Source organism: Primulina eburnea, chromosome 5, assembly GCF_022965805.1.
Source record: "Primulina eburnea isolate SZY01 chromosome 5, ASM2296580v1, whole genome shotgun sequence".
Taxonomy (NCBI): Eukaryota; Viridiplantae; Streptophyta; class Magnoliopsida; order Lamiales; family Gesneriaceae; genus Primulina; species Primulina eburnea.
In genome coordinates this window covers 25,130,386-25,274,564 of record NC_133105.1, presented here as the reverse complement: position 1 = coordinate 25,274,564, position 144,179 = coordinate 25,130,386, and the positions used below count along the sequence as shown (strand labels likewise).

At 38.1% G+C, this 144,179-nt stretch overlaps 2 protein-coding genes and 1 long non-coding RNA gene across 7 annotated transcripts; 1 reads left to right on the top strand and 2 right to left on the bottom strand.

Annotated features, from left to right (window-relative positions):
* Positions 1-11,114: 11,114 nt before the first annotated feature.
* On the bottom strand, positions 11,115-25,225 carry LOC140833121 (uncharacterized). 4 transcript variants are annotated; one of them, XM_073197556.1, is made up of 4 exons: positions 16,021-25,225; positions 15,842-15,919; positions 13,101-14,826; positions 11,115-11,325 (listed from the first exon to the last, which is right to left on the bottom strand). In XM_073197556.1, the coding sequence occupies exon 1, from the start codon at positions 21,219-21,221 to the stop codon at positions 20,013-20,015; it is 1,209 nt and encodes a 402-aa protein (XP_073053657.1). In that variant the 5' UTR covers positions 21,222-25,225; the 3' UTR covers positions 11,115-11,325; positions 13,101-14,826; positions 15,842-15,919; positions 16,021-20,012. The 4 variants fall into 4 exon arrangements, with proteins under 4 accessions (XP_073053657.1, XP_073053658.1, XP_073053656.1 ...); XM_073197557.1 differs by having other exon boundaries at positions 14,609-14,826; XM_073197555.1 differs by lacking the exon at positions 11,115-11,325 and having other exon boundaries at positions 11,362-14,826.
* Positions 19,205-19,840, bottom strand: LOC140831453 (uncharacterized). Its single transcript, XM_073195205.1, has one exon. The coding sequence runs from the start codon at positions 19,838-19,840 to the stop codon at positions 19,205-19,207; it is 636 nt and encodes a 211-aa protein (XP_073051306.1).
* A 38,082-nt stretch (positions 25,226-63,307) lies between the features above and the next one.
* Positions 63,308-109,789, top strand: LOC140831798 (uncharacterized). 2 transcript variants are annotated; one of them, XR_012117947.1, is made up of 3 exons: positions 63,308-63,426; positions 108,816-108,864; positions 109,559-109,789. It is a non-coding gene; the product is annotated as an uncharacterized lncRNA (long non-coding RNA). The 2 variants fall into 2 exon arrangements; XR_012117948.1 differs by lacking the exon at positions 63,308-63,426 and adding an exon at positions 108,121-108,215.
* The last annotated feature ends 34,390 nt before the right edge of the window (positions 109,790-144,179 follow it).

Below are 144,179 nucleotides of genomic sequence, written 5' to 3'. Positions count from 1 at the left end.
CATGAATCCTACACGTACTAGTGCACCTTCATGTCTAGTTTTTCCCCCTGATGCATCTCATTTAAATTTTAAGCCTGGTATTATCCAACTTTTACCCAACTTTCATGGCTTAGATTCTGAAAATCCATACATGCATTTACGAGAGTTTGAAGAAGTGTGCAACACATATAATGATCTAAATTGTAGCATGAACACCATTCGCCTTAAGCTTTTTCCTTTTTCTTTAAAAGATAAAGCTAAAACTGTAGTGACCCGTTCCAGAATCACCTACTAATCAAAAACTAAGCATGCAATTAACCTAATTAACAATAATCAGAGATAACAGCGGAAAAGTCAACAACAATAATGGTTATACAACCCAATCGAAATCAGAATAACTCAAAATATAAAAATACCCAATACAACCATATCGAATCAAAACAATACCGATAACTAAACCAACCAGCTACTCAACGTCCTCCTCCTGCTCCTCCTGAGCTGTCCAACCTGAGGCCTGCCCCGAGGGAATGGGGTGTCCAAGAATAAACAAAACCGAGGACGTGAGCGATAAGAACGCCCAGTACAAAAGTATGAGTATACAAACCTATATGAAATGCACATGCTATGATATGATACCAGGGTAGTCAAGAAACAGGAATCACAAAGGATCTCAAAATGCTCAGTCTAGAGGCGCCAAGTGGATAGTGCCGCGCGGTCCAACCTCTGGGTCACTGCATCCACTACAAGACAGACGTGGACCTAAAATGTCCCGGACCACCGAAGCCCTCCCGACCCGTCGGCCACTGTGTACTCTCGGTGTCCATGCGTCCACAAGACAGGGCTGAGCGGCCCCAAGATATAGCTTATCTCGAAAGAGATACAGCTCAACAGTAAAGGCTATCTCGAAGAAGATACGGCTCAACATGAAATGCAACGTGCAGTAATAAACGTGACATAATAGCATGCATCATATGACATATATCAATGCACCACATAATCATGCAACACATATAAGAATGTATACTCAACCAAGATATCTCGGATAGTACTTTCGTACCTCTATCACAGCAAGCCTAGCCTTACGCAACACCGCTAATCAGGTCTAGCACAAGCCTACGCATCAAAAGCATACTCAATCAACAATACTACCATGCTAGACTAGCAAAACCAGTACTCCCTAGTACTACCAAAGGTTTAGGGTTTACCTTCGTCCGTCGACAGCCCTTTGATGTCGATTGCCTTGAAACTCAGGCGCCGCTACGCTACTACTCCTGGCAGCTCTTGGCTATCGCTCGACCAACAACTAACCCTAGAAACCTTCCAAATCTCTCACTAAAGACTCAATCTCAAGAAATGGCAATACCAAAAATGAGAAATCCGAGCACTATTTATAGGCCATGTTCGGATCCTCCGAACAACACTTCGGAACGTCCGAACGCTACGTGTCCATTGGCTCTTGACAGCTCATGATCGGATCCTCCGATCATACACTTCGGACCGTCCGAACATGCACGTGTCCAGCTGCTCTTGACACCTCATGATCGGATCCACCGAACCTACACTTCGGAACGTCCGAACTCCCACGTGTCGATCAACTCTTGACACCTAATTATCGGATCCACCGAACTCACTTCGGACCTTACGAACTCTTCGGTGCTTCCGAACCATCTTCGGTCCGTCCGATCATGACTCGGTCAAAATTACACATTAAACCTTCTTAATCACCATTAATCCGTTAATTACCCAATTTGGAATTCGGGCTACTACAAAAACTTGGCTACAAAATCTTAGATCGGGATCCATTCGAACTTGGGATGAATTGCAACAACAATTTTTGAAAAAGTTTTTTCCATCTCATAGAACAAATTCTTTCAAAAGGCAAATCATCACTTTCACTCAAAAACAAGGAGAAACTTTTTATCAGTGTTGGGATAGATACAAAGAATTGCTTAATCTTTGTCCACATCATGGTTTTGAAATTTGGAGAGTTGTTTCTCAATTTTATGAAGGCTTAACACCTAAAGATAGGCAAATGGTTGAATTTATGTGTAATGGAATATTTGAAGATAAAGATCCAAACGAGGCAATTGAGTATCTCGATTCATTAGCTGAAAATGCTCAAAATTGGGACACTATAGGTACAATCGAACCATCAAACAAGATTCAATCTCCTACATCTGGTGGAGGTATGTACACTCTCAAAGATGAACATGATCTTCAAGCTAGATTTACCTCTTTGGCAAGAAAAGTTGAGGCACTTGAATTGAAAAAGAATGGTCAATTAAAATCTGTTCAAGAAATTGCGTGTCACATCTGTGATACAAGTGATCATTTTACAAAAGATTGTCCCACTTTGCCCTCTTTTAAAGAATGTCTCCATGAACAAGCCAATGTTTTGAACAATTTCAAAAGGCCAAATTTTGAACCATTTTCTCAAAATTACAATCTAGGTTGGCGAAACCATCCAAATTTTAGTTGGAGGAATGATAATGCTGCACAATTTCCGCAACCACATTTTCAAAATCAACAAAAATTTCAAAATTATGCACCTTATGTTCCTCCGCCGAAAAGAAATTTGGAAGATACATTGAATTCTTTCATTGCAAAGCAAGAGTCTATCAATACTCAAACTGCTCAAACCATGACAGATTTGAAATATACTCTTGCTAAATTTGCATCTGCACTTAATGTTCATGAAAAAGGTAAATTTCCTTCACAACCTCTGCCTAATCCCAAGGATCATCATACACAAACTGGAACTTCTGGAACTCAACCGATGGATCAGGTAAAATCTGTTATTACCCTTCGAAGTGGTAAGGTTGTGAAAAAATCCATTCTTGAACCTTGTGAAGATGATGATAAATCAACTCCAAATGGTAAGGAAGTGGAACCCATAACTTGCGAAGAGGAGGTTCAACAGACAGTGTCACCACCATTCCCTCATGCATTGAAAAATACAAAAAAATCAAATTTGAATTCTGATATATATGATATTTTTAAACAAGTAAAAGTTAATATTCCTTTATTAGATGCAATAAAACAGGTACCATCATATGCAAAATTTTTGAAATACTTGTGCACTGTGAAAAGAAAATTGAATGTGAAAAAGAAAGCATTTTTAGCAGAACAAGTAAGTGCAATCATTCAAAATAATAATGCTTTGAAATACAAAGACCCTGGTTGTCCTACTATTTCTTGTATTATTGGAGAACGAAAGATGAAAAAAGCATTGCTTGATCTTGGAGCTAGTGTTAATTTACTTCCATATTCAGTTTATCAAGAACTCAATCTAGGCGAGTTAAAATCTACTTCGGTAACACTTTTACTTGCTGATAGATCTGTTAAAGTGTCAAGAGGTATGGTAGAAGACGTGTTGGTCCAAGTTGATAACTTTGTATATCCTGTTGATTTCATAGTTTTAGATACAAAACCTATCGAAGCTTGTAATGCAATTCCTGTAATTCTGGGTCGTCCATTTTTAGCAACTTCTAATGCTCTTATAAATTGCAGGAATGGAATAATGAAGTTGTCATTTGGTAACATGACCTTGGAGCTCAATGTTTTTAATCTTTGTAAGCAACCACATGACAAAGGAGATGAAAGTGAAGATGAAAATCTTATTGAAACTCTTGTGGAAGAAAACATTCAAGAAGGGAGTACTCGTGATCAATTAGATATTTGTTCAATTGAAACTATTAAAGAAAATATTGAAATTGATCTTGATGATTTTATCAGGTATCACTCGTTAACAGGATCAGAGAAAGAATTTGATGCAAAATATGAGAACAAAGACGAACCACCAATATTGGAGTTAAAACCCTTGCCAGAAGAATTGAAGTATGCATTTCTTGGAGAAGATGAAACATATCCGGTGGTAATTTCTTCCAAACTAGAAAGTGATCAAGAAGGTAAATTAGTTGAAATGTTTAAAAGACATAAAAATGCAATTGGTTGGACACTAAAAGATCTGAAGGGCATTAATCCACTAATTTGCACACACAAAATTCATTTAGAAGAAAATGCTAAAATATCTCAACAACCACAAAGGAGATTAAATCCACACATGAAAGATGTTTTGAAAACTGAAGTTCTCAAATTACTTGATGTTGGGATTATCTACCCTATTTCTGATAGTAATGGGTAAGCCCAACACAAGTAGTTCCAAAAAAATCTGGCATCACAGTGATAAAAAATGAAAAAGGTGAATTGTTAACAAGTCGAGTCCCATCTAGTTGGCGGATGTGTATTGATTATAGAAAATTAAATGACGCCACTAGAAAAGATCATTTTCCATTACTATTTTTGGATCAAATTTTAGAAAGAGTAGCAGGTCATCCATACTACTGTTTTCTTGATGGATATTCAGGTTATTATCAAATTCCTATTGCACTCGAAGATCAAGAAAAAACTACATTCACATGTCCTTTTGGAACATTTGCATTTAGAAGGATGCCATTTGGATTATGCAATGCCACAACAACATTTCAAAGATGTATGCTAAGCATTTTTTGCGACATGGTTGAAAATTGTTTGGAAATTTTCATGGATGATTTAACTGTCTTTGGGAATACATTTGATAATGATCTTGAAAATTTGGAAAAAGTTTTAAAAAGATGCGAGGAAAAAGGTCTTATTTTAAATTGGGAAAAATGTCATTACATGATTACTTCTGGGATTGTTCTGGGACATGTCGTGTCATCTCATGGAATTGAAGTTGATAAAGCCAAAGTGGATGTCATTGCAAATTTACCCCCTCCAAAAACCATTAAAGAAATTCGCTCATTTTTGGGACATGCTGGATTTTATAGGAGGTTTATAAAGGACTTTAGTTTAATCTCTAAACCCATTTGTAACCTCTTAACAAAAGACAGTGCATTTGAGTAGACTCAAGAATGTCAAAATGCTTTTGATAAAATCATTCGACATTTAACATTGGCTCCTATCATGCAACCACCTGATTGATCTTTACCATTTGAAATCATGTGTGACGCGAGTGATTATGCAGTCGGTGCAGTACTGGGTCAAAGAAGAAACGATAAGCCTTATGTGATATATTATGCAAGTAGAACTTTAAACAATGCTCAAATGAATTACTCCACAACTGAAAAAGAACTACTTGCTGTAATATTTGCATTAGATAAATTTCGTTCTTATTTGATTGGATCAACGACTATTGTGTTTACTGATCATTCTGCTATTAGATATTTGTTGACGAAACAGGATGCAAAGCCACGACTGATACGATGGATTTTGTTGCTCCAAGAATTTGACATTGTGATCAAAGATAAAAAAGGAACCGAGAATGTCATAGCCGATCATTTATCGAGACTAGTAACAGGATCATCTTTTGAAATGACACCAATTAACGATAATTTTCCTGATGAACATCTATTTTCAGTTACTACTACACCTTGGTTTGCTAACATAGTAAATTTTCTTGTGACAGGAAAAATGCCACCACAATGGAGTTCCCAAGATAAAAGAAAATTTTTGAATGAGGTAAAAAACTTTTATTGGGATGATCCGTATCTGTTCAAGTACTGTCCAGATCAAATTTTTCGACGTTGCATACCCGACAATGAGGTAAGTAGTGTCATTAAATTTTGTCATTCAGAAGCATGCAGAGGACATTTTTCTTCAAAGAAAACAGCTGCAAAAATCCTGCAGTGTGGATTTTATTGGCCCACTTTGTTTAAAGACACCCACGAAATCTGCAAGATCTGTGAAAATTGTCAAAAATTGGGTGCAATTTCAAAAAGAAACATGATGCCTTTAAATCCTATCATTGAAATTGAAATCTTTGACTGTTGGGGAATTGATTTTATGGGACCTTTTCCACCGTCGTTTGGATACTTGTATATTTTAGTTGCAGTTGATTATGTTTCCAAATGGATAGAGGCAATTCCATGTCGAACAAATGATCATAAAATCGTCATCAAATTTTTGAAAGAAAATATTTTTAGTAGATTCGGAATTCCTCGAGCTATGATAAGTGATGGGGGAACTCACTTTGTTAATAAACCATTTGCTTCATTAATGAAAAAATATGGTATTACTCACAAAGTAACAACTCCTTATCATCCTCAAACAAATGGACAAGTTGAATTAGCTAATAGGGAGATAAAGCAAATTTTGGAAAAAACTGTAAACTCAAATAGAAAAGATTGGTCTCTGCGACTTAATGATGCACTGTGGGCATATCGAACAGCTTTTAAAACATCATTGAATATGTCTCCCTATAGGTTGGTTTATGGAAAACATTGTCATTTGCCTGTGGAATTGGAACATAAAGCTTATTGGGCGATCAAAACTTTAAATTCAAGCATGGATGATGCCAACAAATTGCGTAACTTGCAACTTAATGAACTTGATGAACTCAGAAATGATGCGTATGAGAATTCAAGGATTTATAAAGCAAAAATCAAATCATTTCATGATAAAACAATTCTTAGAAAATCTTTTGAGATTGGTAAAAAAGTTTTGCTTTATAATTCTCGACTTCACATATTCCCAGGAAAATTACGATCAAGATGGACAGACCCATATGTTGTAAAGCATGTGTATCCTTATGGAGCTGTGGATATTGAAAATCCTAAAAATGGTGATGTTTTTAAAGTGAATGGACAAAGGCTTAAACCATTTTTGGAAAATAAAATCTTTCAAGAAGAGTTTATTTCCCTTTCTGATCCTTAAATTTTTATGTTGCATTTAATTTTGTTTGTTTTTATTTCAGGTTTCCTTAATCTTTTTATTTTCTCGATTAAATGGCGGATAACGGTACTCCGTGACTCTCATAGTCGGTTAAATCAGTTTCCCACAATTGCTGATACAAAAATAAAAAAAATCATTTCTTTTCTTTTCAAAATGGATGAAATTCTCTCAAAAATTTGTAAATAATTTCCCTCTGTTTCTGAAAGTGTTCTAAGAAAAATTTATGCAGGAAGGTGTGAAAGATTGAGATTGCTAATGCAAAAAGGAATTCCAGAAGATATTCATCTTGTAATTGAAGCTAAGGTCCGATTAGGAGGAGAAGTTCCACAATCATTGCTCATTCGGTATTTGCCTGGATTAGGAAAAAGCACTTATGCGAAAAAACGAAGGGCCAAAAGTTTAGGGGTTTGTCATAAGTGTGCAAGATGGACTTGTGACAAACGATGCAGATCTTTGGGATGTGTTTCCAATAACAGAGAAGATAAAATTGATTTCATTAAGAATGGGCTGAGTAAGGAGTCTTTAGATAACATCTTATTGACTCTTGAGACGCATTCTAGTGGACATGTGCATATTGAACTTCTCCGTTTATGGAAACAATTTCAAGATGAGCGTCATAGTCTTGGGAATCCGACTAAAAAAGACCCTGTTTGCCAATTTATAAGAAAATTGGATGGGAAGCATATCCTCGACTCATAGAAGGCGTTGAAGCCGTTTCTGGACGTAAAACCAGAGGAAAATTGTGAGCCACAATCACACTACTGTTTATATGCATGTGTGTCATTATTGTTTTTACTATTTATTCTGTTTACAGCTGTGACCCATAGTTTTGTCATGATAACATATTACCCCTATAAAATTTCTCATCTTTCTCTCTATTTTCGCAGAAAAAAAAGGGGTAAAAACATGGCTGGATCCTCTACACAAACATTGAAAAATATTTGTGTATTTTGTGGGTCGAGTCCTGGAAAAAATGAAGTGTTTGTAGAAGCAGCGAATAATCTTGGAAAGATATTGGCTGAGAGAAAATTTCACTTGGTATATGGGGGAGGTAATATTGGGTTAATGGGATCTGTTTCAACATCTGCTCATCTTGGAGGTAGTCAGGTTTTGAGTGTTATTCCTATAGCTTTAGCTGAAGGAAATATTACAGGTGTTACGATTGGGGAGGAATTAAAAGTTTATTCTATATATGAAAGAATCACTCAAATGATTGAAAATTCTGATGCTTTTATCGCACTACCAGGTGGTTTTGGTACATTAGAAGAAATTTTCACACTGTTTCTTGGGCACAACTTAATATCCATAATAAACCCGTGGGCTTGTTGAATATCAATAACTATTATGACAGTTTGTTGACATTTCTTGATAAAGCTGTGGAACAGAATTTCATTTCAGAAAATTCACGACGGATGCTCATCTGTGCTTCGACTGCCGACCAATTAATTGATGATTTGGAAGCTTTTGTTCATAAGCCTGATCCGATGATTGAAAATATCAATTGGTCGCAATCAAGCAGTAAGAAAAGGAAGTTGGATCATTGATTCAAACGTCGTGGATTGGTTTGCGTTTGTTTCAGTTTGTTATCTTCAATAAAATTCCAGGTGATATCTCTTTCATTATGTACTCTCTATTAATAGTTATTTTGACATTAGGGACAATGTCATATTCTGATTGGGGGGAGAACAAACTTATAAAAATAAATTTAAAAAATAAAAATATATATATTATTTTATAATACAATCATGTTTATTGCTTGTATCTTTGTAATTTTTGCAAAAAGATCATACATTACATATTTGAAAGGTTTAAATTAAAAAATGTATTAATCTATCTAAGGATGTTTAATTTTTATTTGAAAAAAAAAAGTCAATTTTAATATTTTGATCACTATAAATATATGATTTATGAAATCTTTTTGAATGATTAACCATTGTGATAAAATCAGTTATTAAAGTATGTGGCCCATGATATACCTGATAAAAGTGCCTAAAATTTTTAAACTCACACATATTTTGTGAGTGAGTGGAGAGGATTGAGTAAACAGCTTGCGAGCCTTTATTGATCACCAGAGAGGCTATCTATTGTTTAGATCTTGTGTTCTTATTTTGAAAAAAAAATTGATATTTCCTGAAAAAAAAAAAAAAAAAAAAAGAAAGAAGTTGAAGATCTATGTAATTTTTAAGTTACATGCTGCGACCCATTTATCTCTCATAAAAATACAAATAAAAAAAAAAGTAAAAAAAGAAAGAAAGAGAGAAATACATTGTACAAATTAAATGAATATGTGATCAAGAAGCATAAACTTAGTCTGATTTCATGATGTAAAAAAAATCAGGAAAAAAAATATATATAATAAGAACAACTGGATTTTAAATCAATGGATTTCCTATCTTTTGATTAGTTTGGCTCGTTTGTCTGTCTGCATTCTGTAAACCATTTTCCTGAGCATGTATCTGTATTCCAACTCCATGAGAGAAATCATTCCCATAAATTGAAACACTTATTAACTTGTGAGAATATGGAGTTGAGACTCTTATTAGGAATTTCTGAAGGCCATGTACATTTAACTACCTGAAAACAAGCTTTGAATTGATCAGTTCAGATTATTTCATAAATTATAATTATAATGATCTTGATATAACTTTGACAGTTTTCAAATTTAATTTAAACACTTAGATAGTTCTGATTGCATTTCTATTTAAATTAATCAATATGTTTTGTATTGCTATTAACGCTTAAATTGCTAGGGACTAGCAATAAGCTGGTTGGGAGGTGTGATAAATATAAAAATTGTACATTAATTAAATGTTTTATAATATACATATATAGTTTTTGTTTTATTAAATGTTTAAATATTATATGTTTTATAATAAATTGTATAAAATATAAGTTGTTATTTGATTACAAGTTTTTACTATTTTTTACAGGTTCGATAAAACAAGAATAAACTTGGAGTTTCAAATGGATTAAGATGATTCTTGGACCTGTAGAAAGTTGATTATAATATCTACAATATTGTTGACAAGCATGAGAAAAAAATCCTCTCACAAGTGGGATCAAATTAAGCAACAATTAAAGTTACCAAAGGAGTGGCAGTTTTACCATGCTCTAGTATTTTGACCATATCTCTCAAATTACATTGTCAAATATTCTAAAAAAAATACCACAACTAGACAACTCAATTATCCACATGTTTCATTTTATGTGAAGAAGCAAATTCGGAGAAGAAGATTTTCAAAAGTGATGTGTAGTATAATATTAATTTCTTGGAACACCAATGAAGACTTATGTGTAAAAAATAATATTTTATTTGTGGATTGTCTCCCCAAATTTGGCTATAAATAGTGGTGCATTGTAATGTATTGAGATATCCCTCATTCTATGAACAAACCTTTGAGTTCATAATATTTCTCTCTATATTTTTCTTTTATTTCTTCATTTAAATATAATTAGCATGTTAATTTCAATAGCTAACTTCCTAAAGTTGAGATGATAAGGTGAAGCTCTTGGCATGATAATAAGGTTACTAAAAGGTAAGAATCTATGTTTTATATTATTTAATCATTATTTATTGTTTATGTTATATTTATTTCTTTAAGCATTTTTATACCCTACTTATAAGTGGGAGTTTTGATTTATTGTTGCTATATGTTACACTAAATTTTTGGAACCATTTAAATGTTAGTTTGGTATTACCAACCATTTAAAGTGGATGCCTTGATTTATTATATATAAATATATTATAATATTAAATTCTTGGAACCATTTAAATGTTAGTTTGGTTTTACCAACCATTTAACTTGGATTCCTTGATTTAATATATATAAATATATCATAATAATATTTTCTTGGTACCATTTAAATGTTAGTTTGGTTTTACCAACCATTTAAAGTGGGAACCTTGATTTAGTGTTTACAAATATATATATATATAGCACAATAAATACTTGACCACATTTATAAGTTTTGGTATATATTATATATTTATGAGATAATAATTTATAACATAATATAAATATGATTATTTAATATATTGGAACCATTTTATTAAGTAGATTTCAATATTGTTCGTTAATGTTAACTTTATTAAAATACCAAGAGTGGATCCTTTAATCTCAACTACTTAAATTAAAATTTGAACAATTAAAATTTACCCATTAAATATTCAAACAATTAAAATTAAAAAAAAAAAAACAAAAACAAAACAAAAAGACATTGTAGTGGACTTGTAATTACCTTAGCTTCCCTGTGGATACGATATTCGGACTCACCGAATTATATTACTTGTGGACAACCTGCTCTTGGGAGTGCAACAATCAAAGTCGCAACATTGATCAAACGAATTGTGAAGGCCCGAAAATCCTTGCTTGAAAATTTGCGAAAAATTTAAAATTTTCTTTTTAAATAATTAAAATGCCTCATTCGTAACTAAACCGATAAACAAGGTCTGATATTCAAAATGGCAGCGGAAGTAAATATTTGTTTGCAAAAATAACAAGTTATAAATGTTCAACAACGGATAAAAATGTTTGCATAAAATGGTAAGTGCTGAAAATGAGGTCCTCGAGTGCCACTACTGCCGACCCAAGCTGGCTCACTGGTCCCCGCCCTCGGCCCCATGCTCATCAGTACCTACAACAATCAAGTCTAGTGAGCCTAAAGACTCAGCATGCATATATCGTAGGTAACGAGTAAATACTATGTACTGAGCAATTATAATACGTGCATAACTTGAACTGCATAATCATGGTAAAAGGGTTTGCTCCTTGGAGCCCTGTACTGAAATAATTTGTAATAATTTTCTGTTGAGATTATGGTCTACGCATGTGGCCTCTGCACTGAACTGAACTGTCCGATCACTGGCGACCGGGTTACCAAACTGAACTGATCGGTCACTGGCGACCGGGTAGTACAAAACTGAACTGATCGGTCACTATCGACCGTGTAAAATAATACTCCCATGATTGACCACAAGCAATATCGCATAAATCTCAAAAATAAGTATTTTCTATTTTATGCACGTAATAAAATTAAATGGCAAAAAGAAATATCCTGTATTATTTTACCAACTGGATTGGATCGTCCCCAGGCTCGCTGCGACCTAAATATGCCATGAAAAATATGCAATAGATTTTTCTTGACCAAACTATGCAATTAAGTTTGAAAATGTGACAATTACTACTAACGACTTCGTATTTAATCATGACTCCGAACCAACGCGAATCAACACTGAACCAACGTAACGTCATGATTAAAATACGCTTAAAATTGTGAATTTATGCTCCTAAAATGATGAGGGTCGAAATTTAGGTGAAATGGAGGCCAAAACATGAAATGCTCTTTCGAGAGTCAATTTGGCACATCGCACCGTAAATTCCCGTACGACTTCAAAAATGATCCGAATCACGAACGACCAAAAAAGTGGCCTTCCTAACTCGATGAGGCACTGTCCAGTCCAAGGCCATAGGCTAAAAGCGAACCAAGAACTCGAACGAGCCTCCAAACCGTCACAACAAGTTGCTGTCAAATTCCAGCAGCAGCGACTTCGCTTGCATCGCGTCGTTTGCGAGACTTTTGGCCATTGGGGCTTGAACCACCGACCAGAGCCTCTCCACAACATCCCAAGGAATGATTTGAACCATGGCTAATGGCCCTAGGCCAGCCACAATCCGAACCACACCAGAAACACGACCACACCCCTAGCCAAGAACGAAATCTGCGCGCTTGGGGGGTTCCGCTTCGTTCGTTGTCTTGTGTCGTTCCAGTGGCCATTTCATTGACCATGGCACGATTTAGACATCCAGTGGTAGGGGATGAACCGTGGCTAAGGGCCATAGGCCAAACAAGATCCATACCATTCCACAAAACTCGAAGCACAAGTGCTGTCAAAAACCGAAGGGCCGAGAAGGGAAGGTGGATGTTCTTGCTTTTGATTTAAAAACCGGCGTACCATGGAACAAGCCACCAAAAGGGCAACTTAGTCACGTCTTAGACATGCTAGAGAAGTGATCTAACCATGGCTATAGGCCCTTGGGACAACCAAGATCAGATCCTTTCTCCTTTGACAGCACACACAGAATTTCGAAACATAAATGGCACGGAAGAGAAGCTGCTTTTATTTTCGATTTTTGTCATGTATGGGGCTTGTTTGAATGGACCATTACCGTCTTGACATACCCTAGTATGTGTCTAGATGTAGCCTAGTGAGCTTGGAATCGAACCATCCACCTAAAACCACAAAACTTGAGAAAACCGTGAAGCTGCCATGAAAGTCGAAAAAAAATCTGCACATGCATTTCGAAAAGGCTTGATGTATATTTCGGTTTTCTTGTATAAAATCATGTACAAGTGATGTTTAAAAATAATAGTAGGACTTGATTGAAGAGCAAGAAAGATTATAAACATACCTTGGTTTTCGTTTGAAAGAAAAACGAAAAGAATAGACGATACGGCGCGGAGGAGACGGAGTGCACTTTTCTACCTAGCTTTCCTTCGATTTTTCCCTCTTGTTTTCTCTACTTTTCTCACGGTTTTTCCCTCTCTGAAATGCTCTGAATTCTCTCCAATTTTCGGTGGTTGTGATGGGGAGGAAGGCTAGGGAAAATATATGGGAAGATTGCAAGATAAAGGGAGGAGAATAATCTTTCTATCCTAGTTTAATTGCTAGATAGGAAACAAGAATAATATCAAAGATTTTGAGGGGATATTGGGGTGCATAGGGTCGATCATGGTGTCTAGGTGCAAGGGAGAAATAGTGCTTAATTAATTAATTGGTAGGGATTTAAAAGTTAGGAGAATATTTACCTAGAAATTTTTAAGGGAAGGATAATTAAGAAATGAATTGCCAACTAATAAAATCTTTTTAAATAAAAGAAGGGGCAGATAATTTCATATAAAATGGAGGGAAACTATCTCTTAAATATTGCATTTTTAATCTTTAGTGTTTTATCTTCCCATTAAATATTTTAGAGAATTAAGGATTTAATTATTGAACTTTATTTACTACTTATTTCAACTTATTTAAATTAATTCCTTAAACCTTCTTTTACAATAAATTTACTCATTATTTATCTTAAATAAATTTTGGAAAATGTTTTCTTACTAAATTTTATCTCTATACTCCAACCCCGGTCCGGCCTCACCGAATTAACTGAAAAGAGAAAAATCTAAACTACTGGATCAAATAATTAAGTTCAAAGAAAACACTTAAATACTCATGCAATGAAGTCAATTAAATTTAAAATACTATAATTATGCATGGCTTATACGCAGTCTAATTACGGATTCTACACGAATTATGTTATGGTGCCACATTTTAATGAGCAGAACTCTACGCAAAATGATTAAATTTATGTAATGTCAAGAACGAAGCACGTTTTATGGTATTATTTATGCAGGAAAGTCAGTTCATATTTATTTATGCCTAATTTATTTTACGTATAAATTATGTTTAATTTTCATGATTTTCTTTATTATGTAGTATTTGCTACTCACATTTTATGCATGTTGAGTCTTTAGACTTACTAGACTTGATTGATGCAGATGATAACGTTGAGGAGGCTGGAGGCGATGAAAAGTGAGCAAGCTAGGACAGTAGGCAGTGCACGCCCGATGGCCTTGTAGTTTATGAGTCTTTATGCATGTTAAAATTTCTTTAAACTCTAATTTATTTTATTTTACTTATAGTTGGGAAAAAAATTATTTTTTAGTTTCGCTTTGACATATTTTGTGGATGTTTGACACGATTAATTTTTATGCCTTAAAATAATCAGTATTTGAATTTTTAAATCCGCAATTTTTGAATTTTTTGAGTTTATTTATTGTAATTTTTGAAAATATTAATTAGGTAATTATTAAGTTTTAAAGTTAAGAATTATGAAATTAAATAAATATAAAAATTTTATTTTTTGCATACTTTAAGTAGTAAAGAAGTACGGTTGGTATCAGAGCAAGATCCTGATAATGGGTTGTGCCTACTGCTGTTTGCAGCTCCACTTTGTATTGTGAGCAGAGCTCCCATGAGAGACTTCCCCATAGCCTTACACACATCTCCATCAACAAGCTAACCAAGGGAAATCAAGACTCGTGGCATTCCTTCTGATTTTTGTGCAATGAATTCTGCATGCAAAGCACCTGAAAACAGAAGAAAAATGCAATCAACTTTAATGCATTCCAGAGTAGACATTTTAATGATCAATCTAGCATCAGTCATAAATGTCAGCGCACAAACATCAACTATTCCTGCCTCTCAAAAGTCAATTATTTGCCATGTGTTCTAACTTCACTCGGGAACTATGGATCTTAGGAACAAATATTTCTCAAAGAATTAACGCATTATAGGACCAAAGAGATGCAAAAACATGTACTAATGAAAGCGTGCATTAAAGATTGCTCCCTTCCAAAATCTTAGAATTAATTAGCCCCACTTCTCTTCAATGAGGACTGCCGAATATAACTAAATGAATATATTCACTATAGAATAATGAAGAGTCGGACGAATCAGTCAGAATTTATTGCTATCAGGAACAACATGTCAGTGCCCTTCTAAAACATCCATATAATATTTGATGACATCAATTATCAATATCATGCCTCCTAATCACCTGCTCAAGAACAACACATCATGAAATTTTCAGTTTCCTCTACTGAGATTATACAGATTGATAACGAGTTGCGACTAGCAATAACCTACAGACATTGAAGGAATATAACTAAAATTCACCAATTAACTTGACTGATAAAGAATTTGAACCTTATCCCGTAAACAAATAATGTGATGGGCTGAATTTTTACTCGAAGTTTGGTTTGCCCCAACTTCATGGAGGTATCTTTTCCTATCAACCATACAAAGAACCTACTAAACCAAATTTAAACAGTGCAAGAGTTGATTGCATGAAAAAAATTGATAAATTCCCCGCAAGACAAACTAATATTATATCACGAGGTGAATAATTCAAAGAATGAAACATCACTATTGATATAACTGAGCCTTTTAACTCATCATGCTACTTTCATATTATTTTGACGTTCAAACACAACGTGATATATTATGAGTACACATTAAAAGGATTTGTCTATTAAATTTGATTTCTTAAGTTGAATTCACAATGTCAGAATCACTGTTGAAAAGAAGAAGCTGGTAAATTACCGCCTGATTCAGACGAGCCCTCCATTACCAGCTTTACATATTCCAATTTCAGGGAAGCTGTGACATTAACTTCAAATTCTGACAAAGAACCACCACCAATTACAAACACATCTCTCTGTATAAAGATTGAAAAGATTCATTTACATCTTTCAATAAAAACAATTATAATTGATACTCACGGGAAATTTAGGGTCCGGTTCCAGCAAGTGTCACTAGTCCAGACGCAGGTTTTGAAATTATCCCGAGCCTGAAATCACAAATAAGATCGTTAGGAGGGGGCCAGGAGGGTGTCCTGGCGTAGCCCCTCCGACGCTCAAGTCAGAGACTGAGGATATATGGGGGGAGCAGCTAAGGGTGCTGCTGAAAACAATATCCAATGAATGAATTAACAATCAAACCGAGTATTTATAAGAGAATACCTGGGCTCTTGATGGGCCTGTCTTCCATTTGGGCTAGGGGTAATGGGCTCATCCATGGGGTATCACCAGTCTCCCCCTTCCCGAGTCGAACTGAATCGCAGGTTCGAAGTTCGATTAGTCGTGCTGTCCTCGGGTTACCGGGTGCGAGTTGTGCATTATCTTCCAGCCGTTCGTCAGTCCCCAAAAATTTGGACTCAAATCAAATCGTAATCCTAGCACCGCTTCATCATCACCTCGCCATCACCCGAGCTACCGCTTCACCCAGCGTGCCCGGCCCCGCCTCGCCCAAGCTACCGCTCCACCATCGCCTCACCCGGCGCACCTCCTGCTCGCCCAAAGATTCACGCTCGCCCAAAGCTTCACCCCCGCTCGCCCGGCGCACCTCCTGCTCGCCCAAGCGCCACGCTCGCTAGCTCGTCCTCGCCCACAACAGCTCGCACACCGCACGCAGCAGCTCGCCCACAGCGCGCCTGCCCTGCCTGCCAACTCGCCCACAGCAGCTCGCCCATAGCAGCTCGCCCACCACGCCACAACAGCTCACCCACCGTGCGCAGCAGCTCGCCCACTGCAGCTCGCCCACCGCACGCAGCAGCTCGCCCAGCACGCCACAGCAGCTCGCCCACCGCGCGCAGAATCTCGCCCACAGCAGCTCGCCCACCGCGCCACAGCAGCTCGCCGCGCATCTTGCTCGCCCGAGCTTCACCCTAGCTCGCCCGGCGCACCTCCTGCTCGCCCACGCTCGCCCCGTGCCGCGCATCTTGCTCGCCCGAGCTTCACCGTAGCTCTCCCGGCGCACCTCCTGCTCGCCCAAGCGCCACGCTCGCCCGCCTTCCGCTCTTGCCCTCGAGTGCCGCGCTTCTCCCTCGCCCTCTCGACGCTCGCCTGCCTTCACGCCTGCTGCGTGCTCGCCCCGCTCCCCTCACCTGCTCGCCCCATCCCCCCGTAATTTTCGCAGCGGCAAACATTGTTCGTTAACGAAAAACGAAATAATTTTTTCTAACACAGTATGCCCTCGTCGCCCCCATCTTCAAGGTCCTCTACTAAGCTTTTGAAGGGAAATAGTTTCCACTTCCCCGTGCCCATGACTCCTCTGCTAAAATAGTTCATAGCAGGAAAATAAAATTCAACACCTCCACCCTCAACTCCTCTGCTAGGCGATGCCTTAGCAGGAAAATAAAATTCAACGCACCCACCCTCTAACTCCTCTGCTAGGCGATGCCTTAGCAGGAAAATAAAATTCAACTCCTCCATCTAACTCCTCTACTAGATGATACCTTAACAGGAAAATAAAATCAACACCTCCATCCTCTAACTCCTCTGCAAGGCGATGCCTTAGCAGGAAAATAAAATCAACACCTCCATCCTCTAACTCCTCTGCTAGGCGATGCCTTAGATGAAAAATAAAATTCAACGCGCCCACCCTCTAACTCCTCTGCTAGGCGATACCATAGCAGGAAAATAAAATTAACACATCCACCCTCTAACTCCTCTGCTAAGCTGGGCCTTAGCAGGAAAATAAAATTCAACGCGCTAACCCTCTAACTCCTCTGCTAGGCGGTGTCTTAGCAGGAAAATAAAATCAACACCTCCACCCTCTAACTCCTCTGCTAAGCCGGGCCTTAGCAGGAAAATAAAATCAACACCTCAACCCTCTAACTCCTCTGCTAAGCAGGCTAAGCCGGGCCTTAGCAGGAAAATAAAATTCAACGCGCCACCCTCTAACTCCTCTGCTAGGCGGTGCCTTAGCAGGAAAATAAAATCAACACCTCCACCCTCTAACTCCTCTGCTAAGCCGGGCCTTAACAGGAAAATAAAATCAACACCTCCACCCTCTAACTCCTCTGCTAAACCGGCTAAGCCGGGCCTTAGCAGGAAAATAAAATTCAACGCGCCCACCCTCTAACTCCTCTGCTAGGTGATGCCTTAGCAAGAAAATAAAATCAACACCTCCATCCTCTAACTCCTCTGCTAAGCCGGGCCTTAGCAGGAAAATAAAATCAACACCTCCACCCTCTAACTCCTCTGCTAAGCCGGGCCTTAGCAGGAAATAAAATTCAACGCGCCCACCCTCTAACTCCTCTGCTAGGCGATGCCTTAGCAGGAAAATAAAATCAACACCTCGACCCTCTAACTCCTCTGCTAAGCCGGGCCTTAGCAGGAAAAATCAAACTCTCACATCATCATCTCATAACTCCTCTGCTAAGCCGGGCCTTAGCAGGAAAATAAAATCAACACCTCCACCCTCTAACTCCTCTGCTAGGTCGGGCCTTAGCAGGAAAATAAAACTTCACCACATCCACCCTCTAACTCCTCTGCTAGGTCGGGCCTTAGCAGGAAAATAAAAATTCACCACCCTCACCCTCTAACTCCTCTGCTAAGCCGGGCCTTAGCAGAAAAATAAAAATTCACCACCTGCACCCTCTAACTCCTCTGCTAGGTCGGGCCTTAGCAGGAAAATAAAATTTTTCTCATCCTCAACTGTGCTCCTCTGCTAGGCGATGCCTTAGCAGGAAAATAAATATTCTATACCTCACCCTCTACTCCTCTGCTAGGCGATGCCTTAGCAGGAAAAATTTAACTTTTCTCCCCCCCACTCTTCTCCTCTACTAAGCGCAGCCTAAGTAGGTAAAATAAAATTCATATAATCTTCATAATACAAGAACAACCACGAACTTAATATAAGAACTTGACTTTATTAAATATCAACTGATAACGTAAGACAAATTCAGGAACGAAATACATCAAAAATGAAGTAAAGATATTCTCTAAGGTGGTAAGCGTTCTCATGCCTCTTTAGAGCCTTACCGAGCGCATTCTCCAACTTTCCTCTCAGCTCCTCTTGTAACTCCACAGGACAAAGTTACCCACTTAGAAGCTTCTCCAAATGACTCTACAACGGCAAGACTGAGCTCAAGCTTCCATGCGAATGCTCGTGACCTCTCTTTTATTCTTCCTTCACGATTCTTTCATAACAACGACGTGCGACTTTTTGGTCCCCGCACAGGACTCCAACTCTTTTTCCCACAGGAAACTTAAGCTTCTGATGATAACTGGAAGCTACAGCTCTAAAATCCTTCAGGGCTGGTCGTCCTAGAATTCCACTATACCCTGACGGGGTATCTACTACAGTGAAGGCTATCATCTTTGTTACCCGCCGAGGATCAGTCCCCAAGGATAAGGGAAGAACAATCTGACCCAAAGGCAATATTACGTGTTCTGCAAACCCATACAACGAGGTGGATACCGGCTCAAACTCAAATCCTCCCATCTTCATTTGATCCAACGTGCTCTTGAACAAGACGTTCACGGAGCTTCCATTATCAATAAATATTCTCAACACATCATAATTGGCAATGGTGGCCGTTGCCACCAAGGCATCGTTATGTGGAGTCACAACGCCTCGAAGGTCTTCCAGCCCAAAGCTGATGACGGGGTCTTGTGGTAAGACTGCACCCCTAGATATCTCAAAGTTCTCCAACCTTCTCCCATGTGCCTTCCGATCTCGCCCAGAGTCTCCGTCAGTAGCACCCCGCGAGATCATATGAATCATTCCTCTCGTAGGGTGGTTATCCTCATTCATACCCCTCCTCGGTTCGACGAGCTCCTGAGGGACATCTTGACATCGACCTTCCCCTCTCTGCTCCCCGATCCTCTGATTTATCCATGGAGGGCCTTGAGCACGCCTAGGGGGCGAGCGAGACCTTAGTCGACTCCTGAATGAGGATCCTTCTCGTCTATCCCGTGAAGGCAATCTAGCACTGCACCCAACCCTTCGCGAATTCTCCCACCTCCCCGTGGGCTCCCTCACCTCCATCACCTCGTCCCTGACTCCTATCCAGGGGAACATGGGATGAGAATTGTCTTCTACTACTAGTTCTGTCTTCCTCTCTTTCCCCAGCACCCCTCTTCCTTCCTCCTTTCTCCGCTCCCTCAACTCTACTTCCTCCGGGCCGGCTCTCCATCCTTCTGTACCGTTGGGCATCTTCCAAGTTTACATATTTCTCAGCTCGAGCCAACAGTTCATCAATACCCGACGGAGGCTTTTTGACCAGCGACTTGAAAAACTCCCCTCCCCTCAGTCCTTGTGTAAAGGCACTTATCATGATGTCGGGGGTAGCCGTCGGTATCTCCAACGCTGCACTGTTGAAGCGCTGGACAAATTCTCGCAAAGTTTCAGCCTCCTGCTGCTTCATCACAAACAGGCTCAAATAATTTTTCTGGTGCCTCTTGCTGCTGGCAAATCGGCGCAAGAAAGCTGTAGCAAAATCCTCGAAAGACTGTATGGAGTTGGGCTGTAGGGTATTAAACCATTGCTGAGCTGACCTCGCCAACGTGCCAAGAAACACCCTGCACCTGACCCCATCTGAATATTGATGTAATAGGGACGCATTCTCAAATCTCCCCAAGTGTTCTTCGGGGTCAGTATGTCCATCGTACTCTCCCACATTCGACTGTCGAAAATTTGGAGGAAGTCCTTCTAAAATGGATAGCGAGAAGGGACTTCCTCTCTTTGGTGTCGGCGCTCTGCTTCCCAACTGCTGCCTCAACATTTGTATTTCCTTCCACATTTCTCTCATCTCACCAATCTCCCCACTTTGGTGGGGTTGTGTCTCTTCAACCCTGCTCTGGTGGCCCTCAGCATGTACCTCTTGCTCTTGGCGAGTGGCTTGCTCTTCAGCAAACAAAGATTCTTGGTTCTTCTTCATAGCCTCATCCACTGTCCGAGTGATAAAGTGGCCAAACTGCTCTAGGGTCAAGTTCCCCACATTTTCATTAGGACGGGGTTGCTCGACCCTGTTCTCTTGACGAGGCTGCTCGGTTCTTGTCTCTAGACGAGGTTGTTCCTGTCTCGTCTCGAGACGCGGCTGTTCCTGTCTTGTCTCCACATGAGACTGTTCGGGTCCCCTTTGAGGACGCGATGATGCTGAGGTAGCTCTTCTACTTCCTTTCCCGCCTACCATCTCTACGTCTCAACTCAAGTTTTCCCACAGACGGCGCCAAGTGATACTCACGGGAAACTTAGGGTCCGGTTCCAGCAAGTTTCACTAGTCCAGACGCAGGTTTTGAAATTATCCTGAGCCTGAAATCACAAATAAGATCGTTAGGAGGGGGCCAGGAGGGTGTCCTGGCGTAGCCCCTCCGACGCTCAAGTCAGAGACTGATGATATATGGGGGGAGCATTTAAAGGTGCTGCTGAAAACAATATCCAATGAATGAATTAACAATCAAACCGGGAATTTATAAGAGAATACCTGGACCCTTGATGGGCCTGTCTTCCATTTGGGCTAGGGATGGGCCAGGGGTAATGGGCTCATCCATGGGGTATCAATAATAAAAATTTTTACCAATCGACTTGATATGTCACCAGGCAAATGGAACATAAATTGAATATAAACAACTAGAAGGATAACATTTTATAATTATTTTTTAAATGAAAAAACTCATCGACCCATTTAATAATCTATAACAAATGGAACATAAATTGGATATAAACAACTGAAATGATATCGAAGAAGAAGAAAGCTAACCATGTCCTCGAGCTGAAGGCGAGACTTGATGGTTTGAAAGGTGTTGGATTGAAAATCAGTAACAGCGATTTGTAGAGAAGCTGAATCACTCTGCAGAGGATTCACATGAAACAGAAAGGGCTCAAGTGCGGTACCAGCACACCTTTGGAATATGTCATTGTAGGATCGGTTCATTCATTATCTTTCACATAGAAGTATGTCAGCACTGGCTCATTGTCCATGCAACTTCTTGGTATCGGCGATCACCACTCGCCATCTTCAGCCAAGGTGTCACATGATAATCCAGCCTTTTAAAAAAAATTATAAAAGTAGGTTTAAGACCACAATTACTTAAAAAATTAAGTAAAAAGAGAAATTGAATTCAAAACCACGACCCATTTTTTTTTTTAAAAAAAGATGAGTCGAGGTTGAAGACCACGGCCCTTCATAAAAATATTAAATGAAAAGAAAAGTCGAGTTCAAGAATCCGGCTCCTTATAAATAAATTGAAAAAAAAGGAGACGAGTTTTAAAATCACGTCGCTCATAAAAAAATTAAACAAAAAGAGAAATCGAGTTTAAGACCCTGGCCCCTCATAAAAAAAAAAGAGAGAAGTCGAGGCTCAAGAGCTCAGCCCCTCATAAAAATAAATAAAAAGAGAAGACGAGTTCAAGACCTCGGCCTTATAAATAATTTTTTTTAAAAAAGGATAGGAGCCGAGGTTCATGACCCTTGCTTCTAGTAGAACATTTTTTTTAGAAAAAAAGAGTTGTCGAGGTTCAAAACACCGTCCTCTAATAGAAACCGAGTTCAAGAAATCGGCCCCTTATAAAAAAAAACCGAGGTTCCAATGCATCAACCCATCAAAAAATTAAATTAAAAGAGAGTTTGAGCTCAAGACCTCACCCCTTAGAAAGAAATAAAAAAACAGGAGTCGAGGTTGAAGACCTCGAATTCTCATAAAAATAAGAGGAGCCGAGTTTCAAGACCCCGACTTCTCATAAAATATTAAAAAAAGAGGAGCTAAGGTTTGAGACCTCGACCTTCAAAAAAATTAAATAAAAAGAGAAATCGAGTTCAAGACTTCGGCCATTATAACTAAATTTTTAAAAAAGAAGACTGAGGAGGTTCAAGACCTCGGCTTCTAAAAAAAATAATAGAGTAGTCGAGGTTTAAGATTCTAATCATTCGTAAAAAAAGTTAAATAAAAAAATTCGAGTTCAAGACCTTAGTTGCTTATACATTTTTTTTTAAAAAATAGCAGTCGAGTTTTAAGATTCGATCACTCATAAAAAAAATTAAATAAAAAAAATCAAGTTAAAAACATTGGCCCTTTAAAAAGATTTTATTTTTTAAACAAGAGGAGACAAGATTGAAGGCCCGACTTCTCATACAAAAATCAGAAGAAAGAAAAAGAGAAGCCGAGTTTCAAGATCCCGACCCAAATAAAACAAATTAAATAAAGAGCTAAGTCGAGTTTAAGACTTCGTCTCTTATAAAGAATTTTTTTTAAAAAAACAAGAGTTGCGGTTTAAGACCCTTTCTCCTCATAAAAAAATTAAATAAAAGATAAGTCGAATTCAAGAACCGAACACTTGGAAATTTAAAAAAAAAAATCGAGCTCAACATAATGGCCCATTATAAATAAAAAAAGAAGAAACGAAGTTTAAGATCAGGAAGGGCAAGTAGGCACCTCGAGAGCTAAGGTGTTAAACCATTTAATATATTCCCTTAAGAGGGTTCCGTAGGCTTGCCTCACATCAAAGAGGATATAGTTCATCTTTCTTTATTTTTTGCTACTAGTGAACTAATGGAGGAATACACCACGGAAATCCCGGAACAAGGTGATGGACCGGGATTCGAGATTATCAAACCATTTTTGGGCCTCTACCAGAGTGGTGAGAAAAAAATTACATTTAACCCGATCCGAGTATCAGTGGAGCATCGATCAAATTCTTTTAGTGAATTCCTATCCTTGAGATAGAAGGATGACGTAGAAGGAGTTGAAGTCTCTGAATATCCATAAAATTCTCTGTGTTTATCATTTTATTCATTCAGTTATCACCATATCACAGTCACAATATTCAATCTATCTCTCAGTTTGTTTCGCGACATACAAGATTTCAAGATCGGTTTCTCAAAGAACTTATTCCTATTTGAAAATGATCTCAAAAGCCTAAATGTTTATTCAACACCCCCTTCTTAACACTTCATCTGTTTTAACTTATCCTAACAATGCATGAGTATCCTGGGAAGATTTTATACCTGATCTACCTATAATATTCCAGGTCCTTCCCCTCCATTATCCTTAGTCACCGGCTCCTTGCTTACTTTTCTACCCTGGTTCTCGGGAATTTGGTTGAGTCGAATTGCTTCGGCTCCTTGCCTTTCCTTTACTCTTCATTCTCGAGGACCCAAAGACCCGAGATCATCCTGACCACGACTTACTCCACTTCCTCTCGATTTTATATGTGGCCTACCTCAATCCAGGTTAGGTTTTGCGAGTCCCAGATATTTACCGGGGCATCAACAAGGAGCCGAGGTTCAAGACCCCAACCCCTCTAAAAAAACTACATAAAAATCTTGTTGAGTTGAAAACCTCGGCCCTTCCAATAAAGAAATTTTAAAAAAAGAGTTGAAGTTCAAAAACCCAACCCTCATTAAAAAATAAATAAAAATAGAGGTTGAGTTCAAGGTCTCGACCCTTATAAAGAAATTAGAAAAGAAGAGCCAAGGTTTAAGATGTAAGAAAATATTGACCCGTAACCGTAAAATAAACGTGTTGAAAATTTGTACACGACAACCTCAAATTTTGAAAATTGAGATGCGTATATAAATTTGATTTGAATCTCGAGCTCCGAAAGCACTCGGTGATGGTATGAGTGTGCCTATAAATACCGAAGGCATTGAGGTCCCTAAACACATAATCTCATACAGAAAATACACCATCTAAAGGAGTGTTGGAGTGTTTAGAAGGCTTCAATCGAAAGAAAATCAGAAAGCTTCAACAAATTTTCAATGACCGGAGGTAACACTCGATTTAAGCTTCCGCATATTTGTTTTCATGTTTATATACGTGCGTACAGAAACATGATTATTAGAGAAAATCTCTAACATTTGGTATCAGAGCCATGATACCTCTTCCTTGAAAATTTGTTTTTATTTTTCGGATATCATGAACTTTAAGAAATTTTTAGAATTTCTCAAAGTTTACGTAAAATGAAAGTTTGGATATAATTAAGAAACTTACCTGAAAATTTTTTTCTCGGTTCCAACTTCCTTGAAGTCTTGAAAATTGGAGAAATTCTAAAAAAAATTTTGAGCGAATTTTCTACGGAAAAATATTGCCGGAGATGTTGCAGAAGAAATAAAGAAAAAGATGAATGGCAACTGGCAATTGAACTGGAATGATAATTGTATTGAATTATTGTGCGAGACATGCAATGTATAATTGAAAGTGCGAGACCCACTCAATTAATAAAATTGTGAAAAGTGTCGGTTCTTAATTTTTTTTAAAAAAAATTAATTAATTTAATGGGACCCACATCAAATTGGGACATTCTCGGTTGATGGAAGTTTGTTTTGTTGTGTTTAATTATTGTGATATGTGTTGAAAATAAATGATTTGAATATTGAAAAGTAATAGTTGAATATTTGAATGTTGAAAATAAGAGTTGTAAAATTAGAAATTTGTGTGTGATGATGTAGGTAATGATGTATTTTATTTTTTGGATTATGTGTAATGAAACTCTATAAATAGATCTCTCATTTGTGAAGAAAATCACAATTGAATAGAGAGAAAAATATTATAAAGTGTGTAGTTTGGTAAATTTTGAGAGTTTGAGATTTTTACTTTTTACCATAAATTTTTACCTTTTCACAACACGTTATCAACACGAAGCTCTAAAAGTCCTACATACTTTTCCAAGCTCCAAACAGAAGAAAAAGGTAACAAAAGTAATTATATTTATTTTACTATTATTTATTTATTGTGTATTTATTTAATATACAATATAATGTTATTATTAGAAATAATAAAAATAAATTTTTCATAAACTTGTTATAAATCCTGAGAGGATGTTAAGACGACATCCCACACTCCCGGTATGGGATACGACAAGTATAAAAGCCTATAAGGTTTTTAAACAAAATAAATTATGACACTCATTATAATATTATGATATGATATACATAATTATTTAAACATGTCTAATATTATATACCATATTATTACCATAAATTATACAAATACATACTTTTATTTTTTTGTACACCAACGGTCATAAATGGTAAAAAACGGCTAGTTTTTGCCCTATAAATATGATCTCACAAACACATTCAATCACTCCAACTTTCTCTTCTTCTCTAAAAATTATTCATCACCAAATTTTTCGAAGAAAAAAGAAGATGACTTTCTCAAGGATATTTTTAATTATTTTGGTTATCATACTCACGAGTCCTGTATTTATCGGAGAATATCCTCCTCGTGCGTTTTCTTTATTTTTACAAATACTTGTACTTGTTGTTTATCCGTTACTTTGTATTGCAATATTATTAGCTAATAAAATGCATCGTAATTTTTTTAGTACCACCATTTCAAATTTAACAAAGCTCGAATTTGTTGCGCTCGACATCACGGGAAAGAATTATATGACATGGACTCTAGATGTAGAAATGCATCTTGAGTCATTGGGTCTAAGCGAGACCATTAAAGAAAATGGCCTATGCACGTCACAAGAAAAGGCAAGAGCCATGATATTTTTGCGTCGACATCTCGACGATGGATTGAAATGTGAATATCTGACTGAAAAAAATCCCATGGCTTTGTGGAAGGGATTAAAAGAAATATTCGAACATATAAGAGAAGTTATACTTCCGACCGCCCGGGATGAATGGAATACATTGAGATTCCAAGACTTTAAAAAAGTCAGTGATTACAATTCGGCGATGTATAGAATAATCTCGCAATTAAAATTTTGTGGACATGAGGTCACAGAATCTGAGATGCTTGAAAAAACATTTTCCACGTTTCATGCATCAAATATTACTCTATATCAACAATATAGAGTACGTGGATTCGCGAGATATTCTGAACTCATCGCCTATCTTCTTGTGGCAGAAAAAAACAACGAGCTATTAATGAGAAATCATCAGTCCCGACCCACTGGATCAACAACATTTCCAGAAGTAAATGCTGTAATTAAAAATGAATTTAAACCTGAAAAACAAAATCAATTTCAAAGACAAGGTTTTGGTCGAGGTCGAGGTCATGGACGTGGAATTGGTCGTGGTCGTGTACGCGGCCGTGGTTTTGAAAATAATAGAGATAGTTATTTTTATAACTCATCTCAAAAGAGCGTCCCAAACCATCCACTGAAAAGACATCATGAGAATACAAGTGTTAATGAGAATCACTCAAAAAGATATGAAAGTTCTTGTTACAGATGTGGTACTCCACGACATTGGTCCAAAGTTTGTCGAGCCCCTGAGCACCTTTGTAAACTTTATAAAGAATCATTAAAGGGGAAAGAAAAGGAGACCAACTTCACTGAACGCAGTGACCGTTTGAGTGATTCAACTCATTTTGATGCTGGTGATTTTATGAATGATTTCTCTGGAAATGATCAATATGTTGGTGGGATAGAAATGAACAATATTGATGCTGTAGATTTTCTCAACGATTTCTCTGAAAATGAACAATATAATGGTAGAATATAAATGTACAATAATTTATTTTTCATGTATTCATAGAATAATGTTTTATTGTATAATTATGATATGTGTTATATTTAAATATATATTGCCAGTAATTTATTTCATTGCATATTTTTTTGAAGTTCAAATATGGAAAATGCTATGAGCAAAGGTGAAGTTTGCATACCCGATAGTGGTACAACGCACACTATCCTCCGAGATAAAAGATATTTCTTGGAACTAAAACCAACAAAAACAACGGTGAATACAATATCAGGTCCTGTAGACTTGATTAAAGGATGTGGTAAAGCACAATTTTTGTTACCTAATGGTACAAATTTTTTTTTATCAATGATACTTTATATTCACCACAATCGAAAAGAAATTTGTTGAGTTTTAATGATATATATTCCCATGGGTATGATACTCAAACAATGAATGAAGGGAATGAGAAATATATGTGTCTTATCACATTTAAATCAGGAAAGAAATATGTGATCGAAAAACTACCAATGCTCCCTACTGGATTGCATTATACACATATAAGTCCCATTGAATCAAACATGGTAGTTGATAATTGTAAAGGCCCTAAAACTTCTTGCTTGAAAATTTGCGGAAAATTAAAAATTTTCTTTTTAAAAGAACTTAAATGGCCTCATTCATAAAATCAACTGTTAAATCACGTTCAATGTTTAAAAATAAAGCAGCGGAAGAAAATAAATTTTGCCAACAATTTCAATTTAAAAATATCCACGACTGATAAAAATTGTTTGCGGAATAAAATAACAACTGCTGCACTGAGGTCCTCGGGTGCCACTACTGCCGACCCAAGCTGGCTCACTGGTCCCCGCCCTCGGCCCTGACCTCATCAGTACCTACAACAATCAAGTCTAGTGAGCCTAAAGACTCAGCATGCATATATCGCAGGTAACGAGTAAAATCTGAAGTAAAATATTCGTGAGATATGCTGAAAATAATCTGTACTGAGCAATTAAATTACGTGCATAACTGAACTGATAATCACAGTAAAAAATAATTGCTCCTTGGAGCCTGTACTGAAATAACTGATATAATTTTCTGTTGAGATTATGTTTTACGCCTGTGGCCACTGCACTAAGCTGAACTGATCGGTAACTGACTACCGGGGAGCCTGAAACTGAGCTGGCGGTCACTGAAGACCCGATGGTACCAACCTGAACTGAGCGGTCACTGAAGACCCGATGGTACCAACCTGAACTGAGCGGTCACTGGCGACCGTATAAATAATACTCCCACATAGTGAATGCACCACAAGCCATATCGCATAAATCTCAAAAATAATCATTTTCTGTTTTCATGCACGTAAAATAATTAACTGGCGATAATGAAAATATCCTGAAATTTTACCAACTGGAATGGATTGGATCGTCCCCAGGCTCGCTGTGACCTAAATATGCCATAAAATATGCAATAGATTTTTCTTGGATGAATGATGCACTAAAGTTTGAAAATTTTGACAATTACGCTTAACGACTCCGTATTTTAATCATGACTTTAAACCAACCCGAACCAACACTCAACCAACGTGACGTCATGATTAAAATACGCTGAACATACTGAAATTATGCTCCTAAAGTGATGAGGGTCGAATCCATGTGCAACGGAGGCCAAAACGTGAAACGCTCTTTCGAGAATCAATATGGCACGTCGCACCGTAAATTCTCGTACGACCTCAAAAATGATCCGAATGACGAACGGTTGAAAACATGACCTTCCTAACTCAATGAGGCACTGTCCAGTCCAAGGCCTTGGGCTAAAAGCCAACCGAGGACTCAAACTACGCCTCTGAACGACACAGCAACTTGCTGTCAAAATCCAGCAGCTGCGCACTTGCTCGTCTTGGGTTGGTTTCGAGTCTATCGGCCATTGGGGCGTGAACCACCGACCGGAGACCCTTACCAGGATCCCAAGGAATGACCCAAACCATGGCTAAGGGCACAGGGCCAGCCACAATTCGAACCATTCAAGCAAACATCAGAAACTCCAACCGTGAGCACTCATACATGCGTGTGGTGTCTTGCTTCGTTTATTGTCATGGATCGTTCCGGTGATCATTTAATTGACCATGGCACGATCTAGACTTTATGAGTCATGGTGTGAACCGTGGCTAATGGCTAACAAGCCAACCAAGATCCACACAATCACCACAAACCGAACCATACATGCTGTACCAACCGAAAGCCGAGTGGGGAAAGGGGGCTGTTCTTGCATTTTGTGTCAAAACCGATGAGCCATGGACCAAGCCACCAAAAGGGCAACTTAGTCACGTCTTAGACATGCTAGGGAAGCAATCTAACCATGGCTATATGCCCTTGGGGCAGCCAAGATCAGATCCCTTCTCCTTGACAGCATAGCAGAATTTTCGAACCACATTTCAGCACCTGTGGAAGGTTGCTGTCCAAAACCGAATTCCAGCAAGCATGTGGACTGAAATAATGGACTAAAGTGATCCTAATCCATCCTAGAACATGTCTAGATATCGCCTTGGGAGCCTGGAGTCGAGCCATCCACCTGAAACATCACAACAAGTGAAACCGTAAAGCTGCTCAAGAACTCAAAAAAAATCTGCATGTGTTTCCTTAAAAATTCTGTGCTGTATTTCGTTTTTGGCATGGAAGGGTGATCATGAATCATGAAAATAATGTTAATATGACTTGATTGAGGTTTAGAAAAACATATGTACATGCCTGGATTTTTCGTTTGAAAGAAAACGAAAAGAACGAGACGTTACGACGCGGAGGAGTGGAGCGCTTTTCCTTCCTTCTTTTCTCTCTTGATGCACACGATTTTCCACCCTAAAGCTCTACTGAAAACTCACGGTTCTAGATCTGAAAATGAGCTGCTGTTTTCGGTGATGGAGAGGGAAGAGGGTGGTTCTAGATATTGAGGGGAGATCCACAATAAAAGGGATAGGAAAGCAAGACCAAGTCTCCCCCTCCTTTCAAATTTGAAATGTTGTTGCTAGCAACAAATTGTTGGATGGATCTAGAATGCAAGTGACCGAAATATACCTTGGTTTAAAGGCTAGGATAAGCTCTAAATAATAATTAAATGGTGCTCCCAAAACTAAAAGATTATCCTACTAATTAATTAACCAAGAAAAGGTCAAAGGTGTTGAGTTGGCAATTGAGTTAGTGCATCTCCAAGGGGTGGCCGATTCTTGCAATTAAAAATGAAGGGGAATGTTAAATACTTAGTAAATCACTAACCTTTAAAAGCCTCACTAATCTTTTAATTAATTTAGTGAACTAATTCCTTAATTAAGAACTTAAATGAACTAATTTTTCTACTCACCTCAAATAATTAAAATAAATCCTCAAACCTCCTTTTTAACTTAAATTAACTTACTTGCTAGCTAAATTAAATCCTGGAAATATTTTCTGAAATCTTAAATTTATCTCTAAACTCCAACTCCGGTCCGGCCTCACTGAAATAACTGAAATGCTAAAAATCAAACTACTGAACTGAAATAATAAAATAATTAACTTCGAGAAATGCATTTAAAATAATTATGCAATGAAGTCAATTTAAAAATCTAGAATTATGCATGGATTATACGTAGACTGATTTACGGGTTCTACAATCCTTCCCCCCTTAAAAGAAATTTCGTCCTCGAAATTCGCTTATCCTCGATACACAAAAATTTAGACTCTTAGTTCTAGAATCCGAATAATCCACGCTTCCGATGCGCTACTCTGATAAGATAAATATTAAGCTGTCCTTACGTCTCCTCAATCCTAAATAAATTTGTCTATCAAAATCCTCGTTTGTGAATCGCAACTTAAAACAACTTATGGTGACTTAGTTCTATTCAACTATAGCCCCGAATTTTTGACTTATCCCGCAGTTTCTCATACTAGAGATGGATGTCTAAACTTATCGCACCTTACTTTTCTTATACTATACTCGTAATATTCATCGACTTATTATATTAGCATTTAGACAGTTCAACTTAGGAAACCTTAGTACCAAAATTTACTGATCGACTACTATTCTCAGTAGAACGCTTAAAGGTTACACCTTATTTCACCCTCATAGTAGTATTAGCCTAAAATCCTTGAATCGAATCTTTATTTTACGGCACTAAACTTACGTAACTTATTATTTACAAGTGCATCCCAGGTGTGAAATCGTTGTAAATCTTAAACCTCGAATAGCGTTAATCCATAAAACTCAATTATACAACATCGCCCTTCTACCTTAATAATAACACTTCTAGCATCAATTACCTGCTCACTATCCTCTTTCCAATTACAATCTAGTTGAGGCCTAGGACTCTGAACTTCCTCCTTGGAACAAGTGTCGCATTTTTATGTATCCTTAATGCTTACTTAATAAACTTAATAAGCTAGCCCATGGTAGCATTAGACTAACTTTAATAAATCAATTTTACTTATAACCCATAGAATTCTAGAATCTCCATATCAAGCTTTTAGATTCCTTACTTGATAAAAAAAATCTTAATATTCATCAATTGATAACTTATATTGAACACAACTAATTCCCTTTTGTTTTTATTTCACTCAAAATTTCCGTATGAACAAATATCCCATAAATTTGAAATTCAAACTTATCTAATCCAAATAGCTTTGAATAAAATAATCCCAATACACATATCCGTTTAGCCCCAAGTTTGTTAATGACTTCAAAAATTTCTCAAGACAAAGGTGACTACCTCACCTCTTACGTGCGTCAACCAATTAAACTAACCATCATCGTACCCAACTTTCTTAAAAATTTTAAATTCTCACGAGGTATAATCTAAACTGTTAAGATCATGACTAAAATTTGTGACACATCAAACTTATGTTCCCAAAAATTTACTAACTCAATTTTTATCCTTATAACTTAACTAACCGATCAAATTTACCTTACATCGTCATCACTTTAAATTCTTAATTTACCACGACATTATTTCACTAACGCTTAAATTTTCACGCCTAAGATTGATTCATCCTATGATGTCCTTAGTTACCCTTCATTATAATATTATAACTCAAATATCTAAATATTCTATATCTCATTCGAGCCTAAATAACCAAAAATTCATACTATTCAAACCGTTCAATTCTCACTTACTACCAAATAAGTTCTCAAATTTCTTAAAATTGTAAAATTAATTCTTACTTTCCTCAAATATCGTCCAATTTTTTTTTTTTTTAATCTCGAAATTCCACAATTACTCATTAGTCCTCAGTGTTCCCAATTTCATTTTATAGATTTCCCGCATCATAAGATCAATAGTCTTAAGTTTATTAAACCAAAAATTAATTCTCATAATTAATCTTACATTTCCATAGATACATAAAATCTACAAATTGTACATTTATAATCCTAAAGATTGTCGTAGTCTTCAAATCGCTATTGCTTATATGAAATCCTCAAAAATTTACTCGACTAGCAACCAAGAACCATTAATAATTTCTTAGAAATTCTACAAGTCTCAAAAGCATTCATAATTTCAAGATTAACTTATAACCCATAAAGAGGACATCAACAATACTGAACTAAAAATTAATATAGTCAAATCATTTTCAACCTCTACTAAAGCCCAATATTCGAATTCTTAGACATGTCCAATTCCAAACGTACCCAACATGCATAATTCCATAATTTATTTTAACTGAATACTGAAATACTGAATGTCTGGAAGCATGCTGACAAAATAAATTCATGCTTTAAATAATTGCTGAACAAAATGCTGAACTGAAAACTTACAGACCGAAGACGTGGCTTCGTGAGCTTCTCGCAGTCAGTAGTAGTGAAACCCTATACAGAACCACCGCTCTGATACCAATTGTAAAGGCCCTAAAACTTCTTGCTTGAAAATTTGCGGAAAATTAAAAATTTCTTTTAAAAGAACTTAAATGGCCTCATTCATAAAATCAACTGTTAAATCACGTTCAATGTTTAAAAATAAAGCAGCGGAAGAAAATAAATTTTGCCAACAATTTCAATTTAAAAATATCCACGACTGATAAAAATTGTTTGCGGAATAAAATAACAACTGCTGCACTGAGGTCCTCGGGTGCCACTACTGCCGACCCAAGCTGGCTCACTGGTCCCCGCCCTCGGCCCTGACCTCATCAGTACCTACAACAATCAAGTCTAGTGAGCCTAAAGACTCAGCATGCATATATCGCAGGTAACGAGTAAAATCTGAAGTAAAATATTCGTGAGATATGCTGAAAATAATCTGTACTGAGCAATTAAATTACGTGCATAACTGAACTGATAATCACAGTAAAAAATAATTGCTCCTTGGAGCCTGTACTGAAATAACTGATATAATTTTCTGTTGAGATTATGTTTTACGCCTGTGGCCACTGCACTAAGCTGAACTGATCGGTAACTGACTACCGGGGAGCCTGAAACTGAGCTGGCGGTCACTGAAGACCCGATGGTACCAACCTGAACTGAGCGGTCACTGAAGACCCGATGGTACCAACCTGAACTGAGCGGTCACTGGCGACCGTATAAATAATACTCCCACATAGTGAATGCACCACAAGCCATATCGCATAAATCTCAAAAATAATCATTTTCTGTTTTCATGCACGTAAAATAATTAACTGGCGATAATGAAAATATCCTGAAATTTTACCAACTGGAATGGATTGGATCGTCCCCAGGCTCGCTGTGACCTAAATATGCCATAAAATATGCAATAGATTTTTCTTGGATGAATGATGCACTAAAGTTTGAAAATTTTGACAATTACGCTTAACGACTCCGTATTTTAATCATGACTTTAAACCAACCCGAACCAACACTCAACCAACGTGACGTCATGATTAAAATACGCTGAACATACTGAAATTATGCTCCTAAAGTGATGAGGGTCGAATCCATGTGCAACGGAGGCCAAAACGTGAAACGCTCTTTCGAGAATCAATATGGCACGTCGCACCGTAAATTCTCGTACGACCTCAAAAATGATCCGAATGACGAACGGTTGAAAACATGACCTTCCTAACTCAATGAGGCACTGTCCAGTCCAAGGCCTTGGGCTAAAAGCCAACCGAGGACTCAAACTACGCCTCTGAACGACACAGCAACTTGCTGTCAAAATCCAGCAGCTGCGCACTTGCTCGTCTTGGGTTGGTTTCGAGTCTATCGGCCATTGGGGCGTGAACCACCGACCGGAGACCCTTACCAGGATCCCAAGGAATGACCCAAACCATGGCTAAGGGCACAGGGCCAGCCACAATTCGAACCATTCAAGCAAACATCAGAAACTCCAACCGTGAGCACTCATACATGCGTGTGGTGTCTTGCTTCGTTTATTGTCATGGATCGTTCCGGTGATCATTTAATTGACCATGGCACGATCTAGACTTTATGAGTCATGGTGTGAACCGTGGCTAATGGCTAACAAGCCAACCAAGATCCACACAATCACCACAAACCGAACCATACATGCTGTACCAACCGAAAGCCGAGTGGGGAAAGGGGGCTGTTCTTGCATTTTGTGTCAAAACCGATGAGCCATGGACCAAGCCACCAAAAGGGCAACTTAGTCACGTCTTAGACATGCTAGGGAAGCAATCTAACCATGGCTATATGCCCTTGGGGCAGCCAAGATCAGATCCCTTCTCCTTGACAGCATAGCAGAATTTTCGAACCACATTTCAGCACCTGTGGAAGGTTGCTGTCCAAAACCGAATTCCAGCAAGCATGTGGACTGAAATAATGGACTAAAGTGATCCTAATCCATCCTAGAACATGTCTAGATATCGCCTTGGGAGCCTGGAGTCGAGCCATCCACCTGAAACATCACAACAAGTGAAACCGTAAAGCTGCTCAAGAACTCAAAAAAAATCTGCATGTGTTTCCTTAAAAATTCTGTGCTGTATTTCGTTTTTGGCATGGAAGGGTGATCATGAATCATGAAAATAATGTTAATATGACTTGATTGAGGTTTAGAAAAACATATGTACATGCCTGGATTTTTCGTTTGAAAGAAAACGAAAAGAACGAGACGTTACGACGCGGAGGAGTGGAGCGCTTTTCCTTCCTTCTTTTCTCTCTTGATGCACACGATTTTCCACCCTAAAGCTCTACTGAAAACTCACGGTTCTAGATCTGAAAATGAGCTGCTGTTTTCGGTGATGGAGAGGGAAGAGGGTGGTTCTAGATATTGAGGGGAGATCCACAATAAAAGGGATAGGAAAGCAAGACCAAGTCTCCCCCTCCTTTCAAATTTGAAATGTTGTTGCTAGCAACAAATTGTTGGATGGATCTAGAATGCAAGTGACCGAAATATACCTTGGTTTAAAGGCTAGGATAAGCTCTAAATAATAATTAAATGGTGCTCCCAAAACTAAAAGATTATCCTACTAATTAATTAACCAAGAAAAGGTCAAAGGTGTTGAGTTGGCAATTGAGTTAGTGCATCTCCAAGGGGTGGCCGATTCTTGCAATTAAAAATGAAGGGGAATGTTAAATACTTAGTAAATCACTAACCTTTAAAAGCCTCACTAATCTTTTAATTAATTTAGTGAACTAATTCCTTAATTAAGAACTTAAATGAACTAATTTTTCTACTCACCTCAAATAATTAAAATAAATCCTCAAACCTCCTTTTTAACTTAAATTAACTTACTTGCTAGCTAAATTAAATCCTGGAAATATTTTCTGAAATCTTAAATTTATCTCTAAACTCCAACTCCGGTCCGGCCTCACTGAAATAACTGAAATGCTAAAAATCAAACTACTGAACTGAAATAATAAAATAATTAACTTCGAGAAATGCATTTAAAATAATTATGCAATGAAGTCAATTTAAAAATCTAGAATTATGCATGGATTATACGTAGACTGATTTACGGGTTCTACAATAATTCTTCGATATTAACCAATTGGCATGATCGATTGGGACATCCTGGTTCAACAATGATGCGAAGGATTATAGAAAATATACATGGTCATCCACTGAAAGACCAGAAGATCTTTCAGAATAATAAGTTTCAATGTAAAGCATGTTCTCTTGGAAAACTTATTATAAGACCATCACCAGTCAAAATCCAAACTGAATCACCAATGTTTCTTGAACGTATTCAGGGTGATATTTATGGACCAATCCATCCACCATGTGGACCATTCAGATACTTTATGGTATTGATTGATGCCTCCAGCAGATGGTCACATGTATGTTTATTGTCAACTCGAAATGTTGCTTTTGCAAGATTACTTGCTCAAATAATAAAATTGAGGAATCAGTTTCCCGATTATACAATCAACAAAATTAGACTTGATAATGCTGGTGAATTTACTTCCCAGACTTTCAATGATTATTGTATGTCTATGGGAATCATTGTTGAGCATCCTGTTGCTCATGTACATACACAGAATGGATTGGCTGAATCATTGACTTAACGTCTGCAAATGATTGCTAGACCAATGATTATGAAAACAAAGCTCCCTATTTCTATATGGGGACATGAAATTTTACATGTTGCTTCATTAATTCGCATCAGACCAAGTGCATATCATAAATACTCCCCATTACAGCTTGCATTTGGTAAAGAACCAGACATTTCTCATCTGAGAATTTTTGGATGTATGGTGTTTGTGCCTATTGCACCACCACAACGAAAGAAAATGGGACCTCAAAGAAAGGTTGGAATTTATATCGGTTATGATAGTCCATCAATCATTCGATATCTTGAACCTCAGACAGGCGACGTGTTCACAGCACGTTTTGCTGATTGTCATTTTAATGAGGAAATCTTCTCGATGTTAGGGGGAGAACAGAAACATACCGAAAAGGAAATTACATGGTATGTATCATCATTGTTACATCTGGATCCAAGAACAAAACAATGTGAAAAAGATGTACAACAAATTGTACACTTGCAAAGAATAACAAATCAAATACTAGATGCATTTGCAGACACAAAAGGGGTAACTAAATCATATATACATGCTGCAAATGCCCCTGCTCGAATTGAAATTCCAAAGAAACAAATGGAAGATACTCATGATGTCATTAAACGCCTGAAGCGTGGAAGGCCAGTCGGTTCCAAGGATAAAAATCCTCGAAAAAGAAAATTCATAGAGAAACACGATGATCACAAAATAAAGAATGATGTTTCTGAAGAAACACATGATGATCACAAAATAGAGAATGGTGTTCCTGAAGAAACACATGATGATGAAAATGTTCTGTCAGAACCACAAACTGACGAGAATCATGAAATATCTATCAATTACATTAATACTGGAAAAATATGGAACCGAAAAGATATAGATGAAGTTGATGATATATTTTCTTATAATGTGGCAATCGACATCATAAATGATAACGAAGATCATGAACCAAAATCTTTTGGTGAATGTAAAAATCGGTAGGATTGGATAAAATGGAGGTCATCCAGGTTGAATTAGATTCGCTAAATAAACGTAATGTTTTTGGACCTATAGTCCTTACACCTGAAAGTTTAAAACCTGTTGGATACAAATATGTTTTTATTCGAAAGTGAAATGAGAAAAATGAAATAGTAAGATATAAAGCTCGACTTGTTGCACAAGGTTTTTCTGAAAGACTTGGAATTGATTATGAAGAAACGTATTCTCCTGTGATGGATGCAATTACGTTTCGGTATTTGATTAGCTTGGCGGTATCTGAAAATTTAGAAATGCGTCTTATGGATGTTGTTACAGCTTACTTATATGGATCACTTGATAGTAATATATATATATATATATATATATATATATATATAAATATATATATATATATATATATATATATATATATATATATATATATATATATATATATATATATATATATATATATATATATATATATATATGAAAATCCCTGAAGGATTTAAGATGCCTGAAGCACAAAGTTCAAAACCCAGAGAATGTTATTCTGTGAAATTACAAAGATCATTATATGGGTTAAAGCAATCAGGTCGAATGTGGTATAATCGACTAAGTGATCACTTGATGAAAAAGGATATGTAAATAATTCAATATGCCCTTGTGTTTTCATTAAGAAAACAACATCCGGATGCGTAATTATTGCTGTATATGTTGATGATTTAAACATCATTGGAACGAATAAGGAAATTCAAGAAGTTGTGTCATACTTGAAGGAGAATTTGAAATGAAGGATCTTGGAAAAACAAAGTATTGTCTGGGTTTACAAATTGAACAAAAAGAATGTGGAATGTTTGTTCACCAGACAAATTATACAGAAAAAATCCTTAAACGTTTTAATATGGATAAAGCAAATCCTTTAAGTACTCCAATGGTTGTTAGATCATTAAACATAGAAAAGGATCCATTCCGTTCATGTGAAGATGATGAAGATATTCTTGGTCCAGAAGTACCATATCTAAGTGCCATCGGTGCCCTTATGTACCTTACAAATTGTACAAGGCCTGATATATCTTTTGCCGTGAATCTGTTGGCAAGATTTAGCACATATCCAACAAAGAAACACTGGAACGGAATTAAACATATATTCTGTTATCTACGAGGAACGACAGACTTGGGACTTTTGTATTCAAAAGATGCTAATCCACGTATAATTGGTTATGCTAATGCTGGATACTTATCTGATCCACACAAGGCACGTTCCCAAACTGGATATGTATTTACTCGTGGAGGCACTGCAATATCTTGGCGTTCACAGAAACAAACGCTCGTAACAACTTCAGCAAATCATGCCGAGATTATTGCACTACATGAAGCAAGTCGTGAACGTGTGTGGTTAAAATCAATGACCCAACATATCCAAATTTCATGCGGATTATCATTCGATAAGAAGCCTGTGATACTATATGAAGATAATGCTGCATGTGTTGCTCAAATGAAAGAAGGATACATAAAAAGCGACAGAACTAAAAATATTCCTCCTAAGTTCTTCGCATTCACCAAGAAGCTTGAGAAGAATAAATGTATTGATGTTCGTCACATTCAATCAAGTGAAAACTCATCAGATCTCTTCACAATGGTACTTCCTACGTCAATATTCAGAAAGCACATATATAATATTGGGATGCGCAATCTACGAAATTTGTGAAGAATTGTTCATGTCAACATCAGGGGGAGTTTACGTGACTGCACTCTTTTTCCCTTACTATGGTTTTTATCCCATTGGGTTTTTCCAAGTAAGGTTTTTAACGAGGCAGTACAAAACACGTAATGAAGACATCATCGTATCATGATCATCATCACAAGGAGGAGTGTTGAAAATAAATGATTTGAATATTGAAAAGTAATAGTTGAATATTTGAATGTTGAAAATAAGAGTTGTAAAATTAGAAATTTGTGTGTGATGATGTAGGTAATGATGTATTTTATTTTTTGGATTATGTGTAATGAAACTCTATAAATAGATCTCTCATTTGTGAAGAAAATCACAATTGAGTAGAGAGAAAAATATTATAAAGTGTGTAGTTTGGTAAATTTTGAGAGTTTGAGATTTTTACTTTTTACCATAAATTTTTACTTTTTCACAACAATATGGAATTATATGTGATATGGAATTATATGTATTAATTAATAATAATAATAATAAATAAATAATTAATGTGATATGGAATTACATGTATAATTCGGTATAAATATAACATTTAGTCAAATAATTTGTACACATTAAAATATTTTCAAATTCAGGGCAATTTTCAATACATGTTTAAAAATTATGTTTGCATGTTAGATAAAATTTCAAATATTAGGATACGTGTTTGATTTGTACATGAAAATTTAATATTGTGTTTGCATTTATTCTTGAAATTTAAATGCAAATTGCATTGAAAAATATTTTGGAAAATCAATATTCACATTATGTTCATATTAAATTATATTGAGATGAACATATCAAGTAAGATATGAGTATAATATAATAAAATATTTCAGATATTCACAAATGAACAAATATTCCTCACTTTATCACTACTCTGATAAAAGAGAAAAACTGATGAGGAGCCCACATTTTTATGTGATCCTCACTTTATCACTACTCTGATTGAAGAGAAAAACTCATGGGGAATGTAATTGTTCATATTAAGTAAAAATGTGAATATAAAGTAATTTAATATGAAAAATTTTGGCTTATAAAGATTCACATAAATGTGGATAATTAAGTTGAATAATAATTATAAGGTGACGTAAGAAAACATGATCTGAGGGAGTTCTTCCTAGACCGGTTTAAACTGCCTTGACTAGCCACTGGTCTCCCTGAGGAATGTTGCTCTGTCTAGGAGTTGGGTATTTAAAGGGCCTTAGCACTACCTATCTTTCCTGGGAGCACTCTTAGAAAGTGTTGATTGCGAAATAATTATTATATAAAGCATTAAGTAAATCCAAAATTTTGTCCAGTGAACCGTATAATTTTAAAGAATTGAGGAATAGCCACAACATCCTTAATTATGAGAAATTATACATTAAGTCGGTTAAGGATCACATAAAGGATATTTATAAAATCAAAATTTATGTCTAGTGAACCATCTAATTTTAAATAATTAAGGTTTGGCCTCAGCACCCTTAATTATGCAAAATTATATATTAAGTAGGCTGGGGATCACATGAAAGACATATATTAAGAGCATAAATATTTAATTTTTTGTAATTTAATGTCTTAGTGATTCGTATAATTTTAATTTATTAAAGAATAGCTATAGCATCTTTAATTGAATTAAAATTATACATTTTTAATCACATTTAGTTATAAGAGACTTAAATTACATAAAATTATTCATCATTTTGATAATACCTTGAGATGAATAATTATGAAGAATAAATATTTTATGCATAAAAAATTTAATATCCTAGTGATTTGTATGATTTTAATTAATTGAAGAGTAGCCACAACATCTTTGATTAAATTAAAATTATACATAAATTATGAGGATCACATTTGGTTATAAGGGATATAAATTATAATTAATTATATTTGAACATTGAAATTTATCCCACAGGAAATTTCGTTATGTTAAATATAATTAATTAGGATACAATATTGAATTATTTTCTTAATTTATCCACATGGATTAAGAATTGAATATAATTCAATAGTTATATCATTAAGTTGTATGAATCTAATTAAATTAAAAATTCAGTCCAAAGACAATTTTTATGTCAGCGATTCATATGTAAATCATGATCTACATGGGTAAAACATGATATATGGTCTATTGCTTCATTTAATAACATTAGCATGTATTCATTAAATTTGCAGCATATTGCTATTACTCTGATATTAATTTCTTGAGAATGACTTGATTAGTGGGAGCGATCAAATTCAGAATATTGATCATTATGATGCTCATTCATCCACCTGTTGATTAGATAGGCTGTGGTATTAACAGCTTCTCCCCATAAACTCATTGGTAACTTGGCACTAGACAACATGCATCTCACTCTCTCCAATAAAGTCCTATTCATGCGTTCAACCAATCCATTCTGTTGGAGAGTATACCTCACTGTAAGTTGCCTAGCAATTCTATGCTTCTTACATAATTCAGTGAATTCCTTTTCCACAAACTCTTATCCATTATCGGTCCTCAGTCTTTTAATCCTCTTGCAAGTCTGATTTTTCACCAATGCTTTCCATTCAATGAACTTCTGTATTGCTTCATTCATATGCTTCATAGTGTAGAGCCATACTCTCCTTGAGAAGTCATCAATAAATGTGATGAAATATTTGCACCTCCATGTGTGAGTGTTCTGGAAGCCCTCCAAACATCCGAATGTATGCAATCTAAGGTAGCTTTTGTCTTATGAACAGCCTAAGAAAACTTAACTCTTGTTTGCTTCCCAAAAACACAATGTTCACATAAATCCAGGTTACCGAGTTTGTCTTTTCCCAACACTCCTTGCTTGCTTATTTCATGGAGCCTTCGTTCACTCACATGACCCAACCTTAGGTGCCAAACTTTATCTTGTCGCTTGTATTCATACCTGTGAGGGCCATGTTATCTGTACAAGTCTTTCTTACAAGAGTGTACAAACCATTAGTTATACATCTCCTCATGATGACCAGGGCACCTTTGGTTACTGTTAGCACTCCTATCCTTTGCCTTGAAGCAATAGCCACGTGATGATATCCGAGTGAATCGGGTACAAGATACATAATTTTGTGTTTAGGAAATATGAGTAAGGATAATGGCTTCAAATAAAACCTGCAAGCAAGGAAAAGAACTGGTGAATGGGCGCCGGAGGGATGTCCGGCGTGACCATTCTGATGCTTAAGTTAGCAGGTTGAAGACGAAGAACACAAACGATATATGTGAGAATATATGTGAGTGTTTGAGACTTCAAAATTCCAGAATCAGTAAATGAGAGATATATCTGCTATTTATAGTAACAAATCCCATCATTGTCTTGTTTTTAGTGCCACCTGCTAAGTATGGTAAGGCGGCTGCCCATAATTTCTGATGACTTATTTAACACGCCAAATACATGTTGTTCTGACAGATAAGATTGCCCATATCAATATACTAAGGTGTGATGCGCTTTCTGAGGCAGTCCGGGTAGAGAGTTCCCGGGAATTCGTATGAGAGCCCGGGCTCTTGATTGCCTGGGAAGAGAATGTGTCGGGCGTCTCCATGCCCGGCTGCTGAAGAAATTACTATGCACATTGACTATGGTTTGGACTATCCCGTTACTGTATCAGGTCATCATGACCCGAGTTCTTATAGGGGTATCAATGGCCATATTTTCGAACCTAGCCAGGAGCTCCTTGGGGTTTACATTGCCATCATAATCTTTAACTTTGGCAGATTGGAAGTTACCGGGAAGAGGTTCCCGGACAATAACTTCAGAAAACGGGCACCCCTTAATAACTTCCCAGGCACGACTTCTCCTCTCCATATGCCCCTCCAACATCCCCATCTTCTGCCTCAACTCTTGCAACTCCACTATTACAGTCTGGGACTTGGACCTAGCACTCGACTCTCTCTCTTCCCCCCTGTTTCCTCCTCCCACCTATTGCTCTCCCTCCTGCTCTCCTCCTGCATGCGTAGCTTGATGAGAAGCATCTCTCTAGGCTACGGCTTTTTCCACTGCCTTGGATATAATCTGAGCCAACTCCTCCGAGGGTAAGGTAACTACAGGGGGAGGCCCTGTAGGTGGAGTACCACCACCTTGTCCCGAAATAAGTACACCATCTCCTGGAGCCCGAAAAGTGTCCTGGTTAGATCTTCTAGTATGAGCCATATCAACGTCTTAGGCTGAAACTCCCATAGACGGCGCCAATGATGATATCCGGGTGAATCGGGTACAAGATACATGGGCAATCCATCGGATGATAAAGATAATTTTGTGTTTAGGAAATATGAGTAAGGATAATGGCTTCAAAAAAAACCTGCAAGCAAGGAAAAGAACTCGTGAATAGGCGTTGGAGGGATGTCCAGCGTAGCCACTCCGATGCTTAAGTTAGCAGGTTGAAGACGAAGAACACAAGCGATATATGTGAGTGCTTGAGAGTTCAAAATTCCAGAACAGTAAATGAGAAATACACATGCTATTTATAGTAATAAATCCCATAATTACCTTGTTTTCAGTGCCACCTGCTAAATCCCATAATTATCTTGATCGAGTGGTGCCCTTTTGTTTAAATTCCCTTCTCTCAGTGCGACCTCTCACAAACAACCCTTCGGTTTGTCCCTCATTAGGGACATCAGTCCTTTTGTTTATTTCTTTTGACATCAGCGCTGAGTGTAATTCCTCCACCATAAGAGATTCTCTACCATAGATCATGGTGTCTCTTAGATTTTCATAATTATCTGGTAGAGACCGTAGCAACAACAGAGCTTGATCTTCATCATCTATCTTTATATCGATATTCTCCAAGTCTAGAATGATCTTGTTAAAATAATCTACATGATCTTCTATTATCTTGAGAGATGCATCTTGAAAGTATACACCTTCTGTTTCAAGAAGATCATGTTTGCCAATGACTTGGTTATATACAACAATTCCAGTTTGTCCCAAATTGCAGCAGCAGTTCGCTTCTTTGAGACTTCACACAGGACCGGTTGCTGAGACTAAGAATCAGAGCATTGCGAGTGTGATGTACCGTACTTTTATACTACTTTAAAATTTGCAGAAAATAAAAATTTTCTTAAATAACTAATAATCATTCAAATTTCCATAAAAATCATCTGTTCGTCTAAAATATTTGCAATAAAACAACCCCAACAAATTTGAAAAAGCACTTGTTTAAACATTGTAAACAATATCCTGAAATCAGAGTATTTGAAACACGCATAAAGTTATTAAAAACATAGGCGGTCATCGGGTTTAGCCTCCTGCGCAGACTAAGCCGGCTCATTGGTCCCCACCCCTCATCTTCTCATACTCGTCCTCACGTGCATCGATCAAGTCTAGTGAGTCTAAAGACTCAACATGTATAAACTAGAGATAACAAGGATTACGTAATAAAACCACATGCAACTTAAAAATAGAACGTACATACATAAAATTGAACATAATAACATAAACATAGACGTGTCATCATCATAAAACTTTTTCATAAACATACTTGCATCATACATACTTGAACATGCATAACTTCATCATTTTGCGTATAGATACGTTTCAAAACAAGTGACCCATACAAAATGCGCCTGATCAGATTAAACCACAGTACTGTGCTGGCAGGGAAAGTCCACTACCATATACATGAGATCCCCGGTTATGCTTTACCGAGTAGATTGGTCCTTGGTTATGCTTTACCACTTTTCAATCCTGATCTAAACCCGGTCATGCTTCACCAGGGTGGAGAGGTCCTCGACCACGTTCACCGACTTCCAAACCCATTCATAGTTGGTCACAAGACATTTAGCATACCTCAAAAACATAAAATATTTTCATTTGTACGTCGAACATACTTACATGGCATTGAGTTAGTCATGCAGTCACCACCCGAAATGACAATTTACTTATGACGTTCTAAATCGCTCGGGACTTGACCTCGTTTAAACATCGTACTAAAACATGACATCGAACCCCAAAACAATCTCTATATGGAGTGTGATCATTTCCCAAGAAATGAAAGACACGACAACTCAACCTACAGAATTAACAAAGGCACGGACCCCGTGTCAGGGTCCAGCTCCGGGTCTGTGTAGACTCTGTAATTTCACACTTCGAAAGAAATAAGGGCACAAACCCCGTGTCAGGGTCCGGCTCCGTGTCCGTGTAGACTCTGAAAATGGTGAACCAACGGAAATCACTACAGTTGTGGCTTAATCCTCCTAACTCAATCATACAGACCATGAAACAACACATCGAGACTCATCCTATGACGCTATGGCACTAATTCGACTCCATAAAAACGTCCCAAATGTCCCCACAGAAACGACGCACCACATGCCACGCAATAAAACCCATAAACTCAAATTTTTGACACCAAATGCTTCTTACGACTTCTAATGAAACCAAGGACTATTGACATGAAACGAAGCATCAAAACTCATCCCAACATCATACTCCATATACATAAACGCAGCAGCGATCAACCTGTAGTTCCCAACGAAGCCTGCAACAAATAAACTTCAAGAACACATCAAGGACACGTTTTCAGAAAAGTGTAGTTTGAGCAGTCCCACTAAAACATTCATAACTCACTCGTTTCTTGTTCAAAAATTTTTGTTTTACTGTCAAATCAAAGGTATCAAAAAGTAATACGTTTTATATGTTGAAAGTGTTTCCAGAAAATCGACCAAATTTACACAGGAATCGAAATGACAGCAGACACGTTTTTAAATATAAAAATTTCGAACTAAAATTCAACCCAAACGTTTTTGCTCAAACATTTCACAATGTACATGGATTTTTATGCATAATAAACATCACAACAGATATATGACGAGATCGATGCAGAAATAAAAGATTATACATGCCTTTTGATCTTTAATACTCTCGATACGGCGATAAAGAAGCGAAAATGGTGCGAGGGTTGATTCGGGACGAATTGTGGCTCGATTTCTTGCAAAAAAATCAACGTGAATTGCTGGAAAAATTTGCAGAGAAAGGGGTGGCTGCTGAAAGCTTTAGAACCCTAAGTTTTCTTTTAGAAAAAAAATGAAATGGTGAAGAAATGTGTGTGTAAGTTAACGTGTATGTAGAAGTGTGTGTGTGTGCGCGTGAGTTTTGGTGTGTGTGTGTTTTTAATAATTAAGGGAATAAAATTTGCTGCTGAAAGCTTTAGAATCCTAAGTTATCTTTTAGAAAAAAAAATGAAATGGTGAAGAAATGTGTGTGTAAGTTAACGTGTATGTAAAAGTGTGTGTGTGTGTGAGTTTTGGTGTGTGTGTGTTTTTAATAATTAAGGGAATAAAATTTGCTTAATTAAAAATGTTACTAACAATATTAATCCACACTAATTTAACAATTCCCTTAATTAAAATAAAATACACACTTGCTAAACTTTAAAGGTTTTAAAATCCTAAAACCACTATTTAAATAAATTAGGCTTTAAAATGCTCAAAACAAAATAAATCATTTAAAATGCCCAATTTTAACTTAAATTAAATACCACATTTTAAAATCTCCAAAATCGTCACCGGTCTCTTTTCTTCGATCTCGCATCGAATAATCACCTGAAACATGAAACTCAAGAAAATATTTTAACGTGCATCCCCTAAACATAAATAATTTAAAATAATACTTTTCAATAAATAACACATCTCTAAAATAATTTTAAAATTAATTAAATTATTTTGCAGTTTAAATAAATGCCTGAGTTTTACGTGTACTGAATTTGGGCTCTACAGTGAGCTTTGGCCAACATGTCTTTCTTCTCAGAATCTTTAAGCATATGAGGTAATTTTTCTTCTCCAAGAAGTGCATCTTCAATTCCTTGTTGAACGATCAGAGCCCTCATCTTCAAACGCCATAACCCAAAATCATTTTTACATGTGAATTTTTCGATATCAAACCTCGCGGAACCCATTCAATCTTCTTTGATCAACATGGCTCTGATACCAGTTTTGTAAGGCTCGAGATTATTAATCTTTATTGAAGTACGACTTGGAGAATATGAGAATGCATGTCATAAGATGAAAGTATCAAATAGTTCATGAATTATGGAATTTTAATTGAAGCATGGCCGAAGCCACACCGCCCCTGCGGTGATAGGAAACACCGCACCCGCGGTGTATGGACAGTAAGTTGGCAGATTTTATTCGTAACATCACCGCATCCGCGGTCTTGCAGAGACCGCACCCGCGGTCGATGAATCTTAGAAAATGAAAGGGCTGCCGAAAGCATAGCGCACCCGCGGTCCCGAGATACCGCACCCGCGGTCGTGCGTGTCAAGAGAAAAATGATAACACTTGTCTTTGGCCATGCATATTGATGTGTTGTCTTCCTCTCCCCTTTCATTCAGATACAAGAACCGAGCTCCTCCTCCAAAGAATCCTTAAGCTTCAAGGTAAATTAGAACATTGGTTTTGAAAGATTTGTGCATCCGATTTTGAATCCGAGTAGAGATTATTGATCCTTGCATCATTGGCTACAAAAGGAAGTAAGTTTCTTGCAGTTTCAGCATGTTTCGAAATGTACATGTTGGAGAAATGCTGATATGATTATGATTATGTGTTCTTATGCTTATGGTGATAATAGAATTGCTACTGGATCGATTTTCAGACACCGTATGATGCTGTTTCGATTTTCCAACATATTTATTGAGTTGAGATGGGATAATTTCATTATGATACTGTGTTTTGATGAGATTATGAATTGTTGATATTGAGCTTAGTGTTGTTGAGTTATCGGTATTGAAGAAGTACGTCATTATGCCGTCGGTTTATACCGAGACTGATTTGTGAAGTGTACAGGATCTGTTTGAGTTGTGTTTTGATATAGCACATTTATACATTGTCATTTCAGATTTGTATTGGCCATTTGAGTTCGAAATTTCGACTACGACACCGACTATTCGACAAGAAAGGTATAATTCATGTTGTCACGGGATTTCACAACTCGATTCAGATTTGATACGAGTTTCTCTAAATCACATAATAGATTGTTTTTACATTTGATTATGTAATGTCTTGTTTATTGATTTATATTCAAGTCCTGAGATAGGAGATATTGGCAGATCAGCCAAAACTAGACGTTTCGGTGTATCGACGCATAGTAATAGATTTTCTCTATGTGTAGCCCCTCGATACAGAGTTGACCGAAGTCTAGGAATAAGACGTACGTACCGTCACCCCGAGTGGTTGGGTAGGTGATAGACCGTCTTATTCACACCGGGATCCCTAGATTAGAAATGAATCGAGTCAAGAACTAAATGTTGAATACAGATTTGTATTCCTTTACATGTTTAGATTTTAATTCATGATAATTGATATATGCTATGCTTTCATACTTGATTTAGTTACATTGCATGCATCCATGTTTTATACTGGGATTTGTTCTCACCGGAGTTATCCGGCTGTTGTCGTGTCTGTATGTGTGCATGACAACAGGTGGGGCAGGATCTGGGTCTCGATCTAGATGAGAGATTGATGATAGTGTGGAGTTCTCGGGCGTTGAAGATTTCTTGTGTTTTCCTACTAGACTTGTACTACTTACGTTTGTAGTTGGTATTTGAATATTAGTGTATGTTGGTACTAAACAGATTTGTATCCACATTATGTTGTTAATTATTATAGAGACAGATTAAGTTTAATTATACATTTGAATTAATGTTAAAAGCAAAATTTTGACCCACATTTTCGAGCAAAGATCGAATAAATCCCAAAAAGAATTGAGTTAGAGCCCGGGTCCCCACAAGTTTGTTATTGTAGATAGCACAAACGCAATTGTGAATCAATAGTAATCACCGAAGCAATAGAAAATAATGCGACCAAGAATTATAGTGGTTCGGACTATAATCGAGTCCTACGCCCACTTGATCAGGGATCAAATCACTATGAAAATCAAGATGAGAATTTTTACAAGAATCACATAAATGGGGCTCTGAAGAACAAAGAAAATCACACCCACACGAATTCCAACTGACTCATGCAACTACTTTCCATTAGTTTTAATAAAGAAGATGATCTTCTCTTGCTTTCGGCCCATATATTCTGATCATGGCCCATAACAAAGATTGGGCTTCTGGCCCATTTGGGCTTCATGTGTAAAATATAAACCACACCATCACAGTTATCATTTCAGTTGTTTATATCCAATTTATGTTCCATTTGCTTGGTGACATATCAAGTCGATTTGTATAGATTTTGATTATGATTTTTTTGATGGAAAGATGTAAATGAATATTTTCTCACTTTATACAGAGAGATGCGTTTGGAATGGGTGGTTATTTGTCAAAATTTGTAGTTTATGTCACATCTTCCATGAAATCGGAAGATGTAAAGCTTGTCATGGAGGGCTCGTCTGGATCAGGCGGTAATTTACCAGCTTCTTCTTTACGGTGCTTCTGATATCGTGAATTCAACTTAAGAAATCAAATTTTATGGTCAAATTCTTTTAATGTGTACCCATAACGTATCACATTGTGTTTGAACGTAAAAATAATATGAAAGTAGCATGATGAGTTAAAAGGCTCACTTTATCAATAGTGACGTTTCATTCATTGAATTATTCACATCGTGATATAATATTAGTTTGTCTTGCAGGGAATTTATCAATTTTCCATCATGCAATCAACTCTTGCACTGTTTAAATTTGGTTTAGTGTTCCTTCAATGTCTTTAGGTTATTCCTTCAATGTCTGTAGGTTATTGCTAGTCGCAACTCGTTATCAATCCATATAATCTCAATAGCGCAACTGAAAAAAAAAATTTAATATGATTTAGGTTGGGAAAAAAATGAATTAGATTACTCATGTAAACACACATGCACAGACTCACACAGATATGTGGGTGTATGATGTGTTGTTCTTGAGCAGGTGATTAGGAGGCATGATATTGATAATTGATGTCATAAAATACTATATGGATGTTTTAGAAGGGCACTGGCATGGTGTTCCTGATAGCAATACTTTATGATGGATTCCTCCGACTCTTCATGATTCTATAGTGAATATATTTATTTAGTGATATTCGGCAATAAGAGAAGTGGGGCTAATTAATTCTAAGATTTTAGAAGGGATCAATCTTTAATGCACGCTTTCATTAGTACATGTTTTTGCTTCTCTTTGGTCCTAAAATGCGTTAATTCTTTGAGAAATATTTGTTCCTAAGATCCATAGTTTCCAAGAGAAGTTAGAACACATGGAAAATAAATGACTTTTGAGAGGCATGAACAGTTGATATTGGTGAGCTGACATTAATGACCGACGCTAGATTGACCATTAAAATGTCTACTGTGGAATGCATTAAAGTTGATTGCATTTTTCTTCTGTATTTAGGTGCTTTGCATGCAGAATTAATAGCACAAAAAATAAGAAGGAATGCAACAAGTCTCGATTTCCCTTGGTAAGCTTGTTGATGGAGCTCCTTGTAAGGCTATGGGAAGTCTCTCGTGGGAGTTCTACTCAGAATACAAAGTGGAGTATAATTCACTTACTGAAGGTCACTAATCAATTACATTGCTAGCAAATATTTTAAGCCAGTCGGCTGATGACATTTTGGCAATCACATTGAGGCAGGAAAATTTTCTTTAGTTAAGGATTATTTTATGGTCCATGTTTTACGTGCTTTTCCTTAAATCAGGAAACAAACCTTAAATTTCATCATTTAACTTTTTTTAAGAATATTGAATCTATTTCTAGTTTTTTTTTTGTCTTTTTACTTATCCACTATGTTCTCAATGAGTTTAATTCACAATGTCAGAGGCAGTTTTGAAAACGATAAGTGGAACACAAAATAATTGAAAGAAAAGTACGCGTGAAATGAAGAGTAATAAAACTCACTCACCCATTATATCACCATGCAAGATCATTCTTTTTGGTTGTATCATTTTTTTGTTCTGAAATTCAAATGTCATATATTAAGAGCCCTAAACCCTAAACCCTAAACTACCGATCACAACCCCCCACACGGTCACCACTGGACCCTCTCCGACCTAGCCTAGACCAGCTCCGAGCCCCTAACCCACGAAGCAGCCCCCCGGAGCCTGGACACATGAACTCCTCCAACAGCCATGACCGCCTTCCTCGCGAGCCACCACTGCCTCAGCCCAAGCTCTGACCTCTATCCACCTTCATTGGGCCTTGTAGGACCGACCCTGGACTCCCCCTACCCTAGCAGCGATCCCTCCTAGCCGCAGCCTCCATGTGCGTGCATGGGGGGAGTCCTAACTCACATGGACTCTTCCCCAGCTATTGATCTCAAGTCCTAGCCTGCTAGGACTCTTCCCAACCCTTGACCGTATCCAGCACAACCACCTAGCCCAGCCCTTGCCGATCCATGCATCGCACCAGCCCAAGCCGAGCCATCATGCTCATGGTGGTCAAGCAAAACCCTAGGCGTTTCTTCCCTTGCCAAGTCTCGTTTCCAGCCCTCTTTTTCATCCTAAATTGTCCACGTTCCATCTATAAGTTGTCCCAAGTGGGCAGCCTAATCCTTAGAAATCATAATTAACGTTTAACAAACAAGCATAAAATCATCAAAACTTTGAAAATAATCGTTCTATCGTAAAATAATCGAGCGTCGATATTTTTCATGCAACAATAAACAAAACATGCATATTATGGTTTGAATGATTCTTCAAAGGGTGTAGAAAACGTGCTTTTGCGTTATTTAAAATGCTCGAATACGCGATCGTCGGCATGTGCGAAGAACCCTAACTTTCTTCTCCAATTTGGTGTGTGTGGTATGCGTAAATTTCGGCTGGTATCAGCACTTGGAAGCCTAGGTTCTCAATTTATAAATTTTAATTTTCATGATAATGGGCTTAGGTTTTGGACTTTTGTGTTTAGGAACAATTTGGGCCTACTCAAAATAATTAAATTTGGCTCAATAACACTTCTTTAATTGAAGAATAAAAATTTATAAAAATTAGTTTTCAAAAATAATGTGTATGATATTTTAAAAGTCTCTCTTTTGCCCGAAACCGGCTTCCCGGATAAAATCGAGCTCGTCTCGTAAAATAATTCGAACTAACATTTTAAGAAAAACTTAATCATTTTTAATCATATTAAGAAGCATTGTAAATATTTAATGAAAAATAGTTATTTTATCTCTGTCGTCACCAGTCTCTTTTTCTCATCCTATTATCGAATATTCGGATAAAATCTACAATTTCATGAAACCATGTCATTTAATCATACCTTTAATCATATAATATGCATCAAGTAAGCATTTAAAATCAATTAAATAAAAAAATTATATATTTAAATTCATTTGCATGCATGCGATTTACGTAGACTGATTTTTCGGACGTTACAAAAACTGTGGCGGATGAACAAGTGACCCGCTTCACTCTTATATTAGTTATCAGTGCTGGTACCTGAGTTAGTGCAGGATCTGTCTAAAATGTTACTTGTTGCTGTTCTGTGTTCAAAGTTTTAGAAATGCATGAATTTTGATGTGTATTACCTAATTTTGTGTTTGGATGTATGAAACTCAGAATTTCAACATTTTGATCAATAATTTGCACAAAATTTTGTGGGTATGAATATATGTAGCGTCTAAATTCACTTTGCAAGAGAATTTCAAAGTTCTTGGACAAGGTTTTTATACACAGAATCTCAACAACATATTTGGAAACATAAGTATTTATACCTTCAGAAGGTTAGTCACCAAATAAAAAACCATCTATCAAACTCTATAGTGACTTTGAACAGAACGTCTACACCAGATGCAACCATATAATTGTTATTGGATTGGTTTTCCTTGACATGATTTAAATGTTGCAGTTTTTTTATTGCTAAAATGAAAAATTCGCTTTCATCAATATTTCACCGGACTTGTTTATGATCCTTATAGTATTCATATTTATATTCTCTCCTTTTCTTTTGCTTCTGTCTGAGTTTAGAGCTACAATAATTGATTTTGATAGACTTGAAAGCTAATTCTAGAAATGATCTCTGAGTTGGATTTATATTGAATTATTGAATTCTGCTTGCCATATCTTTCTGATAATTTTGTGTTCGCTTTTCCTCAAAACTATTCCTCGATTTCATTTTCAGACATGATGTTGTATTCTAAAAAGCACATATCTCACAAAAAGCATATATCTCACAAAAAGCATATATCTCACAAGATTCTCTAGGTATCAATTCACTATTTCTATTTATTTACTATCTATAACATTTTATTGTGATGAAAATATCGTAATATTTGAACGTACATATTCATTTGATTTCTAAAACAATCTATTGTATGTAGTTGTAAACAAGGATGCAAATGAAATGGATGGTGATTATGACAAAATTTTACCTCGAGTTGGATCTGGAAATAGATCAGGTCGGTCCTCTAGGTCCTGCACAAACAAAAAGAGGTTAGAAGACACCACAGAGTTTTCGGGCTTGACTCCCCCGATATTTAAGTCAGTCCGAAGAGCAAATTTAATAACGAAATATTGTAGTACTAAGTGAGCAAGAGAATGTATGTGCTTAAAATCATAGCCAATATCTTGTATTATAGATGCAAGAAGGGTTAGTTGCCTTATAGGGTGGAACTCTACGTTAGAAATCTCAGATAATAGGACTCCTTAACTATGGCAATTGGGACACTTGATCGGGGATGGGACTTTATCGGGACCTCTTAGTTATCGACGAGAATGTCTTCACCTAACCTAGCCGCATTAGATCTCTGGTTTTCCGACCACTGAGCAGGCTCAGAAATTTAGTAAACAGTGTTGAGGAGATCGGCCCTATAAGATACTCTTGGGCAAAGACATGTGGGTTGGTTCGGACTTCTGGGCTCGGTGGTTGGTCTTTGATCCCATTGAGGCCCCGGTCTTATTGGGCTAGGGTCAATTTTATAATGGGCTTGGATCCGTCCAGACGTGACAATTCTAGGAGGCATCAGATAAGTTCAAATATTACAATATTTTCATATATAAACTCAAACATTTACTTTTTAGCTGGAAAAAATATGATTGAAACTTGAAAGATAAACAATTTTGGCATGAGAGTTTACATCCGAGCCAATTCAATTGGTTAGAACATATATATGTACCAAAAACTCAAATATTTACCAGAGCTCACAAGCACGTTTAATTTTAAATATGTTTATATAATATTAACAAGCTTACCAAATTTCAATTTGTACCAAAAATTCAAATAATAACTTGACCTCCAAGCATATATAATTCTAAATATACAAATATAAATTGCATATCACAAAGATTAAGGCCCATATAAAATCTAATTTTTATTTTAAAGGATTCAGTTAAATCAGTTAAAAGATATTATAGAAGCGAAAATCCATTTAGTATGCCGCATGCATGTAGCTGGGAGAGTCTATCCTCTTTCGGGAGCTCTACTTTCTTTTTCTCAATTAATCATACGTGTCTGATAAATATAAAAAAAATGTATATTTGTTTAACATTTTCTAAAATATTTTATAGTTTAAGTTGTATTAAATATCTATATTTTATAAGTTTTATAATAATTTGTATTTAAATATATATGTTGTACAATATTAATATTTTTGCTAATTTTACAGATTTGGTCAAACAAGAACAACTTTTGCTTGAAAAATGAGAAAGAGATGATTCTTGAATATATAGAAAGTTGATTTCAATGTCAACAATATTGATGAAGCCATGAGCTAAAATTCTTCACCCAATTGACACCCAATTGAGGATTAATAGAGCAACAAATAAAATGGTATCAATGGAATTATTGTTTTACCATGCTTGACTGTATTCATCATAACTCTCAAACTACTTGGTAAAATGTCACAAAATCTTACCGCAAACCAGTCAACACAATTATCTACTTCTTTTATTTTATGGGGAAGACTCAAAATGGTCAACAAGATTGTTAAAGAGTAGGTGCAAAATGCAATCAATGCTTGTACCATTTATGAAGACCAATTGCATCAATTATATGTACAAATTAATTTGTTTCTCGTCTCTCCATATTTGCCTATAAATAGAGGCCTTATAGTACCTTTAACGGGGGGTATCATTCGTGAGTGTTATGTTAAATTCAAAAAAGTTTATGGCAAGCTAAATCCATTGATGTCAAGGTGAAAAGATTGCATTCTTGTTCAAGTAATTAGATTGTTTAGAGTTTCTATATTCTTCTTTTAGTTATTATGGTTTTTGCTAATTAATCTTTATTTATAGGTATAATTTTGAGTATTTATTATCAATCAACATCAAATGCTTTCGTATATTCTTCTTTTAGTTATTATGGTTTTTGCTACTTAATCTTTATTTATAGGTATAATTTTGAGTATTTATTATCAATCAACATCAAATGCTTGATATCATAAAAGTAGTTATCTTGTTTTGTTATTTTAATATGATACAATGAATATTAATCTTTATACTACAATTATTAAACCATCACTTTTATAAGTGATGGATATTATATTTATTTATGTGTATATATATAATTAATTATAATTAAATTTTATGTTTATTTAGATAATAACGTGGTTCTGCTGGTTGTTCTAAATAATAAAACATATAGTTTAATTAACTTAACAACTAACTTTACTTTCCGCATTTAAGTTTTTCTTTACCAAAACTAATTTTTACTTCTCACATCTAACTTTTACTTTACTACAACTTTTACTTTCCACATCTAATTTATTAAATTATATATTTCATGTAGGCAAATGTTATAATCATTTAACTTAACATTTATTTTATGCAATTTTATATTTATACAGTTATATATAATTATAGAAATCATATACAAAATATCAGTTAATTCAGTATTTTTTTATAGTGGGAACTATAATATGTATATGTTTAAATATTTAATTTTCTTTTTCTTGGATTCATTATTTATAGTGATTTCCTTATTTAATTTTGTTTAAACAATATTACTATAAATCAAGAATAAATCTTTGAGCCTCGAAAAATTTATAATATGTAAACTTCATTCTTGCATTTTATAATTTATAAATTAATAAATTTAAACTTAAAATAACATCTCTGTGGATCGATCTCGTATTTGCAAAATATATTACTTGCAGACAACCTACATTTGAGTGAATTATAATTTAAGTAGTAGTAGTATCGTATTATTTGTTTCCAGATATCTCTTTCTTCTTATTGGTTATCCTACACATATAAATTGTGTTATACATAAGGTTACAAAGTGATAATTTTGTAATTCCGAATGTATTTTGTATATTAATTTTATATCTTTCTTTCTCCTCTTTTATTCATTTTCCCTATTTTCACTTATTGATATGTCTTTTTCTTATTTTTCACTACCTTTGCTATTTTTAAAATTTATATTATTTACACAAATGTGTGAAATGACTCGAAATAAAAAATTGTACGGAATTTATGATTACTAATAAAATATTTTTAAATGCTATCATTATCCAAAAAGCTATATTAATTCTTTCATTTTTTTGTTAAAATTAATAATTTTAAAATAGGATATTTTAAAATTAAAAGTTATGATACACTTATATTCATCATATATATATATATATATATATATATATATATATATATATATATATATAATAAATTTATTAAATGCTATAAATATACGAAAACATATATTTTTTAATGTAGTTTTTTTATGTTTAATTACACAAAAAATTCTCTTGTCGAATGTAGGAGTGAAAAAAATATTGAATTTTTGGTATTTCGAGATTACCTTACCGAAAAATATCGAATTTTTAGTATTTCAGTTTTCGGTACGAAGAATGTATGAAATTTGAACATTTCGTTATATACCAGAATACCGAAATAATATATAAAAATATATAATATTTAAACAACAAATTTATAAAATTTTAAAATATGATGTTTTCATTATAAACATTATATACAGATACCGTACAGAAATCTCAATATACTATATAACTTCGATATAATTTATAAAGGCCTAAAAATCCTTACTTTGAAAATTTGCGGGAATTTAAAATTTTTCTTTTAAAATAAATGGAGTGCCTCATTCATACCGAAAACGGATAAAATGTTTAACGTTCAAAACAGCAGCGGAAGAAATTATTACTTTCCAAAATAACATGTTAAAGTATTCAACAACTGATAAAATATTTGAGCATAAAAAAAATGGCAAGTGCTGAAACTGATGTCCTCGGGTGCCACTACTGCTGACCCAAGCTAGCTCACTGGTCCCCGCCCTCGATCCCGACATCATCAGTACCTACAACAATCAAGTCTAGTGAGTCTAAAGACTCAACATGCATATATCGTAAATAACAAGTAAATATAGTAAAATTTCATGGGAGTAAAAATATCATGTCATGAGGCATAATGTAAAGTATCGTGTCAAGATTAATTATAATACGTGCATAGCTGAACTGAAAATCATAGTGAAACTGTTTGCTCCTTAGAGCTCTGTACTGAAATAGCTTGTAACAATTTTCTGGTGAGATTATGGTCTACGCAAGTGGTCCCTGAACTGAACTGAGCTGACCGATACTGGGGACCGGACCGATACTGGGGATCGGATTTACATCTGATCAGACTACTGCCACAGTACTGGGTGAAACAACTGAACTAACCGGTAACTGGTGACCGGACCGATACTGGGGACCGGATTTAATACTGATAGTAAAGTGACCACAAGCAATATCGCATAAATCTCAAAATTTGTATTTTATGCACGTAATATAATGAAATAACTGAATTAAATATCCTGTACCCATTTACTGATTGGATTGGATCGCTCCCAGGCTTGCTGCAACCTAAATATGCCATGAAAAATATGCAATAGATTTATGGGGCCAAACTATGCAATAACCTTCAAAAATGTGACAATTACTCCCACCGACTTCGTATTTAATCATGACTCCGAACCAACCCAAACCAACACTGAACCATCATGTAGTCATGATTAAAATACGCCTAAAATGATAAATTAATGCTCCTAAAATGGTGAGGGCCGAAATCTAGGTGAATGGAGGCCAAAACATGAAACGCTATTTCGAGAGTCAATTTGGCACATCGCACCGTAAATTCTCGTACGACCTCAAAAATGATCCGAATGACGAACGGTCAAAAACATGACCTTACCAACTCAATGCGGCACTGTCCAGTTCAAGGCCATAGGCTAAAAGCCAACCGAGAACTCGAATGAGCCACCGAACCGACGCAGCAAGCTGCTGTCCAGAAATTCCAGCAGCTGCACTTGGGTTGCTTGTGTCGTTTGCGAGGCTAATGGCCATTGGGGCTTGAACCACCGACCAAAACCTCTTACCAACATCCTAAGGAATTATTTGAACTATGGATAAGGGCCCTAGACCAGCCACAATTCGCACCATTCAGCAAACACCAGAAAAACTCCAACGGAGAACACCATGCATGCGTGTGTGGTGTTGTGCTTCGCTTGCTGTCTCGTCTCGTTCCAGTGGCCATTTGATTGACCATGGCACGATCTAGACATCTTGGGGTATGGTATGAACCGTGGCTAAGGGCCATAGGCCAACCAAGATCCACACCAAACCACCGAAACCGAACCATACATGCTGTAAAATGAGAGGGGCGAAAGTGGGGGGGGCTGTTCTTGAATTTTTATGTAAAAACCGATTAACCATGGACCAAGCCACCAAAAGGGCGACTTATTCACGTCTTATACATGCTAGGGAAGTGATCTAACCATGGATATAAGTCTTGGGGCAGCCATGATCAGATTCATATCCCTTTGACAGCAAAACTGAATTTTCGAAGACTCAAGTGGCAAGAATGGAACGTTGCTGTCATTTTCGTGTTTTCCAGCGTGCATGGGGTTGAATGAGTGGTCCAACATGATCCTAATGCATCCTATTACATGTCTAGATGTCGCCTTGGGAGCCTGGAATCGAACCAATACATGAAACCATGGAAACAAAAGAAACCGTGAAGCTTGTCATGGAACCGGAAATTCTGCATGTTTAATTTTCTGAAAATTGTTGGTACATTTCGGTTTTAGCATGAAAGCGATGATCATGAAATGTAAAAATAATGATAATAGGACTTGATTGAAGAGTCAAGGAAAAATATATGCATACCTGGTTCGTTTTGAAAGAAAAACGAAAGAATGAGACGATCCGGCGCGGAGGAGGTGGAGCGTTTTCTTTTCTTGCTTGCTACTCGATTTCCTCTCCTACCTCTTGCTATGAGGCTCACGAAATTTCTACTCTAAAGTGCTCTGAATTTCGTTCATGGGTGAGGGGAGGTGATGGTTAGGAGAGTGAGGGAGATCCACTAATAAAGGAATTCAAATGGTATGACCAAGTCTCCTCTCTTTTGAATTTGGTTTGCTATCAAATCTTCTTGGGGGGGGAAAAGAGGTGACCGATTTTTACATGCTACATGTAGGTTGATTATGCTCTAATATTAATTAATTAAGGGTGATTAATAATTGAAAAGATTATCAAGTTAAGAGGTGGCAAGGAAAGGGTCAAAGGTGAGTTGGCATAGACTTGTTGTCTCACTAAGTGGGGTGGCCGAAATATTACTTATAAATGGAGGGGAAATATTGTCTAGTTAATAAATTTTAATACCTTAAGAGCCTTACCTATCCCTTAAATAGTTTATTGAATTAATCCCCTAATTATGGAACTTAAATGAACTTATTTCTTACTCACCTCAAGTAACTTAAATAATTCCTTAAACTTCCTTTTAACTTAAATTAACTTACTAGCTAGCTAAAATAAATTCTGGAAATGTTTTTATGAATCTTAAATTCTATTTCAAAACTCCAACTCCAGTCCGGCCTCACTGAATTAACTGAAATGATAAAAAATCAAACTAGTGCATAAAATAATCAACTTAAGGAAAAGCATTTAAATACTCATGCAATAAAAACCAATTTAATTTAAAATACTAGAATTATGCATGGCTTATACGTAGACTGATTTACGGGTTCTACATAATTGGTATGCACTGATATCGATATAATATTTTTATTAGACCCTAATTTTCGATATTATATATGGTATTAAATTTTCTGTATAGTACGGCGTACCACCTCTAGACTCGAATGTAATGTTTATGTTTGTCTATCACAATGAGAAATTAATAATTAACTATGTGGGTTCCTATTTTTATGTTGTTACAAAATATTTTCTATAAAATGATTTTTAAGATAGATATATGAGTTTAATATTTATTATACTCGTATAAACATCATATTACAAAATTCGAAACACGATATAATCATAAAAATATAATATTATTTCATCCACATCATATGATTAAAAATTAAAAATTTAGATTTTTGTATTTTTGATTGAATATGAATGCATAACAATATAAAAATATAAATGTCCCAAGCCAAAATTTCATTTCTTCATATGCAAAAGCAAGATATTTTTGAAAACAATTCTTAAAAAATATAATCTAAAAATATGTTTATAATTTTTTTCGTGTCGTAATATTTGGGATCTCGTTTTTTATTTGTCATTCTATATATGTATTGTTCATATAAAACCCATGTTCAGATAAATGCGACAAAAGACATGTATTTAATTAAAGAGAAGCAATATTGAAAATTATACCATACATTAAAAAAATATGAACGTTGCAGAGAAAAAAAGAGGAAGAAAATTTTAAAAAACATAACTGAATACGCTCTCTCTTTAGCTGTGGATGTCCGTTAAAAAATGATTCCCAAAAAATGGGTTTTCAAACCTGTATATAAAGGAAATGGGAGGTAGTCAACCTCTTTTCAAACTTTTTTTCGCTCATCTCTAAATTGATCATACAAGTTTGAGATGGAAAACGAAATGATCCACTCACGCATAAAAAAATTGGTGTATCTCAATGTCGTCGTACAAAAATGCCGGGCCAGAATTCTTAAGTTTATCAATCTGGAGTTCCAGTGAATTCTGGAGTCCAGAATCTTGACCATGGGAGACAGGGCCTCCAAAATTCTCAGTATTTTGAAGATTTTGAATTCCATAATTCTACCATCCAGAATTCACCGGCCCAGAATTTTCCACATTCCCACCCCATCGGGTTTCTCAACATTCTGTACAATGTTGATTTCTATTGTACAGAATGTTGAGAAACCCGGTGGGAATGTGGAGAATTCTGGGCCGGTGGATTCTGGATGGTAGAATTATGGAAGTCAAAATCTTCATAATGTCGAGAATTTTGGAGGCCCTATCTCCCATGGTCAAGATTCTGGACTCCAGAATTCACTGGGACTCTAGATTGATAATCTTAAGAATTCTGGCCCGGTTTTTTTGTACGACGAGGCTTGAGATTCACAAATTTTTTTATGCGTGAGTGGATCATTTCGTTTTCCATCTCAGACTTGTATGATCAATTTAGAGATGAGCGAAAAAAAGTTTGAAAAGAGGTTGACTACCTCCCATTTCCTTTATATACAGGTTCGAAAACCCATTTTTTGGGAATCAATTTTTAACGAACATCAATGGCTAAAGAGGGAGTGTATTCAATAATGTTTTTTAAAATTCTCTTCCTCCAACATTGATAATTATTTAATATGTGGTATAATTTTCAATATTGCTTCTCTTTAATTAAATACATGTCTTTTGTCGCATTTTTCTGAACATGAGTTTTATATGAACAATACATATATAGAATGGCAAAAAAAAAAATGAGATCCCAAATATTATGACATTAAAAAATTATAAAAAAAATTTAGAATATATTTTTTAAGAATTGTTTTCAAAAATATCTTGCTTTTGCATATGAAGAAATGAAAATTTGGCATGTGGCATTTATATTTTATATTGTTATGCGTTCATATTCAATCAAAAATACAAAAATCTGAATTTTTTATTTTTAATCATATGATATGGATGATAGAATATGATATTTTTTATGATTATATCGTGTTTCGACTTTTGTAATATGATGTTTATATGAGTTTAATAAATATTAAACTCATATATCTATATTAAAAATCATTTTTATAGAAAATATTATGTAACAATATAAAAATAGGAATCCGCATAATTAATTATTAATTTCTCATTGTGATAGACAAACATAAACATTACATTCGATTATAGAGGTGGTATGCCATACCGTACTGAAAATTACGGTATAAGAAAAAATTTATATCGATATCGGTGCATATAACTAGCATAACAATTATATCGAAATTGTATATTACACCGAGATTTCTGTACGGTATCTGTATATATTGTTTTATACTAAAAAAATTTTATATGTTAAAATTTTATAAATTTATTGTTTAATATAATATATTTTTTAAATATTATTTCGGTATTCCGGTATATACCGAAATTTTCGAATTTCATACAGTTGTTGTACCGAAAACTGAAATCTTCAGTATATTAAGATAATCTTGAAATACCGAAAATCCAGTAATTTTTTTTCTCTCTTATATCCGACAAGAGAATTTTTTATATAATTAAACATGAAAAAACTACATTAAATTTTTTTTTTCATGTATTTTAGCATTTAATAAATTTATTTTTTATATATACTATGAATATAAGTTTATCATAAATTTTATTTTTAAAATATTATAGGTTAAAATTATTAATTTTAAAAAAAATGAAAGAATCTATATAGTTGTAAGGCCCTGTAATTAATTATCCGATAATTTGGCATAATTAGAATAATTATTGAGGTGTAAATTAAAATAATTATTTATACCAAATATATATATATATATATACACACACACATATACATACACACAACTTTTCTTTAGAGCGAGAGAAGAAAGAGAAGGAAAAAGAAAAGAAAGAAGAGAACCCCAAATCTCGCAACCCTTGGAGCAGCTGTGGCAAAATCACGATATCTCCTCCATCTTATGTCGAAATTTGGATCGATCTAAAGGGTTGTCTTCCTAACATCCTAAGCTTCAATTCAAGCCATAAATCGCGAGTTTGGAGCAAGTATACGGGTAGATCGAAGCTGCTGTTCCGGTGCTCTGTTTCTGCGCGAATTCTTTTGGTTTTTGGGTGAGTTTTTTGTGTTGCTGCGATTTTTGTAACTTGAACTTGTAGCAATGACCTAAACAAACTTGGTAGTGCTTTATGTTACCTGTTTATAGCCACTGGAAAAATGGTTTTTTGATCAGAAACGGATTTGTTATGATTTTTCTACCAAAATCGAATTCTGCAATTGTGCTGTGCAGAATACCTACTGTAATTCGGGATTTTATCTTTCGTGCCTTCGGATTCTAATTTTTTGGTTAAAATAAAAATTGTAGAGATATGTCTTGTCTTTGAAATGATATAAGAATCGTTAAATTCAAGTAAGAATTGTGCAAGTTATGGTGGTTTTTCTAAAACTGTTCAGTATGAGATTTTCTGTTCGAAAATTTGTTGAGTGGCAGGGTGTTCTTGATAATTCTGGGATTAATCTATTGAGTTTTGGAAGATAGTTTCTTCTATAAAATTTAGATATTTGAGTTATCTTTCATTTCCAATTTCATTTCTAATTGGAGGATATTGATTTGAGTTAATATTGAGCGAGATACGAATTTTATGCTCTTTTGTGCCAAATCAGACATTGGTATGGAATGTAGTTTTTATGATCGGCTTATTGTTATTTTGTAATAGCCGAGCCCGGTGTACGGTACGGTTTAAGCTTTATTGTGTTAATTGGGTTATGTGATTAGATGATTATAGTTGTGTTTTGGGCTATAGTATTATTGGTTATTATTTATTTGAGGTGTTAGTTGGTGTTGATTGTTCGTTTCAGCGTTTCGAATCGATTTTAGTTGTTTTGTTACTGTTCATTGCCGTGAGTAGAGTGCACCCGCTGCTCTTAGATGAGTGCCCCCGCGGTGTACTATTCATGATTTTGGATTTGGAGGGCCGTGGCATCACCGCACCCGCGGCAGTGCAAGGACCGCACCTGCGGTGAGACCGCACCCGCGGTATTTGTAGCACCGCACCCGCGGTGATCATGCATGGGATTTATTTTGGAATGCCGTGAGCATGGCGCACCCGCGGTGCTTGTGTGACCGCACCCGCGGTGTAAGTATGGGCGAGTTATTTAGTACCTTTTTGATTGAGTTGACTTCATACCTACCTTATCCTATCTTCCATTTTCGATTTTTCTCTCCTTTTGGCAAGGGTTTTCTCCATTTCTTTAGCTTCCTACCTTTGATTCTTGGAGTTATTTGGATTTCCGACTTGAGATCAACGTTCTCCGTGGTATAAGGAAGCTTAGGTAAGTTTTTGGTGCGATTCTAATGAGGTTTCGAGTTAAGGGTTATTTTGGATTTGATGTTTTGATGGTTCTATGGATTATTTAGCATGGACTCTTGGATTTAGTCTTGATATTGGTGTTATTTATGGATTATTGTTGTAGGTGGTGTACCAAGAGTATAGTTGGAGGTGTTCTATTGGTTTGTAAGTGGAATTTCATCCCTTGTGCTCACATGATATTATATGTATTGTGTTTTAAAGATTTAAAGTGATATTCCCTTCCATTGATCCATTGTTATGTATTGATTTCATTGATTATCTATTGGAGGCATTGTATGTCTCACTATTGTTAAAAAGGGAATACAAGAGATATTATGAGATTGCGAAACGACGGCTTTAAATGATATTCAGAGTTCAAATGTTTTATTGGATTGATTAATCATAGCCATAGCATTGCATGCAATTAGATGATCATCGACCATAGGCTTTTATCCCCTCACAGTTATCGATTTATATCGATGGGATATTGGCAACCACAGTCACAGATACTATTGATATCAATCCAACCATAGAAAAGAGAAATACCATCGTATTGCTATCTATTGCTATTGCTATTGCTACAGTTATTGCTACGTTATTCATGTTTCAAAGTCGATGGTATTTATGATTTAAAAGCCATGTTTTACAGAGTATACTATGTATCATTGCTATGTAAGACTTCCACTTGCTGAGATTTATTCTCATTTCAGTTATTTTCATGTGATGCAGATAAGAGCGACGGACCGGGACGTTGACTGTGGATGGGGGTCATATGCATACGAAGATTGGAAGGATGATTATTTTGTACCATTTTGTAACATGATCACACTAATGATATTTTGTATTTTGTTATGTCATTGGAATGATCATGTTGTTATTTTGTAAACACTTTTATAAAATGTATTTTGAAACTCCTTCCGTTTGAAAGAAAATTTTAAATTCCGCTGTATTTTAATTGTAACGGGTCAGGGTGTCACATTTAGTGGTATCAGAGCGGTGTTCTTCGGACCAATGCATATGACTTCGTCTACTTTCAACTGTCCGGGTATGTTTTCTTGCATCTATCCATTGTTATATATATTGATTGGTGTCTTGTGAGCAATTGTAGAGTATGCCTCCTAAGCGTAAGGCGGCAGAGGGTGAGGATAGTTCTTCCTCGAGAGTTGTCGACGAGTTCGGCAAGTTGCTTAAGGAGCAGGCTAAGGTGCATAGCGATCAGATTCAACAGTTGCTCCGATTGCAAGGAGCAGGACAGGGTCGAGGCCAAGTGAGAGGTCAAGTTGCTCAGGCTGTTGGCACTGATGCCGTCTTTTCTGCTTTTAAGAGAATGGATCCACCGGAATTCGCAGGTAGCACCGATCCTCTAGTTGCTGTCGAGTGGGTCAAGGCGCTTGAAGCTATCTTCGATCATCTCCAGTATGAGGACAAAGACAGGATTAGCTGTGCAGTGTTCTTGCTGGTTAAAGCTGCACGTATCTGGTGGAATGCTACGAAAGTTGGAGTTGATGTTGCGACACTGAAGTGGTCAGAGTTCACTGACTTGTTCTACGACAAGTATTTCCCCGACGCACTTCGAGCGAGGAAGGTTACGGAGTTCTTGGAACTTCGACAGGGGAGCTTGGATGTTGGCCAGTATATCCTGAAGTTTGAGGAGGGTTGCCTATTTGCTCCGTATATTGCTTCGAACGACAAGGACAAGGGCGCTCATTTCATTCGAGGCCTTAGAGCGGAGATTCGCCGTGATATCAACATGTCTAAAGCTGTTACTTTCAAGGAGATTGTTACGCCTTAAACGCATACAAATCTCGAGGATGAGATTAATGTTTTTAATGCTGTAACATATCCCAAAGTTTTTGTTTTGATGATACCAAAACTTGGCTTAAAAATGTACTAATGTTTTATATTGAGGCATGCAGGAAATTAAGAACAAAGTTAAGTTCGGAAGATCCGAAGTTGGTTCGGACGTTCCGAAAAGGTGCCAATCAGAAGCAAAGTAGAAGCTGTTCGGAAGCTGCGAGGAGCCAGTTCGGACGTTCCGAAGACGTGATCGGACGTTCCGAACACAAGCAATCAAATCACTTCAATGCGGAGACAAATTGATCTGACTGTTGATTGAGTAAGATTTCGGACGCTACGAAGGACATGATCGGACGCTACGAAGTGTTGAAGATTTCAAATCTCTGGAAACGCGGGAATGTTCGGACGGTACGAACTTGAGTTCGGACCTTCCGAAGCTGGTCATACACTGTCTGAAAGAACCGTTCGGAAGAAACGAAGCTGGATCGGTCCCTCCGAAGCATATGTTCGGACCCTACGAAGTCAAGAACGGACGATCCGAAGTCATCCCAGAATTACGCAAATTGATTTCAATCACATCGGACGTTCCGAATCATAAACAGAAGATCCGAACCTTGGCGTCCAAGACTAGTATAAATAGGCCTTTGAGGATGCATTTTCAATCATCCCACTCCACTCTCTCTTGTCTCTTACAAATCTTTCTACTATCTCTTGTGTGCGTTGATTAAAAGAGTTGTAATATCAAAAGAGTTGTAGAAAAAGAGTGAAAGTAATACTCTCGAGTGGGTTGTAAAGTTCGTGGCTATCCTTGGAGCCCTCAAGGCCAAGTAGACGCATCGAGGCGTGGTTGTAAAAGCTAGCTTGGAGCTCCTAAAGCCAAGTCGATATAGTGATACCTCGATCCTCATCGAGAAGGGGAGACGTAGACGATTCTTCGTCGAACTTCCATAAACATCTCTATCCCTCTTTACTTTACGCATTTACTTTACTACGCATTTATTTTACGCACTTACTTTACGCATTCATTTTATTTGTGATTGTCCCTCAAGTCTTCCGCTTGCAATTTTTGCAAACTCGTTTTAAAAACGCTAAAGGGCCTAAAAGAACCTATTCACCCCCCCTTTAGGTTCTTCAAGTGGTATCAGAGCAAGGTTTTTCAAAATCTTTTAAATGGCCAATCTAGCAAGCGAGTATGCCCAAGGACAATCCACAAATCGTCCCCCTCTTTTCAATGGTACTAATTACGGATATTGGAAAAATAGAATATCTCTATACATCCAATCCGTCGATTACGACCTTTGGAAAATAACGGTGAAAGGTCCCTATATCCCCATGAAAACGGTGGATAATAAGGAAATTCCTAAGGGAATGGATGACTTCACCAAGGACGATATGAAACTTATCTCTCAAAATGCTAAAGCTATGAATATTCTTCATTGTTCTCTAGATATGAATGAATACAACCGAATCTCGGCTTGCACCTCCGCCAAAGAGATTTGGGACAAATTGGAGATTTGCCACGAGGGAACCAATCAAGTCAAAGAAACGAAGATAGACCTTCTCCAACTCAAGTACGAGACCTTTGAGATGGAACCCAAGGAGGATATCGACACCATGTTCCGGCGGCTCACCCAAATCATCAATGAGCTTGCCCAACTTGGTGAGAACTACCCAACTAAACAAGTGTGGAGGAGAGCCCTTCGAGCATTACCGGCGGAATGGGATGCAAAGCGCACGGCTATCATTGAATCCAACAAGGGAGATGCGGCATCCTACGACCTTGATCAACTTCATGGGACCCTAAAGACCCATGAACTTGAAGTATCTACCCGGAAGGAGACAAAGAAAGATGACGACAAAGTAAAGGTGAAAGGGATCGCCTTGACCAGTCAACTTGAAGATAGCGACGATGAAGAAATGGCACTCCTCACTAGAAAGTTCAAAAGATTCATGCGGAGTTCCAACTTCAACAAGAAAGACAAAAAGTTTGAGAAGGAAGTGATCCTGCTACAACTGTCAACAAAAGGGTCACTATGCAAACGAGTGTCCCTCCAAGAAGAAGGCCGGCAAAGACAAGAAAAAGGCCCTTCTAGCCACGTGGAGCGACAGCGACAACGAAGAGGAGTCTACCCTATGCTTCATGGCGAAGGAAGATCATCTGACCGACTCGGATGACGACGAGGTACCCTCTTACGATGAATTACTCTCCGCTTACACTAGTATGTACAATAAGGCTAAGTCACTTAGAAATGAGAATAAGCAACTTAAAACTGAACTAGAAGCTAGGATGCATGACAACACTAAGCTCAAGACAAACCTAAGAGACTTAGAGAAAGCCTTCAACAAGTTCAATGTGAGTAGCAGTAAACTAGAAAACCTCTTGAGCATGCAAAGGTGTAACTTCGACAAAGGAGGTCTAGGATATGAAAAGAAATCAGTCAACTTCGCTAGTCTTATCGCAAAGGCAAAACCAAGAACACCACCAACATGCACTTACTGTTGTAAGATAGGCCACATAAGACCTAAATGCAAGAAACTTAGACACCAACACAACAAGAATAGTTATTGGAAATGGATCCCCAAATCCCCAACTACTACTAACCTCAAAGGACCCAAAGAAACGGGTACCAACTATCAAACTGTATCTCAACCTTGTAGGGACAAAGGGGAGACAAGTCATCGAGCACTTGGTATCTTGACAGTGGATGCTCTCGACACATGACGGGAGAAAAGAAGCTGCTACAATCCATTCGACCAAAAGAAAAGGGATCGGTGACCTTCGGAGACAACAGCAAAGGGATCATAGAAGGCATCGGCTCAATAGGTATATCTAACTCTACTATTATTGATGATGTACTTCTTGTGAAAGGACTTAAACATAACCTCCTAAGCATTAGTCAATTGTGCGATAGGGGTTATGAAGTCAAATTCACACCACACGATTGCACTGTATCACTCACAACTGACAAAACCATTAGTTTCAAAGGTTATAGAAGTGAAAATGTTTACAAGGTCGATTTAAAGATTTCATCTTTTTCAAAAATAAAAAGCCTTGTAACATTAAATGTTGATGACAACATTCTTTGGCATAGACGACTTGGTCATGTTGGGATGAGCACCATAGAAAAACTTTTAAAACTTGACCTAGTTTCCGGAATGCCAAAGCTGAATTTAAAATTAGATTCTTTTTGTGATGCTTGTCAACTTGGTAAACACACAAAGGAATCTTTCAAAAATAAAAATTTTGTATCCACTTCTATGCCCCTTGAATTACTTCACCTAGATTTATGTGGTCCCTCGAGGACAACTAGTCTAGGAGGAAAATCTTATGCTTTTGTCATTGTAGATGATTTTTCACGTTTTACTTGGACATTGTTTTTAGCCCACAAAAATGATGCCTTTGATCATTTCAAAATTTTTGTCAAAAAGGTTGAAAATGAGAAAAATCTTTTGATCAAACAAATCCGTAGTGACCACGGAACGGAATTTCAAAATGAAAATTTTTCAATTTTTTGTCAAAGCAAAGGCATTGGTCACAACTTTTCTTGTCCTAGAACTCCTCAACAAAACGGTGTCGTTGAGAGGAAGAATAGGACCCTAGTAGAGATTGCAAGGACCATGCTATGTGAGCATTCTCTACCAAAATATTTTTGGGCTGAAGCAATGAGTTCTGCTTGTTACATCATCAATCGCGTATCAATAAGGCTAATTCTCAAGAAAACTCCATACGAACTATGGAGAGGGAGAAAGCCTAACATTTCTTACTTCCGCGCTTTTGGATCAAAATGCTTCATCCACAACAATGGTAAGGACAACCTGGGTAAGTTCGATGCTAAATCGGACAAAGGTATCTTTCTTGGTTACTCTACTTCTAGCAAAGCATATAGAGTCTTTAATAAACGTACTTTACTAGTTGAAGAATCTATTCATGTCATATTTGATGAAACTAACCCTTGCTTGCCTCGACCTGCTGTTTCTGATGATGATGATATAGATATCCTTGGCGAAAAGTTGGAGTCCACAAGCCTAGATGATGGTCCTAAAGATCAAGAGGACGCACCTCTTCCGAAGGAGTGGACTACACACAAGGATCATCCCATGGACCTCATCATTGGTAGCCCATCGAAGGGAGTATCTACTCGCTCTTCTAATATGTGCAATTATCTTGCTTTTCTTTCTCACATAGAGCCTAAGAACATAGAAGAAGCTTTACTTGATGATTCTTGGATTATTGCTATGCAAGATGAACTAAATGAATTTAGAAGGAATAAAGTTTGGAATCTTGTACCTAGACCCACTGATAGACCTGTCATAGGAACTAAATGGGTATTTAGGAACAAGTTAGATGAGCATGGTACAATCACTAGAAATAAAGCTAGGCTAGTAGCTAAAGGATATAGTCAAGAAGAGGGAATTGATTATGATGAGACTTATGCCCCTGTCGCTAGACTAGAATCCATTCGCATGCTACTTGCTTTTGCTTGCTCTAGAGACTTTAAATTGTTTCAAATGGATGTTAAAAGTGCTTTTCTTAATGGTGATTTGAAAGAAGAAGTGTATGTTGAGCAACCTATTGGTTTTGAAGATGTGCACTTATCTGATTATGTGTATAAACTTGATAAGGCTTTGTATGGTTTGAAACAAGCTCCTAGAGCTTGGTATGAGAAATTATCTACCTTTTTGCTGTCTAATGGTTTTTGTAGAGGTAAAGTTGATATTACCTTGTTTACCTTGACTAAAGACAATGATTTGCTGATAGTACAAATATATGTAGATGATATTATTTTTGGTGCTACTAATGAACACTTGTGTAGAGATTTTTCTAAGCTTATGCAGGATCACTTTGAGATGAGCATGATGGGCGAGCTCAACTACTTCCTTGGTCTCCAAATCAAGCAATGCAAGGATGGTTTCTTTGTCAACCAAGGGAAGTACATCAAGGAGATGCTCAAAAAGTTTGGGATGGAGTCTTCCAAAGCCTCATCCACACCTATGAGCACGACAGTCAGACTCGACAAAGATGAGGGAGGTAAACCTGTTGACCAAAAGTTATTTCGTAGCATGATTGGCTCCCTACTCTATGCAACTGCTAGTAGACCTGACATTATGTTTAGTGTTTGCTTGTGTGCACGATTTCAATCATGTCCAAAGTAATCACACTTATTCGCCTTAAAACGCATTTTCAAATATCTTTCAAATACTCCAAATCTCGGATTATGGTATTCTAAGAACTCATTTTTCGATTTAAAAGCTTACTGTGATGCCGACTTTGGAGGATATAAGGTGGATAGAAAGAGCACTAGTGGTACTTGCTTCTTTTTGGAAATTGCTTGGTGTCTTGGTTTTCTAAAAAGCAAAACTGTGTTGCACTTTCAACGACCGAGGCCGAGTATATGGCTGCCGGTAGTTGTTGTGCACAAATTCTTTGGATGAAGTATCAATTACTCGACTATGGTGTTACTTTTTCAAAAATTCCAATCTTTTGTGATAATACAAGCACCATATGTCTAACAAAGAATCCAGTTCAACATTCTCGTACTAAACATATTGACATTCGACATCATTTTATTCGTGATCACATTGAGCAAAATGATGTTGAACTTCACTATGTTGACACCAAGAATCAAATTGCTGATATTTTTACAAAACCACTAGATGAATCTACTTTTACTCGTTTGCGTGGTGAACTTGGCATGATTGAGTTGTAAACACTAGTCGAATACTCTCGTACATATTTGTTAAATTGAGGGGGAGTATTATTAATGTGAGCATTATAATGTCGGATAATACAAATTAATTGTATTTATCCATAATTATGGCTCAACATTCATTTATGTGCTAAATATTTTAAATTTTAGGTGTTCCTCATCTTGGCTACTTCGGAATCACCGTTCCTTTTCGGATGCTTCGTTTCACTTCGGATCCACCGAACGTGTTCGGATCGTCCGAACCTGACCATAGGTTCCAGAACCTCCGATTCACTCTTCGGACCATCCGAACACACATCGGATCGTCCGAACCTCCTTCCGATGTCATTAAATGTTCGCGCCTTCCCAATGCCTGCCTGTAGGACTTCGGATCCTCCGTTTACTCATCGTAGCCTCCGGTCTTGGATCGGAAAGTCCGAATGTGAATCGGATCGTCCGAAATTCCTGCCAGATAACCGTTCCGTTCAAATTCCGGACCTTCCGAACTCATGTTCGGACCGTCCGAACATGGCCTATAAATAGGCGTTCGGATCCTCTGATTTACTTGCTCATTCACTCCTCTCTTTCTTTCCCCACACAAAACACTCACTACTCACTATGCCTCCGCGCCGTAACGCAGCTGGCCGAAATGTTCGCCCTCGTCACGGTGCCTTTCACCATGATCTTACCCAACCACCCAACCCTCGTCCTATCCCACCTGAATTCGAAACCCGTAACATTCTGCCTGGTCGCACCCTTCACACCGAATACCTCCGTGCGAATTCCTTTACGTTGATTACTCTTATTGAGTCTCAACGTTGGGGAAACTTCTTTCTACCTTCCGTACCCGATCTCATCTACCCCTCTCTCATACATCAGTTCTATGCGAACTTTTCCCTAGTTCTTGGTGGTGATGACACTCGTGTTGTTACCATTGTTCAGGGTCGGTTCATTTCTTTTTCTACCGCCGACCTCTCCACTTGGTTCGATCTTCCTCGAGACGGACCGAGTGAGTTCTTTTCTCAGTCTTGGACTGAGAATGACCCTACTTTTGATCGAGTCACTGCCTTGACCACCATCTTCGGTCGTCCGCCTACTCCTGCCGATGACCGTCCTCATGCGAAGGACCTTCCTCCTCAGCTTCAGCTTGTTCTGAAGCTCATCACTTCTACCATTGTTCCTCGCAGTGGAGACCTCTCCACTTGCAAGTATCTCGATCTGTATATTATCTATTATTTAGTCTCCCAGCGTCCTTTTAACCTTCCCCGTTTTCTTATGTACGCCATGGAGTACGCGGCTTCTTCTACTCGCATCTCTTTTCCGTTTGGCCGGTTCATAAACCGGATTCTCGCCCATTTTGACATTGACTTTGTAGATGAAGAATCCTTATCTATTTCTCCCCGAGAGACTATCGACCATGATACTGTTGTTAAGATGGGACTCTCTTGGAATCCCGTCTTATCCTCTTGGGTCATCGACAAGGATCGCATCTTTGCGTCCTATCGTCCGACCGAACACTTTCATGTTCCCTTCGGTCTCCTTCCTCCTCACGTTCAGACGAGAGGATTTCCCGCTGGTCCCCCTACTACGGGTACCACTCCTACCCCTTCGTTTGATATTCCCTCTACATCCCATCAGCGTGTTCCCGACCCTATTAGCACTCCTTTGATGACCATGGATGACCTTCCTCATGGCTTCACTCCGCCTGCTCCCTCTGGACCCTACGATCGGATTTTCGAGTATCTCGAGCGATTGGAGACTCGTTTCGACACTCGTTTTTCTCTTTTAGAGTCTACCTTAGAGCGCCATCATACTGAGACTTCCTCGCGTCTTGATTCCATCGAGGCTGAGATGAGGAGCCATAGAGAGTCGCGGGATGCGGATTCTTAGCTTGTTTTTGTTATTTTTGTTTATTGTTTATTTTATCTTGATGTATCATTGTATAAAAGACTTATTTATTAGTGGATATTTTACCTGTTTATTTGTCTCTCTTTATGCTTATGTCTTTTTGATTATCGCAAAAAGGGGGAGAATTTATTTGGTTAAAATTGCTATTAAATGGTTATTAAATAAATTCGCCTTAATTCAACCTCTTAGACTTGTTATTTGATTAAGGGGGAGTTATTTAATAACCATTTAGATTATGTTGATTATTGTTTCTCAATTTTTAACCAAGTTTTGTGATCATCAAAAAGGGGGAGATTGTTACGCCTTAAACGCATACAAATCTCGAGGATGAGAGTAATGTTTTTAATGCTGTAACATATCCCAAAGTTTTTGTTTTGATGATACCAAAACTTGGCTTAAAAATGTACTAATGTTTTATATTGAGGCATGCAGGAAATTAAGAACAAAGTTAAGTTCGGAAGATCCGAAGTTGGTTCGGACGTTCCGAAAAGGTGCCAATCAGAAGCAAAGTAGAAGCTGTTCGGAAGCTGCGAGGAGCCAGTTCGGACGTTCCGAAGACGTGATCGGACGTTCCGAACACAAGCAATCAAATCACTTCAATGCGGAGACAAATTGATCTGACTGTTGATTGAGTAAGATTTCGGACGCTACGAAGGACATGATCGGACGCTACGAAGTGTTGAAGATTTCAAATCTCTGGAAACGCGGGAATGTTCGGACGGTACGAACTTGAGTTCGGACCTTCCGAAGCTGGTCATACACTGTCTGAAAGAATCGTTCGGAAGAAACGAAGCTGGATCGGTCCCTCCGAAGCATATGTTCGGACCCTACGAAGTCAAGAACGGACGATCCGAAGTCATCCCAGAATTACGCAAATTGATTTCAATCACATCGGACGTTCCGAATCATAAACAGAAGATCCGAACCTTGGCGTCCAAGACTAGTATAAATAGGCCTTTGAGGATGCATTTTCAATCATCCCACTCCACTCTCTCTTGTCTCTTACAAATCTTTCTACTATCTCTTGTGTGCGTTGATTAAAAGAGTTGTAATATCAAAAGAGTTGTAGAAAAAGAGTGAAAGTAATACTCTCGAGTGGGTTGTAAAGTTCGTGGCTATCCTTGGAGCCCTCAAGGCCAAGTAGACGCATCGAGGCGTGGTTGTAAAAGCTAGCTTGGAGCTCCTAAAGCCAAGTCGATATAGTGATACCTCGATCCTCATCGAGAAGGGGAGACGTAGACGATTCTTCGTCGAACTTCCATAAACATCTCTATCCCTCTTTACTTTACGCATTTACTTTACTACGCATTTATTTTACGCACTTACTTTACGCATTCATTTTATTTGTGATTGTCCCTCAAGTCTTCCGCTTGCAATTTTTGCAAACTCGTTTTAAAAACGCTAAAGGGCCTAAAAGAACCTATTCACCCCCCCTTTAGGTTCTTCAGAGATTGTGTCCAAAGCATTGTTGGCCGAGCAAGACGAGAAGGACATCGCCAGGGAGAGGCAGGAGAGTCACCAGGCCATTGCTCAGAGAGGCCAGGGTTCGAATCAGAGGGGCAGGGATCGTTTCAAGGGCAAGGGCAAGATGGAGCCGAGTTCTAGACCACCGCCAGTTCCATTTGATCCCGAGAAGCCACTGTGTCCAAAGTGTGGTAAGCATCATCGAGGAGAGTGCAGATTGGGCACTCATACTTGTTTTCGTTGTGGCGCGGTGGGCCACGTTGCTAGGAATTGCCCGAGGGGAGATAGCCAAGGGAAGGTGCAGGGTCGTATCTTTGCGATGACCAAGGAAGGTATTAATCGTGATTCTTCATTGATCTCTAGTACTATTTTGATTTCAGGCAGAGTAGCTACTACTTTGATTGATACTGGTGCTACTCATTCTTTTATGTCTGAATTATTTTTGAGATCTTTGGGTATAGTTCCTTCTATTCTTCCCATTCAGCTTAGTGTTGTTTTGCCTTCGGGAGATGTCTTGTGCCCGACATCGATTGTCTTTGCGTGTCCTGTTCGTATTGAGGAGCGAGTTGTATTCGCTGATTTGATTGTTATCCCTATGGTTGCCTTCGATGTTATTCTTGGCATGGATTGGCTTTCGACTTACCGTGCAGTTATCGATTGTGTTGCTAAGAAGGTGACTTTTGCAGATGATGGCCAGGGAGGAGCGCTCGCCAGCACAGGTACTTCGCTGGTCCTTCCTTTTATTTCTTGCTTTGAGGCTGAGAGATTGTTGTGTAGAGGTTGCGATGGGTTTCTTGCTTCTATTGTGGATGTTGATAGATTGATTAAGTTGAATGTAGATGATATTGATGTGGTGAGGGAGTTTGCTGATGTGTTTGAGGATGATGTTCCGGGTATGCCACCGGACAGAGATGTTGAATTCGTGATCGATTTAGCTCCAGGTACGGTTCCTATCTCTAAGGCTCCGTACCGAATGGCCCCTACTGAGATGAAGGAGTTGAAGGCGCAGTTGCAGGATCTTCTAGATAAGGGTTTTATTCGTCCGAGTTCTTCGCCTTGGGGAGCTCCGGTTCTATTTGTCAAGAAGAAGGATGGTTCTTTGCGACTGTGTATCGACTACAGGGAGCTTAACAAAGTAACTGTCAAGAACAAGTATCCGTTGCCTCGGATAGATGATTTGTTTGATCAGCTCCATGGTGCTACTATGTTCTCGAAGATTGATCTTCGGTCTGGCTACTATCAGTTGAAGGTTAGGGAGTCTGATATCCCTAAGACAGCTTTCCGGACCAGGTACGGTCACTATGAGTTTCTTGTCATGTCTTTTGGTTTGACCAATGCCCCTTCAGTCTTCATGGATTTGATGAACCGTGTGTTCAAGCCTTATCTGGATAGCTTCGTCATTGTTTTCATCGACGATATCCTGATCTATTCCAAGACCAGAGAGCTTCATGCAGAACATCTCAGAGTGGTGCTTCAGTTGTTGCGAGAGAAGAGGTTGTTTGCCAAGTTGAAGAAGTGTGAGTTTTGGTTGGATCAGATTTCTTTTCTAGGCCATGTCGTTTCGAGGGATGGCATTGCTGTTGATCCGTTGAAGATAGAGGCGATTCGGAGTTGGCCTATTCCTACCACCGTTTCTGAGGTACGGAGTTTCCTCGGTTTGGCGGGTTATTATCGTCGTTTCATTTCAGGTTTCTCCAAGATTGCCCTGCCATTGTCCAATCTGACGAGGAAGACTGTGAAGTTCGAGTGGTCTATAGATTGCCAGAGCGCATTTCAGGAGTTGAAGGATAGATTGACGTCAGCTCCTATTCTCGCATTGCCCAGTGGTTCAGAGGATTTTGTGGTCTATACCGATGCGTCGAAGAGAGGCCTTGGTGCAGTGTTGATGCAGCGAGGTAAGGTCATTGCCTATGCGTCTCGCCAATTGAAGGATTATGAGAAGAATTATCCGACGCACGATTTGGAGCTAGCAGCTGTGGTTTTCGCCCTGAAGATTTGGAGACATTATCTGTATGGCGAAAAGTGTGAGATCTTCACAGACCACAAGAGTTTGAAGTATCTGTTCTCGCAGAAAGAGCTCAATATGCGACAGAGGAGGTGGTTAGAGCTTGTCAAGGATTACGATGTGACGATCAGTTATCACCCAGGGAAGGCGAATGTTGTGGCTGATGCTTTGAGCCGCAAGTCGAGTGCTTCATTGAGTTCTTTGATTCAGAGACCATTGTTGATGGATTTGCAGAGAGAGGAGATTGATCTGGTGATTCCAGGGACCATTGCTCGCTTTTCAGCGTTGGTCATTCGATCTACTTTGACGGACAGGATCCGTAGAGAGCAGTCGACTGATGTTCAGTTGGCAGAGTTGAGAGCTAGAGCCGAGGCTAGAGGGAATTCAGAGTTTAGTCTGAATGGTGATGATTTGGTAACTTTCAGAGGCCGCATTTGTGTTCCTTCTGGCGACGATATTCGTAGAGATGTCTTGACAGAGGCTCATACCGCACCTTATTCGATTCATCCAGGCAGTACGAAGATGTATCAGGATCTTCGTCGACTCTACTGGTGGCCAGGTATGAAGAGAGATATTGCTTTGTTCATTTCTCAGTGCCTTACTTGTCAGCAGGTAAAGATTGAGCACCAGAGACCTGCTGGGACATTGCTTTCTTTGCCGATTCCTCAGTGGAAGTGGGAGCATATCACTATGGATTTCGTGACTGGTTTACCCAAGACGCAGAAGGGTTTCAATTCCATTTGGGTTATTGTTGATAGATTGACCAAGTCAGCGCACTTTCTCCCAGTCAAGACGACGTATTCGATGTCTCAGTATGCCGAGGATTACATTGCAGAGATTGTTAGACTTCATGGGGTTCCTGTGTCGATCGTGTCTGATCGTGACCCTAGATTTACCTCAGAGTTCTGGAAGAGTTTGCACAGAGCTATGGGTTCTCGTTTAGCTTTCAGTACAGCTTATCATCCTCAGAGCGACGGTCAGTCAGAGAAAGTCATTCAGATTCTGGAGGATATGCTCAGAGCTTGTACTATTGACTATTCTGGTAGCTGGGATTCCAAGTTGCCTCTTGTGGAGTTCACGTACAACAATAGCTACCAGGCGACGATTGGCATGGCACCGTATGAGGCACTTTATGGCAGGAAGTGCAGATCTCCTTTGTTTTGGGATGAGGTTGGAGAGAGGAAGATGTTGGGTCCCGAGTTGGTCCAACAGACTGCCGATGTTGTTGCAGTTATCAGAGAGAGGATGAAGACTGCTCAGTCCAGACAGAAGAGCTATGCAGACGTTCGTCGTAGACCTTTGCAGTTCGAGGTTGGCGATCATGTTTTTCTGAAGATAGCACCTCTCAAGGGTGTGATGCGATTTGGCAAGAAGGGCAAGTTGAGCCCTAGATTCATTGGTCCATTCGAGATATTGGACAGAGTGGGTGACCGAGCCTACAGATTAGCCCTACCGCCCGATCTTGACAGAGTCCATAATGTGTTTCACGTATCGATGCTCAGGAAGTATATTGCAGATCCTTCCCATGTTCTTCGCCATGAGCCATTGGACTTGACGCCGAGTCTGACTTACCATGAGATTCCGATTCAGATTCTGGATCGCACAGTTAGAGTTCTGAGGAACAAAGAGATCGGCATCGTTAAAGTCCTTTGGAGGAACCATTTGATTGAGGAGGCTACGTGGGAACCAGAGACTGAGATGAGAGAGAGGTATCCTGAGTTGTTCGTGCCGTGACGTCAATTTCGAGGACGAAATTCCTCTTAGGAGGGGAGATTGTAATAGCCGAGCCCGGTGTACGGTACGGTTTAAGCTTTATTGTGTTAATTGGGTTATGTGATTAGATGATTATAGTTGTGTTTTGGGCTATAGTATTATTGGTTATTATTTATTTGAGGTGTTAGTTGGTGTTGATTGTTCGTTTCAGCGTTTCAAATCGATTTTAGTTGTTTTGTTACTGTTCATTGCCGTGAGTAGAGTGCACCCGCGCTCTTAGATGAGTGCCCCCGCGGTGTACTATTCATGATTTTGGATTTGGAGGGCCGTGGCATCACCGCACCCGCGGCAGTGCAAGGACCGCACCCGCGGTGAGACCGCACCCGCGGTATTTGTAGCACCGCACCCGCGGTGATCGTGCATGGGATTTATTTTGGAATGCCGTGAGCATGGCGCACCCGCGGTGTAAGTATGGGCGAGTTATTTAGTACCTTTTTGATTGAGTTGACTTCATACCTACCTTATCCTATCTTCCATTTTCGATTTTTCTCTCCTTTTGGCAAGGGTTTTCTCCATTTCTTTAGCTTCCTACCTTTGATTCTTGGAGTTATTTGGATTTCCGACTTGAGATCAACGTTCTCCGTGGTATAAGGAAGCTTAGGTAAGTTTTTGGTGCGATTCTAATGAGGTTTCGAGTTAAGGGTTATTTTGGATTTGATGTTTTGATGGTTCTATGGATTATTTAGCATGGACTCTTGGATTTAGTCTTGATATTGGTGTTATTTATGGATTATTGTTGTAGGTGGTGTACCAAGAGTATAGTTGGAGGTGTTCTATTGGTTTGTAAGTGGAATTTCATCCCTTGTGCTCACATGATATTATATGTATTGTGTTTTAAAGATTTTAAAGTGATATTCCCTTCCATTGATCCATTGTTATGTATTGATTTCATTGATTATCTATTGGAGGCATTGTATGTCTCACTATTGTTAAAAAGGGAATACAAGAGATATTATGAGATTGCGAAACGACGGCTTTAAATGATATTCAGAGTTCAAATGTTTTATTGGATTGATTAATCATAGCCATAGCATTGCATGCAATTAGATGATCATCGACCATAGGCTTTTATCCCCTCACAGTTATCGATTTATATCGATGGGATATTGGCAACCACAGTCACAGATACTATTGATATCAATCCAACCATAGAAAAGAGAAATACCATCGTATTGGTATCTATTGCTATTGCTATTGCTACAGTTATTGCTACGTTATTCATGTTTCAAAGTCGATGGTATTTATGATTTAAAAGCCATGTTTTACAGAGTATACTATGTATCATTGCTATGTAAGACTTCCACTTGCTGAGATTTATTCTCATTTCAGTTATTTTCATGTGATGCAGATAAGAGCGACGGACCGGGACGTTGACTGTGGATGGGGGTCATATGCATACGAAGATTGGAAGGATGATTATTTTGTACCATTTTGTAACATGATCACACTAATGATATTTTGTATTTTGTTATGTCATTGGAATGATCATGTTGTTATTTTGTAAACACTTTTATAAAATGTATTTTGAAACTCCTTCCGTTTGAAAGAAAATTTTAAATTCCGCTGTATTTTAATTGTAACGGGTCAGGGTGTCACATATTTTGTTTAGGCCGAGTCTTGAAGTGAAGTTTTTATTGGATTGTCAAGTTGGTATAAGTATGTTACAGCTTGGTAACATACGAGGATAAAACATAAATTATATTTACTTGTCATTCTGTGTTGCACTGATCGTATATATGATTGTTATAATTTGTTAAATGCCTTTCATGTGATATATGTTTATTATTGTGACATATTATTTGCATCTAGCATAGGGCATACTGTTATGACATTCATGTTGAGCCATCTCGTTCTTGTTAGCCATTGTTGATATCCATTGTTATCGGGCACTGTTGTTTATCTCGGGATCGTAGTGTGGCTGATAAGTCTATACACATGAGACCGTAGATGTGATTGAACAATCTCGTGGTTAGTGTAGCTTTTTGAGGTGAGCGCTGGGATTGTGCCATCTAGTTCGTCTGTTGTGCCATCTTGTTATACCGTATCAGCTGCATGGAGGCCGAGTCAGGGGTGTTATTCAGCACAACTTGGCATACCTCGCATACTTGGCAGCGCGGTTTAGCTGCATGATGTTTTAGCTCCCATGTCCTGTTGCTCGAGCATTATTCCAGTTGTTATCATACCGTTTGTTGGCTCCTATTATCTCGATTATTCGTTGAGCCTTTCATGCATTGTACATTACATTTTATTATATGATTATGCATGATTTATGATTATTGTTTTTATTGTTGAACTATTTCATACCAGAATCCTAACCTCATTTGTTTTCTGGGGGGCTGTTGTGGTCGCTATTGGGCACCATGGTAGATCTCCCGAGTCATTTTGCAGCATCAGGCCGAGATTCTACCAGTGGAGCTCGAGATTGAGGTTCGATTGCTTGGTTCTGTTCAATGAAGTCTCCCAGTTAGTATATATGTATGCCTTGGGTTTGTTTAAGTCTTGTATTGTTGTTTATTTTCCGGGGAGATGTCCCGTGTATCTGTAGTGGTATTTGGTTGTTTTTGTGATGTTCTGTGTCGACTCTGTGATATTTATGATCTGGTGAATATTTGGTAAGTTTTAATTTATGCTTAGTACTGGTCAGTGCGGCTATAGGTTGTTTAACTTCGATTCTTGTTTTAATGACTCTAGTTGGAGTATATTTTGATATAAACTGGTGATTGAGTTTTCGTGATGTCCTACTTACGGGGAGGTTATGCCGAAACTTTTCTAGGCCCTGAGGTCCGTTTTAAAGTATTTTAAACCTTTTTCCGCTGAAGCTTTAAATCAAAACATTATTATTTGATCATTAATTGTCATTAGAGTCAATGGGCCTCATATCTTGGTATCAGAGCGTAAACTGGGATACGCTCAAACTAGAGTCTAGGACACTTGAGTCTTGACACTAAAATGGTTGTTGTGCCTGTGTGTGCTACTTGACAACATACTGATGTGTTTATATGACTTTTTTACTTCAATTCTAATTGTTTTGGTGTTTTACCGTATAGAATGGATGGAGGTGGAGAAATTCATGTTGATGAGATTCCTTTATCTTGAGGTCGAGGTCTTGGACGTTGTAGACCTCGTGTCCATGTTGTTGATGATACTTTTGTTGAGCAAGTTAATGATCAGCTAGAGCATCTTAGGATTGATGAGTTAATTTGCCCATTTCCACTCTATGCATCCACCTCAATTCAGTGGTTCGGAGGGAGCCGAGAAAGCAGAACTATGGATTTCTGAGATTTAATAATTTTTTGATTTGATCTAGTATCCTTCAGAGCGTCGATTGATATTAGTTGTGCATCGGTTGAAAGATTGTGCCAAAATGTGGTGGTCTGCTACATTGATGTTCTTAGATGCTCAGAGGATTGTTCCATCAGATATATTCAAACTGAAGTTTAAGGAGAGTTATTGTCCTCCATCATTTTACAGTTCTAAGGCTTTAGAGTTTCATAACTTGAAACAAGGCGATATGTCAATTGCGGAGTATGCAGATAAATTTTATGCTATGCTGAGATATGCTCCTCATGTGGCTGCATGTCAGGTTGCGGTTATTGAAAGTTTCATTGAAGGATTGAACGATCATCTGCACCCTTTTGTTTCTACTGGTAAGCCAGTGAATTATCTTGAAGCAGTAAATAACAAAAAGGGCTGAAGCTAGTCTTAAGACGAGTGGCAATCGAGTGCCTACCCAACATCATCATTCGAGAAGGCAACAGTTCAATCAATCTAGTTCTGCATCTTTGTCCACGTGGTAAGCAGTTTAAGAATTCTGGTTCTAGTTTTTCCATTTCAGGGAGTTCAGGGAACCGTGGTGAAACGTCCCGTGTTCTTGTGTTTAAAATGTACTAGGAATTTTTTTTTTTTTTTCAATTTCGACCCACATTAAAATATTTTAATAAAATATTTTTCCCATGTTCTAGAACTTTCGCTAGCTAGCATTTTAAAATCAATTGCAATCGTCATAAAATAAAATCATCGCATGAGTTACCAAACCTAAAAAGCAATAATCGTGAAACATATTCTCCTCTCCAAAACCACTCTAAAGCATAAATAAATGGTTTTAAAAATCTTTTAACGTAAAATTATAATCCATAATCATGAGTGCGGAAAATAGTAGAAGCGCTGGTCCTCGGGTTGTGTGCACCTTCAGTCCAGTCATCTCATTCGTCAAGTCCTCCCTCATCCTCACCTACATCCATCAAACCTAGTGAGTCTAAAGACTCAACACACCAAATCTTTGTAACGAATAATATATATAAAACCACATGCAACAGTGAAAATACTTTTACGTAAAATAACATTTTCGTGATATGCATGACATGAACCTCACCTTTACCTTTTCCTCAATCATAACATGACATAAATATTTTCATGATCATAGCATTATCTTTTTCTTGATTGAATTCAGATCGTTAATTGTGACTTTCCTGACGTGACATGACATGACATGAACCCCAAAAGGGTCGATGGTACTATCTACATGAAACCACAGTACTGGGCGGCGGGGACATCAGCGACACAGGATCGTCAACTGAGCCTTGGCCTATTCTTGATCATAACCTCAAATCCTCAAATCCTCATAGTCACAATTACTTCACTTTCATCAATGTTTTCATTTTTTCATCACCTTATAAAATTATGCATGAATATATTTTCTTTTGAAACCAAGCATGCACCATGTATTTTAAATGTCAATTTTAATTATAAAATTTCATGGACATTTAAAATAAATCATGAACATCTCATAATCATTTAAAAATGAACATAATATCATAAAAACAGCATTTAAGGCACTGCCATGACCTTTACTAATTTCTAGGTGTAAAAAGACCGTTTTACCCCTAGACGTGACATTTTACGTTTTTGATTTTTTTCTTGATTTCTTGACTCTAACATGTCCCAAATAATTATTTAAGCTTACATGAATTTTTTTCGTAATTTTATTAAGCTTAAAAATTAGACTTTTTCATTTATCTTTAAATAATTGTTTTGACGGTGTTTTAATCCCGAAAACTCCCAAACTTTAATATAAAATTCCTAAATTCAAAGTTTAGTCTTTTTATATTATTTTAGCTTTTATGAATCACGAATCGACCCCCGTGAACCATTTTTCAATTTTTCTTTATTTTAACACCCTCATTTGACACCTAAACTTCGACCCCGAGCCAACTTTTGATTTTACCGAGTTACCCCAGAACCATATTGGCCCAAAACTTGCCCAACATCCCAAAATAATCTACTGGACCCTTAAACCATCAGTAACTCACACTCAAGGTCAAAAACAAGGCCCCTCAAGACACTGCATGTACTGGCCGAGAATCACACTTGGCATGGTTTCCATGTTTGTGATCGTGTGAGGCCAGCCAACGCTCTACCAACCGAACCAAACCCAAGGACGCTTAATTAGGATCCTAGTGAATCTTCCTAGCCCAGCCCGTGCCCCAAGCAACGAGCCTACATCATCTGAAGGAGGCGCGAACCCTGCACAAATCTGTGCAGGGTTCTCGGGTGGAGTCCTAGCCGCGCTAGGACTCTTTCCCGAGCCCTTGGTTCAAGTCCTAGCATGGCTAGGACTCTCACCCTGACTCATGACGACCCTTGGATGTGTCCTGGTCCAAGCCGAGTCCAAGCCCCACCCCGAAACGTGAGACCCGATCGCTTAACCCAAGACGACAACCTGCAAACTGGTGTTTCCTGAATTCCGTTGGGTTCTGCCGTTAATGGGTGAATGGATGTGGCTTCGTTTTACCTTGAAAACTTTACTTAAACCTTATATAACATCATGGCAGCCCCTGAACACAAACAAGACATGATTTGATACATAAGAATCATTAGTTCATAGCATATACATGAGAAAACTAATTTTTCTGGAATAAAACTTCATGTTCTTTGCACATGCATATATTAAATCGATATATGATGTAACGGATGAGAAAAGGAAGATATTGGCGTGCCTTTGCGTCGTAAATGCACGAAATACCGACGGCGACGAAGAACGGAGAGAACCGAGGCTTGCAACCCGTAAAAACTTTGAAGGAAAAGCTGCTGTTTCCCACGGCTTTTAGCAAGTGCCGTGAGTTGCTGTTGCCGAGGGAAGAGTTTTTCTTTTGCTAAAACTTTTGTGCGGCTGTGAAGTGTGCGCATAGCTTAGGGTTTGTCACAATTTTATATGCTAATTATTTTATTAATTAGGCTTAAGGCCTATTAAATTTTAATTAAGCCCACTAGTGCAAAATAGTGAAACGTCCCATATTCTTGCGTTTAAAATGTACTAGAAATTTTTTTTTTTTTTTAATTTCGGTCCTTGTAAAAATATTTTAATAAAATATTTTTGTCCATGACCTCGAACATTCGCTAGCTAGCATTTAAAAATCAATTGCAAACGTCATAAAATAAAATAATCGCATGAGTTACGAAACCTAGAAAGCAATAATCGTGAAACGTATTTTCCTCTCCAAAACCACTCTAAAGCATAAATAAATGGTTTTAAAAATCTTTTAACGTAAAAACGTAATCATGATCGTGAGTGCGGAAAAAGTAGAAGCGCTGGTCCTCGGGTTGTGTGCACCTTCAGTCCAGTCATCTCATGCGTCAAGCCCTCCCTCAACCTCACCTGCATCCATCACACCTAGTGAGTCTAAAGACTCAATACACCAAATCTTTGTAACGAGTAACAGATATAAAATCACATGCAACAGTGAAAATACTTGTACTTAAAATATCATTTCATGAAAATGCATAAACTTGAGCATGAACATTTTCGTAAATATTTTCATGATGCATAACATGAACCTGAACCTTTACCTTTTCCTCAATCATAACATGACATAATAACATGACGTGATAACATGACGTGATTCTTTTCATGATCATAACATTATCTTTCTCTTGATTGAATTCAGATCGTTAATTGTGACTTTCCTGACGTGACATGACATGACATGACGATGGTACCATCTACATGAAACCACAGTACTGGGCGGCGGGGACATCAGCGACACAAGATCGTCAACTGAGCCTTGGCCTATTCTTGATCGTAACCTCAAATCCTCAATTCCTGACATGACATGACATGACGATGGTACCATCTACATGAAACCACAGTACTGGGCGGCGGGGACATCAGCGACACAAGATCGTCAACTGAGCCTTGGCCTATTCTTGATCATAACCTCAAATCCTCAAATCTTCATAGTCACAATTACTTCACTTTCATCAATATTTTCATGTTTTCATCACCTTATAAAATCATGCATGAATATATTTTCTTTTGAAACCAAGCATGCACCATGTATTTTAAATGTCAACTTTAATCATAAAATTTCATGGACATTTAAAATAAATCATAAATAAATCATGAACATTTCATAAGCATTTAACAATGAACATAATATCATAAAAACAGCATTTAGGGCACTGCCATGACCATTACTAATTTTAGGTGTAAAAAGACCGTTTTACCCCTAATCGTGTCATTTTATGTTCTTGACCTTTTTCTTGATTTCTTGACTCTAACATGTCCCAAATAATTATTTAAGCTTACATGAATTTTCTCATATTTTTATTTAGCTTAAATCGAGGACTTTTTAATTTAATCTTGAAACGCGACGTATTAATGCGTTTAAATCCCGAATTAAACCAAACCTTAGCATAAAATTCCCAAATTAGAAATTTGGACTTATAATAATTATTTAAGCTTAAATATAATTTTTCATAATTTTATAAAGCTTAAAACTAGGCGTTTCAATTAACTCGTTAATTAGCGTTTCGTGGGACGATTAAATCCCGAAAAATACCAAAACTCATTATTTTGATCCCAAAATTTAAACATAGCATTTTTATTATTGATTCTACCCTTCCAAGTCATGAGCCACCCCCGTGGACCCATGGTTCTATTTTTAGTTCTTTAATTTTCGAAATATGACACCTAAGTGAACCACCCGAGCCATCTCCCAAAATACTCGAGCCGCGCCCGAGCCACTTTGAACCAAAACCTAGCCAACCCATCTAGGGAGCCTCCAGGCCAAGCCCAGCCCATAAAACCCGGCCCTGGCCCGCTCAAACTCACCTGAAAATTGACACAAATTCTGCATGTCTTCAGCGTTAGATCCCATGAACCATATGACTCCTAACTAGTCTAGGACTTCCACCAGCCCTTAACCACCGAGCCCCAACTGACCCTAGCCATCCCTGGACCATTCCCAGACCAAGCCCAGACCAACCCAGCCCCTGAAGCCAAGCAGCGATCTTCCTGAACACCGCGACAGCCTGCGCGCTGCTATTCCCTCACGCTGTGAGTTTCCTACTTCGGCTAGGACTTGCTTCTGGAGCCCAAACGTGGTTAGGAACCTTTACCGTATTCAACCCACCCCTGACCGAGCCCTGGACCCAAGCCGTGGCTCCCCTGCCCTCACGCCAAGGAACCTGATCGCCCCCAAAACCCGTGACAGCGTCATCGGTTCCCAGCCTGTTTCCTTGCGATTTCCGTGATTATGGTGGGTGTCTAGGACCCTAAATCGTGTAAAAACTTTACTTGGTCATAGCTTAACATCATGGCAGCCCCTTAACATGCAAAGAACAATTTATTTGAATCAAAAGCCATCATACTTCATGCATAAATGCCATATTACGAAGATTTCCTGAAAATATTTCATGTTCCTTTATGCATACACTATTTCAAATCATAATATGATATGATAGATGAGAAAAGGAAGATTTAGGCGTGCCTTTGCGTCGTTAACGCACGAAATACCGATGGCGATGAAGAACGGAGAGAACCGAGCTAATTTCCTTTGAACCTTGAAAGAAAAACTGAAGCTCCTCACGGCCGAGAGTTGCTGCTGTGCCGTGGAGGAGTTTTTGGTTTTCTGAAAATTCTTTTAGCGGCGTGAACGTGTGTGAGAGTGAGTGGAGTGCTTAGCTTAGGGTTTAAATCTCTTTTTAATACGTTAATTAATTGTTAAAAAGGCTTAAGGCCAAATAAACTCTTAATTAAGCCCACTGGTACAAGCTAGGCTCTAATTAAATTTAGAAAAGCTTAAAAAAACGTTTTCATAAAAAGACATAGTGAATTAAATAACCGGACTGCTTAAAAGATTGAATTAAAAATCCAACACCGATAAAAATTTAGTCCCGGCGTATAAAATCACCCCGAAATTCCTTGATTTCAAAAATATGAGAAACCATCTCTCCTAAATTAAATAATTAAAATTAATTATTTAATAAAACATTTTACATTTTTCCGCCCTTGGTCTCCGTTCCTCGATCGTCACTTGAATATCCTTTAAAAATGCAGTTTAATGCAACGATGCAGAAAATATATTTTAAACATGTCAAAATGCACCACATAAATAATTCATGCAATTAAAACATTTAATTAAAAATACAAAAGAATTTAATACTTGCATGCACATGGTTTGCGTGGACCTTAAATTTTCGGGGCGTTACAATCTTCCCCCCTTAAATTGAATTTCGTCCTCGAAATTCTCTTATCCTTAATAACCCAAAGTTTAGACTTAGTTCTAGTATCCCAAAAATCCACGCTTCCGCTGCGCTTACTCTGATAAGCTTAATTTCTAGAATGTCTTTACGTCTTCTTGATCCCAATTAATTTTCCTTCTAAATCTTTATTTGCAAATTGTAACTTAAAAAGACCCATAATTACTTAGTGCTTTATTATTTTGACCTCGAATTTTAATTTTTTCTTAAAATCCCCAATATTAAAATATGGATGACCATATTTATCGTATACTATTTTCTTATTTTATACCCCAAAATATTCATCAACCAATTAAATTTAAATCTTAAAATCTCAAACACATCCACTAACGCTTAGATTTCTAGCTTAATATCGATTCATCCTTAAAAATCTATGATTAAAATTTCTTATAATACTAAAACCAAGATATCCCAAGGTTCTGAATATTCTTAAAAGTCTAAATCCTCAAAATTCTTATCATTTAACCCATTCAATTCGCACTTATTGCTAAACTAATCATCAAATTCCTCAAAATTGCATAATAAATTCTTAATTTCCTCAAAAATTATCCTAATTGGTCCTTAATTTCAAAAATCCAACGATTAATCCATAAGTTTTTGGCATTCTTAATTTCCTTCTACATGATTCCCATAACATAATTTCAAAAATTTTAAACTTATTTACCCAAAAATCAATTCCTATAACAAATCTTACTTTTCATCAAACTTGAAATCCCAATCTATATATTTTCTTATTCCCCAAAGTCATTGCAATCCTCGAATAATTATTCCTTATGTCTAATTTCCAAAAATTAATTCGACTAGTAACCATGAAGCATAAATAATTTTCTTAGAAAATCTAAGTGTCCCAAAAAGCATTCATAATATTTACGATTAACTTATAGCCCAAAAATATAACATCAATACTAAAACCCAAAATCAACATAGTCCAATTCCACCACAAAATCCACATGCGTTGAAATCAAATGATTTTCCATTTCATATCGCAACACAAATAAAAATTATAAAGCATATAAATCATGTATCATCATAGAGCTAATAAACAAGTTACGAAAACATAAAATTCATATATCCTCATAAACTTATTAAACATGTGACATAAACAATTAATCCATGTACTTATGCAGGTAATATCATGAAATCATATAAAGCATGTAAACTTACAAATTTGAGGCTTGACGACTGATCTTCCGGGCGCTGATGGTGGCACAACCCTTTACAGGACCAAGGCTCTGATACCAACTGAAACGTCCCATATTCTTGCGTTTAAAATGTACTAGAAATTTTTTTTTTTTTTTAATTTCGGTCCTTGTAAAAATATTTTAATAAAATATTTTTGTCCATGACCTCGAACATTCGCTAGCTAGCATTTAAAAATCAATTGCAAACGTCATAAAATAAAATAATCGCATGAGTTACCAAACCTAGAAAGCAATAATCGTGAAACGTATTTTCCTCTCCAAAACCACTCTAAAGCATAAATAAATGGTTTTAAAAATCTTTTAACGTAAAAACGTAATCATGATCGTGAGTGCGGAAAAAGTAGAAGCGCTGGTCCTCGGGTTGTGTGCACCTTCAGTCCAGTCATCTCATGCGTCAAGCCCTCCCTCAACCTCACCTGCATCCATCACACCTAGTGAGTCTAAAGACTCAATACACCAAATCTTTGTAACGAGTAACAGATATAAAATCACATGCAACAGTGAAAATACTTGTACTTAAAATATCATTTCATGAAAATGCATAAACTTGAGCATGAACATTTTCGTAAATATTTTCATGATGCATAACATGAACCTGAACCTTTACCTTTTCCTCAATCATAACATGACATAATAACATGACGTGATAACATGACGTGATTCTTTTCATGATCATAACATTATCTTTCTCTTGATTGAATTCAGATCGTTAATTGTGACTTTCCTGACGTGACATGACGATGGTACCATCTACATGAAACCACAGTACTGGGCGGCGGGGACATCAGCGACACAAGATCGTCAACTGAGCCTTGGCCTATTCTTGATCGTAACCTCAAATCCTCAATTCCTGACATGACATGACATGACGATGGTACCATCTACATGAAACCACAGTACTGGGCGGCGGGGACATCAGCGACACAAGATCGTCAACTGAGCCTTGGCCTATTCTTGATCATAACCTCAAATCCTCAAATCTTCATAGTCACAATTACTTCACTTTCATCAATATTTTCATGTTTTCATCACCTTATAAAATCATGCATGAATATATTTTCTTTTGAAACCAAGCATGCACCATGTATTTTAAATGTCAACTTTAATCATAAAATTTCATGGACATTTAAAATAAATCATAAATAAATCATGAACATTTCATAAGCATTTAACAATGAACATAATATCATAAAAACAGCATTTAGGGCACTGCCATGACCATTACTAATTTTAGGTGTAAAAAGACCGTTTTACCCCTAATCGTGTCATTTTATGTTCTTGACCTTTTTCTTGATTTCTTGACTCTAACATGTCCCAAATAATTATTTAAGCTTACATGAATTTTCTCATATTTTTATTTAGCTTAAATCGAGGACTTTTTAATTTAATCTTGAAACGCGACGTATTAATGCGTTTAAATCCCGAATTAAACCAAACCTTAGCATAAAATTCCCAAATTAGAAATTTGGACTTATAATAATTATTTAAGCTTAAATATAATTTTTCATAATTTTATAAAGCTTAAAACTAGGCGTTTCAATTAACTCGTTAATTAGCGTTTCGTGGGACGATTAAATCCCGAAAAATACCAAAACTCATTATTTTGATCCCAAAATTTAAACATAGCATTTTTATTATTGATTCTACCCTTCCAAGTCATGATCCACCCCCGTGGACCCATGGTTCTATTTTTAGTTCTTTAATTTTCGAAATATGACACCTAAGTGAACCACCCGAGCCATCTCCCAAAATACTCGAGCCGCGCCCGAGCCACTTTGAACCAAAACCTAGCCAACCCATCTAGGGAGCCTCCAGGCCAAGCCCAGCCCATAAAACCCGGCCCTGGCCCGCTCAAACTCACCTGAAAATTGACACAAATTCTGCATGTCTTCAGCGTTAGATCCCATGAACCATATGACTCCTAACTAGTCTAGGACTTCCACCAGCCCTTAACCACCGAGCCCCAACTGACCCTAGCCATCCCTGGACCATTCCCAGACCAAGCCCAGACCAACCCAGCCCCTGAAGCCAAGCAGCGATCTTCCTGAACACCGCGACAGCCTGCGCGCTGCTATTCCCTCACGCTGTGAGTTTCCTACTTCGGCTAGGACTTGCTTCTGGAGCCCAAACGTGGTTAGGAACCTTTACCGTATTCAACCCACCCCTGACCGAGCCCTGGACCCAAGCCGTGGCTCCCCTGCCCTCACGCCAAGGAACCCGATCGCCCCCAAAACCTGTGACAGCGTCATCGGTTCCCAGCCTGTTTCCTTGCGATTTCCGTGATTATGGTGGGTGTCTAGGACCCTAAATCGTGTAAAAACTTTACTTGGTCATAGCTTAACATCATGGCAGCCCCTTAACATGCAAAGAACAATTTATTTGAATCAAAAGCCATCATACTTCATGCATAAATGCCATATTACGAAGATTTCCTGAAAATATTTCATGTTCCTTTATGCATACACTATTTCAAATCATAATATGATATGATAGATGAGAAAAGGAAGATTTAGGCGTGTCTTTGCGTCGTTAACGCACGAAATACCGATGGCGATGAAGAACGGAGAGAACCGAGCTAATTTCCTTTGAACCTTGAAAGAAAAACTGAAGCTCCTCACGGCCGAGAGCTGCTGCTGTGCCGTGGAGGAGTTTTTGGTTTTCTGAAAATTCTTTTAGCGGCGTGAACGTGTGTGAGAGTGAGTGGAGTGCTTAGCTTAGGGTTTAAATCTCTTTTTAATACGTTAATTAATTGTTAAAAAGGCTTAAGGCCAAATAAACTCTTAATTAAGCCCACTGGTACAAGCTAGGCTCTAATTAAATTTAGAAAAGCTTAAAAAAACGTTTTCATAAAAAGACATAGTGAATTAAATAACCGGACTGCTTAAAAGATTGAATTAAAAATCCAACACCGATAAAAATTTAGTCCCGGCGTATAAAATCACCCCGAAATTCCTTGATTTCAAAAATATGAGAAACCATCTCTCCTAAATTAAATAATTAAAATTAATTATTTAATAAAACATTTTACATTTTTCCGCCCTTGGTCTCCGTTCCTCGATCGTCACTTGAATATCCTTTAAAAATGCAGTTTAATGCAACGATGCAGAAAATATATTTTAAACATGTCAAAATGCACCACATAAATAATTCATGCAATTAAAACATTTAATTAAAAATACAAAAGAATTTAATACTTGCATGCACATGGTTTGCGTGGACCTTAAATTTTCGGGGCGTTACAATCTTCCCCCCTTAAATTGAATTTCGTCCTCGAAATTCTCTTATCCTTAATAACCCAAAGTTTAGACTTAGTTCTAGTATCCCAAAAATCCACGCTTCCGCTGCGCTTACTCTGATAAGCTTAATTTCTAGAATGTCTTTACGTCTTCTTGATCCCAATTAATTTTCCTTCTAAATCTTTATTTGCAAATTGTAACTTAAAAAGACCCATAATTACTTAGTGCTTTATTATTTTGACCTCGAATTTTAATTTTTTCTTAAAATCCCCAATATTAAAATATGGATGACCATATTTATCGTATACTATTTTCTTATTTTATACCCCAAAATATTCATCAACCAATTAAATTTAAATCTTAAAATCTCAAACACATCCACTAACGCTTAGATTTCTAGCTTAATATCGATTCATCCTTAAAAATCTATGATTAAAATTTCTTATAATACTAAAACCAAGATATCCCAAGGTTCTGAATATTCTTAAAAGTCTAAATCCTCAAAATTCTTATCATTTAACCCATTCAATTCGCACTTATTGCTAAACTAATCATCAAATTCCTCAAAATTGCATAATAAATTCTTAATTTCCTCAAAAATTATCCTAATTGGTCCTTAATTTCAAAAATCCAACGATTAATCCATAAGTTTTTGGCATTCTTAATTTCCTTCTACATGATTCCCATAACATAATTTCAAAAATTTTAAACTTATTTACCCAAAAATCAATTCCTATAACAAATCTTACTTTTCATCAAACTTGAAATCCCAATCTATATATTTTCTTATTCCCCAAAGTCATTGCAATCCTCGAATAGTTATTCCTTATGTCTAATTTCCAAAAATTAATTCGACTAGTAACCATGAAGCATAAATAATTTTCTTAGAAAATCTAAGTGTCCCAAAAAGCATTCATAATATTTACGATTAACTTATAGCCCAAAAATATAACATCAATACTAAAACCCAAAATCAACATAGTCCAATTCCACCACAAAATCCACATGCGTTGAAATCAAATGATTTTCCATTTCATATCGCAACACAAATAAAAATTATAAAGCATATAAATCATGTATCATCATAGAGCTAATAAACATGTTACGAAAACATAAAATTCATATATCCTCATAAACTTATTAAACATGTGACATAAACAATTAATCCATGTACTTATGCAGGTAATATCATGAAATCATATAAAGCATGTAAACTTACAAATTTGAGGCTTGACGACTGATCTTCCCGGCGCTGATGGTGGCACAACCCTTTACAGGACCAAGGCTCTGATACCAACTGAAACGTCCCATATTCTTGCGTTTAAAATGTACTAGAAATTTTTTTTTTTTTTTAATTTCGGTCCTTGTAAAAATATTTTAATAAAATATTTTTGTCCATGACCTCGAACATTCGCTAGCTAGCATTTAAAAATCAATTGCAAACGTCATAAAATAAAATAATCGCATGAGTTACGAAACCTAGAAAGCAATAATCGTGAAACGTATTTTCCTCTCCAAAACCACTCTAAAGCATAAATAAATGGTTTTAAAAATCTTTTAACGTAAAAACGTAATCATGATCGTGAGTGCGGAAAAAGTAGAAGCGCTGGTCCTCGGGTTGTGTGCACCTTCAGTCCAGTCATCTCATGCGTCAAGCCCTCCCTCAACCTCACCTGCATCCATCACACCTAGTGAGTCTAAAGACTCAATACACCAAATCTTTGTAACGAGTAACAGATATAAAATCACATGCAACAGTGAAAATACTTGTACTTAAAATATCATTTCATGAAAATGCATAAACTTGAGCATGAACATTTTCGTAAATATTTTCATGATGCATAACATGAACCTGAACCTTTACCTTTTCCTCAATCATAACATGACATAATAACATGACGTGATAACATGACGTGATTCTTTTCATGATCATAACATTATCTTTCTCTTGATTGAATTCAGATCGTTAATTGTGACTTTCCTGACGTGACATGACATGACATGACGATGGTACCATCTACATGAAACCACAGTACTGGGCGGCGGGGACATCAGCGACACAAGATCGTCAACTGAGCCTTGGCCTATTCTTGATCGTAACCTCAAATCCTCAATTCCTGACATGACATGACATGACGATGGTACCATCTACATGAAACCACAGTACTGGGCGGCGGGGACATCAGCGACACAAGATCGTCAACTGAGCCTTGGCCTATTCTTGATCATAACCTCAAATCCTCAAATCTTCATAGTCACAATTACTTCACTTTCATCAATATTTTCATGTTTTCATCACCTTATAAAATCATGCATGAATATATTTTCTTTTGAAACCAAGCATGCACCATGTATTTTAAATGTCAACTTTAATCATAAAATTTCATGGACATTTAAAATAAATCATAAATAAATCATGAACATTTCATAAGCATTTAACAATGAACATAATATCATAAAAACAGCATTTAGGGCACTGCCATGACATTACTAATTTTAGGTGTAAAAAGACCGTTTTACCCCTAATCGTGTCATTTTATGTTCTTGACCTTTTTCTTGATTTCTTGACTCTAACATGTCCCAAATAATTATTTAAGCTTACATGAATTTTCTCATATTTTTATTTAGCTTAAATCGAGGACTTTTTAATTTAATCTTGAAACGCGACGTATTAATGCGTTTAAATCCCGAATTAAACCAAACCTTAGCATAAAATTCCCAAATTAGAAATTTGGACTTATAATAATTATTTAAGCTTAAATATAATTTTTCATAATTTTATAAAGCATAAAACTAGGCGTTTCAATTAACTCGTTAATTAGCGTTTCGTGGGACGATTAAATCCCGAAAAATACCAAAACTCATTATTTTGATCCCAAAATTTAAACATAGCATTTTTATTATTGATTCTACCCTTCCAAGTCATGAGCCACCCCCGTGGACCTATGGTTCTATTTTTCGTTCTTTAATTTTCGAAATATGACACCTAAGTGAACCACCCTAGCCATCTCCCAAAATACTCGAGCCGCGCCCGAGCCACTTTGAACCAAAACCTAGCCAACCCATCTAGGGAGCCTCCAGGCCAAGCCCAGCCCATAAAACCCGGCCCTGGCCCGCTCAAACTCACCTGAAAATTGACACAAATTCTGCATGTCTTCAGCGTTAGATCCCATGAACCATATGACTCCTAACTAGTCTAGGACTTCCACCAGCCCTTAACCACCGAGCCCCAACTGACCCTAGCCATCCCTGGACCATTCCCAGACCAAGCCCAGACCAACCCAGCCCCTGAAGCCAAGCAGCGATCTTCCTGAACACCGCGACAGCCTGCGCGCTGCTATTCCCTCACGCTGTGAGTTTCCTACTTCGGCTAGGACTTGCTTCTGGAGCCCAAACGTGGTTAGGAACCTTTACCGTATTCAACCCACCCCTGACCGAGCCCTGGACCCAAGCCGTGGCTCCCCTGCCCTCACGCCAAGGAACCCGATCGCCCCCAAAACCCGTGACAGCGTCATCGGTTCCCAGCCTGTTTCCTTGCGATTTCCGTGATTATGGTGGGTGTCTAGGACCCTAAATCGTGTAAAAACTTTACTTGGTCATAGCTTAACATCATGGCAGCCCCTTAACATGCAAAGAACAATTTATTTGAATCAAAAGCCATCATACTTCATGCATAAATGCCATATTACGAAGATTTCCTGAAAATATTTCATGTTCCTTTATGCATACACTATTTCAAATCATAATATGATATGATAGATGAGAAAAGGAAGATTTAGGCGTGCCTTTGCGTCGTTAACGCACGAAATACCGATGGCGATGAAGAACGGAGAGAACCGAGCTAATTTCCTTTGAACCTTGAAAGAAAAACTGAAGCTCCTCACGGCCGAGAGCTGCTGCTGTGCCGTGGAGGAGTTTTTGGTTTTCTGAAAATTCTTTTAGCGGCGTGAACGTGTGTGAGAGTGAGTGGAGTGCTTAGCTTAGGGTTTAAATCTCTTTTTAATACGTTAATTAATTGTTAAAAAGGCTTAAGGCCAAATAAACTCTTAATTAAGCCCACTGGTACAAGCTAGGCTCTAATTAAATTTAGAAAAGCTTAAAAAAACGTTTTCATAAAAAGACATAGTGAATTAAATAACCGGACTGCTTAAAAGATTGAATTAAAAATCCAACACCGATAAAAATTTAGTCCCGGCGTATAAAATCACCCCGAAATTCCTTGATTTCAAAAATATGAGAAACCATCTCTCCTAAATTAAATAATTAAAATTAATTATTTAATAAAACATTTTACATTTTTCCGCCCTTGGTCTCCGTTCCTCGATCGTCACTTGAATATCCTTTAAAAATGCAGTTTAATGCAACGATGCAGAAAATATATTTTAAACATGTCAAAATGCACCACATAAATAATTCATGCAATTAAAACATTTAATTAAAAATACAAAAGAATTTAATACTTGCATGCACATGGTTTGCGTGGACCTTAAATTTTCGGGGCGTTACAAATAGGCACCCCAAAATTCCTTGATTTCAAAAATATGAGAAACCATCTCCCCTAAATTAAATAATTAAAATTAATTATTTAATTAAAACATTTTTCAGCCCCCGGTCTCCGTTCCTCGATCGTCACTTGAATAACCTTAAAAAAATGCAATTTCATGCAGAATGGCAATAAAATCATACTAAGCATGCATGTCACACAATTAATTAGCCATTAAAGTAAATTACTCATTTTTTTCATATTTTCTAGATTTGCATGCGGTTGGATTACGTCGTCTTAATTTTGGACTTACAATTCCTCCCCCCCTTAAATAAAATTTCGTCTTCGAAATTAGAACTTACCAAATAACTCTGGATAGCGACTCATCAAGTCCCTCTCGGTTTCTCAAGTAGCTTCCTCTTCCGAGTGATTCAGCCACTTGACCTTGACCATTGGAATGACTTTATTACGCAATCTCCTCTCTTGCCTTGCCAAGATCTGGACAGGCTTTTCCTCATATGTCATATTTGGAGTTAGCTGAAGAGGCTCATAGTTGAGTACATGTGATGGGTTAGACATGTACTTCCGAAGCATAGAAACATGGAACACGTTGTGAACTCCTGAAAGTACAGGTGGCAATGCCACTCTATAAGCTAGTGTCCCAATCCTTTCCAAAATCTAAAACGGACCTATAAACCTTGGACTAAGCTTGCCTTTCCTGCCAAAGCGCATAACACCCTTCATGGGTGCTATTTTCACAAATACGTGGTCGCCCACTGTAAACTCTAAGTCCCTTCGCCTCTTGTCCGCATAACTCTTCTGTCGGCTTTGTGCAGTCTTCATTCTCTCACGAATTTTGACTACCAACTCCGTTGTCTCTTCAATAACGTCCGGACCAATAACCCTTCTTTCTCCAACCTCGTCCCAATGAATAGGAGATCTACATTTCCTTCCATAGAGTGCCTCAAAAGGAGCCATCCCAATTGATGATTGGAAGCTGTTATTGTAGGTGAACTCCACTAGAGGTAATTTTGGTTCCCAACTGCCTTGGAAATCGATAACACATGCTCGCAGTAGATCCTCCAAGGTCTGAATAACTCTCTTTGACTGACCATCGGTTTGAGGGTGGAACTCTGTACTGAACAATAACTTAGTTCCCATCGCTGCATGCAAACTTTTCCAAAATGATGACGTAAATCTCGAACCCTTTCAGAAACGAGAAACTGGAATCCCATGCAGACGAACTATCTCCCGAATGTACAACTCTGCATACTGAACCATGGTGAATGTCGTCTTAATAGTTGGAAAATGAGCTCATTTCGTAAGACGATCGACTATCACCCAAATGGCATTCAACCCCTAACGATCTTCGGCAGTCCCACTACAAAGTCCATAGTGATATTTTCCCATTTCCACTCGGGAATAGGGAGTGACTTCAATTTCCCTGCCGGTCGCTGATGCTCTGCCTTGACTTGCTGACAAGTCAAACACTCGGACACAAATCTCAGAATGTCCCTCTTCATCCCTGGCCACCAATATAACAACTGCAAATCCTTGAACATTTTCGTAGTTCCCGGGTGAATGGAATATGGCGAGTCATGGGCTTCCTTCATAATAAGATCTCTCAAAGAATTGTCGCTAGGAACCCATAGACGATCTCAATAACGAACTAAACCATCCACCACTGAATACAAGTTTCGGCCCTTGGCCTCATCTCTAGCTCTCCACTTTTGCAACTGTTCATCAGTGGACTGACTCTCTCGGATTCTATCCCTCAAAGTCGACTGTACTGAAAGTGTGGCAAGATTAGGGGCCCCGCCCCTAGCATAAACTGTGAGCTCAAACCGCTGTATCTCTGACTGCAGCGGTCTCTGAAGAGATAAATGAGTAATAACTGCCGCTTTTCTACTCAATGCATCTGCTACAACATTAGCTTTTCCTGGATGGTAGCTAATGTCACAATCATAATCCTTCACTAACTCAAGCCATCTACGCTGTCTCATATTCAACTCCTTTTGGGTGAAGAAGTACTTCAAACTTTTATGATCGGTGAATATTTTGCACTTCTCCCCATAAAGGTAGTGCCTCCAAATTTTCAGTGCGAAGACTACTGCGGCAAGCTCAAGATCGTGAGTAGGGTAGTTCTTTCATGAATTTTCAACTGCCGCGACGCATAGGCAATAACTCGGTCGTTTTGCATCAGAACTGCACCCAAACCAAGCTTAGAAGCGTCGGTATAAAGGACATACTCCCATTGCCCCGATGGCATAGATAACACTGGTGCTGATATCAAGGCTTGCTTCAACTTGTCAAAACTGTCTTGACACTCGGGTCCCCAAATAAACTTTTCATTTTTCTTTGTCAGGGCGGTCATAGGTACCGCTATAGATGAGAACCCCTGAATGAACTTGCGATAATAGCCAGCTAGCCCCAAGAAACTGCGAATCTCGGTGACACTCTTCGGCACTGGCCATTCTTTCACTTCCTCTACCTTACTTGGATCGACTTCCACTCCACTGCTGGAAATGATGTGCCCTAAAAACGCCACTCTATCGAGCCAAAACTCGCACTTGCTGAATTTAGCAAAAAGCTTCCTGTCTAACAGTACTTGCAGTGCGGTTCTCAGATGGAGGCTATGCTCCTCTCTGCTCTTGGAATAGATCAATATGTCGTCGATGAAGACAATAATAAACTGATCCAGATACGGCTGAAATACGCGATTCATGAGATCCATGAAGATCGCTGGCGCATTGGTCAACCCGAATGGCATGACCATAAACTCATAGTGCCCATATCTAGTTCTGAATGCTGTCTTATGGACATCTGCTTCTTTCACTTTCAACTGATGGTATCCTGAACGCAGATCAATCTTAGAGAAAATCAATGCTCCTTGCAGCTGGTCAAATAAATCCTCGATTCTTGGTAGTGGATACTTATTTTTGATAGTGACCCTATTGAGCTCTCGATAATCGATGCACAGACGCATACTACCATCTTTCTTTTTCACAAACAATACCGGTGCGCCCCATGGAGAGTAACTAGGGCGAATGAAACCCTTGTCTAACAAGTCCTGTATCTGATCTTTCAATTCTTTCATTTCTGCAGGTGCTAGACGATAGGGTGCTTTCGAGATAGGAACTATGCCCGGCATTAGATCAATAGAGAATTCAACTTCACGATCGGGCGGAATGCCAGAAACGTCCTCGGGAAAGACGCTAGGAAAATTTCTCACAATGTCAACATCCTCTAGCTTCTGACTGATAGGCTCATGTTCAGTAGTGACACATGCTAGATAAGCTGAGCATCCACGCTTAATAAGCTTCCTCGCACAAAGGCAAGAGATGATGTGCGGCATTTGCTTGTTCCTCGCCGCCTCAAAAACAAAAGGTTTACCACTAGGCGGTCGGATAGACACTGATCGCTGCCTGAAATCAATCGAAGCTCCATTCACTGATAACCAATCCATCCCAAGTATAATATCGAATTCAGGCATAGGGAGCACAATAAGATCTGCCCGAACTACATCTTTGAATAAACGAAGCTCCAGATTCTTGACAATTTTAGACGTGAGCATCTGATCACCGAATGGAATCGAAACTTTGAAACCCAAACCCATATCTTGAGGAGTAATATTCAGTCTTTTGATGAAGGTTTCAGATATGAAGGAATGTGTAGCTCCTGAATCTAGCAATGCGTAGGTAGCTACACCAAGAATGATAATCCTCCCTGCGGTGAAAGATGTCCTTTAAATCTTTTCGAGTTGAAACTTAAGGATTTTACTATCATTAATTTCCCAAATTCATAAGAAGATTACATGTTGAGCTTAAGCATTTCATGAAAATTGTATCTTAGTCCTTACATTTTCGAATTTCATACATTCTAGTCCCCCAATTTTGGATAATTGCAATTTGGCCCTTAGGTTTTCGCATAATTTCATTTTAGCCCTTAAAACTTTTGAAATTTACCCTTAGTGCTCATGGTTTTCGGTAATTACAATTGAAGCCTTAATATTTTGATTTATTACATTTCGGTCCCTCAAATTCGGAATTTGCATCTTAGGCCTCAATTTTCGATTTTTGCACAATAAACCCCCAAAGATTTCGGAAATTGCACCAAGAACCCTTGCCAAATTTTCGAAAAAAACCCAAAAATTAATCAGTTATGATATTCTTTAATTTTGGCCCTAAAACTTTTTATTTGGATACCTCACACCCTTAACATAAAATATGGCACAAAATTCATATCATTTTCTAGGGTGCTAAAAATCATAACTTAAACTCAACTAAGTAGGACATGCAACCTAAGTTTCCCTTAGGTTAAATCTTGCTTCCCAAATCAATTTTAGTAACCAATTTAACATTTCATGCAAGAATAGGCAATATGAAAAGGTTAAATAACTAGGTTACCTGTGATAAGGGTAGTGTCTGCCTCTTCCTCTGCTTCCTCAGCATTCATAACATAAACTCGTCCTGCTATAGGTGCCTTCTTCTTTGGGCAATCAATAGCCTTGTGCCCACTCTCCTTGCAATAGAAACACTTGAAAGAACCCCATTCACACTTGCCCAAGTGCGGGCGATCACATTCCTTGCAAAGTTGCCTCTCAGTAGGCGGTGGTGCTCCCTGATTCTGTGGCTTCTATTGTCCCCGATTTTTGTTTTGACCCTGGGGCTTTTGAGGCCCTTGAGGTTTAGATGGACCTGTATTCTGCCTCTTGTTTGGCTGACTGTTATTATTGTGCTGTTGCCTCTTACGCTGAATTTCAAAATCAATCTCCCTCAAAGCTTGCTCAGGCCTGAAGGCACATGTGGTGGCAGCAGCATAATCTACTGGATGCATCATCATGACGTTATTGCTCAAAGTAGGGCGAAGACCATCCATAAAGTGTCTAAGCTTTTCTGCAGGATCTCTAGCAATAAGGGGCACAAAATGACAGACCCTATCGAATTTCTTCACGTAATCTGCAACAAACAAGTCTCCCTGACGGAGGCTCATAAACTCTCTCTTCAGTCGGCCTCTAGCATCCGCAGTAAAATACTTCTCATAGAAAATTTCTTTGAATTGAGGCCAAGTAAGAGTAGCAAGGTTAACACCATGCTCGACCCCTTCCCACCACAGTGAAGCATCATCCCTTAGCAGGTAGGTGGTACACCTCACATGGTCGACATCACCCATATTCAGATAACGAAAATGTACCTCCAAAGAACGTATCCAGCTCTCAGCAGCAAATGGATCAGTGGTGCCAGAAAATTCCTTCGGCGCGAGCCTCCGGAACTGATCATAGATTTCTTGTGGTGGCCTAGGAGCCTGCTGTACTTGTTGCTGCTGCTGTAACTGCTGTAACTGTAACTGCAACTGCTGCTGTTGCAACTGCTGCTGCTGTAACTGTTGCTCAAATAAACGAGCCATTCCCTCAAGAGCTCGAGTAGCAGCATCTGGTGGTGGTGGTGGTGGAGGTCCATCCCCTTGGTTTTTATACTGAAATACCGACGGCGACGAAGAACGGAGAGAACCGAGGCTTGCAACCCCTAAAAACTCTGAAGGAAAAGCTGATGTTTCCCACGGCTTTTAGCAAGTGCCGTGAGTTGCTGTTGCCGAGGGAAGAGTTTTTCTTTTGCTAAAACTTTTGTGCGGCTGTGAAGTGTGCGCATAGCTTAGGGTTTGTCACTATTTTATATGCTAATTATTTTATTAATTAGGCTTAAGGCCTATAAAATTCTAATTAAGCCCACTAGTGCAAAATAGGCTTGAATAAAATTATAAAAATGGTTTTCATAAAAATAATTAGCGAATTAAATAACCGAACTGCTTAAAAGATCGAATTTTAGTTGAAAATCCAACACCGATAAAAATTTAGTCCCGGCGTATAAAATCACCCCAAAATTCCTTGATTTCAAAAATATGAGAAAACATCTCCCCTAAATTAAATAATTAAAATTAATTATTTAATTAAAACATTTTTCAGCCCCCGGTCTCCGTTCCTCGATCGTCACTTGAATAACCTTAAAAAAATGCAATTTCATGCAGAATGGCAATAAAATCATAATAAGCATGCATGTCACACAATTAATTAGCCATTAAAGTAAATTACTCATTTTTTTTTTCATATTTTCTGTTGGATTACGTCGTCTTAATTTTGGACCTTACACGTGGTGGATATCGTTATAGTGGACCTTACTGTGATCATTGTGGAGTAAAGCATTCCAGTAATCAGTGTGTTGGAGTTCAAGGGGTTTGTAATAATTGTGGTCGGCAGGGTCATTTTGTTAAAGTCTGTCCTAGTAAGAAGGGGAAATCAGCCCAGGCAGGTAGTGGAGCTCAAAGTAACAGATTCCCAGCAGCATCCCAGTCTTTCCACCAGCCTAGTCACCTTTAACATCAGTCCAGAGGGCAAGGTGGTCAGCAGAATCAATCACATGTTCGTGTACTTGCCTTGACTGAGGATGAGGCTCAAGCAGCTCTAGGTACTGTCATTACCGGTAATTGTACTTTATGTGGTTTTATAGCACGAGTGTTATTTGATACTAGAGCATCTCATTCCTTTGTTTCTCATGCATTCATCGTTTTGCATGATCTTCGCACCACTAGTATGAATTCCAATCTATCTGTTGCTACTCCGATGGGCAAAATGATTATCATTGATAATGTGCTGTTCAATGCGGTTTTATTTCATGATGAAAATGTTCTATATCTTAATCTAATAGTCCTACCTATGCATGACTTTGATTGTATCGTTAGTATGGATGTTTTGACTGCAAATCATGCCACTGTTGACTGTTATCGAGGAATAGTTTGTTTTAGCCTAGCTTTGCTCCTAAATGGAATTTCTATGGCTATGGTTCTCAAGCCAAGATTCCTCTAGTTTCTGCCATTGACATGAATCGATTGTTAGATTCTTGTCATGAAGGTTTTCTGGTTTATGCGGTTGATCTATTCAAGATGAGCGATGGATTTATCATGTTCCAGTAGTCTGTGAGTTTCCTGATGTGTTTCCAGAAGAGATTCCTGGTTTTCCACCAGAACGAGAAGTTGAGTTCAGTATCGAATTAATGCTAGGAACTGAACCTATATCTCGAGCACTATATCGTTTATCTCATGTTGAGCTAAAAGGACTGAAAGAACAATTACAGGATTTGTTGAGTAAATGTTATGTTTGTCCGAGTTCTTCACCGTGGTGTGCATTGATTTTATTTGTTAAGAAGAAAGATTTAACGATGTGGATGTGTATTGATTATCGGCACCAAGTTTACTGTTAAGAATAAATATCCACTCCCTAGGATTGATGACTTATTTGATCAGTTGCAAGGTACTTCGGTGTATTCTAAGATTGATCTCCGTTCTGGGTACCATCAAGTGCGAGTTAGACAAGAAGATGTGCCGAAAACAGATTTTTGCACGAGATACAGAGACTTCCAATTTTTGCCTTTTGGTTTGACCAATGCTCCTACTGTGTTTATGACTTGATGAATCGAGTGTTCGTAAATATCTCGATCATTTTGTGATTGTATTCATTGATGATATTCTTTTCTATTATATGTCTGAAGAAGAGCATGTTAAACACTTAAGATTAGTTCTTCGAATTCTTCAAAAGAAACAGTTGTACGCCAAGCTATCCAAGTGAGAGTTTTGGTTAGATAAAGTGTTGTTTTTGGGCCATGTCATATCTCAAAATGGTATTTCTGTCGATCCAAGTAAAGTGGAAGCAGTTCTGAACTGGGGCACGACCGACCAATGTGCCGGAGATTCGTAGTTTCATGGGTTTAGTTGGTTACTACCGGAGATTTATCGAAAATTTCTCAAAGATTGCTAGACGTATCACTCAACTGACTAAGAAAAATCAGAGATTCATTTGTCTGATGAATGTGAGTCACGTTTTGTCGGGTTGAAGAGGATATTGACTTCTGCACCAGTTCTTACCATTCCAAGTGGTTCTGTAGGATTCGTTTTTTGTACCGACGCATCAAATCGAGGATTAGGTTGTGTACTGATGCAGCATGGCAGAGTTGTGGCCTATGGTTCTCGTCAACTGAAACCGCATGAGTCTAAGTATCATGTTCATGATTTGGAATTAGCTGCTATCGTTTTTGCTCTCAAGATTTGGAGACATTATTTGTTTGGTGAGCAATTTGTAATCTATTCAGATTACAAAAGCTTGAAGTACTGTTCTCTCAGTCATAACTCAATATGAGACAAAAAAGTTGGATGGATCTTTTGAAATATTTTGATTGTGAGATCCAGTATCATCCGAGAAAAGTGCATGTCATTTCCGATGCTTTGAGTCGTAAGGTTGTTGATGTTAACTTATCCTCGATACATGTTTCTAAGTTACGAGAGGATATTTGCAATTCTGGGTTGGATTTTCAAATCCAAGGTAATGTTGTTTGTGTATCTCAGATTTCTATTGAGCCAGAGTTGATTCAGATTTTAAAGTCAGCTCAGAAAACTGATGATCGAGTTCTGAGATCTTATGAGTTAGTATCTCAAGGACACCAATCTTGTTTCTCAATCCACTCAGATGATTCTCTTCTATTGAATGGTAGATTGGTTGTCCCATATATTCCTAAATTGCGTACATCCATCCTTAAAGAAGCTCACTGTACTCGATATAGTATCCACCTAGGAGGCAGAAAAATTTATCATATTCTACAGCCTCAATTTTGGTGGAAGAATATGAAAAAGGATGTGGCTGAGTTTGTGTCTCGTTGTATGATCTGTCAGCAAGTCAAAGCAGAACGCATGAGACCTGGAGGATTATTGCATAGTCTTGAGGTTCTTCAGTGGAACTGGCAGCACATGGCTATGGATTTTGTCACGCATTCTCCACGTACTTCTCGCTATTTTGATGCCATTTGGGTGATTGTCGACAGATTATCCAAATCGGCACCTTTTTTCCTTATGAGAGGACGTATTCGTACAAGAAGATGGCTCGTCTGTATATTGAAAATGTTGTGAGACTTCATAGAACTCCAGTTGCAATAGTCTCAGATCGTGACCCTCGTTTCACATCAAAATTTTGGACTAGTTTCCAAAAATAAATGGGTACATGACTTGCGATGAGTACTGCTTACCATTTTCAGACAGATGGTCATACAGAACGTATGATCCAGACACTCTAGGATCTGCTTCGAGCAGTGTTTATGGATTTCAAAGATAGTTGGCAAGAAGCTTGACCTCTAGTAGAATTTTCATATAACAACTGTTTCCAGATGACTTTTGGTATCGCTCCTTTTGAAGCTTTGTACGGCAGACGATTTCGATCACCTCTTTGTTGGGATGAATTTGGTGAGAAGCAGTTGACTGGACCTGATATTGTTCAGGAAATGCATGATAAAGTCCAGTTGATTCGTCAGAGAATGAAAGCTGCCCAAGATCGACAAGCTAGTTATGCTAACAGACGTCGTCGACCTCTAGAATTTCAAGTTGGAGATTTTGTGTTTCTGAGAATCTCTCCATTTAGAGGTGTTATTCATTTTGGCATGAGAGTTAAGTTGTCACCTCGTTCGTTGGTCCCTACGAGATTGTTGAGCGTATTGGGACTTGTGCTTATCGTTTGGATTTGCAACAGTCCTTTTCTCACATCCACGATGATTTCCATGTTTCTATGTTGTGTAACCTGATGAGGGTGAACTCGACACTTCTCTATCGTAAACTGAGTATCCTGTTTGTATATTGGATTGTAAAGATAAAGTTTTACGCAATAAAGTTATACCACTTGTACGTGTTCAATAGTCGAGGCATGGTGTAGAAGAATCAACGTGAGAAATAGAAGAAAAGATGAGAGCATCTTATCCATATATGTTTGATTCTTAGTAATGTATTTCTGGTTTCGTATCGTGCGTAAGATGTATGTGTATAAACAAAAATTTCGAGGACGAAATTTGTTTTAAGGGATGGAGAAGTGTAATGCCTGTAATTAATTATCCGGTAATTTGGCATAATTAGAATAATTATTGAGTTGTAAATTAAAATAATTATTTATGCCAAATAAATTCAATAAGTGTGTTAAAAATATGTATTTTAGAATATTGGATAATTTAACGATATAAAATACATATAGCGTTTAAATAACACACGAGAGAAAAATAAATATAGATCGGGATAAATAGGCTTGAGTTATTATTTTAGTAACCAAATACACAATATATATATATATATATATGCACACACACACACACATACATATACATACACACAACTTACCTTTAGAGTGAGAGAAGGAAGAGAAGGAAAATATTAAAAAAAGAAGAGAACCCCAAATTCCCACAACCGTTGGAGCAGCTGCGGAAAAATCGTGATATCTCCTCAATCAGCCGTCAAAATCTCGATCAGTCTAAAGGGTTGTCTTCCTAACATCCTAAGATTCTATTCAAACCATAAATCGCAAGTTTTGAACAAGGATACGGGTAGACCAAAGCTGCTGTTCCGGTGCTCTGTTTCTGCGCGAATTCTTTCGGTTTTTGGGTGAGAATTTTGTGTTGCTGCTATTTTTGTAGCTTGAACTTGTAGCAATGACCTAAACAAACTTTGTAATGCTTTATGTTAGCTGTTTATAGCCACTAGAAAAATGAGTTTTTGATTCGAAACGGATTTGTTATGATTTTTCTACGAAAAGGTGCCAAAATCAAATTCTGCAATTGTGCTGTGCAGAATACCTACTGTAATTCGGGATTTTATCCTTCGTGCCTTCAGATTCTGATTTTTTGGTTAAAATGAAAGTTGTAGAGATATGTCTTGTCTTCGAAATGATATAATAATCATTAAATTTCAGTAAGAATTGTGCAAGTTATGGTGGTTTTTCTGAAAGTGATCAGTATGAGATTTTCTGTCCGAAAATTTGTGGAGTGGCGGAGTGTTCTTGATAATTCTGGGATTAATATACTGAGTTTTGGAAGATAGTTTCTTCTATAAAAATTAGATATTTGAGTTATATTTCATTTCCAATTGACGGATATTGATTGGAGTTAATATTGAGCAAGATACGAGTTTTATGCTCTTTTGTTCCAAATCAGACATTGGTATGAAATGTAGTTTTCATGATCGGCTTATTGTTTATTTTTTTAGGCCGAGAGTCTTGAAGTGAAATTTTGATCGGATTGTCAACTTGTTATAGGTATGTTATAGCTCGGTAACATACGACGGTAAAACATAAATTATGTTTACTTGTCATTCTGTGTTGCACTGATCGTATCTGTGACTGTTATAATTTGTTAAATGCCTTCCTTGTGATATATGTTTATTATTGTGACATATTATTGGCATCTATCATCATACTGTTATAACATTCAAGTTGAGCCCTATCTTTCTTGTTAGCTGTTGTTGATATCCATTGTTATCTGGCACTGTTGTTTATCTCGGGGGATCGTAGTGTGGTTGATAGGCCTATACACATGAGACCGTAGATGTGATTGAATAATCTCGTGGTTAGTGTAGCCTTTTGAGCTGAGCGCTGGGATAGTATCATCTAGTTTGTTCTGTTGTGCCATTTTATTATACTGTATCAGCTGTATGGAGGCCGAGTCAGGGTGTTATTCAGCACAGCTTGGCATACCTCGCATACATTGCACGACATTTGAGCTACATGCGATGTAGCTCCCCTGTGTTGTTGCTCGAGCACTATTTCAGTTGTTATCGTACCGTTTGTTGGCTCCTGTTATCCCGATTATTTGTTGAGCCTTTCATGCATTGCATATTACATTTTGTTATATGATTATTGTTGTTATTTTTAAACTGTTTCATACCATAATCCTAACCTCAGTTGTTTTCTTGGGGGGGCTGATGTGGTTGATATTGGACACCATTGGTAGATCTCCCGAGTTATTTTGCAGCATCAGGCCGAGGTTCCGCCAGTGGAGCTCGGGATTGAGGTTGGATTGCTTAGTTCTGTTCAGTGGAGTCTCCCAGTTAGTATATATGTACGTCTTGAGTTTGTTTCAGTCTTGTATTGTAGTTTATTTTCCGGGGAGATGCCCCATGTATTTGTAGTTGTATTTGGTTCTTTTTGTGATGTTCTGAGTCAACTCTGTGATATTTATGATCTGGTGAGATTTGATAAGTTTTAATTTCTGCTTAGTACTGGCCTATGTGGCTATAGGTTGTTTAACTTTGGTTCTTGTTTTAATGACTCTAGTTGGAGTATATTTTGATATAAACTGCTGCATGAGTTTTCGGGATGTCCTACTTACAGGGAGGTCATCTCGAAATTTTTCTAGGCCCTCAGGTCCGTTTTAAAGTATTTTAAACATTTTTCTGCTGCAGCTTTAAATCAAACCATTATTGTTTGATCATTAATTGTCATTACAGTAAATGGGCCTCACAATAGTTTTTTGGATAATGATAGCATTTGAAATTTTTTTTGTCAATGCACGTATTTCGTATTCGTATTTTTTTTGCGGAATTATTAATTTTTTTTAATATAAATAACTTGCTTCATTAATAAAATAAACCTATAAAAGATTTAACTTAAAAATAACAGCGGAAGTAAATATTGTGTTTCAAAACAACAACTTAAAAATAATCCAACGTATTAAAAACTAAATTTGAACATAAAAGGCGAATAAACTGAAACATGAGGTCCTCGGGTTCCTACTACTGCTGACCCAAGCTAGCTCACTAGTCCTCGCCCTGAGTCTCGACCTCATCAGTACCTACAACAATCAAGTTTAGTGAGTCTAAAGACTCAGCATGCATATTTCGTGAATAACGAGTAAATATATCATAAGATTGCATGGTACATAAAAATATATTATCGTAAAGCGTAACGTGAAAATAGTAACATGAGTAAATATAAATACGTGCATATCTGATAATTGTACGTAAAAGCTTTTCTCGATAGAGACTGTCATAACATATCATATCGTACTTTTTTGGTAGAGATAATGTTTCAAAGCAAGTTGCCCATAACATAGCTTAAATGCCTGATCAGACTAAACCACAGTATATTGGGCGGTAGAGATCACCACAGCCCTTGGACTGGTTGTCCGTTCCCATACATAATCCTAAACCGGTCTTAAGACACCGGGTGGAGAGGTCCCTGGTTATGCATCCCGACTTCCTAACCCATACTACTTGGAGAGGTCCCCGACTGCATATGTCGGCTTCCAAACATAAACGTGAGGTGGCCACAAGACATATCGCATATATCAAAAATAAACATTTTATATATTATGCACGTAATATACTTACAACCCTGTTATGTCGGTTAATTTGGATCATTCCCAGGCTTGTTGCGACACAATTCTAACATGAGACACATATAAATATCCTCACTTAACAAAAACCTCATATCCAAACAAAAAACGAGACAAACGAGACTAACAACCTAGTTTCCAACTATGGCTCCATACTAACCCGAACCAACATTGAACCAACGTTTAGACATGATTAAAATACACCTAAAATAGTGAAAGAATATCCTAAGGACTGAAATGAACGAAAAACAGTGAAAGGAGGCCAAAATCATGAAAAAATCTTTCGAGAGTCACTTTGGCACTTTGCACCGTAAATTCTTGTATGACCTCTAAACTCGACCAAATCACAAACGACCAAAAACATGACCTTCATAACTCATTGGGTGCTGTATAGTCCAAGGCCAAAGGCTAAAATTTAACCAAGAACCCAAACAAAACCCCTGAACCGAAGCAATGCTGTTGTAAAAAATGCAATGGCAGCAGCTGTGCATCTGCTGGTTAGTTTCTGGAACTAATGGCCATTGTGCTTGAACCACAAACCAGAGTCCCTTACCAACATGCTAACGCGTGGCTTGAACCATGGCCAAGGGCACTAGGCCAACTACAATCCAAGCAAATACCCAGGACAACCCGAAGCTCACAACCGAGAGAACCAATATTCTGTGCAGTGTGTTATCTTGAACCTTTTTGCTATCTTGTATCGCTCCAGTGGTCATATTATCGACCATGGCTCAATCTATACATAATGAGGTATTGTGTGAACCATGGATAAGTGCTAAAAGCCAGCCACAATCCACCCAATCACCCAAAACCGAAAGCCAATTTACACAAAACAAGAAATGAAAACCGAGGGACACTTTGCATTGTTGTTGTACAAATTTGATGGATCCATGGACCAAGCCTTGAAAGGCTAACTTGGCCATGTCCTAGACATGCTAAGGAAGGGTTCTAACCATGGTTTCAGGCCCTGGGCCAGCCATCGTTCGAACAATCACCTTAGACAACCAAACAACAAAATCGTGGGCCAAATCTGCAACGATGGAAAAGTTTTTTTCTTTTTTTTTTTTTTCTGTCAATTCTTTAACCTGAGCGTATGGACTTGAACCAATGAACCAACAATACTCTAACTCACTCTAGATCAGCCTAGATGCAGCTTTGAGTGCCTGGACCAAACCAACTACCTGGAATCAACAAAACACCACCCACCGTGAAGCATAAAGCATAAGGTCGAGAAGGCCTGTACAGATTTTTGTAAAGTTTTGCTGTCAAAATTTGTTTTGTTTCTTGAATCATTAACATATAATGGTTTAAAAATATCTATATGACTTGATTGAAGAGAAAATAAACAATAGATACATGCCTGGAATTTTGTTTTGAATAAAACAAAACAATCCGACGAACACGGCGCGGCGGAGTCGGAGTTGGATTTTTTCTCAGATTTCTGTTGCTAATTCCCGATTGTAGCTGCTAATACTTTCTGAAATTTTGAAGCTAAGGATGAAGGAATGCTAGACAATGAAGATGAAGGTTACAAGAGGTGATAAATGAGTCACGAAAGGCATTTAGATGGGAGTTACATGTGAGGAATTTGAATGGCAATTGAAATGTTTCTTATAATTCTTGCTGTACGAAATGTATAGGGTTGATATGCTAGACTAGTGGATTGAGGGAAATGAGGTGAATTATGGCGCTTGAATTACCAATAGTTGGTGAGTTAAAGGTGAGGGAATGAATACACCATGAAGGGACATTGAAGGGTGACTTGAATGGGGGAGTTACCAAGCATTTGAATTGACTTATGAATGAATTGACATGATAACCGAAAATTGCTATCAATATTGCAAGGTATATTATTGATTAATTCTTGTATTTTTTTAATTCTTAAGGTTTTAAACACCCATTATATATTTTAGTGAATTAACAAATTAAATTAGGATAAAATCTTGCATGGCATGGCTTGGTTCGAAAATTAGGTATTAAAATGCTAGTTTTAATTTTTTGAGTATATTAGGCATATGTTAATTCATCCCAATTTGTTACACATTTTAATTTAGGCTTTAATTAAATATTGGACATAAAAGAATTATTTAATAACTTAAATCTAATTAATTTAATAAATCCTAAAAACATTCTTTTTCATTAAAATAAATTATTACTTGGCTTAAGTTAAGTTTAGGAATATTTTCTTATTATTAATCTTATCTCCGATCTCCTAACTCTGGTCCGGCCTCGCGTATTTATCCGAAAAGATAAAACTAAACCTCCACGATTAAAATAAATAATCATGACTTAACAATTTTAAAATGAAGTAAACACTTCATACATATAATAAAAATCATTTTTAAATTAAATAATAGCAATTATGCATGGCTATACGTAATCTGATTTTCGGGTTTTATAAATCGCCCCCCTTAAAAGAAGTTTGCCCTCGAAATTAAAACTTACCGAATAACTCGGGGTAACGACTCTTCATCTCTGGATCAGATTCCCACGTAGCTTCCTCTTTCGAATGATTAACAAATCATTTTCAAACAAAATAATAGCAATTATGCATGGCTATACGTAATCTGATTTTCGGGTTTTACAACTCGCCCCTCTTAAAAGAAGTTTGTCCTCGAAATTAAAACTTACCGAATAACTCGGGGTAACGACTCTTCATCTCTGGCTCAGATTCCCACGTAGCTTCCTCTTTCGAATGATTAAGCCATTTGACTTTCACTAGCTTAACCAATTTGTTCCGAAAATTTTTCTCCTGTCTGTCTAAGATTTGCAATGGTCTTTCCTCATAAGACATGTTCTGATTGAGCTGCAACAGCTCAAAGTTTAAGACATGCGAAGTATTCATCACATACTTCCTCAGCATTGAGACGTGGAACACATTGTGTACTCCGGCCAGATTTGGCGGAAGAGCAACACGATAAGCTAATGTCCCAACTCTGTCGAGGATCTCAAATGGTCAGATGAATCTCGAACTGATCTTTCCTTTCTTCTCGAACCGCATGATACCTTTCATAGGTACTATCTTCACGAAAACATGGTCACCAACAACAAACTCTAGATCTCTCCTCCTCTGATCCGCATAACTCTTCTGTCGACTCTAAGCAGTCCTCATGCTATCATGGATCTTGACTACTAGATCGGCAGTCTGCTGAACAATCTCCGGACCCAATTTTGATCTCTCCCCTACTTCATCCCAATGAATAGGCGATCTACACTTACGATCGTACAATGCTTCATATGGAGCCATACCTATAGAAGACTGAAAATGGTTATTATAGGTAAACTCCACCAATGGAAACTTTGACTCCCAACTCCCTGAGAAATCGATGACAAATGCACGAAGAAGATCCTCTAAAATCTGGATAACTCTCTCTTACTGACCATATATCTGAGGGTGGAAAGCTGTGCTAAACAACAACTTCGTACCCATAGCTGAATGTAGACTCTTCTAAAATGAGGAAGTAAATCTAGGTTCTCGGTCAGATACTATAGAAATGGGAATACCATGAAGTCTGACTATCTCCCGGATATACAACTCTACATACTGAATCATGGAGAAAGTCGTCTTAATAGGCAAGAAGTGCGTTGATTTGGTAAGGACGATCAACAATCACCCAGATAGCATTTGACCCTTTGACTAACTTCGGCAAACCGACAACGAAGTCATTGGTAAAATTCTCCCACTTCCACTCACGAATAGGAAGAGGCTTGAGCATACCTGCTGGTCTCTGATGTTCCGCTTTCACTAGCTTACACGTCAGACACTCGAATACTGTAAGGCCCAAGAATTACAGAATCGATAATCAAGATTATTAATCGTTATTAATGTGAGACTCGGAAGATATGAGAATGCATGACATGCGATGAAGGAAGAAAAGACATGAGGAAATAGGGTTTGCAAGACCGCACCTGCGCTCAGAACAGGATTGCACCCGCGGTCATAAATTATGAAATTTTAGCAAGAAAGGCCGAAGCCACACCGCACCCGCGGTGCCAGACAAGACCGCACCCGCGGTGCATGGTCAGAAAGTTGGCAAATTTATTCGAAGCAATACCGCACCCGCGGTAAGAACAAGACCGCACCCGCGGTGGTGTACCGCACCCGCGGTCTAAGATGTACCGCACCCGCGGTCAAAGATTTTAGAAAAATGAAGATAATGCCGAAGCATGAGCGCACCCGCGCTCCTGGCATTACCGCACCCGCGGTCATGCGTGCAGCTTGGAAAATTATGCCACGTTTTATGATGTGCATGCAGTATATATATAGTGGAATGACACGTTTTCCTTCAACAATTCAGAAGAGGAGGTCGAGGATTTGAGAGAAAAATCCTTACGCCTTTTAGATTTGTGATTTCGAAGAATCTGTGTATCAGAATTCGAATCTGAACGCAGCAGCGTGTTCCTCTCGACACGAGCTACACAAGGACGTAAGTTTCATTACGTTTTGCAGTGTTTTGAAATTATGATGTTGTTAGAACTGAATATAATTCAGATATGGTGTTTCTACTACCGTAGACATTGTATAATCGAAGTCAGATTGAAGAATAGACTGCTTATACAAATGTTATGATTTTTGACAGATATTGACTGAGATTCTATATCAGAATTGTGTTAATATTCAGAGTATGAATTATATTGACACATATTATGAGTTCCAGTATTATATTTGTGATGTTCAGATTGACAGGGTTATTCAGATTGCATTGTTATGCCGTCGAAACATCAGTTTATTTAGATTTATCAGATTCAGTATTGATTTAGATTGATCAGATATGATATTGATTGAGATTCATGGTTATACTGCTTTTATTGATCAGATTATGTACTGAGTTGAGTATTGATCAGAACAGATTCTGAACTGAGATATATACTGATATTGTATTTATGTGATTTGTCATTATCAGATTGATATGGACAGATTTGACTTCGAGACTTCGTCTTCGTCAGACCGGGACGACAAAGGTATAATTCATGTGATATCTGGGAAGACATAACTCAAATCAGATCTCATTTGAGTTTCCCAATAAAATCACGTACTTGATTATTGTTATCTTTCGATATGATTATGATTTGTTTATAGACTTATATTCAAATCTTTTGAAAAGAACATGCTTTGTTTATAGATTGTATTCATTGCATTTGAGATAGGAAAGTTTGACAGATAGTCAGATTTCTAGACGTTCGGTGTATCGTTACATAGGAGCAGACACCCTCTTATTGTAGATTATTCGATACAGATATGACCGAAGTCTAGGAATAAGACGTACGTCACCCCGATTGGGAGGGTAGGTGACAGACAGTGACGTCTTATTCACACCGGGATCCCTAGAGTTATAGTAGAGTCGAGTCTAGACATGATTTGACTAGAACAGCATGCGTTTATAGATGTGGTTTCATAGACTATGAAACCCATGTTTATTGCTTTCAGTATGATAGCATGTTTATATGATTTGATTTGAATTGCAAGTTTATCTGAATTGAGTTACATGCTTATTTTGAGTAGATTTCATAGATTATGAAATCTATTACTTTTGAATATGTTCATGATAGCATGTTTTATGATTTAGATTATTTATATACATGCTTACCATGTTTTATACTGGGATTTATTCTCACCGGAGTTATCCGGCTGTTGTCTTGTTTTGTATGTGTGCATGACAACAGGTGGGGCTGGATCAGGGTCTCGAGTTAGATGAGAGATTGATGATAGCGTGGAGATCTCGGGCGTTGAAGATTTCTAGTGTTTTCTTACTAGACTTGTTCTACTTATGTTTGTAGTTGGTATTTGAACACTAGTGAATGTTTGTACTAAACAGATTTGTATGTACATTATGTGGTTAATTAATATGGAGATAGATTATGTTTTAATCACACCTTTGAATTAATATTAAAAGCAAAATTTTGACCCACATTTTCGAGCAAAGATCCAATTAATCCCAAAAGAATTGAGTTAGCGCCCGGGTCCCCACAAATACAAAACGTCTGATATCCTTCTTCATTCCGGGCCACCAATAAAATAACTGCAGATCTTTGTACATCTTCGTACTCCCAGGATGAATAGATTACCGCGACATATGGGCCTCGGATAAAATATCTGCTCGAATAGAATCGCTGCTAGGAACCCACATTCTATCTCGATATCTCACAACACCGTCGCTAACTGTATACAATATACTACCCTTGGCCTCATCTCTCTGCCTCCACTTCGTCAACTGCTCATTTCCTGGCTGTCCACTGCGAATACAGTCTAGAAGAGAAGACTGAATCGTCAAAGTAGATAGAAGGGGAACTCTACCTCGAGGATATGTCTCTAGATCTAACCTCTGCATCTCAAACTTAAGAGGTCTATGAATCACCAAATGAGCCATCACTGCGACTTTCCTGCTCAACACATCTGCAACTACATTAGCTTTGCCAGGGTGGCAGCTAATGTCACAGTTCTTCACTAGCTCCAACCAACGCCTCTGACGCATATTCAACTCTTTCTGCGTAAAGAAGTACTTGAGGCTCTTATGGTCGGTAAAGATCCGGCACTTCTCTCCGTACAAATAATGCCTCCAAATCTTCAAGGCAAATTCTATGGCTGCCAACTCTAGATCGTGGGTAGGATAATTCTTCTCATGGATCTGCAACTGACGAGAATCTTACGCTATCACCTTCCCATGCTGCATCAACACTGCTCCTAAACCGAGCTTCGAAGCATCGGTATACAAAAAAAAATCTTCGGGCCTTGAATGCATGGCCAATACTGGCGCTGAAATAAGAGCTTGCTTCAAAGAATCGAAGCTCTTCTGACACTCATCGATCCACACGTACTTAGCATTCTTCTTTGTAAACGACGTGAGTGAACTGCGATAGAGGAGAATCACTAAATAAACTTCCGATAGTATCCTGCTAGCCCAAGGAAACGACGGATCTCTGATGCATTTTGCGGCACAACCCAATCTTTGGTTGCTGCAACTTTCGCTGGGTCTACCTCAATACCGCTGCTAGAAATGATGTGGCCTAAGAACGCCACCTTCTCTAACCAGAACTCGCACTTAGTGAACTTCGCGAACAGCTTGTGCTTTTGCAAGGTATGCAATACTGCGGTCAGATGTCTGCTGTGATCCTCTTGATTCTATGAGTAGACGAGAATGTCGTCTATGAATACTATCACGAACGGATCAAGATACGACTGAAATATGCGATTCATGAGATCCATGAAAATCGCTGGCGCATTTTTCAAACCCGAACGGCATCACAAGGAACTCAAAGTGGCCATAACGAGTCCTAAAAGCAGTCTTGAGCACATCGGCGTCTTTCACTCTCAACTGGTGATAACCAGAACGCAGATCAATCTTGGAGAATGTTGAAGCACCCTGCAACTGATCAAATAAATCTTCAATACTCGGAAGTGGGTATTTGTTCTTCACTGTAACTCTATTCAATTCCCGATAATCAATGCAGAGCCTCATCGAACCATCCTTCTTCTTCACAAATAAGATTGGAGCGCCCCATGGCGAAAAACTCGGGCAAATGAATTCCTTGTCAAGAAGTTATTGAATCTGCTTCTTGAGTTCTGCCATCTCTGTCGGTGCTAATCGATACAGTGCTTTTGAGATCGGTGTCGTACCTGGCATAAGCTCAATAGAAAACTCCACCTCTCACACAGGTGGTTTACCAGAGACGTCATCAGGAAAAACGTTTAGAAAGTCCCTGACAATTGGGACATCGGAGGCTGATTGACTGGGTGTTTTGCGAACAGATACAAAAGTCGTCAAAAGCGCTCGACACCCTCTATGCGCGAGCTTCCTAGCCTGGACACAAGATATCATACGCGGTAAATGAAAGTGCCTGTCTGGCTCGAATAAGAATTGCTCTCTCCCAAGCGGTCAGACTTGAACAGATCTCCGCTGGAAGTCAATAAAAACTCTGTTACTTAATAGCCTGTCCATACCCAAAATGCTATCAAACTCTGGCATCCGCAATACGATAAGATCCGCATAAACAAGGTTACTGTGGGGACCCGGACGCTAATCATATTCTTAATCATCATTGACCTATTTAAGCAATTATAATAAACAGGGTCTAAATTTTTTTTAAAATTAAATTGTGGAACGTAATGGTATTCAATCTAATGTACATATCAGTATAAAAGTACAAGTCTTGTACAACAAACATCAAACTTAAACTAAGGTTCAACAACTAAATGTCAAGTGCTGAATCCTATCTACAGCAACGTCAAAGTCCGTAGTCTCCACTCTAATCACGATCTCTCATCATCTCTTCGACCCTGATCCTGTCCCACCTGTTGCCATGCACACATACAAACACAACAACAGCCGGATAACTCCGGTGAGAAATACATCCTAGTATAAATCAACGAACATACAATCATATAATCAATATAAAGCATTAAACAGATATCAGTCATATGTATCAAAATCTGAAAACATAATCAATATAAGAATGTCAATCAGACTCGTGACTCCACGTCTCAGACTAGATTCAATCCTAGTCTAGGGATCTTGGTTTCCAGACGTTGGCATTCCATATCGAATATCGGTAATAGAAGAAACTCCAATTCTATTCATCATCGATATAACCAAACATCCAGTGTCTTGACCTATCCGTAACAAACTTTGGCACTTTCGCCAATTCACTATCTTGTGACAATGTGCAATGTGCCAGTGACGATTCCATCACTAACGGCACCTATGTCACAAGATTACTCGTCTAATACTCGTCTAATACATGCTTTCTATAAATCAATAGTACAAGCATATGCATTCAAATCAATGCACATAATAACAATAAGTATGTGATTTAGATAAACTCAAGTATATCATACTCGAGTCGTTCTCCCGGTACCACATTGACTTATACCTTTCTTTTGTTGCAGTTCTGTCACCGTTCCCGTCTGGAATTCAAAGTCTGTCAACACTCAATCTGGCAATGACAATATCAAATAATATCATATCAATATACTACTCAAATCAATACCAATATGATCCATCTGGATTTAACTCAAAATCAACGGCATACCGGAACAATCCCGATATTACGGTCAACACAATCTCAACAGATAATAATTACAATCCATAACTTATATCCAATACAATCTCAAATCAATTCATAATTCAAATCTGTCCAATATCAATCAATATAATCTGAAAAACCATAAGAATTCCATAATCAATTTGTTTCTCAATCTGACTTCTATTCTACGATGTCAACATGTCAAGAACATCAAATATGAATCACATCCGATTCTGACAATATCATAATTTCAAATCTTAACAAAACGTAACAAAACTAACGTCCAGTTGTAGCCTGCGTCGATAAGTACACAGTATTGAAGTCAGATTCAAAATCTAACGGTTGGATTTTCACAATCCACATCTAAAATCAAGAACTTGAAGTTGTCCTCAGTTTTTCGTTTTGCCCTTACTTTTCCACTGAATGAAAGCTTGTAAATATATATATATATATATATATATATATATATATATATATCTATATATATATATATACACGTTGCATGCCAAAGATAGGTGGCTCATCCTACGTGCTGCATGTCTCACGCATATGTGCGTACATCATTCGCTCATATGCGCGAGACCTACTGGTCTCCGCACTTAGTTTCTCGACAGCTCGCGCATATGCGCGCCCATCTTCCGCGCATATGCGCGAGGTCCACTGGAATTCAATTTAACTTCTCGCATGACACGCGCATATGTGCGGCTTCTCGCATGACTCGCGCATATGCGCGCACCACTTCCGCGCATATGCGCGAGGTTCTCTTGACATGAACTTGGCTCCTCGCACATCTCGTGCATATGCGCGCTCTCACTCCGCGCATATGCACGACGTCTTCTACCCGCCTCGGGCATGTGCGCGCATCACGTCGCTCATGTGTGCGAGAGGTATTATCCTCGCACATTCGATATCACATGCAATCACATTTCAAGCCTCGGAACGATCCTCCATAATTATATCAACTCAAAATCAATAATCACAGATTAACATGATATAAAATCTCAGGCATTACAGTTAGCATGAAGTTTGAGGTCTATGTCTCGGACCACATTAGTATCTTTAAGCTCCTCTCCAGAAGCCAATATAACCGAATACGCTAGATCTAGCCTAATGGTCTTGACCTTGAGGAAGTTTGCAAAGGTCTCCGAAATGAACGAATGTGTAGCCTCTGAATCTATCAAGGCATTCGTAGCTGAACCAGCTATAAAAATTCTCCCTGAAAGATTGGAACACCATGCTAAACCCAATAGTTTTACAAGAACTAAACTTATAGACATGAGAATGTCAAAGTTCTTCTAACCTAAATTCCCGAAAATAACACTGATTAGAACATGCAATCCTATCACAAATTCTAAGTTCAAAATCTTAACCCTAACTCTCAAAACATTAAATTTCAAATACAAACTTAAAGCTTTAAAATACCTGTCAAGAGCATCGTCTCCGGGTTTGCCGCCGCTGCATGGAGAGCAAAAACTCTGCCTTGGGTAGGCAGACTCCCCTGAGGGCAATTCTTCAGTAAATGGTCAGGACTACCACACTTGTAGCACTTCCCCGAACCATACATACAAGCTCCAATATGGCAGCGTGTGCACTTGGAATAGACTGGATACTCCGAGGTCCTCGGGACTACACGTCCCTGCTGCTCCTGTCCTCTGCTCCTGGATGGGTCGTGGAAAGGCTTCTTACTCTGATGCTGTTGATGAGGAGGGCGGTGCGGCACCTGAAATGGTCGTTTACCATGGCGATGCTCTCAATATCATTCTGATCCTACTCTGCAGCTAGAGCTCAGGAGACAGCGATATCATAGGTAGTACGGCCAGCCACTCTAACATCACGGCTGCAGACCATCTATAAAGTGCCTCATCTTGGCACCAGCATCATTTGCAATCAGGGGCAAAAAATAGCAACCCCTCTCAAACTTACGGATAAACTCCGTAACAGTCATTTCTCCCTGCCTCAGGGTCATAAACTCCCTGGTCAACCTAGAACGCACCTCGTCAGTAAAAGTTTTAGAGTAGAATACATCTGTAAAGCGCGTCCAGCTCAGAGTAGCCAAATCCAAGGCTACAGATGCTCCTTCCCACCACAGGCGAGCGTCTCCTCCAAACAGATAGGTCGCACAACTAACTCTATCCTCATCTCCAAGCTCCATGAATACGAAGATAACCTCAAGTGACTTAATCCAGCCCTCGCCAACCATAGGATCTGTCGTCCCTTGAGAACTCTTTCGGCATCATCTTCATGAACCGCTCACTGATAGCCTCAGGCCCCGTCTACCTGGCTACCACAGCATTGTTCCCCGCAAACTATGCAAAGAATTAAGTCATCCCAGCTAACATCTGGGTGTTCATGTCCGGTGGAGGGGGTGGTGGTAAATCTCTCTCCTGCCTATGATCGTCAACGTCCTCATGACGATGCTCATCACCTCTCGTGCGATCATGAATGCGTCTAGGAGGCATATTGTTCCAAATATATAACCCATACGTAACCAACATGCATAATTCTAGTATTTTCTTTAAATTTAAATAAATACTGCATAATCATAATCTTGATATAAAATATTTCATGAAAACATGTTGCTAAAATAATTCATGCTTTAAACTAAATGCGTAAACGTAAAACTTACAGACCGAAGACGTGACTTCATGAGCTTCCCGAGATCAGTAGTAGTACAACCCTTTAAAAGAACATAGACTCTGATAACAACTGTTAAGGCCCGTATTTCGTATTATTATTTTTTTTGCGGAATTATTAATTTTTTTTATATAAATAACTTGCTTAATTCATAAAATAAACCTATAAAAGATTTAATTTTAAAATAACAGCGGAAGTAAATATTGTGTTTCAAAACAGCAACTTAAAATAATACAATGTATTAAAAACTGAGTTTGAACTTAAAAGGCGAATGAACTGAAATATGAGGTCCTCGGGTTCCTACTACTGCTGACCCAAGCTAGCTCACTGGTCCCCACCCTCAGTCTCGACCTCATCAGTACCTACAACAATCAAGCCTAGTGAGTCTAAAGACTCAGCATGCATATATCGTGAATAACGAGTAAATATATCATACAATCGCATGCAACATAAAATATCATAACGTAAAGCGTACCGCGAAAATTGTAACATGAGTAAATATAAATACGTGCATATCTAAAAATCGAGCGTAAAAGCTTTGCTCGATAGAGCCCTGTTATAACATATCATACATAATTTTCTGGTATAAATAAATTTTCAAAGCAAGTGGCCCATAACATAACTTGAACGCCTGATCAGACTAAACCACATTATACTGGGCTTAGATATCACCACGGCCCTTGGACTGGATGTCCGTTCCCATACATAATCCTAAACCGGTCGTAAGTTACCGGGTGGAGAGGTCCCCGGTTACGCATCCCGGCTTCCAAACCCATACTACTTGGAGAGGTCATCGACTGCGTATGTCGGCTTCCAAACCCATAAACGTGAGGTGGCCACAATACATATCGCATATATCTTAAAAATAAACATTTATATATTATGCACGTAATATACTTACAACCCTGTTTTTCCGGTTAAGTTGGATCATTCCCAGGCTTGTTGTGACACAATTCTAACATGAGACACATGTAAATATCCTCACTTGACAAAAACCTCATATCCGAACCAAAAGCGAGACAAACGAGGCCAACAACCTAGTTTCCAACCATGGCTCCGTAATAACCCGGACCGACATTGAACCAACATTTAGCCATGATTAAAATACACCTAACATAATGAAGGAATATCCACAAGGACTGAAATGCACGAAAAACAGTGAAAGGAGGCCAAAATCATGAAAAAATCTTTCGAGAGTCACTTTGGCACTTTGCACCGTAAATTTTCGTACGACCTCTAAACTCAACCAAATCACGAACAGCCAAAAACATGACCTTCATAACTCATTGGGGTACTATCTAGTCCAAGGCCAGAGGCTAAAAGCGAACCAAGAACCCAAATAAACCCCTGAACCAAAGCAATGCTGCTGTAAAAATAAAATGCAGTGGCAGTAGCTGTGCATTTGCTGGTTAGTTTATGGAACTAATGGCCACTGAGCTTGAACCACCAACCAGAGTCCCTTACCAACATGCTAACGCATGGCTTGAACCATGGCCAAGGGCAATAGGCCAACTACAATCCAAGAAATACCTAGGACAACCCGAAGCTCACAACCGAGAGCACCAATATTCTGTGCAGTGTGTTATCTTGAACCTTTTTTCTGTCTTGTATCGCTCCAGTGGCCATATGATTGACCATGGCTCAATATATACACGATGAGTATTGTGTGAACCATGGATAAGGGCTAAAAGCCAGCCACAATCCACCCAATCACCCAAAACCGAAAGCCAATCACACAAAACAAGAAATGAAAACCAAAGGGACACTTTGCATTGTTGTTGTATAAATTTGATGGATCCTTGAACCAAGCCTTGAAAGGTTGACTTGGCCATGTCCTAGACATGTTAAGGAAGGATTCTAACCATGGTTACAGGCCCTTGGCCAGCCATGGTTCAAACAATCACCTTAGACAACCAAACAACAAAATCGTGGGCCAAATATGCTACTATGGGAAAGTTTTTTTCTTTTTTTTTATTCTGTCAATTCTTTAACCTGAGCGCATGTGTGGGGACCCGGGCTCTAACTCAATTCTTTTTGGGATTTTTTGGATCTTTGCTCGAAAATGTGGGTCAAAATTTTGCTTTTAACATTAATTCAAATGTATAATTAAACTTAATCTGTCTCTATAATAATTAACAACATAATGTACATACAAATCTGTTTAGTACCAACATACACTAATATTCAAATACCAACTACAAACGTAAGTAGTACAAGTCTAGTAGGAAAACACAAGAAATCTTCAACGCCCGAGAACTCCACGCTATCATCAATCTCTCATCTAGCTCGAGACCCAGATCCTGCCCCACCTGTTGCCATGCACACATACAGACACGACAACAACCGGATAACTCCGGTGAGAACAAATCCCAGTATAAAACATGGATGCATGCAATGTAACTAAATCAAGTATGAAAGCATAGCATATATCAATTATCATGAATTAAAATCTAAACATGTAAAGGAATACAAATCTGTATTCAACATTTAGTTCTTGACTTGATTCATTTCTAATCTAGGGATCCCGGTGTGAATAAGACGGTCTATCACCTACCCAACCACTCGGGGTGACGGTACGTCTTATTGCTAGACTTCGGTCAACTCTGTATCGAGGGGCTATACATAGAGAAAATCTACTACTATGCGTCGATACACCGAAACGTCTAGTTTTGGCCGATCTGCCAATATCTCCTATCTCAGGACTTGAATGTAAATCAATAAACAAGACATTACATAATCAAATGTAATAACAATCTAGTATGTGATTTAGGAAAACTCGTATCAAATCTGAATCGAGTTGTGCAATCCCGTGACCACATGAATTATACCTTTCTTGTCGAATAGTCGGTGTCGTAGTCGAAATCTCGAACTCAAATGGCCAATACAAATCTGAAATGACAATGTATAAATGTGCTATATCAAAACACAACTCAAACAGATCCTGTACACTTCAAAAATCAGTCTCGGTATAAACCGACGGGATAATGACGTACTTCTTCAATACCGATAACTCAACAATACTAAGCTCAATATCAACAATTCATAATCTCATCAAAACACCGTATCATACTGAAATTATCCCATCTCAACTCAATAAATATGTTGGAAAATCGAAACAGCATCATACGGTGTCTGAAAATCGATCCAGTAGCAATTCTATTCTCACCATAAGCATAAGAACACATAATCATAATCATATCAGCATTTCCCCAACATGTACATTTCGAAACATGCTGAAACTGCAAGAAACTTACTTCCTTTTGTAGCCAATGATGCAAGGATCAATAATCTCTACTCGGATTCAAAATCGGATGCACAAATCTTTCAAAACCAATGTTCTAATTTACCTTGAAGCTTAAGGATTCTTTGGAGGAGGAGCTCGGTTCTTGTATCTGAATGAAAGGGGAGAGGAAGACAACACATCAATATGCATGGCCAAAGACAAGTGTTATCATTTTTCTCTTGACACGCACGACCGCGGGTGCGGTATCTCGGGACCGCGGGTGCGCTATGCTTTCGGCAGCCCTTTCATTTTCTGAGATTCATCGACCGCGGGTGCGGTCTCTGCAAGACCGCGGGTGCGGTGATGTTACGAATAAAATCTGCCAACTTACTGTCCATACACCGCGGGTGCGTTGTTTCCTATCACCGCAGGGGCGGTGTGGCTTCGACCATGCTTCAATTAAAATTCCATAATTCATGAACTATTTGATACTTTCATCTTATGACATGCATTCTCATATTCTCCAAGTCGTACTTCAATAAAGATTAATAATCTCGAGCCTTACATTTCTCCCCCTCTTAGATAGGAGTTCGTCCTAGAACTCGTAAACAATTAATCATGCAAGTATATACAAAAGCAGTATAACTAAAACTGAAATAGGGACTCACATCATATGAATAGCTCGGGATGTCTATGTCTCATCTCAGACTCTGTTTCCCAAGTTGCTTCCTCGATGCCATGACGACTCCACTGAACCTTCACAAGTGGAATAGTTTTGGTTCTAAGCTGTTTCTCTTTCCGATCAAGAATCTGTACCGGCTGTTCAACATAGTTCAAAGTCTGATCTAACTCTGCTTCGTCCGGCTGAATGACATGAGAAATATCTGGCATATATCTGCGTAACATCGATATATGAAAAACATCATGAATACCAGACAATGAAGGAGGAAGAGCAAGCCTGTAAGCTCGATCGCCAATCTTCTCAAGAATCTTATACGGACCGACGTATCTAGGAGACAATTTCCACCGCTTGCCAAATCTGACAACGCCTCTGAAGGGTGAAATCTTCAAAAATACTCTGTCTCCCTGCTCAAATACCAACGGTCTGCATCTGACATTGGCATATTTCGCTTGCCTATCCTGTTCCGTCTTCATTCGCTTCTGAATGATCTTCACTTTCTCGGTCATCTCACGAATCATATCAGGCCCCAATTCTGGTACCTCAGAGATCTGCACTTCTTTCCGTATAAAGCTTCGAACGGTGCCATCTCAATGCTAGTCTGATAGCTGTTGTTGTATGAAAACTCACACAACGGCAATGAATCTTGCCAGCTAGTACCAAAATCTAGTACTACAGCTCTCAGCATGTCCTCTAAAGTCTGGATAGTCCGCTCTGACTATCCGTCCGTCTGAGGATGATAAGCAGTGCTCAGGTGTTAAGTCGTACCTAGAGCCTGCTGCAGGCTGTGCCAAAAGTGAGAAGTGAATCGTGGATCACGATCTGATACGATCGACTTCGGCACACCGTGCAATCTGACGACCTCTCTGACATACAACTCTGCCATCTGATCGTGTCGATAGGTCATTCTGTCCGGAATAAAGCACGCTGATTTGGTCAGTCTGTCTATCACAACCCAAATCGCATCATAGCTCCTCAAAGATCGAGGTAACTTCGTCACAAAATCCATGGAAATGTGATCCCATTTCCATTCAGGAATAGATAAACTCTGAAGTAAACCCCCGGGCTTCTTTCTTTCTGCTTTCACCTGCTGGCAATTCAAGCACTTAGACACAAATTCTGCAATGTCTGTCTTCATCTGCTTCCACTAGAATTGTGTCTTCAGATCATTGTACATCTTCCTGCCACCAGGATGAATGCTGAACCGACTACAGTGTGCCTCTGCCATGATCTGTCGTTTCAAGTCGGGAACATCTGGCACTACTAGACGGTTATTCACATACAAAACAGAATCTCTAACCTAATACTCTGATATATGACCAGCTCTGACCATATCAATCGATCTCTGGACGCTCGGATCAGTTCTCTGCACTTCTTTGACCCTCAAAATCAGATCTGGCTCAATCTGAATCGCAGCAAGTCGCAACGGTCTACTCTCTGTATCAAATGTCAACCCAGACAAGCAACAATACTCTACTAAATTCGATACACCTACTGTCGACAAGGAAAGAGCACATACCTTTCGACTCAAGGCGTCTGCCGCTGCATTCGACTTCCCTGGATTGTACTTGATCTCGCAATCAAAATCTTTCAGCAGATCAAGCCATTGTCGCTGCCTCATGTTCAACTCTGACTGAGAAAAGAGGTATTTTAGGCTCTTGTGATCCGAGTAGATCTCAAATTTCTCGCCATACAGATAATGACGCCAGATCTTCAAGGCAAAGACAATCGCCGCCAATTCAAGATCATGAATCGGGTAACGGGTCTCGTGCGGCTTCAGCTTTCTAGAGGCGTACGCTATCACGTGCCCTCGCTGCATAAGAACACATCCTAACCCTCTGTGAGATGCATCACAATATACAACAAACTCACCTGTACCTGAAGGAATCGTCAAGACAGGCGCACTAGTCAGCCTTTTCTTCAATTCTACAAAACTGGCTTCACAATCTTCAGACCATACAAATGGCATGTTCTTTTTTTGTCAACTGGGTGATAGGCTTCGCTATACTGGAGAAATCTCGGATAAAACGATGATAATACCCTGCTAGACCCATGAAACTGCGTATCTCTGGCACAGAAGTCGGTCTCGGCCAACTGATCACAGCCTCAACTTTACTCGGATCTACCGCAATACCATCTCCAGATATAATGTGCCCCAAAAAGACAACCTGTTTCAGCCAGAATTCGCACTTGGACAATTTGGCGTATAACTGCTCTTTTCTCAAAGTCTGCAATACAATCCTCAAATGATCTGCATGCTCAGTCAGACTCTTCGAATATACCAAAATATCATCAATGAATACGATTACAAAATCATCTAAATATCTCTGAAAGATGCGGTTCATCAAACTCATAAATACCGTTGGTGCATTCGTCAAACCGAAAGGCATAACAATAAACTCGTAATGCCCATACCTGGTTCGGAATGCAGTCTTCGGAATATCAATGTTTCTAACTCTGAGCTGATGATACCCTGACCTCAAATCAATCTTCGAGTAAACAGAAGACCCATGTAACTGATCAAACAAATCGTCGATGCGAGGCAAAGGATACTTGTTCTTCACTGTTGCCTTGTTCAACTGCCTATAATCAATACATAGTCGCATCGAACCATCTTTCTTTCTAAAGAAAAGCACCGGAGCACCCCAAGGAGATACACTGGGTCTGATATATCCCTTGGACAGAAGATCTTCCAACTGTGCTTTCAATTCTTTCAGTTCGATAGGCGCCATCCTATACGGATCTCTCGAAATAGGAACACTGCCTGGCACAAGATCTATGCTAAAATATACCTCTCGAACTGGAGGCAACCCGGAATCTCATCAGGGAAAACATCTGCAAACTCGCAAACCACTGACAGATCTGCCAATGCTGGGCTCGACTTCAGTAGATCTACTGAATATACGAGAAAGCCCTCTGCTCCTCTTTGAAGCAATCTACTCATAGTCAGAGCAGATACTAAGGGAATCCGAGATCTGGAACCCTTTCCATAGAATTTTCACTCATCTGTCATTTCGGGTCTGAATCTGACAATCTTGTGGAAACAATCTACAGTGGCCCTGTACTTGGTTAAAATATCTATGCCAACTATACAATCAAAATCAGCTAAACCAAGTACTACACAATCTAGATCAATCTCATGCCCCTCAAACTGAAGCATACAGTGTCTAACAGTAGTCACAGATATCAAACCACTTCCCAACGGAGATGTGATAGACACTACAGTAGACATCGACTCGACAGGAAAAGAATGCAATAATGCAAAACGTTCAGAGATGAATGTATGGGATGCACTTGTGTCTATCAACACATATGCAGGATAACCGCAAAGGAAACAGTTACCTGCAATGACATCGTCTGGTGCCTCCTGCGCCTGCTCCTCTGTCAGCGCAAACACCCTAGCCTGCTGTCTGGGAGGTTGACTTACTGTCTGACTACCTCCTGGTCTCTGCTGGGTCTGTGTAGATGGTGGCTGGAAGGAGTGTACAGAGGATGCCTGTCTCTCCATCTGTGGCACTGGTGCTGATGACCCTGTACTCTGGAATCGTTGGGCACCTCTCTGGGGACAAACTATGGCAAAGTGTCCCGGTTGCCTACAGATGTTGCAGCGTCCCATAACTCCTTGACACTGCTCCGTGGCATGTCGCCCTCCGCACGAACTGCAATACGCGCCACTATAATCTGAACCCTGACCTCTCTGTCGAGATCCACTTGAGCTCGATGAACTACTCCCGGATTTCTTAAACTGCTTGCCCTTAGCCTTCAGAAATTCCTTTTTGCCACTACTACTAGATCCAATTTCAAATCGAGGAGGAGGTGGTGGAAACTGAACGGCGGTAGGCTGTGGCTGTCTCTGCCCCTGAACACCGTAAGAAGCTCCTCGCTGCCTAATCAAGCCAGCCTCTGCTCCTTTAGCTCTGTTCAGTGCCTCTGAAAAAGTATTAGGCCTCCCAGTATTTACCAAAGTAAAAATATCCGGATTCAAGCCACTGATGAACTGATCGGCCACTGCCTCGTCGTTCCCTGCCACATGCGGTGCAAATCGAAGCAATGCAGAAAATTTAGCAACATACTCCTCGATGTTCCACTGTCCCTGTCTCAGATTCGCAAACTCAGCCCCTTTGTCTTTTCGGTAGGAGACGGGGAAGAAACGCTGATAGAACTCATCCTTGAAGACTTTCCACGTAATGTCAATGCCTCGGTGCTCCAAGGCTCTCTTCGTAGTCAACCACCAGCTCTTTGCAACCTCTTGCAGCTGATGCCCTATCAATTTCACACGTCGCTCATCAGTATATGCCAAAGACTCAAACAACATCTCGATATCATCAAGCCAGCTCTCGCACTCTACTGCACTCTCTGTGCCCTTCAACGTAGGAGGATGGAAAGACTGAAACCTCTTCAGTAAGGTCTCCATCGGCGTAGCGGTGACATCCATCTGTGCACCTGATGTGCTACCCTGCTCCGACTGTGGTATACGTCTAGGCGGCATAAATCTGATTATCAAACTGATTAGTATACAATCAATACCATCTGTCTCAGCCCTCCTCTGATCATATACCTCTGATCGAGAATTGGTTCTGATTCAGGCTTGACATGTATATGCTGTAAATCAACTCTGATACAATACAACATATAATAGGGAAAGCAATAAATCATGCTAGCACATCAAAAGCAAGGAAGATGACTCGATCTACCCCGCTCATTCTATTATATCTCAGTCTACAGAACCTACAGCTCTGATACCACCTGTTGTGGGGACCCGGACTCTAACTCAATTCTTTTTAGGATTTATTGGATCTTTGCTCGAAAATGTGGGTCAAAATTTTGCTTTTAACATTAATTCAAATGTATAATTAAACTTAATCTGTGTCTATAATAATTAACAACATAATGTACATACAAATGTGTTTAGTACCAACATACACTAATATTCAAATACCAACTACAAACGTAAGTAGTACAAGTCTAGTAGGAAAACACAAGAAATCTTCAACGCCCGAGAACTCCACGCTATCATCAATCTCTCATCTAGCTCGAGACCCAGATCCTGCCCCACCTGTTGCCATGCACACATACAGACACGACAACAGCCGGATAACTCCGGTGAGAACAAATCCCAGTATAAAACATGGATGCATGCAATGTAACTAAATCAAGTATGAAAGCATAGCATATATCAATTATCATGAATTAAAATCTAAACATGTTAAGGAATACAAATCTGTATTCAACATTTAGTTCTTGACTCGATTCATTTCTAATCTAGGGATCCCGGTGTAAATAAGACGGTCTATCACCTACCCAACCACTCGGGGTGATGGTACGTCTTATTCCTAGACTTCGGTCAACTCTGTATCGAGGGGCTACACATAGAGAAAATCTACTACTATGCGTCGATACACCGAAACGTCTAGTTTTGGCCGATCTGCCAATATCTCCTATCTCAGGACTTGAATATAAATCAATAAACAAGACATTACATAATCAAATGTAATAACAATCTAGTATGTGATTTAGGGAAACTCGTATCAAATCTGAATCGAGTTGTGCAATCCCGTGACCACATGAATTATACCTTTCTTGTTTAATAGTCGGTGTCGTAGTCGAAATCTCGAACTCAAATGGCCAATACAAACCTGAAATGACAATGTATAAACCGGTATAAACCGACGGCATAATGACGTACTTCTTCAATACCGATAACTCAACAATACTAAGCTCAATACCAACAATTCATAATCTCATCAAAACACAGTATCATACTGAAATTATCCCATCTCAACTCAATAAATATGTTGGAAAATCGAAACAGCATCATACGGTGTCTGAAAATCGATCCAGTAGCAATTCTATTCTCACCATAAGCATAAGAACACATAATCATAATCATATCAGCATTTCCCCAACATGTACATTTCGAAACATGCTAAAACTGCAAGAAACTTACTTCCTTTTGTAGCCAATGATGCAAGGATCAATAATCTCTACTCGGATTCAAAATCGGATGCACAAATCTTTCAAAACCAATGTTCTAATTTACCTTGAAGCTTAAGGATTCTTTGGAGGAGGAGCTCGGTTCTTGTATCTGAATGAAAGGGGAGAGGAAGACAACACATCAATATGCATGGCCAAAGACAAGTGTTATCATTTTTCTCTTGACACGCACGACCGCGGGTGCGGTATCTCGGGACCGCAGGTGCGCTATGCTTTCGGCAGCCCTTTCATTTTTTGAGATTCATCGACCGCGGGTGCGGTCTCTGAAAGACCGCGGGTGCGGTGATGTTACGAATAAAATCTGCCAACTTACTGTCCATACACCACGGGTGCGGTGTTTCCTATCACCGCAGGGGCAGTGTGGCTTCGGCGGAGTCGGAGTTGGATTTTTTCTCAGATTTCTGTTGCTAATTCCCGATTGTAGCTGCTAATACTTTCTGAAATTTTGAAGCTAAGGATGAAGGAATGCTAGACAATGAAGATGAAGGTTACAAGAGGTGATAAATGAGTCACGAAAGGCATTTAGATGGGAGTTACATGTGAGGAATTTGAATGGCAATTGAAATGTTTCTTATAATTCTTGTTGTATGAAATGTATAGGGTTGATATGCTAGACTAGTGGATTGAGGGAAATGAGGTGAATTATGGTGCTTGAATTACCAATAGTTGGTGAGTTAAAGGTGAGGGAATGAATACTCCATGAAGGGACATTGAAGGGTGACTTGAATGGGGGAGTTACCAAGCATTTGAATTGACTTATGAATGAATCGACATGATAACCGAAAATTGATATCAATATTGCAAGGAATATTATTGATAAATTCTTGTAATTTTTTTAAAAAATTCGTAAGGTTTTATCTAATGCCCGGTTACTCGTACAAATGATAATAATGCGATTATGTCGTTTATTATGTAGTTAGTTAGCTCAATAGATTTCACGTGATGATTGAGGTATCAATATTGAGATTGAACATGATGTATTTATTGTCCATGGTGTATTGAGAATCAATATGTTTTTAAATAGTGATAGTAAGATGTGTAGACAAAGTAGTGTAATGAAAGTTGGTATGAGACTGCATGAAATGAGATGAAAACATGATAGTTCTTACGGGTTTTAACATAATCATTAAAATATTGATCCAAATTGTCTGAGGCCATAACCATTAGAGAGCTAAGATATAAGGTTACAACTTTCAAGTTTTGGGTTTTGTCCAAATCATTGTGGAAGATAAGCCAAAAGTTCCCCGAAGTGTGTCATGTGTATCGTCATTCCTACAATGACACATTTTGGTAGATTGAGCATAGGTTTTTACTCAGACCTCCAAATGATCTGAAACCAATTGGAGATTAAAGCCAAGACATAGGGCTACAACTTTCATGTTTACAGCCTTTTTCAGATTATGAAGGGACTATACGTTTCTGGAGCAATCTTTGATGACCCAATGCGCAGAGGCAGAATAGGTGGCGCCCGAGCAGTAAGATTTTACCGACCGCGCGCCGGTGCATTACGAGACCAGCATTTTTACAGAAGTTTGGCGCCCGAGCGGTAGAAAATGACCGCCCGAGCGCAGGTGCACCAAAATTTCAGTATGTTACAGAAAGTTCCGCGCTTGAGCGGTAGAAAATGACTGCCCGAGCGCCGCTTCAATTATAAGAAGATAAGTTTCGAAATTCTAAGCACTTCCATCAGCTTCCTTCATTTCCTTACAACAAAGACTCGAGAGAAAAAAGAACCCTACCTCCCAAAAAGTCATTTTCTTCTTCTCCTTCATCATTTTGAGCTTAGAAGTTCATTGTCCATCACAAGAACATCATAGATCAGTTGTAAGTTTTTATCTTTTTAATGGTTGTTATACATATAGAAGACCATATAGATATAGTGATTGGATTTTTGATATATATGACAGTATAAGAGCAAGATACATCGTCTCAAACCAGTGTTCTTACGCTTGGACTGTAAGTTGGCATGTTTTTGAAGTAAAAAATGAGTAGTATTATAATTTCAAATACTTCCCATTGATTATTGCTATATGTACATTGTTAGTATGTTTATTGATGAAAACATAGCACCCTATTCCATTGTTATGTATTAAATATGAAAGGAACTCATGAATATTGAAGATGGGTGCTATGTTATGAACATGAACATGAAAGGAAAATGATTGATTTTCACATGATATAGAGCTTGTTGACATCATGGGTTGTTTTAAGTCCACCAAACCTATTGACCAATATAAGTTCATGGGGCGTGGGGTTGCCAAAGGTTGCTCCCTGAAGTCCAACACAGTAGTAGCTATATAATAAAGCAAGCACGGTAGTACAGGTCAACTAATGAGGCTCAAGTACAAAAATGAACATGAATATATGCTACGATATGACATGGTTTAAAGATTCATTGTTGTCACGACTTGATATGTATGTTCCTTTGACGCATATTGATACGTACAAGTGCCAACTTATTGAGTTTTATAAACTCACGTAGCTCATGTATTACAGGATCAGGTAGTGAAGATACATAGGATGCCGGTTCGCCAATGTATGTATGTGACGTGCCTCACCTCGACAAGAACCGGGACTTCTTATTGTATAGCTTCCGCATATGTATTATAATGAATATAATGTCAGGGTTTGAAACAAGTTTTACAATGTGTATGTATATGGGTATAATGATACAGAATATGTTTGTATAAAAAGAAATGATTATATGTACATATTGTATTGTTGCTTGAGGGTTAGTGTACTACATATTGTTATTATTGCATGAGTGTTGGTGTATTGAAATTTAGGGAAATCATGCCAAAATTTTTATAAACCGTCAAATTGATGCCCTCATTTGAAATTACTTCATTAATACAGATATATCATTCAAACCCTATTTTGATTACAAGTATAAGTATCATTAGTCATGTCAAGTATAGAGTAAGGGTGTGACATTTTTGTTGGTATCAATGCCCACGGTTCTTCGGCAGGGAAGACACTGCACTTCATCCATACATGGGGAACTCGGCAAGTAAGTATCTTTGTATCACATAGTTTATGCTAAGTTATGTGTATCTACGTGACCTATATGTAAGTTAAGATAAAATATGATGCCTCCTAAACTTAAGGTACATGAAGGAGAGTCATCTAAAGGAAAGGCCCCAGCAGTAGAAGGCGAGGGCAGTGCGCCACGACCTGCAGATGATTTTGCTCAACTGCTCCAACAACAAGCGAAAGTCCATGGGGAGCAGATACAACAATTACTTGAGATGCAACAGACTACTCATGAGCAGGCACGCGCACAAGCCATGCTACCCAGACAAGGACCTGTTCAAACATATGTGTATGATCGTTTCGACGTCTGAATCCTCCGGAATTCATTGGAATCACCGATCCAGCAGTAGCAGAAGAATGGATTAAATCATTGGAGTCCATCTTCTCTTACATTCATATGGAAGATGCAGACAAAGTAACGTGTGCCATATTTTATTAACAAATCATGCAAGAATATGGTGGGAGAGTGCAAGGGTGGCATTACCTACGATACCATTGACTTGGGAAACTTTCAAAACCGTGTTTTACAACAAGTATGTTGGGTGCAATAATTGTTCTTGCTTGGTAGAGCGATCGAACCATGGTGCTTGTGCTGCTGTGCGGTTTAGAAGATTTGAGTTGCACCATTACCACTAGCTATTGCTTTTGGTAAAGCGGTAAACACTCTGTCCTACAATTGGTATCAGAGCCAAGGTCACGGGTTCGATTCCCATTGATGGCAAGGAGTGCAATTATTGGGAGGGAGATTGTTGGGTGCAATAATTGTCCTTGCTTGGTAGAGCGATCGAACCATGGTGCTTGTGCTGCTGTGCGGTTTAAAAGATTTGAGTTGCACCATTATCACTAGCTATAGCTGTTGGTAAATCGGTAAGCACTCGGTCCTACAAAGTATTTTAGCAAAGATGTACGAGCCAAGAATGCCAGTGATTTCCTCAATCTAAAACAAGGAACCATGTCAATGACTGAGTATATACAACAATTCGAGGCTGGAGTCCAATATGTACCATATATTGCACAAGATGACACTAGTAAGGGAGAACACTTCATGCGGGGACTTCGCTCTGAAATTGAAAGAGATGTGTGGATGTCGAAAGTTTCTATCTATGGGGAGATAGTGGAAAGAGAACTTATGGAGGAACAGGATGAACAATACATTGAAAGAGACAGACAACATTGAAGGCAGCAGTACTTTCAAAAGAGCCGAGGAACAGGACAAGGCAAAAAGACCGATAGCAAAGGTACTCGACCAGAGGAACCTCGTGGCAAGGGTCCCCCTCCACGTAAAGAACAGGACAGACCACCTTGTCCTAAATGTGGAAAACTTCACGGCAGAGAATGTATGCAAGGTTCCAATGTTTGCTATCGTTGCAAAAAGCTAAGGCATCTCGCCAAGAATTTTCCAGGGAGTTCTGAGAAAGTATAGGACGCATTTTCTCCATGACTAAAGAGGAAGTGGATGCGGATACATCGATGATCACTGGTATGTTCTTGATTTATGGTATTATTGCTATTGTTTTACTAGATTCAGGAGCCACGCATTCCTTTATTTCGGAATCGTTTGTAAGGAGACTGGGCATTACAGCAAGTACAGTAGTTACACAACTCGGCATAGCCTTACCTTCCGGGCAAGAATTACAGACAGACCAGATTGTGCGAGGATGTCAAATATACGTCCAAGTCCATCAGATGTATGCTGAATTGATAGTTTTGAAAATGACCGATTTTGATGTGATATTAGGAATGGATTGGCTCTCGAAGTACATAGTTACTATTGATTGTGGCATAAAGATGATCAAGTTTGCACCAGTAGGAGCTGAACCATTCACAGTAGCAAGTGCAGGTATATCCTTACCTCTTCGGATAATCTCTTGTATTAAGGCTTGTAAATTATTATAGAAGGGGTGTCAAGGATATTTAGCATCTATTATAACTATTGACCCACCTGTTCGTGAATTAAAAGATACAGATGTCGTTTGTGAATTCCCAGAAGTATTTCTTGATGATATAACAGGCTTACCCCCAGATAGGGAGATCGAATTTGTGATTGATATTGTGACAGGAAATCATCCGATCTCAAAAGCTACTTATCGATTAGCTCCTACAGAAATGAAAGAATTGAAAGAACAGTTACATGAGTTGCTTGATAAAGGGTTTATTAGACCGAGCTTTTCACCGTGGGGTGCACCTGTTTTATTTGTGAAGAAGAAAGATGGTACCCTTCGTCTCTGTATTGATTATAAGGAGGTGAATAAGGTGACAATCAAAAATATATATCCACTCCCCAGAATTGATGATTTGTTCGATCAATTCCAAGGAGCTGTCATCTTTTCGAAGATCGATTTATGATCAGGATATCATCAACTAAAAGTGAAATCAGATGATATCTCAAAGACTGCCTTCCGAACCAGGTACGGGCATTATGAATTTCTTGTAATGCCATTGGACTAACGAATGCACCGGCTGCTTTCATGGATTTAATGAATAGAATTTTCAAGCATTTCTAGACAAGTTCGTGATTATATTTATAGATGATATTCTCATCTACTTACGAACTGTAGAGGAGCATAGAGAACATCAGGAATTAGTTTTGCAAACTTTGAAAGATCAACATTTACATGCCAAATGGAAGAAATGCAAATTTTGGCTTGAACAAGTAGCATTCTTGGGTCATATCATTTCAAAAGAAGGCATATCTGTAGATCCAAGCAAGATTGAAGTTGTTAATAACTGGCTACGACCAACTACTGTTAGGTACGTATTTTTCTTGGATTATCTGGTTATTATCGTCAGTTTATAGCGAGATTTTCCAAGATAGCATTGCCTTTGACTGCTTTAACTCGAAAGAATGTGAAATTTGTATGGAACGAAGCATGTGATCACAGTTTCCAAGAATTGAAACAAAATTGACTTCAGCATCGGTCCTTGCGATATCATCAGGACCAGAAGATTTTGTGGAATACAGTGATGCTTCGAAACAAGGTTTAGGAGCAGTCTTAATGCAGCATGGGAAGGTGATTGCTTATGCCTCAAGACAATTGAAAGAATATGAAAAGAACTATACCACACATGATTTAGAACTGACAGCAGTGGTATTTGCGTTGAAATATGGCGTCATTATCTGTATAGTGAACAGTGTCTAATTTACACGGACCACATGAGTTTAAAATATTTATTCACACAAAAAGAACTGAATATGCGACAACGACGTGGTTGGAATTAGTGAAAGATTATGATTGTGTTATTAATTATCATCCATGTAAAGCCAATGTTATTGCAGATGCGTTAAGTCGAAAATCCAGTTCTATTGCCACAATGCAAGTACAAGAACAAATCTTATGGGATTTACAGAATTTGAAGATTGATGTTATGCCAAAGGGCACTGCAATCCAATTATCATCTCTCATGGTTCGACCAACACTTGCAGACAATATCAAGGTCGAACAAAATGCAGATAATGAATTCCAGCAATTGAGACAGCGAGATGAGGATAAAGGACATTCGAACTTTGAATTGAATTGGGAAGGAATATGGACATATCAAGGGAGATTGTGTGTGCTAAAGCAGTAAAAGATCAGAACTGACATTCTTATTGGTGACCATGTATTTATAAAGATATCACCATTGAAGGGCATTTTACGTTTTGGTAAGAAGGGAAAATTGAGTCCAAGATATATCGGTCAATTTTAAATCTTGGAAAGAATAGGAGAGAGGGCCTACCGAGTTGCTTTTCCACCGAACTTGTCAAATGTTCATAAAATTTTTCATGTTTCCTTGCTACGGAAATATTTGGCCAATCCTTCTCACGTTCTTCATTACGAACCATTGGAGCTTGCATCGAATCTCTCGTATGAAGAACGACCAGTCCAAAGCCTCCATAGGAAATCAAAAGTGTTACGAGGCAAGGAAATACCCTTGGTAAAACTGTTATGGCGCAATCATGCAATTGAAGAAGCAACTTGGGAACGAGAAGACTAGATTCAATAGAGATATCTTGAAATATATGTTATGTCAAATTTCGAGAACGAAATTCTTTGAAGGAGGGGAGAATTGTAATGCCCGGTTACTCGTACAAATGATAATAATGCGTTTATGTTGTTTATTATATAGTTAGTTAGCTCATTAGATTTCACGTGATGATTGAGGTATCAATATTGAGATTGAACATGATATTTATATTTTCCATGGTGTATTGAGAATCAATATGTGTTTAAATAGTGATAGTAAGATGTGTAGACAAAGTAGTGTAATAAAAATTGGTATGAGACTGCAGAAAATGAGATGAAAATATGGTAGTTCTTATGGGTTTTAACATAATCATTAAAATATTGATCCAAATTGTCTGAGGCCATAACCATTAGAAAGCTAAGATATAAGGTTACAATTTTCAAGTTTTGGGTTTTGTTCAAATCATTGTGGAAGATAAGCCAAAAGTGCCCCGAAGTGTGTCGTGTGTATCGTCATTCCTACAATGACACATTTTGGTAGATTGAGCATAGGTTTTTACTCAGACCTCCAAATGACCTGAAACCAATTGGAGATTCAAGCCAAGACATAGGGCTACAACTTTCATGTTTACAGCTTTTTTCAGATTATGAATGGACGATACGTTTCTGGAGCAATCTTTGATGACCCAATGTGCAGAGGCAGAATTGGTGGCGCCCGAGCGGCGGTGCATTACAAGACCAGCATTTTTACAGAATTTTGGTTCTCAAGCGGTAGAAAATGACCGCCCGAGCGTAGGTGCACCAAAATTTCAGTATTTTACAGAAAGTTCCGCGCTCGAGCGGTAGAAAATGACCGCGCGAGTGCCGCTTCAAATATAAGAAGTTAAGTTTGGAAGTTCTAAGCACTTCCATCAGCTTCCTTCATTTCCTTACAGCAAAGTGTAAAGGCCAGTATTTCGTATTCATATTTTAGCGGAATTATTAAAATTTTCCTAAATAAATAATTATCTTGCTTCATTTATAAAATAATCATGTAAATAATTTTAACTTTAAAATAACAGCGGAAGTCAACATTGTATTTCCAACAACAACTTAAAATAATCAAACATAATAAAATTTAGTTTGAACGCTAAAAGGTGGATAAACTAAAACATGAGGTCCTCGGGTTTTAGTTTATGCATTTTCTTATGTTCAAACTCAGTTTTTTTGATATGTTGGATATATTTTTAAGTTGTTGTTGAAAATAATATTTGCTTCTGCTGTTATTTTAAAGTTAAAATTATTTACATGTTTATTTTATAAATGAGGCAAGATAATTATTTATTTAGAAAATTTTTAATAATTCCGCTAAAATATGAATACGAAATACGGGCGTTTACAGTTGGTATCAGAGCATATGATCTTGTAAAGGGTTGTCCTACTACTGCTCTCGAGAAGCTCATGAAGTCACGTCTTCGGTCTGTAAGTTTTACGATTACGCATTTAGTTTAAAGCCTGAAATATTTTTATATCATGATTGCATGAAAGATTTTATGTCAAGATTACGATTATGTAGTATTTATTTAAATTTAAAGAAATAGTGGAATTATGCATGTTGGTTACGTATGGGTTATAATTATGGAACAGAATGCCTCCTAGACGCATTATTGATCGCACGGGAGGTGATGAGCATCATCATGAGAACGAGGAGAGAGATTTACCACCACCCCCTCCACCAGACATGAATGCCCAGATGCTAGCTGGGATGACTCAGTTCTTCGCACAGTTTGCGGGGAACAATGCAGTGGGAGCCAGACAGACGGGGCCGGAGGCTATCTATGAGCGGTTCATGAAGATGCGACCGAAGGAGTTCTTAGGGACGTAAGATCCTATGGCTTCCGAGGGCTGGATTAAGTCCCTTGAGGTTATTTTTGAGTTCATGGGGCTCGAAGATGGAGATAGGGTTCGTTGTGCGACTTATCTGTTTGGAGGAGACGCTCGCCCGTGGTGGGAAGGAGCATCTGTAGCTTTAGATTTGGCTAATTTGAGCTGGACGCGTTTCACAGAGGTATTCTACTCTAAATATTTTACTGAAAAGGTGCGTTCCAGGTTGACCACGGAGTTCATGACCCTGAGGTAGGGAGACTTGACTGTTACGGAGTTCATCCATAAGTTCGAGAGGGGATGTCATTTTGTACCCCTAATTGCTAATGATGCTGCAGCCAAATTGAGGCATTTTCTGAATGGTCTGCGGCCGATCTTACGCCATGATGTTAGGGTGGCTGGCCCTACTACCTATGATGTTGCTGTTTCCAGAGCTCTAGCGGCAGAGCAAGACCAGAATGATATTGAGCGCGATCGCCAGGGTAAACGACCATTTCAGGCACCACACCGTCCTACTCAGCCGCAGCATCAGAATAAGAGACCTTTCCACGGTCCACCCAGGATCAGAGGGCAGCAGCAGCAATAGCAGGGACGAGCAGTCCCGAGGACAGTGGAGTATTAAGTCTGTGCCAAGTGCTCACGTAGTCATGCTGGGACTTGTATGTATGGTTGGGGAAAGTGTTACAAATGTGGTAGTATCGACGACATATTGAAGAATTGCCCTCAGAAGAATCTGCCTACCCAAGGCAGAGTTTTTGCTCTCCATGCTGCGGAGACTAACCCGGAGAGGATGCACATGATAGGTATCCTAAAGCTTTAAGTTCGTATTTGAAATGTAATGTTTTAAGAGTTTGAGTTAAGATTTTTAACTTAGAATTGGTTATAGGATTGCATGTTCTAATCAGGGTTATTTTCGGTAATTTAGGATTAGAAAAACTTTGACCTTTGCATGTCTAAAAGCTTAGTTCTTGTAAAAATATTGAGTTTAGCATGATATTCCAATCTTTCAGGGAGAATTTTTATAGCCGGTTCAGCTACGAAAGCCTTGATAGATTCAGGGGCTACTCATTCGTTCATTTCAGAAACCTTTGCAAATTCTCTTAAGATCAAGACAATTGGGCTAGACATAGCGTATTCAGTAGCATTGCCTTCTGGAGAGGAGCTGACAACTACTAATGTGATCCGAGATATAGACCTGGAACTTCATGGTAATCTTGTGTATGCGGATCTTATTGTTCTGCCGATGCCAGAATTTGATATCATTCTGGGGATGGACTGGCTATTGAGGAACAGAGTTTTGATTGATTTCCAGCGGAAATCTGTTCTAGTCCGACCACTTGGGATGGAGCAATTCTTATTCGAACCAGACATGTATTTTAATTTACCACGTATAATACCTTATGTCCAGTCTAGGAAACTCATGCATCGAGGGTGCCGAGCATTTTTAGCTACTCTTGTATCTGTTCCCGAGGTACCCAAACTGTCAGCATCCGATGTTCCTATTTTCCGGGACTTTCTAGACGTTTTTCCAGATGACGTCACTGGTTTGCCACCGGTGCGAGAGGTGGAATTTTCAATTGAGCTTATGCCAGGTACCTCACCGATTTCAAAAACACCGTACCGATTAGCACCGACAGAGATGGCAGAACTCAAGAAACAGATTCAGGAACTTCTTGACAAGGAGTTCATTCGCCCGAGCTTTTCGCCATGGGGCGCACCGGTCTTGTTTGTGAAGAAAAATGATGGTTCGATGAGGCTCTGCATTGATTACCGGGAGTTGAACAGAGTTACAGTGAAGAACAATTACCCACTTCCGAGGATAGAAGATATATTTGATCAGTTGTAGGGAGCTTCAGTATTCTCCAAGATTGATCTGCGTTCTGGTTATCATCAGCTGAGAGTGAAAGACGCCGACGTTCTCAAGACTGCTTTTAGGACTCGTTATGGCCAACTCGAGTTTCTTGTGATGCCGTTCGGTTTAACGAATGCGCCAGCGATCTTCATGGATCTCATGAATCGCGTATTTCAGCCGTATCTTGATTAGTTCGTGGTAGAATTCATAGACGATATTCTCGTCTACTCAAAGAATCAAGAGGATCACAGCTAGACATCTGACCACAGTATTGCAGACCCTACAAAAGCACAAGTTATTCGCGAAGTTCGGTAAGTAAGAGTTCTGGTTAGAGAAGGTGGCGTTCTTAGGCCACGTCGTTTCTAGCAGCGGTATTGAGGTAGACCCAGAAAAAGTTGCAATAGTCAGAGATTGGGTTGTGCCGCAAAATGCATCAGAGATCCGTAGTTTCCTTGGGCTAGCAGGATACTATCGGAAGTTTATTCAGGGATTCTCCTCCATCGCAGTTCCACTCACATCATTGACGAAGAAGAATGTTAAGTATGTGTGGAGCGAGGAATGTCAGAAGAGCTTCGATACATGAAGCAAGCTCTTATTTCAACACCAGTGTTGGCCATGCCTTCAGGGCCCGGAGATTTTGTTCTTTATACTGATGCTTCGAAACTCGGTTGAGGCGTAGTATTGATGCAGCATGGGAAGGTAATAGCATATGTGTACCGCCCCGAAAATTTAAAGGTCCACGCGAACCACATGCATTTGAACTATTAAATTCCTTTGTATTTTAATTAATTATTTTAATTGTAAGAATTAATTATGTTGTGCATTTTGACATGTTTAAAATATATTTTTCTACATTGTTGCACACAAATGTATTTTTAAAGGATATTCGAGTTGCGATCGAGGAACGGAGACCGATGGCTGAAAAAAATAGAAAATGATTTTATTAAATAATTGTTTTTAATTATTTAAAATATGGGTGATGCTTTTTATGGGGT

Excerpts from the sequence above, each read along its gene's own strand:
- LOC140831453 (XM_073195205.1), bottom strand. The coding sequence starts at position 19,840 with ATGAATGAGGATAACCACCCTACGAGAGGAATGATTCATATGATCTCG.
- LOC140833121 (XM_073197556.1), bottom strand. The coding sequence starts at position 21,221 with ATGGTAGGCGGGAAAGGAAGTAGAAGAGCTACCTCAGCATCATCGCGT.